Source organism: Xyrauchen texanus, chromosome 18 (genome assembly GCF_025860055.1).
Source record: "Xyrauchen texanus isolate HMW12.3.18 chromosome 18, RBS_HiC_50CHRs, whole genome shotgun sequence".
NCBI classification, from domain to species: Eukaryota; Metazoa; Chordata; class Actinopteri; order Cypriniformes; family Catostomidae; genus Xyrauchen; species Xyrauchen texanus.
This window is the reverse complement of record NC_068293.1, coordinates 333,850-459,503: the sequence shown is the minus strand read 5'-3', so window position 1 is coordinate 459,503 and position 125,654 is coordinate 333,850. Positions and strand designations below refer to the sequence as shown.

The window sequence follows — 125,654 nt, the reverse complement described above, 5'->3', positions numbered from 1 at the left end:
ATATGAGGACACCAGCATGAGTCTTATTGCTGGATGTCATGGTAACACACATTGGCAATTTCACACTCTAATTTGCAGTGATTTGATTGGCCAGAAATAGAGATAGTCAGGGAAGGTACGGCCACACACCATCTATCAACATGCTCACACACTCGCGCACGTCCACATGTACCCCCACACTTGGCTGCATGTCATTTAGCAGATGCTGTCTATTCAAAGTGATTTACAGCACACATATTTCAGGAACAATATGCCTCTGGAGCAACTTGGACTGAGCAACCTATGAACAACTGTCATAAATACACAGAATAACTGTCCACAGATTTCTGGCATTGCTCACTTTGTCTGTTAATTAGTTTATCTGGTGTAAAGGTCCTGGCATGTGTGCAAATGCCATGATTTTTTAAGAATAAAATGAAGGGCAACTCACCCTGCCACTGATCAGTTCTCTGCGTACTCCTGTTTAGTTAATAACGTGTTTTTTTTAATAATTGTATTATCTTCCATGAGGTCCACTTATAATGTTAGTTAAGTTTTTATTGCACCAAAATAGTCATAATTTAGTAATGTATAATAATGTTCCACCCTGTCTCTGGCACTCTGTCTGAAACGCTCAGGTTTAAGCTCTCTGTCTCTGGTCCTTTAAGACTTCACTGTAAACACTCTCTGTTCTGATTGGCTAACATCATGCAGCCCCTCCAATTCAGCCATATTTGAAACTAAATCGGAAGAAAATGAACAACAAGCTCCACAACATTATAAAACAAAATTTCAGGGTTTACACAGAGTTTACATCTAATACATTGCATCAGAATGCATCAAGCACAGTGGCACCTGACATATTTGTGAATAAAACAGTTTACTTTTTGTAAAAAAAGGGTTTGCATCAGGTCCAATAGCATTTTTAACTGCCCAGTCTTTAATAATGCTCATTCATAATTTTGTCCTTGTTAAATCACAAATTCCAAGAGGCCAGTTTCCCCAGCCTGGTTTAAATAAATGGTATTTTTCTATTGAGGACATTTCAGTTCTGATATTTACAGTATGTTGCTATTGAACAAAGATCTCTTATATGTAAAAATCAAGGACAATTTGATGAACCCTTTAGTTGAAAATGTACAGTCAGCCAGTCATTACTGGTTTACTGTTCCTAAGGGGATGGATTTAGTGGTAGGCTTTATGTTAGGGTTAGGTTTAGGGGTAGGCAGTGCCGATTTAAGGTACCCCTGCGGCACACTGAACAAGCACTGGCGCCTTTAATGCTTGCGCACTGTCACCATGTCAACAACTGCGTCTCCCTCTGAAAGCATTTAAACACACTCCTCCCACAAACACGGATAGGGGAAAATGGGCCCCATGGGAGTTGCAGCCTGTATAAGCCCATGCGTTAAGGCAGCCCTGGGGGTAGGGATAGGTGTAGAGTTTGTAAAAGTAAAAGAAGATTCAGACAGCTTCTTCATGCCAAAGAGGACGCTTACAGGGGTGGGGATAAAGTCTTGTATAATCAGGCCAGGAACACACTGAATTAGGAAATCAGAGTGGCTAAAAAAAGCTACTCTGAGAAGCTAAAAGATGAGTTTTCAGCTAACGACCCTGCATCAGTGTGGAGTGGCCTGAAACAACTTACTAATTTACAGGACTCCTACCCCCAACCCTGTGGTGGACCAACGACTGACTGACGACCTTCACTACACACCAACACCTTCTGCAACCCCTCTCCTGCTACTCAACCTGCACTCAAGATCTGTGAAGATAATGCATGCTGCGTCTTTCGAAAGCAAAAGACAAGGAAGGCTTTAGGTCCAGATGGCGTCTCACCAGTGTGCCTTCGATCCTGTGCTAACCAACTGGCTCCCATATTCACACAGATCTTCAATAGATCACTGAAGCAGTGTGAAGTCCCATGCTGCTGCAAATGCTCAATTATTATCCCTGTCCTAAAGAAACCAAAAATCACAGGACTTTGACGTCTGTGGTCATGAAGTCATTTGAGAAACTGGTGTTGGCCCACCTGAAGGACATTTACATTTATGCATTTGGCAGACGCTTTTATCCAAAGCGACTTACAGTGCACTTATTACAGGGACAATCCCCCCGGAGCAACCTGGAGTTAAGTGCCTTGCTCAAGGACACAATGGTGGTGGCTGTGGGGCTTGAACCAGCATCCTTCTGATTACCAGATTACCAGTTATGTGCTTAGACCACTACATCACCACCACTCCACAGCACTGGACCCTTTCTGGATCCCCTTCACTTTGCTTAGCAAGCAAACAGGTCTGTGGATGATGCAGTCAACATGGGATTGCATCACGTCCTGCAACATCTGGACAGACCGGGGAAATATGCAAGGATCCTTTTTGTGGACTTCAGCTCAGCTTTCAACACCATCATCCTTTCAACACCATCATCCCAGCTATTCTCCGTACTAAGTTAAACCAACTCCCTGTTCCCATGTCTATCTGTCAGTGGATTACCAGCTTTCTGAAGGACAGGCAGCAGCTTGTGAGGCAGGGAAAATTCACTTCCACCACCTGTACCATCAGCACTGGTGCCCCCCAGGGATGTGTGCTCTCCCTACTACTCTTCTCGCTCTACAGAAATGACTGCACCACCAAGGATCCCTCTGTCAAGCTCCTGAAGTTTGCAGACAACACCACTGTCATCGGCCTCATCCGAGATGATGATGAGTCTGCATACAGAAAGGAGGTTGAACGGCTGGCTCACTGGTGCAATCATAACAACCTGGAGCTGAACACGCTCAAAACAGTGGAGATGATTGTGGACTTTAGGATTGTGGTACTCTGGGAGAGGTGATAACTGCTTTTGGAAAAGGTCATGAGGCATCAGTGTATTACTCCCTGCTAATTCAGAGTCTGGAGGACGGAGCTTCAGCTTCTCTCAAGAGATTATGGGAGAAAGATCTGAACTTGGTATTGGAGGAGGTATTGTGGGCTAAGATTCTAAAAAACATCAAGTCTACATCTAGAGATGCAAGGGTTCGCCTTAAGCAATACAAGATTTTACATAGAGTCTATTGGACCCCCTCTAGATTGCATAGGTTTGGTCTTAAAGACACATCACCTGCTGGTGATGTCAATCAGAATATGCAGACACAACCAATGTCTTTTGGGTATCCAAAAATTTTGGTTGAGGATACAAAGTTTTATGTGTGCGGTATTGGGCTATTTTTTTATTTTGCCCCAGACTCTGTATTTTAGGAGATAGGGCGGTCGTTAATTTGGAGAATAAGCACATAAAAACTGGTCCCTAACGAGTATTATGATTGCCAGACAGACAATTTTTAGGGGTTGGAAGTCAGCTGGAGCACCCCATTTCAGGAGTGGTGTTCGGAGATGGCCAGGGTGGTAGATTTTGAGGAAGGGGCATCCAGAAGACTGGGGAATTTAGACCTGTTTGTGGAGAAATGGGGCAAATGATGTCTTTTTTGGAGGGCTCTCTGGGAGGGACAGTGGAGAGAGAGGTGTAGTGAATGTGTGTGATTATGTTTTTGTTTTTTGTGTCTATAATTATGTGACCAAATATGGTTATATATTGATTCTGTTTATTAATGTTTTGAGGTTCTTGTTTAATAGATTAATCAATAAAAATACGTTAATCACAAAAAACAAACAAATGGCCAGAGACGTAACAAAGAGCAACCTAATAATCAAGTAGTGAAACAACAGATCAGCTGAAAAAAATTAAATACTATAATTTGAAATGGGTGCAATTATATTCTATTGGCAGCTCCTCTGCAGTCGTGTCATCAGGGATGGAAGTTAAGTGTTCCCACCTTGAACACAAATTGCACTGCACCTAGTGAATTAAATCAACAATACATCAAACCAAGTTTATACTTGAATCTATGTGTCATTTACCATGGTAAAGCTGTCAGAGATATCATTGCATGGGTTTATTTTGTTACAGGCTGTGCAGAGGGCATTAAAATTACCTTGTGGGATAAAGAGATGGGTATTTACCAAAAATACTTTATCACTACGATCCACTTTATCAATACATTGTGCTTGGTTATGGAACCTTGAGAATAAAGGACATTAGCAATGTCAAGTATATGCTGCTGAAGAATACAAAAAGGACTTCTACAGACCATCATATCAGTCTCCAGAAATGACTTTAAAAGGCGATTGTGAATTTTACGGCAAATAAACTTACCGATATGCTCAATTAATTAGGTAATCCTCTGCAAACTAACAAAAAAAAAGGTTAAGCAAGAACATTATTATATATAATGTAAACCAAATCTTTGCTGATTTTTTAAATACTTTGTTTCCCTACTTTTAAAACTAAGGCTCCACAGCTGCTCCCATTCATCCGTTGCTCATGTTGTAAACTATGTGTAATCCAAGACGCAAGCATCAGATTGTGACTTTCCATGTTTAAAAATGCAACCTTTAAAAGCAAATATTTTATATTTGAGAGCACAGGTAAATTATGATAGACACCTATAAATGATTTTGCTTCTTCATTTTTCTGCCTCAGTAACTCAGTTTAGGTTTCACTGACCAATATGAAAGTGGTCTTGGACTTACAAGACCACTTTTAATAATACTAACACCTATTATTACATGGCTGTCTGGAATCCTCAATTCTGATTGTTCAATGGCAATCTAGTGGTCTGATATCTCCTTGTAACCGCCTGAGAAAGACATATCAGACCGGTCACCCGGGTACTGCACGCCATCTTTACGGCTTGTCAGACCTTTGCATTCTCTACAAGTAAGCTGATAAAATATTTTCATCTCAAATTAATGTTTCATGTGCATTTATTAATTCATTTGGCAAGTAGTCTTATAACAGGCTTATAACAGTCTTATAATTTCATAAAATTCACAGCAACAAAACTTAGAGGTGGATTCAAGCAGTTCAACTACATATTTGTTCTCACATCATTTCAACGCAGATCAATGTTTCATGAACATGTATTTGTTTATTTGCAAGTAGTCTTGTAAAACGCGGAATAATTAAGAGTCAGATGGCCACACTGGTGACTTCTTCTGTGGAAAGGAACACTGGAAGAGTGTCATCCAGGTGGCTTTCAGAGGATACAGCTACCAGGCTACCTATGAAAACCTCTGAATCATGAGACCAATTAGGTCCACAACAGCTGAATGGGCGCTGGAGCTCCCATGATTACAGTCTTCAGCTGTACTCAATGGTTCGGTCTCTGATTCATTTAAAACTGGCTTCTCCTGGTGCTGATCAGAATAATCTGTCTGTCTCTGCTGCCCTCCTTTAGTGTCACCATGTCTGTCCATCTTGTTGTCCTCCTCTGTGTCAGATTCTACTTTGCAGCATTTTGTTCTTAGGTAAAAACGCAAAATCCCACATTTTGACATTGTGTACAACTCACCAACAGTAGTGGTCTCATCAAGTTCTGTTTCCTTAAAGTCATAAACATTGTGCATGAAGTCTTCCCATTTTCCTTTTTTTGATTCACCATGTGGAAAAAACAGTTCTTTTGCATGAGACATAAGGTCTTTTTTGGATGAATCCTTGGTTACGTCAAGTACCCTGGTGCCCCCACCAGAACGCTTCCTCACTTGTTTTCCCTCATGGATCCACCCCAACTCAATTTTCCTTGAAGTCTTCAAAGCATTTTTTGATGGATCAGCTCTTACTTTTCTTGCGGTCCAAGGTTCCTGTTCAGAATTCTCACTATGGCTTGATGTTGATGTCCTTATTCTCTTTCGCAGTTTTTCAAGAAGGGACATCTTTGAGCTGTTGTCTTCTTCTCGTTTTTGTTTGTCCAGGCAGTATTGCCTCGTAGTAATCCTGTCCCCATACACTGGTATATAGCGTGCAAGGTAGGCGTCCTCTATTTCTCTGATAAGTGATGTGTCGATCTGTGAAGACATATTAAAAAATTAGCAGAGCTAGCTTTAAATGAACTGCCAGTTTGTACAGGAGTATTTATACTATTATATACAATGTTGTAATCATGAGTTTTCCAAAAGTATATTTTAACATTCAAATTTCACAATTTACACCAAGAAACATTTAGCCACCTTAGGCAACAATATGATGATGCATCATTACACATTTACTTCCAACAAATAAATGTGATATTTTCTTACCAAAATTCAGTCCTATTTGGTAACACTTTCACCCTGTATAGTGCATTATGTTATGTTATTCATGGATGCTCTTGACTAGTTATTAACTGCAGGGTATTATTATTATTACTACTACTACTATTAGAAGCCCCATCAGTCAACTTCTAATAACTAGTCAAGAGCATCCACAAGACACTTGACCTCATAATTCATTATCAGTCACATCTATAATACTTCATGACTGTAGAGTTAGAAAGCATTGTGTGTGTTTATGAGTTTAGTCATAAAGCATTAAATGTAGTAGAATTCACTATGAATGTGCTCATAATACATATACATATATGTGGTCTTCATAGAAAGTTTAACCAAATAGCAAAAAGAGAAACAAAAGGTAAAAATGTTGCAAACTAAGCAGTCCCGCTGTATTTAGTGCATCATTGTGTCAGTAGTTGGAAACAAGCATTTGTAAATCTGCATGAGAATTTCTGTTTCTCTACAGCTCCAAATCTTTTCTCCACATTCAGAAACTTTAATAGCGTTATATCTTGCAGACTATAAAGGCTAATAGGACTTACAAAACCAGACTTTTTAGTCCACAGATTACACGAGCAGAGCCTTATTACAGCCCAATTTCTAACTTCCTAATGCTAACGTTATTCAATGAATGTGGCTGCTCATTAGTTCAATTGGTTCTAAAAACTTTTATGACGAATACCTTAGCTAACATAATAATTCCTAGGGAAGTATAGACTACTGCAATGAAAGTGGAATTACCATGTCTTGTTGCATCTGGTTGATGTTTTGTTCAGCAACACCTCGCTTTCGGAGAAAATCCCACAGACCATCATGTTGGTGTGGTGTAACAAATCGACAAATTAATAACAAAAAAAGCACAATCATAAAACCGTTATCTACAAACCTTAAATCTACGAGCAAAGACATTTAATCCATTAACTAATACTAAAAAGTTACATTAGAAGTATCATGCTAATTTAACCCATCTGAATGTAATGTTACCTCTCGGTGGTACAGTTGATCACTGAACCGTGGCCTACTGAGATATGCCGCCTTCCAGGTGTTAAAAATGATCTCATAATTACGAGATCTTTTCTCAATATTACGAGATAAGGTGTCTAAAAAAACATTTCTGTGGTGAATGCAATACGCTTCCGTAGCAATGACCTCCAGTTTCTATGCATCTTTCTTTTGTCAGCATCTTCTTTGCCTGGGTCTACAATCATGATCACCTTCTCTGACAACTTGAGAATCTGAGACATTTGTCTTTTGTCCTGTTGTCTTTTTATTTCCTCTCTCTTTCCATTTCTGAGGTAGACTTTCTTCTTTCTTAAAAGGTTGACCTCATTCCCATTCCACTGTTCTGGACTTATCTTCCAGTGTCACCTAGTCAACTTCCAACTCTACGGCTTTCCCTTTCACTGAATGTGACTGATACTTTCCAATTCACTGTACTTCTCATCCAGTCTCACCTGGTCAACATGCAACTCAAGTTGGCCTTGCACTGCTTGCCACTGTTCAGCTAACATTTCTTTTGTGTCCTTCCTTGTATGCTTTACAAGGTTTAAAATGTATGTGGTTTTCAAAATAAGTCCTTCCTGATTTTTTAGTACAACAGTCTTCCCTCTGATAGTGGAAATGGAGTAGGGCCCAGAAAAGTCTGGCTGGATTCTACCCCCTTCCATAATTTTTTTCGTGCATTAAAGAGTAAAATGCTTTTTCTGGGATTTCACTATATTTTCACTTGCCCTTTCTTTAATAAGTTCTATTTGTTCTGCTCTGGTTTCAACAAATGATTCAGAAGTGTGGGGGAGAACAATGTGTGACAGCTAAAAGGTAAAAGAAAATAGTTAGTGTGCCTTTAACATAACTCAGTGTTAAATCATATGCAGAGTAAGCCTATAGGTGCTGTTAGAAACTCAACTAATCATAGCAATGCTATATTTACACCGCTAGGCTTAATGCACAAACCTTTGACAAGTATTACATTTTTTGTTGTTGTCCCACTTGTTTACTATTAATTCTAATCTCATGTAACAATTAATATCTGTGAGTCTTAAAACATTGCAAACATCAATTCAGTCCTTTCTAATATTTTACTCTAAAATGTTATATATGGCTAATTGATACTGACACTAATAACTTTAATTCACATTTTCAATGATGTATTATGTATTTTAAGAAAATGGAAACAGTTCTGTAAAGCTGCTTTGAAACAATGTGTACTGTGAAAAGTGCAATACAAATACATTTGACTTGACATTGACAGACGTATATCCAATGTTTGTCCCACTTGTTTACATTCACTATAATATAATATAGGTTTTACATGACCCTAAAAATTCATTTAACATCACCACATAGACTACTAGCCAATTTAATATATTACGATAGCATAAAAACATGGTTGTTTTTTCATTAATGATGTCTTGTCAGTTACAAAATTCTATAAGTTATTTGTGCTAAACAAAGTTCCATTTGATTAGATTTCAGATATCGTTCTAGAGTATTTAAAAAAACGTATTGTACCTTTTTCGAACACACGTATGCTTCAGTTATGTAAAGGTGGTGTTTAACTGTCAAATTCCTACCACGGATATTTGTATCACAGAAAATGCAGAAATTATTATAATTATTGAGATTTGTATTTACCATAAAATACTATATATAATTGTTTTATTATTGAGCAAGCTTTTACTTACTTTTCTCACCCAAACTCGTGATTTTAAAGGCAAGGTAGCTCACAATTGTGGGCGTGTCTTCAGATATACAATTTCCAAGCTAGAAAACGTCTCGCGCAATCGCAGTGCGTGTGGGTAGCACATTCTGACGCCCGTTTCACACATACTCCGTGTGCAGTGCGTATGCGGTGCGTATTTTTTTCCATACCCATGTTAACAGGTTAGAGCTTTTACACTGCACGCGCATGCAGTCCGTCGATCCGTTCCAGTTGCTCCATCTGGATGACAGAATGCCAAAGGCACACTCAATAACCATCCGTGCCCAAGACAATCTGTAATTGAACATTCTGCGCCATTGTGAAATTTGTTTCCCAGGAAATTGCCTCATCATATATGTCTTCAGGGGAAATACAGCATCTCCCACCATGGTGTATGGCATCGGACCTTGTGCCCCAGACCCTGGCAAAGGGCAGTCTGCAGGCACAGACAACTTTTTGGCCTCCATTGCTCTTCCAAGTGCTGAACCACTATACACTCCTCCATCACTTGTTCTACCAAAGTCACCCACTTGTAGAAAAGTGAATCGGTATTCAGCATCAGTCAGCGCTAAGAGAACAATAGAGAATACAAGCTCCCAGAATTTGCTGGTGACACTAAGGTGACATGTTTTCCATCAATTGCACCTATGCAATTTGGAAAATTCCATTTCTCCCAAAGTTTTGTGGCAATATTTAAATGTATTAAAATATATATGCACTTTTTTCAGTGAATGAATGCAAGCGGAGATGGAGACTACTGAGAGATGCATTTGTAAGGAGTAAAAAGCAAAAGAAAATGCCTAGTGGTTCTGCTGGTGGCACTGTCAAGGAGTGGAAATATGAACAAGTGATGTCTTTCCTGTTGCCACATATGCAGGCCAGAAAGAAGTTTAGTATGTTTGTAATGTTAACAAAGTAACTCAACAATTAATTAGAGGAAACAACAATTGTCTAAAGAAATATGTATTGCTATTTTTGGAATACAGTTATACCGTATGTTTTCAAAATACATAACTAATTTGATGTAATTATATTACATTGTAAATGTTCATTAATAACACCTGCTATTATTTCAGTTCAAAAACAACTTTGCAACTAGAGGATGAACCGGTGGATATGAGTTTGGCTAAGGAGGATGTAGATCCAGAGATATGTCAGCTAAGCGGACCATACAGTCCCCTTACAGTTATACAAAGGCCTGCAACACCTGCGTTGGAAAATATAATATCTTTAACCCCCAAACCACCCCCAGCCACCTCTACTCCTCCATTATCAACACAAATTGCTGACACCCCTGCCCATCCCAGAGTGCAGGCAATAATGAATGAAGGTCGACAGAGACAAAAAAGGAGAAGAGTTGCATCACCAAGTCCAACTGAACAACAGCTTCTTGATATCATCACTCAACCAACAAGTACAGCTCCACCTTGTACCAAGACAGGAGGATGAGATGTTCTATTTTGCCCTCAGTTTAGTGCCTAAACTAAACAGGCTTCATCGAAGGAACCAAAATAGGGTACAAATCCATATCCTCAACTACCTTGCAAATGTAGAATTAGAGGACGAATATCAAAGACATCAAGCAACACAAGCCGGCCCTGTGTTCTCACGCACCCAGCCCCCACAAACCACAGGATTTCAGCCAATCAACCCCACCACCTCCTGCCGTGAACTCCACACCCATCATATGACACCTCCCCCTACTACATCCTACCATCAGCATGGATCAGAACAGGACTCCTCTCCTGTTTATCATCAGTTCCCTTAGTTCTATAAAGTTTTTAGTTGTACACTAGACTTATTTGTTTATTGTGAATTATTATTAGGTTTGCAATTTTTTTTTGCAAACCAAATCTCAGGTTTGAGATTTGAGATTGAACAATTAAAAACATGGTTGAGGGCAGGTGTGGTTTGTTGGGCTCCACTTATGCCCTCTGTATTTTACAACTTTTCTTGCTGTTATCGTTTGCTTGGACTTACAACTTTAAGGTTAATTTGGCCAACTTACCCAATTGTGAACAAACCAAGTTGCATATGTTTGGACATGGACATTGCACATTGTATTTTATCTGGTCATCAAGAGGCCTGAGCGGCAGAAATAATGCCAGCAGGTTAACTGCACGGCAGAGCAGAGTGTATGCGTCTAAAGTTACTGTACACCGGGAACCACTGGATCAGCGCCAAGCCGAAGGACGGAGTACATTTAATCTTGGCCGCTTGTGTGCGGCCGACCGTGGCGGGACCGGTGAGTCACCCCGTCTGATGGATCCGTGTTCGGGGAATGTACCGGGAGTTGCTGTGGCTGCTGGCCGCAGGGCTGTGGTGGCTTAGAGTGATGGCGTGGCCTTTCATTTTCGGTCTGGGGATAGAGTGAGGCACGCTGCTTCATGTGGAGGACCGAACAAGACGCCATTAGTGCGCTCAAATGGCTCGGATAGTCGCGCTGTACAAAAACAAAAACAATATTTATTTTTCCAAACTGTTAATCATGCTAGAGTGCTCTGGGATGTTAAGTGTAAACCAAAAGGTATATTGGGTGGACACTTAAACATTCGCAGCCTAATTTCCAAAAGGGATCAGATCTCTGTACTCCTTATGGACTCAAATTTGGATTATCTTTGTTTAACAGAATCCTGGCTTCACAGTAATGTATCAACTAATATTGTAGCGTGGCCACATAAGGGGATGTTTTATATATGGTTCAATGACTTTAAACTAATTATGTTTGTCATTAATGCCTATTTGTTATATTGCTTTCCCCTGTATTCCTGTTTATCCCTCAGCTTTTGTGTGTTGTTCCCCGTCTCTGTTCACGCGAGATCTTCGCGTGAATTCGTCTTACGTGTTTTCCTGCCACGTAAACAGGAAGTAACTTTCAGTTTCCATTTAAAGAACCGCTATGCCGGTTGTCGGCGCTCATTTGCGAGTACGCACATCATACCACACTCATTCAATTGGATTACGCTGGTGACTGACCTGGAAGCGCTGGGACGCCGTTCCTCTCGGGAAGTATACTTATTTGGCTCGTTGCCAGGATTACTTTTTATCAGAGGACATTGGTCTGTCATCACTTCATCACTTGATCGTGCTCACGGACAATACAAACACCCGGTGAGGCTGATCTGAACACTGTAAATAACTCTGTGCACTCTGGACTTCACTTTTACTTGTATATACACCTTGTTTGTGATTGTTGTAAATATTATTGGTTTGTTAATACACTTGGGTTTATTGGTATTTCATCAGTGTGGATATATTTATTTTCTCCACTCCATTACCTATCAATAGAAACGGTACGGAAGATCCCATAATAGTGTGATACTCAACTTTAGTATTGGAGAGTGTTACATAGTGGTGGCCCGCACGGGGAATTACGTGCTGTTTCTATTGGTTGATAGTGTATCTCTTGTGTTCATAAATATGGAAAACATGACACAAGCAAATGGAGGAATTAATCAGAATTTAAATGCTGATGTAACTGATACTGATGTGCATGATTTAAGTGGTAACTATGATGAAACTCAGGCTGCTGATTTCACTGCGGGCCCGTTTGTTACCAGACGTAACCCGACAGATGAAATGGCATCTGTTCTAAGTTCATTGTATAATTCTGATACTGATGATGATGATGATGAAAGAGAAGTAGTTAATATAAATGTTGTACAGACAATGCAAATAGAGATTGATAAACTCAAGGGGGATTTATTGGCTCTTAATGCAAAAATACAACATAATGAACAGGAATTACAACAGTCTGTAGATAGTTCCCTTAATAGGGAAACTAGTTTCCGGGAGTCAGTGGACGCTAGCTTAGCAGACTTAGAATATCATTTCCAGAGGTCTATAGAGAAGTTGGAGAGAGCGGTGGTTGATTGTTTCCTGCGGAGAGATGCAAGATGGGAAAATCAAATGAAAAAAATAAGATTCACCAGTACCCCATCTCAATCTCAAATACAGCCTTTTTACCCTGCTCCTTCCCCATCTACAGCCAATGCTTTGAAAACTCCCGTACCAGCTACAAGACATAAAGTCCCCCCGGTTAACAGAGGTAACGCTACCTATGACGTCACTGCTGGAGCACAAGTATCTAACCTGGCTCACCCTTCATGTATGCCCAGTATGTCATCTTTCTGTGGGAAACCCCCTATCCGTTTGGAATTTCCTTCCTTCGGTGAGTCTAGCGAGACATCCGACGTACTCCATTTCGTCGAACAGGTCGAAAATTATCTGGCCATTAGACCCCTACCTAGTGTGGAGCTCGTTGGCACCCTGAGTACAGTGCTCAAAGGACCCGCTTTAAGCTGGTGGAAGGCAGAAAAGAACAAAGTAACAGATTGGCAATCCTTCAAAGATGATTTCATGTCTGCTTTTCTTCCAGAGGATTACCTCACTGAAGTGGAGGACAAGTTAAGATCACTGGTGCAGCAACCCAATCAGCGTTTAAGAGATTTCGCCTATGATTACCGAGCCCTCTGCCTCAAATGGAAGCCATCTATCACCGAAGAGGAGATGGTGAGCCGTATTCTCAATAACATCAACCCAAGGGTTGCGGGCTGTCTGAGAGGGACGGTGAAAACAGTGGAACAGCTGGTGAAGGTGGGATCTATGGTGGAGAAGGAGTGGATGGGAGCAAAAGATTACTGGCAGAAAGTGGGTACATTGAACAGCAAAGAAACAACAAATAAAAGACCACCTGAACGCCATACCTCAAAAAATCTAACAGGAGTATCCATTGCTCAACCCCACCCAATGATATCCCTTCTAGTAGTGCCTATAACTATAAAAGGACTAGAAGTGAAGGCGGTACTGGATACAGGGAGCACATACACCCTTATTCAGGAAAGCCTGTGGAGACATTTAGGAGGGGAAACAAAACCTGACACTCCAGGCCTTCTTCAACGGTTCATTATGGCTGATGGAAAAATGCACCAGGCGATCAACAGGAAGACAGTCTGTTATGACTGGCATGACAAGATATGCAGGTTGGACACCTATGTTATGAAGGATGCTCACCTGGCCTTTCCCCTTATAGCTGGTCTGGACTTCCTGAGAGCCGCTGAAGCCATAGTGGACGTGGGACACTGGAGATATGGTCTGAAAATGGGCAAAGGATATGTTTATCATCCATTCCTAACTGCACTTATAAATCCGATGCTGTCTTCACATCCGATGGGTGAAAACATAGGTACGACCGCTGCGGTGAGTCTATATTATGCCTTACCTCCAACCTGCAATCCTCCCACATATGACTTACCCACACAAGTTGTTCCCAGCTGGGACTCCGACAATCAGGAGGAATTGAAAAAGCTGATGGAAAATTGGCCTCATACCACCTCTCAAGTTCTGGGAAAAACATCGGTGGAACAGCACAAAATTACACTGTCCGATGAAATGCACATGAGATCCAGAGCTTATAGGGTCTCCCCATTTAAGAAGAAGATTATTGATGCACAAGTGGAACAAATGCTACGAGACCATATCATCGAGCCTTCTTTCTCTCCCTGGTCATCACCTGTAGTCCTGGTCCCCAAACCTGATGGTTCCTACAGGTTCTGTGTGGACTATAGGAGGCTTAATAGTAAGACCATACCTGATGCTTATCCAATGCCAATTATCCATGACATCTTGGAATCCATGGAAGGCGCCTCCTGGTTCAGTACATTGGATCTGCAGTCAGGGTACTGGCAGGTTGAAATGGAGGAAGGTAGTAAAGCCAAAACAGCCTTCATCACCTCCCAAGGTCTATTCCAGTTCCGCTCCATGCCTTATGGATTACGGAATGCCGCTGCCACCTTCCAGAGGCTGATGGAGAAGGTCCTAGCAGAGTTGAGAGGGAAGATTTGTTTCGTGTACATTGATGACATCATAATCTATTCAAGGTCTTTACCAGAACATATACAACATCTGAACACCATCCTGCAACGACTAAACCAAGCATCACTTACTCTGAACATGAAGAAGTGTCACTTCTTTAAGAAGCAGCTGAAGTTTCTTGGACATATATTCTCAGAGAGGAGTGGAGGTCGATCCTGAAAAGACCAGAGCGGTTGCTGACTATCCTCCTCCCAAAGACATTAAAGCCCTCCAACACTTCTTGGGATTAGCCGGGTGGTACCACAAGTACATTCCCCATTTTGCCGACATCACAGCTCCCTTAAACAATCTAAAAAAGAAAGGAGTTAAATGGGATTGGACGCCTGAGTGCCAAACCAGCCTGGAGAATATAAAACAAATATTACAAAACCCCCCAGTATTGATGCAACCTGACCTCAATCAACCTTTCCAGGTTCATACAGATGCCAGTGAGGTGGGCTTAGGAGCCATTATTACCCAGCAAACTTCTGAGGGGGAACGGGTAATAGCATACGCATCACGAACATTGCGTGGACCTGAACTGAATTATTCAACGGCTGAAAAAGAGTGTCTAGCTGTAGTCTGGGCGGTGGAAAAATGGAGACATTACCTGGAAGGAAGACAGTTCGACATCTATAGCGACCATGCTGCCTTAACTTGGGCCTTCAACAGTCCTAAAACCTCCTCTCGGCTGACCCGGTGGACTCTTAGGTTACAGCAATTCATCTTCCAAGTACATCACAGAAGAGGATGTCTGAACCTGGGACCAGATGCCTTGTCACGAGTCTGTGAAGCTCCTGAAAGTGAAGGTGTGCCCTGTCTAGCCATAATAAAATCAAAATGTGCCTCTGACATACCCCACACGTTACAGGAAATCTCACAAGCACAAAGACATGACAATACGGTGTCTCTCCTCCAACTGGCCCAAAAAACCAGAAAGGTTCAAGAAAACCAAATAACCTTTGAGGTCCACCAGGGGGTGCTATATCGCCAGGTTCCTGTCAAGAACAATGGAAATAAATTCCAACTGGTTGTTCCTCAGGTATTAATTCCTGGTTTCTTACATTACTTTCATGATAACCCACTGGGAGGACATCTGGGACGACTAAAAACACTGCTGAGGCTCTTGGAGGTGGCGTGGTGGCCTACTGTCCGTAAGGATGTCTGGCAGTATGTCAAAGGATGCGATACCTGTCAAAAATATAAACACGAAAATACCAAACCAAGTGGTTTCCTACAGCATACACAAGTGACAGAACCAGGTCACACTTGGGGGATGGATTTCATGGGACCTTTCCCGACCAGTAAGAAACAAAACGCTTACTTACTGGTGTTAGTCGATTATTATACCAAGTGGGTAGAGTTGTTTCCCCTTCGAGATAGTAAGACCCCTAGGATTGTCAAAATTCTCAGGGAAGAGATCTTTACCCGATGGGGGGTGCCAAAGTACCTCATTTCTGACCGGGGAGCCCAATTCACCTCCAATGTGCTCGCAGAGCTATGCAGGTCCTGGGGAAGCATCCAAAAACTTACTACCAGCTATCATCCTCAGAAAAACCTGACAGAAAAAGTAAACAGGACGTTAAAAACAATGATTGCGTCATATGTGGGACAACATCATGAGAGATGGGACCAGTGGTTGCCTGAATTAAGATTAGCTATCAACACAGCACATCAAGAAACTACAGGTAAAGCACCTGCTGAATTAATGATGGGCAGACAGCTACATGGTCCACTGGAGAGGTTAATCTTCAAAAACCCCACTCCTGACCAAACCTCATATAATATAATGGAAAGACAGAACATCATGGCAGAGGAGGTAAAGCTCCGAGTAGGGGTGCAACAAGCCAGACAAGCTAGGTATTATAATGCCCGACGGAAAGATGCGCAGTTTCAGCCAGGTGATCTAGTCTGGATTAAAACTCACCCTCTCTCGTCTGCCTCCAATAAATACTCTGCTAAGCTAGCGCCCAAGTGGGAGGGTCCAGCTTAAGTAATAAAAAAAATGGGGCCAATAAATTACACCGTTCGCTGGGGAGACCCATGTAAAACAGACATTTTAAATGTGGTTAACCTGAAACGCTGGTACAGACGATCTCCTCCTATGCCGAAGGCTGGGGGGTGGGGGATCTATGTAGCGTGGCCACATAAGGGGATGTTTTATATATGGTTCAATGACTTTAAACTAATTATGTTTGTCATTAATGCCTATTTGTTATATTGCTTTCCCCTGTATTCCTGTTTATCCCTCAGCTTTTGTGTGTTGTTCCCCATCTCTGTTCACGCGAGATCTTCGCGTGAATTCGTCTTACGTGTTTTCCTGCCACGTAAACAGGAAGTAACTTTCAGTTTCCATTTAAAGAACCGCTATGCCGGTTGTCGGCGCTCATTTGCGAGTACGCACATCATACCACACTCATTCAATTGGATTACGCTGGTGACTGACCTGGAAGCGCTGGGACGCCGTTCCTCTCGGGAAGTATACTTATTTGGCTCGCTGCCAGGATTACTTTTTATCAGAGGACATTGGTCTGTCATCACTTCATCACTTGATCGTGCTCACGGACAATACAAACACCCGGTGAGGCTGATCTGAACACTGTAAATAACTTTGTGCACTCTGGACTTCACTTTTACTTGTATATACACCTTGTTTGTGATTGTTGTAAATATTATTGGTTTGTTAATACACTTGAGTTTATTGGTATTTCATCAGTGTGGATATATTTATTTTCTCCACTCCATTACCTATCAATAGAAACGGTACGGAAGATCCCATAATAGTGTGATACTCAACTTTAGTATTGGAGAGTGTTACAATATGATAGACATAGCTGGATATCAATGTTTCAGAAAGGACAGAGATGTAGGCAAGGGGGGAGGAGTTTTAATATACATAAAAGATACATTTAAATGTCATACAGTTGAATTGAAAACCCCTCTGGAATGTTTAGCTTTGAATGTAATTTTATCATCTACAATGAATTTTAATATTGTTGTTCTTTATAACCCACCTTCTCAAAACATTACTTTTTATGATGAAGTAAGTATTGTAGCTAAACTACTTGATTCTTATAATGAGACTATATGGTATGGTGATTTTAACATGAATTGGTCTGACAAAAATGGTAAACAAAAATTAAAAACAATCATGACAAAATTTAATTATCTACAAATGATTAAAGGGCCCACTAGGATCACAAGGCAGACCAAAACACTTATTGATATGGCTTTTACTAATAAACCAGAACGTATAACAAGGATGTACAATTTGATAACAGGTCTCTCAGATCACAACATGATTCTGACAGCTAGAAAACTGACTAGAAAGAGGCTACAGTATTTTGGCAAATCTGGTTGTGATAAATTAACATTTATCATTCCTGAAGCTAAAACTGTGTAGTTTGAAAGAGAACTTAATAACTTAAATTGGGAACAGATCATGGCTGTGAATGATGTAGACGAGTGTTGTAATTCTATGACTACAGCTATCTCAGGACTAATAGATACATTTATAAAACAAAAATATGTAGTCAGAAAGAAACCACTATACCATGGATAAGTAATGAATTCAGAAAGCTTATGAACAAGAGAGATTTGGCTCTGAAAAAATCATTATGCTCAACTGAATACTGATCTGTTAACTTACAAATGTTTAAGAAATAAAGTGGTACTAGAACTACGTAAAGCAAAGGTTTCCTATTATACTCAACTTATAGGTAATGCTAAGGGCAATAATAATTCCATTTGGAGACATTTAAACAACCTGACTAATAAAACAAATAAACACAAAGGGATAAAGGAACTTAACATAAATGGAAAGAACATGAATAATAATGCCACTATGGCTAATGAGTTAAATTCATATTTTGTGCAATCAGTAGAAGAACTAACAAAAGATTTTGAGTCTATAGATTTCAATTATTCAACTGGAGTTACTTCTGCAGATTCCTTTTATATTACAGAGGTTACGGAGACAAAAATTGCAGAAATTATTAATAAATTGTCAAATTCCAAATCAAATGATATCTATATGATGAATAGTTGCTTTTTAAAAAAATATAGAACTGTGTTAGTCAAACCACTGACACATCTTGTCAATCTTTCTATAAGAACGTGTACATTTCCTTTAGGATGGAAAAAAGCAGTCATTGTGCCAGTATTTAAATCAGGAAGTCAGGACTCTGTGTAACTATCGTCCCATATCTATTTTACCTATTTTATCTAAAGTAATTGAGAAAGTTTTATCAGCACAATTGGTTGACTATTTAGAAGCCAGTCAGTTCCTCCACCCACAGCAGTTTGGCTTTAGATCGGGTTATTCAACTGAAATTGCAAACTGGTGTTTTATTGAAAATGTGAAAAAATCCCTAGATAGGGGTGATGTGGTGGGAGCTGTATTCCTTGATCTTAAAAAGGCTTTCGACACAATCAACCATAGCTTGCTCTTAACTAAAATGTCATCTTTTAATTTCTCTACTGAGGCAGTACATTGGTTTGCGTCCTATCTTCAGGCTAGAGTACAGTGTGTTAAAGTTGCCCAAGAAAAATCCTCATTTTTGAACATCAAATTGGGCATACCACAGGGCTCCATACTTGGTCCTTTGCTGTTCAGTCTTTTTATAAATTACTTACCATTGAACTGTTCAGGTGCCAGTGTCCAGCTCTATGCAGATGATGCAGTTCTTTATGCACCCGCTAAGTCACCAGAGCTGGCTGCTGATGTACTTACTGTCTGCATTTATGGCTGATGTCAGACAGTGGCTCAATCAAAATCAGTTGGTGCTAAATTTTATAAAAACAGTCTCCATGTGTTTTTCTATTAAGAAACTTGATCTTAGTGAAAGATTTAAAATTAACTTACAAAATGGAAAAATTCTATCTGTTACAGAATTGAAATATCTTGGATTGTTCATAGATTCAACTTAAATTTGCTAAACATATAAAGAAAATTTCTAAAACAATACAAAGGAATCTTAACTGTTTTAAACTGATCAAAAATTACATACCAAACCTGGCAGCCCTGCTGTACATGCATGCAATGGTCTTTTCGCATATTTCATACTGCATGACAGTTTGGGCGCAAGCAGCCCCATCTGCAACAAAACACATTGGTTCACTTTACAATCGAGTAATACAAATTATGGAAAAGAAACCAATCAGTTACCATCACTGTTACATCCTCGAGAAATATAATACATTAAGCTTTGAAAGCTTTAGTAATTTATGTTTTTTTTTAATTTTCAAGTGTATTAATAATTTAGCACCTGAGCCACTTAGTAAATTTATTCAAATACAGAACAGCAAAAGAGTTACCAGAAGCAGCACAAATCATAACTGTCAATACCATACTGTAGGACAAGCTTTGCACAGACAGCCTCTTCTGTTAAGAGCAGCAGACTCTGGAATTCGTTACTATCTGACATTAAGGTCATATATGACTTGAAAAAGTTCACTTCCAGGATTAAGTTGTGGCTAAAGGCAAACCAAAACTGTAACCATTTTTAACTATTGTTATTTTTCTGTCTGTGTGTGTGTGTGTGTCTGTGTGTGTGTCAGTCTGTCGGTCTGTGTGTGTGCGTGTGTGTGTTTGAAGAAATGTGAATATTTTTATTTTTATGTATTGGTTTTATAATGTACTTAAAAATGCCCAACCAGGGACAAGAGTTGAAAATTAGCATTAGCTATAAACTCTATATGCTGCGCATCAGTTACAGGCTTTGTATTGTAACTATGTTTGACTGTATGGTCCCTGTTAAATAAATAAATAAATAAATAAATAATATTTGTTCATTTAAATTATTTTTATTTAAGTTATTACTTTAATGTTCTTTTTAAGGTCTAAAGTGAAGTTCTCTTACTAATATGTAAAAGGTTTTCCCATATATGCATGACTGAGTTGTAATGTCTGTTTATTGTACTTAATAGAAATATTTGAATATGTTTTTCTTTATATAAATATATATTATATTTGAAAATGCAACAATTAAAAAAAAAAAAGTAATTATATATATATACACATAGTACACTGGTTGAAAATTCCACTTTTGTTGTATTTTCTAAATGTGACTAGTAAAATAATTAAAAATATATATATTTTGAAACAAATATTATATGTATTAATTTCTACATGTAATTAATGTGTACTTTATCTGTCCTGACCTCAGTGTAACAGCAAGCCTCTGCTTGGGTTCGATGCTCCAACTAGAGAAAGAACATGATCCATCTGCTCGGCACTCATCCGAAAGTACTTCAGGTGCCGGTCACTGTAAAGTTGAAGTTCTGAGACGAGATGGTAATAAGAACCAAATTCTCTCCTGTGCTGGTTGACAGAGTGAACCCAAATGCGTCTCGTTCTTCTCCTTCTTAGCAACAGATATAACGCGATAGCTTTTCTTCAGTCAACAACTCGAACTACATGTAAAACAAAGAATTACAATGAATTTTCATACTGTTTCAATGCCTTAAACAATGTCAAAGTTTTTTTTACACATTCCTTACACATTTTTGATTTTGTGGCACACAGAAACTGCGGATCAGTAGCGCACTGCAAACGCAGCATACGTGAAAGCACTAGCACGTGCTGCTCCTGTACCGCACACGCACCGCACACGCACCGCACACGCACCGCACACGGAGTATGTGTGAAACGGGTGTGAGAGGTAGGTCAGATTGTCAGAACACTGGCACGACACCTGTCCTGTCCAAAACATTCACAAGCGCACACATTTGAATCGTGCTGTACATGCAACCCAAATATTTATCTCAATTAACTGCAGCCGTTGCTGTTTAATACTCACACTAGGACATAAAGTTGTTTTTAATGTATGTGCTGTATGTTTACAGAATGACATAGGTATGTCAGATGGTATCTTTTTTATTATCTCAGCATTTTACCAGCACTAGTACAAGTACATGAGCACTTTTCTGGACCCATTTTTACATTCTGAAGGTTGTAGTTAGCCGCCAGTACACAGACTAACTACAGGTCATATTTTTCCAGTATGTCATATGTAGCCTACAGTAGCCTATAATATTATTTTAGAAGGGGAAAAAAAAAAAAAAAAAATCGCAAAAATCTGCCAAAACTATATATTTACATTCCAAAGGTTGTAGTAGGTTCCTAGTGAGACGCTTGACTTACTACAGGTGTTTTAAATTATTTGACAAATAACATCCCTTAAATGATTTACCACAGGTTTTATATTTTTTTCCCAATATTATTCTATGTAGGCTATAAAGTACTCAATACATTTAGAAATACATGCTACATACATGCTGCGTTATGATGCTTTACGTTCTGCAGATGGCAGCAAATGAACACATACAGCCGTTATCCTGTACTCCTGTTGGATGCAGCGTCGACTCTCCTCCGTCAGTGTAATCCCGTCTATACAGCCGGCCGACATGGCGACTGCGAGGACGTTTATATGCTCCAGAACAACCTGCATCTGAAGCGGCTCTCAGCGCTAATCACAATCACCATTTCTAGCAGTTGCTTTCGGGCAAGAGCACGTAGTGGATAACGTGGATTTATAACTCGGGTAAGTGCCTGGATTTCTTCTCTCATTCACAGGGCTCTATGCTTGGAAGAGATTAAGGGGTAAATCTAGCCACAGATTTGAGCCTGAGAACTGCCGTGACATCGCTAAAGCGTTTATTTCCATTTTTTCAGTCAGACGTGACTCTTGTGAAAACCCAACGTGAGAAAGACTGATTGGACTGAGTGAGAAAGACCTTGACATTGACCTGTTCTGTGCTTTGTTCAGATCACACCATATCTACATAGCACGCGTGTTGCGACTTAACCAGATCGCTCCCATTGTTATCAACGGAGCTCTATGCTGTACACTACACGCGCTCTTTGCGACGCGACGCGCTTAGGTGACGACCGCCACTTTTTACTTGAGGCGCTTTATTTACCCCGCCCGTTTCAGTTATAAGTGTATTGTCAAATATGATGAAGTTCAGATGTGTCAATTGACTGCCATGGTGTTTATTTGTAGCTATATATTGAAATAACTTATATTGTAAATCAAATATATTTCCTGATCTTTTGTTTCTGTGTTTACTCAGTTGTAGTAATAATACGTGAAACATAACCTTTATGAAACATCCATTTTTATAACAGTGGGTGAGATTTATTTTGATCTTATTTTATTTTCATTTGACTGTGGCTAGTCTGGAGTTCAAAGCTGATTGGTCCGTATTCAGTGAAGAACGCTCTGATGTGACGTGCAGCTTCAAGGCGACGCGACGTCGATCAGTGCAAGTGTGAATACAACGTAGAGAAGCGATGCGCAGCAACACAAAGGAACCGTCCTACATTTAATTCAGTTTGTCTGACAGAGGTATTAAAGATAGATATAGGGTTCAACTTTATATTAATAAAGTGTACATACCAGGACAATAGTTATAGAGCCAATCTGTCAATTTATGCAAATAATTTTGAGACAGCATGCTTGTTTTGAGTAACAGATTAAGATAATGCTTATTCAAAATAACCCTAAAAAAAGGATGCACCATTTTAATTTTCTTTCCATTTCAAGCACATTTTACATTTCATAACATCTATAAACAAATGAATCTCCATTATGATTGGATCAGTCAATGTGAGACACTTTGAATATTCTTCATAACACATCTATACATTTTTATATATATAATCACCTTGAACAAAATAATATATATTTTATTCTGAATAACTTTGATTAAATATTAGATCAGATTACCACAAAATCAGCCTTTAGAGACCACACACAATGAACTGAAAATGAATATTTTTCAGTGTACAGTGACAAACAGGTGTTTAGGAAGTGCTGTTGTAGTTTTTCACACTGTTTAGTGTTTTGAGAAGAAAATTAAATCAAAGGAGCCTTTTACCCCATGGGGCCTTTAGACACGTTAGACACTAAAATTGCTAACATTTTGATTGATTCCTCTACATATTTTATTTATTTGTTTGTCAGGGACAAAACACATTAATCAAACTTCCCATTGATGTAAATTTGCCTGATTTAGCCAAAATGTCTCATTTTCATCTAGTGGGCAGGCTAATGTCAAAGTAATAAAAAAAAAAATACATTCAAATATTCAGACTATACATAATTTAAAAATGCCCATAACAACCAAAACTAGAGGTCGACCGACATAGGATTTTGCCAATACGATAACTAAGTTGGGAAGACCAGCCCATAACCGATTAATCAGCTGATAGTTTTTAAAATTGATACTTAATTAAAAAACAACATTTAAAAGAGGGATGCACCGATACCACTTTTCCTCTTCCGATCCGATTACGAAAATATCAGTGTCGGCCAATACCGATCCGATACCAGTGTTGTTTTTTGCATAATCAGTTTAGAATACCTTAACATTATTGTGTGGAACTAATTGGGAGTATTCTTTAATATGTAAAGAAACACAAACCTCTAACTGCACATTATTTCATAATAAATTTATAGATTATTAAGAAACACTTAATTATTAACTAGTATAATATATCAGCAAAATTAACAGTAATCCAGCGTTCTTTCAATTTAATTGTAAGATATTAGTCCAACTTTCATTCACTCTTTTTATTTTTAGGAACACATTCAACTTATATATTGTTATAAATTGTAAACAAATACTAATGATGACAATAATAATAATAATAAATAGTTATTCATATTATTTACTTAATTTTAAATACAACAGTAATAAATTGAAATCGTGGACTTTTTAAACCTTCACGCTTTTATTTTGACATTCTGAAGTCTCCACTAAATCCTGTGTGTGTCTGTCTGTAGGCGAGTTCACAGTAGTTTAATTCGCTTCTTATTCCAATTCTGGTCAAATGCTCCTCCGGTGCCGTTCTAAATGCATATAAGTTAACCAAACTATTGAGCATCTACATTTGAGATGCTGCTCTTGAGTAGCGCTGAAATATTGAACACCGCGTGAAGGCTAAAACTAGCCGCGAGTGTGTGTAAACCGAGCAGTACCATTCACTAATGTATTCAAAATATATTTACTTATTAAATGCAGCCTTTTGTGATTCACAGAGCTATCACACATCTTCAAATGGCTGATCACTTCTGGTGAGGTGTCTTTAACCCTCTGGGGTCGACGGACGCGCCGGCTCGTCCTGCTGGATATTTTCGTCATTACAGCGGAAACGACTTAAAATACTAAGTGTAAGACATCATTAGAGACTATAAAGGGTCTACTTTTATTTGTGTACACTCACAATAACAACAAAATCTTGTGCTTTTGTAAAATAAAGAAAATAAAAAGGGTGAGCTTTCAGCAGTCTCTGTGTTCACGAGCATATTTCAGAAACACGTCACAAAAATGAACTGAAACTCTGCGAATACTTATCACACAAACATGAATCATATGTCTAAAGAAAGCTTAAAATATCTACTTTTAAATAAAACAATTCAAATTTAAAACAAATATTCTCCTGCAATGTAATCTGTATGAAACATAGCGATGTACAGTTTCTCCTGGCTCAGCTCATTTATCCCTGATGTGATCACACCCATGGGCAGAGGACGCTACTCATACAGTAATGTGCTGAGATGATCAAATCAAAGGTTGAATGCTGTTTTGGCTAAAGCAGGTATTTAAATTGTATGCTGTATGATATAAATATGATATATAATATGATATAAAAATAATATGAATGTTTAGATTATATTTTAAGTAGTGTTTATGCTGCCTCATTATCATCAACAAAGCTTGTGCTTGCAAATATGTGTTCAGGTGTAAATGAGTAAAATGCACTTTAAATATGCCCATATTAGAAAATCAGCATATTATAATGATTTCTGAAGGATCATGTGACAAATTGCATTTTACAATATATTCAAATAGAAAACTGTTCTTTTAAATTGTAAAAATAGTTCACAATATCACTGTTTTTACTGTATTTTGGATCAAATAAATGCAGTCTTGGTGAGCAGAAGAGACTTCTTTTAAAAGGTAGTGTAGGTCTAAAATTAAGTAAAGTCTTTATGTAAAGAAAATGTATATATAGTCAGATTACTTCTTTTAACTTAAAACTTTATTTTGATCATTAAGTCTCCTCACATTCATTCTCTATCTGTCACATTAGGGATGGGCGATATCTTATCGTTTGCGATATATCGTTGAAAATTCTCCTCACGATAAAAATGTGTCTCCTCACGATAATAACGATTAGTGATGTGTCGTTCATGAACGATTCGTTCATTTTGAACGAATCTTTAATATGACTCGGGACTACCAAGTTGTCTCAGAGAGTGATTCGTTCATTTTGTGTTGACCGCGCATGCGCGCAACATCGCATAAGGTACATGAAGTCATAAATGATTAGTTCATCTTTCGCGAGTCTTCGGGTTCGGCCGGGTCCGAGTCTTTCGTTCTTCCTGTCAGTCCCATAGAGACTATGCTGCTCTCAGTACCGGAAAGAGAAATGATTAGTTCGTCTGGTTCGGTTTCGGCCGGGTCCGAGTCTTTCGTTCTTCCTGTCAGTCCCATAGAGATGCTGTCAGTACCGGAAAGAGAAATGATTAGTTCGTCTCTTCGGTTTCGAGTCGTTCGTTCTTCAAGTCAGACTCACAAACCCATAGCACTATGCAGAGACAGAAATGATTAGTTCATCTTTCGAGTCTGAGTCCTTCGTTCTTTTGTCACGTGACAGCTGGTATCTCGCATCAAATAAAACATTAGATTCGTATTATTGACTGCGTCTGAATGTACATTGTTTTATATGTTGAGAATTAACATACAATTATCAAAATATATGTACAATAAACATCATCTGAAAAATAAAAAAGGTCCATCTTATTATTGTCCCTGTCCATCTCTTTTTTATTGTTAATATGTTTTTAGTTTTTATTATTATTATTGTTATTAGGATATATATATATATATATATATATATATATATATATATACACACACACACACGCTTATATATATATATATATATATATATAAACGTATATGTATATATACACACACACACGTACACATACACACACACACACACACACACACACACACACACACACACACACACAATGTGTGTTTGGTTCAAACAAGAGTTTAGCCAATGGTTGAGATGAATTGCAACTGTCACTCAAGGCTGTCACCAAGGGGATAGTGACCCTTTCACACCCATCCCCCATTGTTTTGCGCAAGGTGAGGAGCAGAGAAGAGACAGATCAGGACAATGTTGAGCTCTAGAAAAAGGAGTGATGTTTGGACTCATTTTGTTGCAACTTCGGCCACTGAGGCAGAATGCAACATCTGCAAGAAAAAATTTTCTACTAAAGGAGGAAGCACTTCAAATTTGAGAAGACACTTGAAAAGCTCACATCCAACTGTGCTGTTAGCACAAGTTAGAACAGAGATTGAAGATGGTGGCCCTGCAGCAGCTGGAGCTGTGTGCATGCAGTCAGTGAGTGCATTGGCTGCTGTGTCACACCACACGGCCCACACACAGACACTGACGAGTCGACATCGACAACTAAGTATTTTTAACGTTTTGAAGTTCGAACCCGATGACACAAGAGGCGGAGAAAAAGGAGGTGAGGTGAACTAACTGCAATAGCTTAAACTTAAGACCCAATTAATAAATTAACATTTCGGTTTCTTATAAATTGGCTTTGGCTGCATTACCCTATAGTTTATTTTTATTTATTTATTTCAAATTGAATCAACATTTTCGTAAGTAGACTACTTGATGTTTTGGGCTATTTAACATGACATGTAATTATATTCTGCTGAAATGAACGAAATGACTCGAAAAAAGATTCGTTCATTTTGCTGAACGAGACTCAAAGATCCGAGTCAGTAAAATGATCCGAACTTCCCACTACTAATAACGATAAGTCTAGTTGATGACGTAGTTTTGTGCGCGCGCGCGATTCACTGTTCACGTGCAGGATTCACTGTTCACGTGCGGACATTCTCTGTGCGGAGTGAAAACAAGCATGGCGGAAGGCGGACGTGAGGCTGAGGAGGAGCTTGTTGTTAAGCGAGGAGCTACCTCCACGTGGGCCACTTGCAGATGGTGAAAGCAATCCCCTTACGTGGTGGAAGGTACATGAGGTGAATTTCCCTAACATCAGTCGTTTGGTGAAAAAGTACTTGTGCATCACCGCCACTAGTACACCCTCAGAGAGGGTGTTCAGCGCTGCTGGAAATGTAGTGACATGCCAAAGGTCTCTTCTGAAACCAGCTACAGTGAATATGCTGGTCTTCTTGACCAAAAATCTTAAGGTGTGAGCCCTGTTCTCTTTTTGAAAGCTACTGAATCACACTAGTATGTGTATTATGCAACTTGCACTACCAGACATGTTCATGTCAGCCTCATTTCTATATTTTGCAAGAGTATATTAGTGTTTACAGTTTAATTACACTTTTATTTAAATTTAATTTATTGATTTGTTTTTTAATTTATCATCTTGTTTTGCACTATTTTGTAAACTATCTGAAGACATAGTTGGGATCATTACTTTTTGATACAGTGTTTGCACTATTTTTACAATTTGTTCCATGGGACAAGAGTGTTGATAATTTAACTACCTAATTGGTGTTAGCATGTTCCACTTACGTATTATATTTACATTCTAAGAGTGTGTTTCACTCTGAACTTCTTTACTTTATCAGGATTTATTTGCAGTTGTACTCTGTTGTAATTTTGAAACACAACTGAAGACATGGTTGGTGATTGTTACTTTTGCTGTTTGCTTTGCATTATTTTTCCACCATGAGAGTATAAATAAATAAAGAATCTGTGTTTACATTTTAAACTTGTAATTGATTTGAATTATTATTATTGTGTAATTGTTGTTGTGTGATGTTTTTCAGCACAGTCACTGGAACACAACTTAAACATAACATAATCTGATATTTTACAGAAGAAAATAATTTAGCGTCATTTGTATCGTTATCGCAATAAATCCCTGAAATTATCGTGATAAATTTTTTAGGCCATATCGCCCATTATTATGTCACATTCCTCATTGATAGGCCCAGGGGAACGGGTCTTTGTCTCCTCAAAAGACATTTACAATCAATATTCATGATAGTTCACGCCTCCTCGCATATGACCTAACACTAAAAGTGTCTTACAAAAGTTAAATTAGTATATTGTTTTGTATTAATGATTTCACATCATTTTGTAGCAAAAACTCTAGGCTGCAAGATCCAGTTCTCAAAAGTCTTGTGGACAAATGTTTAGTATCTGTTATATGGATTTATTTCAATGACTTAAACATTTAGTTTTTTCAAAAATACAAACATGTACATACATGTTGCTCACATATTATTGTAGCCCAGTTTGTGCTGAATACAGTGTTATCAGACTTTAACCATTAATATGTTTTTAAGCAACTGAAAAAAGCACAAATGTCAAGGCATGTCAAAACTTCTCCAGGGCCAAAAACACCTTCAGACCCCAGAGGGTTAATGTGAAACTAGGGCAAACTAGTGAATTACAATGTCTTATGCTTTTTTTTAACACTTCTATTAGATTCAGTGATAGTTTTGTTTGTATTTTGTGCTGTTACGCTCAATTATATTCTCAAAGAAACTCATCTCTCTCTCACACACACACACACACACACCAATCACTTGATGATTATGTAATCAAAATGACAAAAATACATATTACTGTGAGGATAATAAATGAATTAAAATCAGATGCGTTTCTGATTTGTTTATATATTTCTCTTGACTGCATGAAGATATTTTTCTCAAATCTCTCACTACCTTTAAATATACAAATTTGCTGGCAAAAGCATAAACGTGACTGGATATAAACTAATGCAAATAGATAATAAACAATCGTGACATTTAAACATTTGGGTAGGATGTTTTTTTGTCACATTGTTCTAATCACTTGAGGTTAGCTTTAATGTTAGCGTCCTCTCAGCCTTGTCGGCTAACATACAGCTGTTCTCTACTAATGCAGCATCTATTCAACAAATTAAGTACTTTATAATGATATGACAACATCTACTGTATACATACCTTTCTGTTGTTGGTGTTTTAAATCTGCATTGTTCAACTCCGTGCAGTGTTCCGCTGCATTCAACGTGCAGTCTCACGTGTCAAAACAACCACACGAGGCATTAGAAATAGTTTTTATTTCGCCTCTAGAGGTCACTCTCACACTGTATAATGACAGCGGACCCTTCCCAGCCACTCCAGCACCAGATGCAACGGGACACAAAGGAAGAAAATTATCAGTGTGTATTTTTGCCAATAACCGATTATCCAGAAATCGTTATCGATGCTGATTAATCAGCAAAACGACATCTAATCAAAACCATGATATGATATTTAAAAAACACAATATATAAGATCCTTAAGACTATACCACTAGCATTAAGTGCCAATTCTGATTTGAAAATATGAGCATGGGTTTCTCTACATGCAACCAAAAGCACTCTTTCTTAATGTTATTTTACAGACACCCGGTACCAGCCCTTGTGACTTTTTCTGTTATTTTATTGATGAACTGTTTAAATATGGGTGACTAATAAGAATTTTCAAAATCAACATTACACCTACAAATTGAATCAAGACTTGACTAATATACGACAGTGATGAAAACTGCTCCGTCAGCCACACGATCACTTCTGGTGCGAAAAAGATAAATATGTAAGTTTTCTTGAATATTCACTTTGCTGTTATGAAAAGAATAAGTCACATATGGTAATCTTACCCACAGAGATCAGTGTTTGTTATTACATATTTTCCTTTTAACTGCCCTGTGTATCTCTGCAGCTCACTGTCAACCTCTCTCTCTCTCTCTCTCTCTCTCTCTCTCTCTCTCGTTTGCTCATGTTGACCTTTGGTTTAGTAGTAATGACATCAGTGCTCTAGCATGTGTGATAAACAGAGGGAATGATGGGAACATAGAGGGAGAGATGTGAGATGTTGGAAATCTCTAATTAGTTCAGCAATAAAATTAATCCTAATAGGCTACTGTAATATTAACCTTCAATTAACTGACACATAAAATAGCTGTCAAAACACATCCTTCTGTCTCTGGCCAATGTCTAATGAACTCTGGCCATTCAGCTCTTTTAGAAGAGCTTGACTTTAATCTAAAGAGTTTGATCCAATCACAGTGTGTTTTTTGTAATACGATTTTAGTAGGTTTATAAGCATATTAATTTTTTTGTTGTTGAAGTAATCTTTTCAGTAACCAAAATACTTTTGTATGTAACTGTATTCTAATTACCAATGACTTAAACTGTAACTTTAGTGGAATACAGTTACTTATATTTTGTATTTTAAATACGTAATCCCATTACATGTATTCCGTTACTCCCCAATTCTGGTCTTGGCGGACTAGATCTGCTACGCTGCTGCTGCTGCAGAGCAAGAACAGAGACTTGCTACTGCTAGAAATTACACAGATAGACTGAGTTAAGCATGTGGACATGCTGTATCGAGCATGTAGTATATGCTGTTGCACAAATTTACAATACAAACAATCCCCATGTAGCGGATCTAGACCAGTGGTGCTGGGATGGAGGTGAGTTTCAGAGAAATAACTTTTGCAGTGCGTTTCAGTGAATCTGACTTATCTTCAAAACTGAGCCATTTAAACATTACACAAAGACAGAAACACAAGTTGATTGGCTACCTGAGTACAAGTCAAAGGACCATTAATCTTAGACCATTCAAGCTGATTGGCTTAACATGTCACATCTGAGCGAGCTGATTGTTATCCATTAGCCAATCAGCTTGCTGCTTGACATGTTAAATATTGAATGATCCATGAAATAATTTTCTATGTCTGTGCAGAAATTAATGGGAATACAAACTGTCAAACATTCAAACACAAACAGGCTCTTCACAACCTTTTGCAGGATAGGTTGTAGACTTAATATTGTAACCATGTTGGAGGAAGGTGGAGTTTGACATTTTTGTTTGTGTCATTTGCAGGCTGAGTGAGGAAGTCTATGGTGGAACAAGGCCAGATGTCTTTGGCGGGGCAGAGGTTAGGGGCTCCAGAGACTCTGGGCATCAGTACCCTGGAGCCCGGACACAGACCGCCCGCTATGCCACCTGGACGACTGATGACCGTCAGAGTCCTGCTGCTGGATGACTCAGAAGAGACATTCAACATCTCTGTGAGTTATTCTGTGGTCTCTGTGGACATATGCTCTTTACAGACTTTTATGGCTTTTTAGTCTGTGTGTAGTAGCTTTGAGACCATCTATATGCTAGTGCAGTGATTCCCAACTGGGTTAGGTGTGCCCCTTGGGCGTATTAAAGATGGTTTCAGGGGTATTTTGATATTGCCTTACTAAATCTATTAAACTGAAACTTAAAGTTAAATATGGACTCTTAGGGCTCTCAAAAGTTAGTATTATTTTTTGTAGGGAATGCCTTCTTAAAGGGATAATTCATGTCGTCATGTTGTTGCAAAACCATATGACATTCTTTCTTCTGTGGAACACAAAAGGAGATGTTGTCACAGAATGACAGCCTCAGTCGCCATTAACTTACATTGTGAGGAAAAAAGATGCAATAAAAGTGAATGGTAACATATGGAGACATATTGTCTAACAATTTTGGGTGAACTATCCCTTTTCAGACCAATTGGGTTGTGTGGGCACATAAATAAAAATGAAACTTGTGGAATATTGTGAAAGTTGACAAAATAAACTTTTTGCAGATATTCACATTTAAAATGTATAGTACTTGACTTCCAGCACATTTAGTCTATTTAATTGTTCTCTAGAATGACAATGTATTAGGGGGATCTAATAGTGACCAATATTGCTCGTCACTTTTACAGCCGTCCTGATTCTCGAAGTAATTTTTCTTGGTGAATCAAAACATTACATAACATTGATTTGATGAAAAAAAGTGTTTTAAAATATTGGACAAAAAGATGAAGGTACAAGACTTAACATCTTTAATGAGGTAATGAACCCCATGAAGCATTATGAAGGATGTACTAAAAATAAATAATGAAAAAAATAAATAAATGAATAATGCTGACAGATGGGTTTAACAGAATATACCGGCAATTAACAATCTTAGACCATAAACGTATAAGCAGCTTTCCATTTCATGAGCAACTGGGTAACCAGACGAATGGACCTGATTCCCAAGTGTTGAGCTAGAGCTGCTTCGTCCTTAAAATCCGGCCCTGCAATGTTCAGTAGCTGCCTCAGAATAATAATGTTGTGTCCAATCAGCACTCTATTAAGTCCAGGAAAAAAGGAACTGTCCGTTAAATTCAACCGAGAGCCATAGATTAAAGGCTCCTCCAGTAACCAAAAAAGAGAAGGTGAGGTTTCTGGTCGTTGAACAACAAAGAGACTCCAAACTTTAAAAATATTCTTATAAAAAATTGACAACGTGGAGGTGTCCAGTTTTAGGGGATCCATCAAAAAAAGTGTTTTGTCCAGCCCCAATCCTGCAAAACTACATAAAATCAGGCATGAAACAGCATGCCAGTTACAATTTGATGGTCCATCCAACAGTCTTTTCACAAACTGCAGCCAAAAGGTTGCAATTCTGCTTTGCAGATGTACTAGTCCTTGACCACCTTCCTCCTTAGGCAGAAACAATACATTTTGTGGGACCCAATGTAATCTATCCCAAAAAAATTAACCATGATAGCCTGGATTTTTAAAAGTAGTTGCATGGGAGGATCTAAACAGGCAAACTTATGCCATAAGGAAGACGCCACCAAATTATTAATAATTAAAATGCGTCCTCTATATGACAATTTCGGAGATAAAAACTTCCATTTTTCTAGGCGTCCTTTGACTTTATCAATTAAACCTTCTCAGTTTTTCTGTACTATTGTCTCATCTCCCAAAAATACCCCCAAATATTTAAAACCTTCTTTTCCCCAATGTAAACCAGCAGGGAGTCCTGGTTTACCACTTTTCCAGCTTCCTATCAGTAGTGCTTCACTTTTATTCCAATTTATATTAGCAGAAGACAAAACATTAAAATTTCCAAGCAATTCAGATAAAACCTGTACATCACTTTGCTTACTAATCATAACTACAATATCATCAGCATAAGCTGATAATACAAAATGACCATTGCAGTTTGGCAGAAATATACCTTGAAGTTTCATTCTTATTTGCTGTAATAAAGGCTCTATGGCCAGAGAATAGAGCATACCAGAAAGGGAACACCCCTGTCTAATACCTCTACAAGCTTCAAAAGGAGCACACAAACCACCGTTAACCTTGAGAATGCTCTGAACATCACTATAGAGGACTTTCACCTGATCTATACATTTTTTTCAAAAGCCAAATACTTCCAAAACTCTCAATAAATAAATGTGCTCAACGCGATCAAAAGATTTCTCTTGATCCAATGATATAAAGCCACAATCCAAATGTAACCTCTTAGAGACATCAAAAAGATCTCTAATCAGGGAAACATTATCAAAGATTGACCTCCCAGGGACACAGTATGTCTGGTCAGGATGAATTACCTGGTCCATAACCTCTGCCAATCGATTAGCTAAAGCCTTAGAGAGCAGCTTGTAGTCACTGCACAGAAGGGAGACCGGCCGCCAGCGCTTGATGTCCGTCAGAGAGTCAGGACTGCTCTACGGCAACTCAACGGCAGAAGCCCTCCGGCTAAACTGTCATTCAGTACCTCTAGCAAATCCTCTCCAATCTCTGACCAAAAAGACTTATAAAAGTCAACAGGCAGACCATCAATCCCTGGTGCTTTTCCCAGCGCCATGCCTTGGACGGCTTTAAGCAGTTCCCCCATAGTCAAGGCACCTGAAATCTTTGCGTTGACTTCCTCTGCCACTTGAGGAAGATTATCAAAAAAAGCACTGTCATCCCTATAATCTGGACCCAGTTCATTTTTATATAGAGACTCATAAAAAGTGGCTGCTCTCTTACGAATGTCTTTGGGATCAGTCAATACAGTTCCAGATTCAGAACGCAAAGCATGAATGACTCTGTCTGTCCATTTTTCCTTTCTAAATTAAAAAAATACCTTGACGGTGCATCCATCTCAGTTATACTTAAAAAGCGTGACCTGACCAGAGCACCCTGTGTTTTAACCCCTAAAAGGTCAGATAACTGAGTTTTCTTATTTTTTATGAGAGACTCCACATCACTTTGATTTCCAGGCAAGTGAGTCAATTCTTGCAGTTTCAAAATCTCAGTCTCTAAGGTGTTCAATCTCAGGGTTACCTCTCTAGTGACATTCTGAGAGTATTGTTGACATAACTGTTTTATCTGAACTTTCCCAAAGTCCCACCATTGCTGCAGTGTTCTAAAAGAACACTTTGTTGTTTTAAAAATATCCCAAAAATATTTAAAACTTTCTTTAAAGCACTTATCATCCAATAAAGTGGTATTTAGATGCCAATAGGCACTCTTTGGCTTGATAGAATTTAAAAAAATACAGCACTGCACCATACTATGATCTGATAGACATGACGGAGTAATAGAACAATTCTCAACAATACTACCATGATGTTTAAAAACATAAAACTTATCCAGCCTTGCCAATGAAATCATGTTATCACGAACATGAGACCAAGTGTATTGTTTTTGTTCTCCATTAAGCTGTCTCCAAATATCAATTAATTCATGTGTTTTTTTAGCTGAACAAGACGTTGACGTGAAGGTAAATGAGGCTCCATGTGATTTCTATCTAAGTTGGACTGTGTGCAATTAAAATCACCACCCAAAATTAAATACTAGTCAACAGCAACACTTTGTAAAACAGAGGACAAAGTATTTAAAAATAACATTCTTTCAACAGCTGAATTTGGTATATAAACACAAATGAAAACAAAATCAACATTTTCAAAAGAGGCTCTTACTTTTAAAAGTCTAACTTTGATAATCTCTTCAACCTGATAAGAGTGTGGGCTGAAACTCTTAGCAAAGAGAACAGCAACTCCGCCACTAATTGAGGTATTATGACTTAGAACAGCAATCCCATTCCATTCTACTGCCCAGTCCGCAGCATTATTAGCGTCAGTATGTGTCTCTTGTAAAAGCATGATATCAATTTTTTTCTGATTAATTATTTCAAATAATGCAGCTCTTTTGTTTTATTTACATTTATGCATTTGGCAGACACTTTTATCCAAAGCGACGTACAGTGCACTTATTACAGGGACAATCCCCCCAGAGCAACATGGAGTTAAGTGTCTTGTTCAAGGGCACAATGGTGGCGACTGTGGGTTTAGAACCTGTGATCTTCTGATTAACAGCCCTGTGCTTTAGCCACTACCACTCCAGTTGTTTATTGTTATTTTGTGCATATCTCTAGCACCATTCAGATTCAGAGTTGCAACATTGGCGTGACACATACTTGAGGAAAAGAAAAAAAAGAAAAACAAAACTGTCCATAAAAAAAAAACTACTAAAGGTCATGGAATTAGTCTTTCTCACTGACATCATTACTAAGTTCAGAGATGAGTTTTCTCACCATTTTTTTTTAGCCTATAGACCTCTTTATTTGTAAAGGAGCCCTCCATCATGAAACCTTTAGCAATCTCTACAAACTGTTTTAAGTCAGGAAAATATTCGTTAATGCGCACACCCCTCTTATTTTTAGTAGCTCTAAGGAACAGCTTAATATCATCTACCTCATAATGACATCCAGAAAAATCACTCTGAGAAAGACAAACACTTGAATCCTACGATTCACTGTCACTTCCCGTTTCATCTTTATCACTTAAGTCAGTCAACTCTGATTTCTTTGCATATCTATCAATCCGAGTTTTACCAGACTTCATCCTCTTTAACGGGACTTTAAAATCTGCCTGCCCCGTTTTCATTGGACTATCAACACCTATATTTCCCACAGTAGATTGCAGGTTATCATTGAGGGCATCGTTTAAATGCTTCTCATTCTCAACAACTCCCGCCTGAACACTAGACACTTCTACACCAGAAACTGTGTTTTCAAGCGCTAATTCTTCAGCTTCAATCACCGCGATTACAGGTAAATCACCATCATGTTTGTCCTCTGCGGCTCGTACCCCTGACACACCCGACGTCTCGGACGGCCCTGCTTCATCGGGTTCAGCGTTATCGGCAACATCACTTCTGACGACAGCAACCATGTCACGGTTGTTTACATTTTCTGCCGGACATGCACAGATTAAATGACCAGATTGCCCACAACTAAAACATTTCATTTTGTCAGTTGTTACGTAAATAATGTAATCTTACTCATCAGCCCGAAAGTGTAAAGACACATACAAATCAACATCATCATTCATAATCATATAAACGAAACGCCTAAATGAAACAACATGTTTCAGTAAAGGCGATCCACTACCAATAGGGATCTTTTTAATGGGAGAGACCAACTTGCCATAACGAGATAAAGCTTTAGCTAATATCTCGTCACTTAAAAACGGTGGTACGTTGGATAGCGTAACTTTCTTTGATGGTGTAGAAAGCGGGAGTACAGGGTTAAAAAGGCAGACAATATGCTTTCATGCCCAACCAACTCTCCTACTGCCAGGCAACATTTCTCCACACTAAACGCGGCCGCCACATTCACCCCATGACGCCGGGTCAATGAACCCAACCCTCGCAAGCGCGAGGCCGTCATGCTCCCGGTGAATCAGGTAGCATGCGGCCCAAAACAACTACAAGAAAAAAGAAAAAAGCCAGAAAAAACAGAGAAAAGATCCACTCACAGAATCCAACCGCACTCACAGCACGCACTCCGCACGCTCACCCCCAACAATCACACCGGAAGTGAGAGAGAGAGAGAGAGAGAGAGAGAGAGAGAGAGAGAGAGAGAGAGAGGGGCTGCAGTTTGAGTCCAACTCTGTTCAACATTTACATTAATAAGTTAGCAGTGTGTAGCGTTTTCCACTGGCGTTTTCCACAAACACAGTGCTACTGGAACAATCCACAACACCCGGTCAGATCAGATGCTGGTGTTACTGGAGGAGAACAGATCAGATGCTGGTGTTACTGGAGGAGATCAGATCAGATGCTGGTGTTACTGGAGGAGATCAGATCAGATGCTGGTGTTACTGGGGCAGATCAGATCAGATGCTGGTGTTACTGGGGCAGATCAGATCAGATGCTGGTGTTACTGGGGCAGATCAGATCAGATGCTGGTGTTACTGGAGGAGAACAGATCAGATGCTGGTGTTACTGGGGGAGATCAGATCAGATGCTGGTGTTACTGGAGGAGATCAGATCAGATGCTGGTGTTACTGGAGGAGAACAGATCAGATGCTGGTGTTACTGGAGGAGATCAGATCAGATGCTGGTGTTACTGGAGGAGATCAGATCAGATGCTGGTGTTACTGGAGGAGAACAGATCAGATGCTGGTGTTACTGGGGCAGATCAGATCAGATGCTGGTGTTACTGGAGGAGAACAGATCAGATGCTGGTGTTACTGGAGGAGAACAGATCAGATGCTGGTGTTACTGGGGGAGATCAGATCAGATGCTGGTGTTACTGGGGGAGATCAGATCAGACGCTGGTGTTACTGGGAGAGATCAGATCAGATGCTGGTGTTACTGGGGGAGATCAGATCAGATGCTGGTATTACTGGGGGAGATCAGATCAGATGCTGATGTTACTGGGGGAGATCAGATCAGATGCTGGTGTTACTGGGGGAGATCAGATCAGATGCTGGTGTTACTGGGGGAGATCAGATCAGATGCTGGTGTTACTGGGGGAGATCAGATCAGATGCTGATGTTACTGGGGGAGATCAGATCAGACGCTGGTGTTACTGGGGGAGATCAGATCAGATGCTGATGTTACTGGGGGAGATCAGATCAGATGCTGGTGTTACTGGGGGAGATCAGATCAGATGCTGGTGTTACTGGGGGAGAAACATTCAACGATCGACATTCACTGGAGAACAAACAGGGTTTAAATACACAAAAGGTAATGAGACTAAACGACAAACAGGTGAAAACAATGAGTGACTGCTGGCAGTGATGAGGGCAGGGAACTATGGGAAATGTAGTTTGTGACGGTGACATGTGAAACGCGGGGCAGACAACAGGGAATCGTAACAACTTTATAAATAACTTAAGTTATTGTATATTGTTCCAGACAAAAAAAAACAACAACAGATACACATACAAAACATATTTTATACTAAATGCTTGCCAAATAAAAAACCAAAACTATCACAGTTATCAGTATTATTACGGTATTGTTCAAATGTGCTGAAAATGTACAAAAAGTACTGATACTGATATAATTTAAACAGGTTTCATATTTGAAAATCAACCCAAACAACAAATAACACGAGTAAACTAAGGGAATAGCAAATGCAGTATAAGTATTATTATTATTATTAACTTACACATTTTAAATGATCAAAACATGTTGGATAAGTGACTAAACTACAGACTTTATTACATAGCTCGGAGGACTTCAGTATTTGTATTGGACAATTGTTTTGTAGACTGCAACAAATTATAACATAATTAAAGAACAGGTCAAATTTTAAAACATTCATCTCAAATCACTATTTCATGTCCCTGTAATTATTTGAAAAGCTGTGTATCAGCGGTATGAATGTACATCACTTAAATATCGCACATATTTGTTATTTGTTACCATTTGTCTTGACTCAAAGCGATGCACTTGTTAGGTACTTTTTCTTTGCAGAAGTTTGCATTTTTACAAGTGAGATAAGAAATTATTTCAATATTGTGTCCAACTATTTACTTTCTCTCATACTTTTCCACAACTCATGCACTGAGCTAAAAGTTAACTTGCCTTGCATGGACTATAAAGTGATTGATGGTTGACGAAGATGACTCCAGATTGGCAAGCTCTGAAGACCGTTACCATCTTCTACTAATTTTCCCTCAGCATTCTTATAAAATCCAAAATATGACCACACTTCTGATTTGGTCTTCTTGGAAGGTTGGAAATTGTCCCGAGCGCTGTCATTGCCTTCCGCCATGTTTTCATGCTAAAAAAACCACTATAACAATGTTGCATGCTGCGCCAGTGCGTCAGACTCATGCTGGGTGTGTGTGGACAGCATGTACTGTGAGTTAAATATCACGATAATCGCGCAAGGCTTTAATGATAATTAAATATGACTGTAATACTAACCATCATGGAATTTTACCGTGAAACCAGTAATCGTTTCATCCCTAGAAATAACTATAGTTAAAGGGTTCACAGGCTGGACAGTGCAGATTCACTGGCTTTTTACCAATGTCAATTCGCATGGGATTAGTATAACCTTATTTATACAGGCCATTTTGTAGGGAAAAGAAACAACGTCACAACAGCAACAGGCACAGGAACGTGCAGCCTGTAGCACGTTTTTTTCGTACCTGATGCAAAAATGTAATAAATAAATTAAATTAAACGAGAATGTTGACAAAGAAATGATGTCTCATTTCTTTCTCATCATGAGCACTTTTGAGCTAGGAGTGGAGCGATGGCTTTTCAACCTGGGCGTTGGGTGTTGAGTGATCGCACATGAGTGAATATTTGAGCGGAGCAACAACTCGCTCCACGCCGCTCACATGCTCTGGCTTGCACCTACACAACTAACTACTGTGACCTATTCAAATATAGTGGCTGCTTTGAAATGTGTAACAGTCCAGCCCTGTCAGAGATTGTGCAGCCTTTTTAATTCCACAATGGCATGCAAAAACTAAATCAAAGCATTCCCAACTACATTGCTGAGCTTAGACGATTGTCTGTTCACTGTGCTTTCGGTGATCAGCTGGAGGCTATGTTAAGTGATCAGATTGTATGTGGTGTTTTGGATTAAGCGCTCCAACGTTGCTTGCTTTCTGAACCTAAATTCACATTTAAAGAGGCAGAGGAAAGGGCACTAGCTGCTGAAACCGCAGTGTTAAATGCTCGTCTCCTTCATCCTCAACAACATGAATTATCTGCCGAAGATAATGCCCAATTACACAACTCACAATCCAGCCTTTAAGAAGACATCACAAGCTAAACAGCAAAAGAGTGACAGGCTGTACTTCAGATGTGGCAGCCAGCAAAGCCAAAAAACTTGTAAGTTTGGCACTGCAGTATGCCATTACTGTAAAAATGACTGGTGATGGAGGAGGTTCTCAGGACGCACACCCTGTTATTGTGCACATGAAAGGCCTCAATGGCAGTTATGTGTAGTAGCCAGGCATGGATATAGACTGTTAAGACTTTATATCAGCAGTCATATCAACCTGTGGCTCAAGACTGGTTGCCTGCTGAAACTAAGCAGGTTTGAGCCTGGTCAATACCTGGATGGGAGACCTCCTGGGGAAAACCAAGTTTGCTGCTGGAAGAGGTATTAGGGAGGCCTCGCAGGGGGTGCTCACTGTGTGGGTCCTAATGCTCCAGTTTAGTGATGGGGACACTTTACTGGAAAAGGCACCATCCATCAGATAAGATGTGCTGAAGTGGTCTCCTATGCATCAACCCAAGCGACCGCGGCTTAGGATGTCATATGCCTCAGGAGCCTCTGGAATATTTTATAGGAACTGCTGTGCCAGGCTCGAAGAGCGCACTGGCTGCGCACGCTCGTTCGTGAGGCGCACTGTCATTGAGACTGAGTCTAACTCCATGCCGAAAAAAGAGATGCTCTGAACCGGAGCGAGCAAGAAACAAAATCTAAGCATTTTGAACGGGAGTTTTTGGTTGCAACCCGCCATCTTTTTTGGGAACGATAAAGTATAGGCTGTAGAAACCCTTCTTCATCTCGACTGGAGGGACAGGAGGGCGGGTTAGAGACTGAGGATGAGGTCCTGGAAAAGCGTCTTCGGAACTCGTCAGCGCTGGCCTGCCAGTGCTGAGCAGTCACGGGTCCGGAGGCAAAGGAGCTGCGTCCGGGGAGCCAGGACTGTAGATCGTTGGGGCCAGGGTGCCGTGAGAACGGCGTGCACCGGCTGGATGACACAGAGAGTGAGGAAATCGCTCTTTTAATTGAGAATGTGGGTACCGCAGCCCAAAGGCAGTGCGACAAATGAAACAAGGATTCTCCTCCCGGCCCTCCACCGGGGGACAGAGTGGTCTTGGTACCAGCTCCGGAGCGAAAGTCTGACTGCCTGGGTCGCCCGTCTCACGAGCACTTAGGTGCTTTCCTGGTCCTGGAAGGGGTCCTGGAGACGGGGGTCGTACGCCGCATGGGGTGCGCTGGTTTGGTGACGCAGCAGCATGATGTATATAGGTATACCGCATCATACATGGGCAAAGTCGACGACGGTGTCACCGAAGAGGCCAGGTTGGGAGATGTCAACTTTGCGCATCTCGAACATGTTCAGCCAGAGGTGACGCTCCTGGACCACGAGGGGGCTATCACCCACCCGAGTGCTTGCACTGTGACCTTCGTGGCTCTGAGAGCGAGGCGGTGGCAAAGCGCAATTCCTGCAGAACATCGGGGTCGGGACTATCCAGGAGCAGATCTTTGAGTGCCTTGGCTTGGTGGTCCTGCAGGAGATCCATGGCATGCAGAGCAGAGGCGGCCTGTCTGGTGGCACTGTAGGCTTTTGAGGTCACAGCCGCTCTGTCCACCTGGGGGTCCTCCGTGTACCTGTGGGCCGCCCCGCCATCCAGGGTAGTGAGAGCGGACAAGCGGAGGGGTTGGTTCCTGGCAGTGTAATGTGCCCTCCACGACCGCGTCAGCTCGTCATGCACTTCTGGGATGAAAGGAGCCGGGGTGGGGGGTTTGTGGCTATGAGCGGCACCCTGACCCGAGGAACCGATCGAGTAGCCGTAAGGGGGGACGGAAGTTCAGCCTCGTGCTCACGGCAGCCCGGGAAAGCATAACGGACGTCCGTGCGTCATCCTAAGACTGGCCGAGCAGACCCGAAGGTGGCAGCCCAGATGAGTCATCAGCATCAGACACCGCTTGTGATGCTCTCCGATGCAGCACCGATTTTGTCATCCAATTCCGGGGGCTCAAGGGCGTACTCATCCTGAGCACGGACAGAGCAAGCAAGTGTGCAGGGGAGCGGGTGGATTGTGGGGATTTACCCGCCGAAACCGAGCCGAGAATGAACCATTTATATAACGCTGCCTGCGTGTGATCGTAGCCCAGGCACGCGAGGCAGCTTTTATGACCGTCAGAAGTGGAGAGAAATCGACCGCATCCAGAAACTACACAGAGGCGGAAAGACATCTTTAAAAAGACGCATTTGAAAAGGACGTTCAACACCTACTGTGTATTGCTCTTTTATGAGTGAAAACTCAAACTCTTTTAGAGAAACAAACTCTTTTAGGAGGGGAAAACACTCTTTTAGGCAGTGAAAGAGATGTTGAAGTACCCAGGGGCATGGACTGCACAGCATGTAGAGAGAGAGAATACCAGCTGGAAATGCGCCGTAAGATCGAACAGCAGTGCTTCTTGCCAATAGAGGTGAGTGGAACAGTGGTGAACTCACCTTGCTGTTGCACAACCGCTCTGCTCCGAAGAAAAAATCTGACTGACAGATGCACGTCCGCTCCTTTTATACCCGTAGGGCCTGGGGCGGGACATGCTATTTCTGTCTGCCAATTTCACAATGGCCTTTTCTCAAGTTCAGAGGTACGCGAGGTTCCCAAGGAAGACACCTTGTGTCACTAAAATCGACACAACGTGAAGTGAGTGACAGAAGGGGAATAGCATTTATTTCTTATATAACCAAAATGGAATAAAGTTTATCGGAATTAAATCAGAATTGAATTGAAATGAGAGCTTGTGAATCAGAATCAAATAGGACATTTTGATGAATACCCTGATCATTAAAGTGACCTCTATTTTTATGCAATGATAATGATAAGTTTAAAATATATTTGGTATTTTAAATAATATCTGTACAGATATTTGGTGTTGTGTCGATGACGGGATACTTCAACTTTACTGATGGTGCTTTGGGGGTACTTACAGCAAAAAAAAGATTGGGAAATACTTTTATTGAGCAACTCTGAACAGATTAATATGAATGTGGTGCTGGTTATGTGGATCACACAGCTATGAGCTTGCAGTTGAGGTCATCTTCATGAAGAGTTTGGAGTGAAATATCTTATTGTCTCAGTCTTATTGTTTTGATTGGGTCATGTCTGTGGGAAGGTCGGCCTCGGAGGGTTCCAAGATGAAAGCTCTGTGTATCTTGTCGGTGAACACAGTCATTCATTTGGACTATCTGTTTGCTTCACACAGCATCATTTGAGGTGAAAATCCAGCAATGATCTCACCTTCTCACAGTTTAGTTTTCTTTGAGTTTAACAACATTCCAAATATAATGATTTTCCCTCAGTCAGAGACCTGAATATATACAATAGAAACTAGAGTTTTACATCTGCTGGCAAAAATGTGAGTGGTGTTTAACCCTGTAAAACTCTAGGGTATTCATTAGGATGTTTAGAATTGTCAAAATCCTAATAATGAAATCATTTTTCTGTTAGTGTTAGGTCTAGGGTGTGGGTTAGGGTTATTTATAGTAATTATAGTTAGCTTTAATATAAAATCAATAGAAATCTATGGGATGTCCCCATTTAGATAGCTGAGCAAATGTGTGTGTGTGTGTGTTTATGTGTGTGTTTGAGTTTGTGTGTGTGTTGTGATTTGTGATGATGATGTGTCTTGAAGGCAGACACGTGCACGACCAAGACAAGCTGTCACTCTGACATAGAGGTGCAGTGACTGTGGCAGGCATTTCCTTTTTTGTACATTTCTTAGTACATGGTTGTCTTTGTGAAATATATGAAATCTTGCAAACCAACGGGGCTGAACAAATCTTTCTGGGTGATTTTAATGAATCCCCCTGACTATGGTTTATTTCACTACTTTTGACCTCTTGCTCTGTTTCTCTCTCTCTCTTCGGGATGTAGTTCTGTGCAGTGAGATGGTGAGTTACTAATCTTGCCCCCTGGTTATGACGTCACCAAGGCAACCATGGAATCTTCCTTGGAAACCAGATTATTCATTAGGATGGAATGTTCCAGTTCTCACTGTCAAAGTGCCATGGATATTTGCTATAATTTTGAAACTGTATTTTAACATTCAAAAATTGGCCACATTGACTTCCATTGTAAGTGCTTCATTGTAATTTGGATTTTCTTCTTTTTTTTTTTTTTTGAAAGAAAAAGATGAATGAGTCAAAATCTATGTTTGTGGTAATGAACATTATGCCACAAATGCTGTCGATTGAGCTTAACTTGTATTGAAACCAGAATATTCCTTTAAGACTTGAAACCGTTGGTTAGAAGAGGGCAGTTCACGTTGTTGTTGTTTTTGTTTTGTTTTTGTTTTTTGTGACGATGTCATTATTGTTTAGACTGACTGTTCAACCTCCACGTTATATAGGGACAGATCAGATTTTTTCTGTTCAGACTGTAGTCGCTTTTGCTAGAATGTCCACATTAGTTGTCATAGTAACGATGCAAACTTGCGTATGTTTACATGTGTAGGTGTTTAGCAATGGATGCTTTGCCATTGATTATGTATTTTTTACTCAGACTTGACTCGGACTCGAGCCTTTGGGACTCAGGATCAGAGTCCAGCCAAGTCCATGACATTTGATTTGTGATGCAATGAACAAAATAAATATATAAATAACACGATGTCAGCCTGTGCGATTATATGACGGCAAAATGCTGTGATTATATTATATAAATAAGTGCATGTGTGGACGTGACAGCCCATTCTCTCTCAGAGCTGTTTGCCCATTTTCTAGGCCAGAAAAAATAACACAGATCACAGCTTGGTGATATATCTTTATTTCATCCTTAATTCAAGTTCATATTATACGGGAGCATGCCATGTAAATAAGCACAAACTCCAAAACTGTCATTCTCGGTGCATTCAGAGCCGCCCCAGTCGCGGAAGAGACACAATCTGAGCGGGAGTCGAGACCGGGAGAGATTTAAAGTTCTGCCAGGTGATGCGCGCTCTAACACGGAGGCGCTTGTCTCTCACCCCTGCTGTCTGCAGCTTGCAACGTGTAGCATCATTGATGAGATTATCATGATAAGATCAATCTTGTGTGTATTAGTTATATTATATATATATATATATATATGTTTTGGATGGACAAGATTGACAAATCCTTATCAATAATACTCTTATGGATAAAATGTTTACAGTGTTCAATGGCTAAAATGTCAATATGACTAAATGTTACTAAAATATGACTAAAATGTCAACAGTTTTCATTGACTAAAACTACATTAAAAAGCCCAGTAAGCCAAACAAAACAGCACAATTACAGATGTGTTTGCAAGTGTCACGCCATATGACAAGTCTTCACAGAGATATAAAGAGACATGATGCACCGTTAGCAAAGTGAGATTTCAGAAAATGATCCACACACTGGACAAGAGGTACCAGCGATAAGTAGAACTTTTTAGAAAGAAGATTTAGAAATACCAGTTGGTCATTAAAAAAAAAAAAACACACAACAGCAGCAACAACAACAGTTTTAGTGGTTTGAGTGAACCACACTTTTATATCCAGTTTCCTTTTCAAAAGAGTTTATAGAAAGTACATGTTACATCCTGATTAAATGTCTGTTTGGACAATCTTATTTTCATTAAAATTTGTATGTTCTTATTTATTGTTCCATTTTATTTAGGTGTAATATTGAGAAAATAACAAGTTTGCAGTAATGCAAAGATGTTATTATTTAATTTTGTAAAAATATTTTCATTTGAAAACACTGCATTTATAGTTGTTGTTGTTTGTATGTTTGAGTTGAGAAATACACATTTCAGCATTATCAGTTATCTATTTGTGCATTTTCCTTGATAATCAAGCAAGTTGACTCATGTTACCATTTGATTATTATATCGCAATCGCAATTTTAGCCTCAATAATCGCAATATGACATTTTCCCCAAACCGTGCAGCCCTAGCATTTGTCCACCATTCAACCATGCGCAATAAAATATTAGGATATTTTGGGCAGTGAAATGTTTTGTTTATAATTTCATTATAGACTGTAAAATAAATGTATTATTCGATGACAGAGTTTGTGTATGAATCTAATGCATGTGTTTTTTTTAGCCTATCTCTGACACTTTTGAAGAACAATTCTGTAAAATGTATGACTCAATTATTATTCTCCATGTTTTTGCAGTTAAAGAAGAGATCAATTACATTTTCCTTGGTTGGTATATAAAGATTTCAGACTGATTGCAGACCAACGTGGACAATTACTATTATTATTTTTATCTACTGCGGCAGCTGCTGCGAGACGCACACGGACTCATCGGGGATTTAGGTACAGGAGTGGACAGAGAGGGCTCTGCCCAAGGGAGACGCGGGTATGCCAACAGGGAGACCATACCACGGAAAATACAGGTGGAGCACCTGTCCCAGTACAGGGCATATTAATACCCCTAGTGGTATTCCTCCACCGGATTCGCGAGCCACAGGGCTAGGGAGGAAGGACATCCAGGGTCCACGACTCCGTGAACTCGACTGGGGGTAAAAGTGCACGCTATCGCCTCAAGGGAGGGGAAGGTCAAAATACGCAAGTGATACGCCTGGCCAGTTGTTCCGTATTACCAAACTCTACCTGTTCATACCTAACAAAACACGGAACGAAACCGGCTCAACCCGGAGATTGTAAAATCTCGCAAAGGTATTGGGTGTAGCCCAGCCCTCTGCTCTGCAGATGTCTGCTAGAGAGGTTCCATGGGCCAGTGCCCACGAGGATGCCACACTCCTAGTAGAGTGTGCTTGTATTCTCAAAGGGGCGGGCATGGCCTGGGCCAGGTATGCCAGGGTAATCGTTGCTCCGAAGCAGACAAAGCAGACAAAGAGCTGCTCAGAGAGTCTAAAGTTCTGCGTGCAATCCAAGTAGGTGAGCAAAGCACGCACCGGACACAGCAACGACAGGTTTGGGTCTGCCTCCTCCCGGGGCAGAGCTTGCAGGCTCACCACCTGATCCCTGAAGGGGGTTGTGGGATCATTGGGCACATAGCCCAGCTGGGGTCTCGGGATCACGTGAGAATCTGCCGGACTGAACTCCTTGCTAACCCTATTGATGGAGGTGAGTGCAATCAGGAGGGTCGTCTTCAAGGAGAGGGCTTTCAGCTCGACTGAATCTAGTTGCTGAAAGGGGGCTCCCCAAAGGCCCAGGAGGACCGTGGAGAGATCCCATGAGGGGAAGAGGCATGGCCTGGGAGGATTCGGCCTCTGGACACCTCTGAGGAACCTGATAATCAGGTTGTGCTTCCCTAGGGACTTACCTTCCACTGCGTCATGGTGAGCCACTATAGTGGCTACATATACCTTCAAGGTGGAGGGAGACAGCCGCCCCTCCAGCCTCTCCTGCAGGAAGGAAAGCACAGACCCGACTGCCCATCCCTGGGGGTCTTCGGCTTGGTAAGAACACCAATTCGTGAACAAGTGCTACTACTTCAGGGCTTAAATCTGCCTCGTAAAGGAAGCTCTGGCCTGACTGATTGTGTCTACCACTGCTGGTGGTAGGCCACTTAGGTGGTCCACATCCCATCCAAGGGCCAGGTGTGGAGATGGTGCCCCATCCCTGAGAAATAAGGTCCTTCCTTATGGGAATCTGCTGTCACAAGGAGCGTGAGGTCCTTGTGAAGTCTGGGTGGGCCAAAATGGGGCTACGAGGTTGACTCGTGCTTCTCACTGACCTTTCACAGCGTCTGCGCAAGTAGGCTCACTGGGGGAACACATATTTGTCCCGAGTGGGGCTTCCGTCAGGGAATACCAGAGCGGGCAGTGGGAGGTTTCCCAGGAAGCAAACAGGTCTACCTGTGCTTTGCCAAATCGACTCCAAATCAGCTGGACCACCTGTGGGTGGAGTCTCTACTTTCCCCTGAGCATTGCCTGCTGCAACAGCGCATCCACTGTAGTGTTGAGGCTGCATGGGAGACACAGACTAGAGACTGGAACCATGGGAGACCCTGAGGGTGGAGCCGTGGTAGGCGGAGCTGTGGGAGACTCGAGGGGCAAAGCTATGGAAGGTGGAGTCGTGGCAGGCTCCGGAATGACCTCTGTGGTCATGGACACTGGCAGGAATTACCTCTGTGGTTGTAGGCATGGACATAGTCTCGGGAACGACCTCTGTGGTCGTAGGCAGGGACATAGTCTCGGGAATGACCTCTGTGGTCATGGACATGAGCAGAGATTTGGAAATGACCTCCATGGGCATGAACACTGGCAGAGACTTGGAAACGACCTCTGTGGTCGTGAGCATGGGCAGAGACTCGGGAATGAGCTCTGTGGTCGTGGGCATGAGCAGAGACTCGGGAACGATCTCTGTGGTCATGAACACTGGCAGAGATTTGGGAATGAGCTCTGTGTTCGTGGACACAAGGCTGGCAACACTGGCTTTGGGATGGATGAGACTGGCAGCTTGTTGACTGTGGCAGGCGTGGGCATTGGCTTGTTGGCTGTGGCAGGCATGGGCATTGGCCGTGCCAGGCATGCCAGGTGAGGGTGTTGGCCGTGGCAGGCTTGGCCGTGGGCATTGCCCGTGCCAGGCATGCCAGGTGAGGGTGTTGGCAGTGGCAGGCTTGGCCGTGGACATTGCCTCGTTGGCTGTGGCAGACGTGGTCGTTGGCCGTGGCATGTGTGGATGTTGGCTCATTGGCCATGGCAGGCATGGATATTGGCACATAGGCCGTGGCAGCCGTGGGCACTGACAAATTGTGAGGAAGGGTTTTTGTGGCCCTACACACCGATATCAGTGGCGGATCATTCAACTTTGAGACGGGGCATGGGAGTCTTGGAGCAAGGAGTCGCGGAAGGCTTGGCTGTGACCTGGCGTGGAGCAGGCTCAGATTTGGCTGTGACCTGGCATGGAGCAGACATTGACTTGGCTGTGACTTGGCATGGAGCAGACCCAGGCGTGGCTGTGACATGGCGTGGAGCAGACTCAGGCGTGGCCGTGACATGGCATGGAGGAGACTTAGGCGTGGCCGTGACATGGCGTGGAGCAGACTCAGGCCTGGCCGTGACATGGCGTGGAGCAGACACAGGCTTGACTGTGACATGGCGAAGAGCGGACTCAGTCTTGACTGTGACATGGCGTGGAGCAGATTCAGACGTTGCTGTGACGTGGCGTGGAGCAGATTCAGACGTGGCTGTGACGGGGCATGGAACAGACTCAGACGTGGCTGTGACCTGGTGTGGAGCGGACTCAGGTGGGGCCGTGACATGGCGAGGCGTGGAGCAGATTCGGGCGTGGCCATCACGTGGCAAGGAGCAGACTCAGACGGGGCTGTAACATGGCGTGGAATGGATTCAGACGTGGCTGTGACAAGCCGTGGAGCAGACTCAGATGTGGCTAGGACATGGCATGGAGCAGACCCAGGCGTGGCTGTGACATGGCATGGGGCAGACTCAGGCATGGCCGTGACATGGCGTGGAGGAGACTCAGGCGTGGCCGTGACATGGCGTGGAGCAGACTCAGGCGTAGCCGTGACATGGCGTGGAGCAGACTCAGGCGTGGCCGTGACATGGCATGGAGCAGACTCAGGCATGGCCGTGACATGGCGTGGAGCAGACTCAGGCTTGACTGTGACATGGCGAAGAGTGGACTCAGTCTTGACTGTGACATGGCATGGAGCAGACTCAGTCTTGACTGTGACGTGGCGTGGAGCAGATTCAGACGTTGCTGATGTGGCGTGGAGCAGACTCAGATGTGGCTAGGGCATGGCATGGCGTGGAGCAGATTCAGACATTGCTGTGACGTGGCGTGGAGCAGATTCAGACATGGCTGTGACGTGGCGTGGAACAGACTCAGACGTGGCTGTGACATAGTGTGGAGCGGACTCAGGTGTGGCCGTGACATGGCGAGGCATGGAGCAGATTCGGGCGTGGCCATCACATGGCAAGGAGCAGACTCAGACATGGCCGTGACATGGCGTGGAGCATACTCAGGTGTGGCCGTGACATGGCGTGGAGCGGACGGACGCGTGGCAGTGACATGGCATGGAGCAGACTCAGACGTAGCTGTGACATGGCGTGGAGCGGACTCAGACGTGGCTGTGATGTGCCATGGAACGGACTCAGATGTGGCTGTGACATGGTGTGGAACGGACTCAGACGTGGCTGTAACATGGTGTGGAACGGACTCAGATATGGCTGTGACAAGCCGTAGAGCAGACTCAGATGTGGCTACGACATGGCATGGAGCAGACCCAGGCGTGGCTGTGACATGGCGTGAAGCAGACTCAGGCGTGGCCGTGACATGGCGTGGAGGAGACTCAGGCGTGGCCATGACATGGCGTGGAGCAGACTCAGGCGTGGCCGTGACATGGCGTGGAGCAGACTCAGGCTTGACTGTGACATGGCAAGAGCGGACTCAGTCTTGACTGTGACATGGCGTGGAGCGGACTCCGTCTTGACTGTGACATGGCGTGGAGCGGACTCCGTCTTGACTGTGACATGGCGTGGAGCGGACTCAGATGTGGCTGTGATGTGCCATGGAACGGACTCAGACGTGGCTGTGACATGGCGTGGAACGGACTCAGACGTGGCTGTGACATGGCGTGGAACGGACTCAGACGTGGCTGTGACAAGCCGTGGAGCAGACTCAGATGTGGCTAGGACATGGCATGGAGCGGACTCAGGCATGGAAGACTCGGAAAAAGGGATCGCGATTAAGAGAGGAGGATCCTCTAAAGCAAGTGTTTCTAAGATTAGCTTCACATATTCCTCCCATGTGTAATCTCATGTCTTCAGCAATTCCCTCCACTGGCAAGCTCTGAGTCCGATCTGGTATATGGATTTTAGGATGGAATCATCAAAACCCCATAAAATATATTAGGGAGGACATTGTAAAAAATTGTGAAACCTGTACACACAGACACAGACACAGACACACACACACACACACACACACACACACACACACACACACACACACACACACACACACACACACACACACACACACACACACACAGACAGGCAATTTCTAAACTATCTTGACCCCTCAGGATAAATGACACATATTATAACAATGTGATTTGGGATCTTTCACATTCTCACAAAAAAACAGTATATTCATAATGAGAGATTATATACATTTTAATGGGCCGGTCATTTTTGACCAGGAACACCACAAGTGTGATTTTCTGGTCAAAAAAAATTTGTTTACAAAATAAAAGAGTTAGAAAACATTATTTCTGGTTAAACATAAAAAAGTAGTGTTGTAAACAGGACAGAAAATTGTATATATGGTATTTAATATAGTAAAAATATCCATCAATAATAATAATAATTTTTATGCAAAAAATGTGTTGCATTAGCTCAGGTAATTTAGGCCTATTGTCACTAATTTCCAAAAAGAGAAATCAAGTTGAAAAATGATCTAATGCAATATTTTGTGAAAATATATGGATTATGTGAGGTTCATAAACCATTTAAAGGGGTTCATCATTTTGACCCTGGTAGCAAATGAGGAACACATCCCAAGGGCTAAAGAAATAGTTCCCCCAAAAATCAATCACCTTTTTTTTTTTGATTGGCTTTATGAACACATTATTGCACATGTACATTAATTTTCTTAAAACTGAATGTTATCAAATGTCTGTCTATTTATGTGTACATGCATAGGCGGAAATCGCGGAGGGGTCGGGGGGGTCAGGACCCCCCCCCCATCTGAGGGTTGTCCCCCCCAAAATATCATTAAAATATGTGTATTGTAAATAATATAATGATATATTCTTAAAATAATTGTTTAAGAAGTAAAATAATACAAATGCAAAAGGGGCAACAACAAAAACCGCTTCAAAAATTGCTCTTGAGGATTGTTATGTTTATTGTCTCCCCAACATTTTGATGAAATTTTCACCCCTGTGTACATGGTTTGCTTACAATTTTTGTTTGTTCTGTTTTGTTAATAGCAACGATCATCAGGACGGGTTCTCTTTGAAATGGTTTGCTCACATCTCAACCTCATCGAGGGGGATTATTTTGGCCTGGAGTTCCAGGATGATCACAGAAGGATGGTAAGTGAGAAGAATTGGAACAGGGAACAGTTTTTTATGAACTGTAAGTAGAGAGTTACAGTTGTATAAAGGTCTGTACTCATCTCTGCTGCGTGCTCTACTCCACAGGTTTGGTTGGATTTACTAAAGCCCATTAGAAAGCAGATCATACGTAAGGGGCCTCACAGCTCTGTGTGTGTGTGTGTGTGTGTGTTTAGTATCTCTCTGTGGTTGCCACATGACATGCAATGCTCTTTCTGAATGTTTTCACTCTTAACACATCATACTAGCCCTGTAAAAATGTAACCCTAGATCTCATAGGGTTTGTGTGTGTGTGTCCAGGGCCAAAGCACACCGTCCTTCGGTTTGTTGTCAAATTTTTCCCTCCTGATCTTTCCGTTCTGCTGGAGGAGCTGACCAGGTGAGACCATCACTCCACCCACTGTCATTTCATTCAAGGGACAGTTTACCCACAAAAATAAATGATGACATTTTTATTCTCTTGTCATTCCAAATCTGTATGCTGTTTTTAAATTTTTTACCTGAAACTCAAAAGTAGAATCTTCTGAAGAATCTTCACGTAGTTCTTGCTATAAAATAGTTCACATTGACCTTGCCTGTCAAGCTCCAAAACAAAAAAAAAGCACCATAACATTATCATAAAAGTAGTCCATATGACTTGAATACAGTGCATGAGTCTGTTGCACTGCTGGTTTGATTCTGTTATGGTTGTTTTTTAACTACTGTTATATCGGAAAGAGTTCTACTTTTTTTGTTCCAAGGAAATAAATAACAGCATTTACTTCCATGGAGCTTGGAATGACATGAGGGTGAGTAAATAATAACAGAATTTTCATTTTTATATATCCCTTTAAAACAGGCTTTCATGCATCCCTTGCACGTGTTTGTCTTCTGTTAGGTACTTGTTTGCGCTGCAGGTCAGGCAGGATCTGGCCAGCGGACGGCTCACCTGTAGCGACGCCAGCGCTGCTCTTTTGGTATCTCGAATCATCCAATGTGAGTCATGCTGACAGTTGAAAAGTTTGTTTGTGAGCGTGTATTTGCTTTTATGCAAGGGTTGTCAATTGATTAAAAATGTTTCAAATGAACAAATATCAGTAATTACTGAGAGAGGCCTCCAAATAAAAATGATTTTGTGAAATAATTAAAATAATGATAAACATAATATTTATTCAGATTTAATTGAGATCATTCAAATACATGATATTATTATGGGAGCACACAAGTAAAGCATTGATTAAACAATACAAAACAATTATTGACAATACAACAATTGGCTATTTATAGTTACTTCTATTTTAATATGGAACATAAGCATATTATTGCTTGCCTCTTACCCCTGAACTGTACATTTAATTTATAAGTAATTTTGCTAACATTAGGGGGCAATCAGAGATCCAACTGTGCGGGCAACATGTCTCGTCAAACCAGCGAGCAGCTCAGTCTCAAAAACTCTGTCTTTCTAAAAGTTTCAAGAGATGCTGAAAACTAGTGAGACGTGACTCAACTAGGAATGTCGCGATTACCTGCGATTAAAATGCTCAGTGTTATTAAATGAGATCTTTCAGTGTGGGTCTAACTACTTGCGCCACGCGTGTGTCCTGCCCTCTGCCTGGCTGGTCTGTGAGACTGTTACTATGGTAACGGAGTTCACGAGGTGACTGTCTAGTGAAGGCGGGGCGCGCGCAGAACATTAACTTTTCTTACTGGAATAAGAGTTCAGTGAGTGTAAAAGTGCTGTGATTATCCGGCTGATCGTTACATTACTCAATAAAGAAAGAAAGTTCTCCTAGCCTGACACCATTTTATTTTAAACACATGGTTTAAGTTATAGATGTTTTTGGTTATTTATTTTTAAATAAATGTGTATTTATTGAAAGGGTATACATACTTTTGTTGAAAAGGTACAGTACGTTTTGGTGTAAGCAGTGGCGCCCCCAGAAAATTTTAACAGGGGTGGCCAGTGGAGACCAAAGCAAAATCTTGGGGTGGCACCAAAAACAAACAAATTCAGTGTAATGTGTGTTATACTTGTTTACATTTGTTTCTGGTTAATGTAACAATATGTCTTTAAAGCCGTAGTCCGTAACTTTTTTTGGTTAAATATTTTCCAAAATCAATTTGTCGCGTGTGAAAATGCAGCCGGTGTCGAATCGTTTGTAGCCTCTTCTTACAGCAGCTGGAATGTAATTAAACTTTCATTTTGATGGCGGTTTGTAATCCAGCAAGTTCAAAACAACTGATGTGTTGATTGATACACCTCAAAACATTCGATTCTTCTGCGCTGAGGAGCCGTGCCGATGCACAACCCAAGTAAAGTAGATAACTCTGCAAATAACTGCAATTTCAGGGTTCAGACAGAGATGGAGACAAAGAGGTAAAACTTACAGACTGTAGCTTTAATTGGCAATTAATTATTCTTTACATAGTATAGTTCTTGTCCTTAAAAATTATTATACATCAGCAAATATGTTTAAACCAAATAAAATGACAATATTTAGTTTAAAAACACTTTAAAACATTTTCCACATACCTTTATTGTACACAAATATAGCATACTAATTGAACAAAATGCATTAATATATAGACAATGTACATTTTAACAGAGCCTACTCACAACCAATTCATATCCCTGTTTTATTAGGCCACAATCTTTATCAATACAGCTTTATTCTCCAATTGCCGTGTCTTTTTGCAAACACATCCACAAAATCATCAAGATTTATGGCCCTTGCCCTTCTTGACTCTATACTTAACACCCCCAAATTGCTCAATCGTTCGTCACTCATTGTACAGAAAAACTGCGCTCACATGCCGCAGTGCTCACAAGTAATGCAAGAGCAATTTTGCAAAGTTTAAATATCTCATGGAAAATCTCCCTATACGGCTCAAGGAAGACTGTGAGGTCTACTAAATTGGATGGCACTTCCTCACCGCTGGTTTGCTTCCTTTCAAGAACTCGTTTAAGTTGAGGAATTTCATATTCTAGATCCTCAGTGCTACAGTTGTATTGTGAGGCAAATGGAAACAATACATTTTTCTCACAAAACGTGGGACTTCCAGGATTCAAGGCCTGTATCCCTTCCATTATGACACAATTCTCTTTAGAAAACCTTCTCTTAATCTCAGAGAGAAGTACATCAACAATTGGAATGAAGGAGCCTGTCCTAAATGATTCCTTATCTGTGCTGACCTGTCTCTGAGCTGTTGGTGTGGAAATGTAATACCCTTCAAGCCTAAAGCTTGGTGTGACCTGACATCCTGAATATACAACACTGACACTGCATTGCTCAGCTAGAGTCATTGTGTTGTCCCAAATTTCATTGAAGACCGAGTCCTCTCGATATCCATTCAATGTGTCAACAAGCGAATCAACAAGGGTAACAGCTATGCCCAAATTCAGCTGTGAGGACTGTAAAATGTCAGACAGATGCTTGATCTCACCAAAAATGTTGGTGAGTGTAATAAGGAGGCAAATGAACTTGAGATCTATTTGTGCTAAAAGACCTCTTGCTTCAACAGCTCTGTCAGCATTTGTGTCTTCAGAGATTTGTTTGAGTAGATGTATGATAGCTGGCAGTCTATCCTTTAATGTTTTGCATGCATTATGCCTACATGCCCACCGTGTCTCTATCAACCTTTGTAATTCTCTTGTCACCCCCTGATACATGTCTTTCTGCACCTCTATCCACCTTTGGTGGAGGGTGATAGGTGATAGGATCCTGACATAAAAACATACAGTTTCTGCAACAGAGAAAAGAAACAGCTGGTTTCAGGAACACACTTAAAAGCAGTGTGCATTACAGAAGGCTAATGGGGCCTCAGATTTAATGTGTGCCTGCACACCTGTGTTTTTGCCGCTCATGACGGAGGCCCCATCATATGCTTGCCCCATGCTTTTAATATGGAACTAGGCAAAGCTAGACAGACTTTCTTCTCGAATATTATAAACAGCAACTTAAACAACACACGCACTCTTTTTGCGACTGTAGAGAGACTGACAAACCCCCCAAGCCAGATTCCCAGTGAAATGCTCTCAGACAGCAAGTGCAGTGAGTTTGCTTCTTTCTTCTCTGAAAAAATCAATAATATCAGAAAGGTGATCAGCACATCCTTGAGTTGTGCTGGGGTCAGACAAATCAAACCACAACCTGAGAAAGTAGTTACTATGTCTGATTTCAAAGAAATTGATGGCAAAATTTGGGAAGAAACCATACAGCACCTTAAAACATCAACCATCAATCTTTTTTCAAAAGTGTGTTCAACTGCTTAGAAGCAGATCTCCTAGAAGTTATAAACTTCTCACTTCTCTCTGGGAGTTTTCCAAACTCCCTGACAACTGCAGTTGTCAAGCCCCTCTTGAAAAAGAGTAATCTGGATAAGACCATATTAAGCAACTATAGACCGATCTCAAATCTTCCTTTCATACGCAAGATCATTGGAAAAGGTTGTCTTCAATCAGCTGAACAAATTCTTGAACTCAAATGGATACTTTGACAATTTTCAATCTGGTTTCCGATCGCATCACAGCACAGAGACAGCGCTCATAAAGATAATAAACGATATTCGCTTAAATACTGATACAGGCAAATTATCAGTACTGGTACTACTCGACCTCAGTGCTGCATTTGACACTGTCAATCACAACATACTTCTTGACAGGCTGGAAAACTGGTTGGGGCTTTCTGGGATGGTCCTAAAATGGTTCAGGTCATACTTAGAAGGGAGAGGTTATTATGTGAGTATAGGAGACCATATGTCTGAGTGGACGTCCATGACATGCGGAGTCCCTCAAGGCTCAATTCTTGCGCCACTCCTGTTCAACCTGTATATGCTCCCAATGAGCCAAATAATGAGAAAGAACCAAATTGCTTACCACAGCTATGCAGACGACACACACATCTACTTAGCCCTATCACCTAACGATTACAGCCCCATTGACTCCCTGTGCCAATGCATTGATGAATTAAACAGTTGGATGTGCCAAAACTTTCTTCAGTTAAACAAAGACAAAACTGAAGTAATTGGAAACAAAAATGAAAGTTCTCAAGGTGAATGCATACATTGACGCTAGGGGTCAAACAACTAAAAATCAAGTCAGGAACCTTGGTGTGTCTCTAGAGTCAGATCTTAGTTTCAGTAGTCATGTCAAAGCAATAACTAAATCAGCATACTATCATCTGAAAAATATTGCAAGAATTTGATGCTTTGTTTCCAGTCAAGATCTAGAGAAACTTGTGCATGCTTTCATCACCAGCAGGATGGATTATTGTAATGGACTCCTCACTGGCCTTCCCAAAAAGACCATAAGACAGTTGCAGCTCATACAGAACGCTGCTGCCAGGATTCTGAGCAGAACCAGAAAACATGAACATATCACACCAGTCCTCAGGTCTTTACACTGGCTCCCAGTTACATTTAGGATTGATTTTAAAGTATTATTACTGGTATATAAATCACTCAATGGGCTAGGACCTCAATATATTGCAGATATGCTCACTGAATATAAACCCAACAGGTCACTTAGATCATTAGGATCACATCAGCTAGAAATACCAAGGGTTCACTCTAAGCAAGGAGAGTCTGCTTTTAGCTATTATGCCAGCCGCAGCTGGAACCAGCTTCCAGAAGAGATCAGATGTGCTCCTACAGTAGTCACATTCAAATCCAGACTCAAAACACATCTGTTTAGCTGTGCATTTACTGAATGAGCACTGTGCCACTGTGTGTCCGACTGTTTGTACTGTATTTTGTTTTATTTTATATTCAATTATTCTTATTTTTTTTTTAATTCTTATTTTAATCTCTTCTATGTAAAGCACTTTTAATTACCATTGTGTATGAAATGTGCTATATAAATAAACTTGCCTTGCCTTGCCTTGCCTTGCCTTACTAAATTGTTTCTGTAGTCAAGGCCATACTTCTGCATTATCTGTATGATTTTCTGAGAAAGTGCTGCAGCGTCCAGGCGTTCCACAGCTTCAAATGAAAGAAAACTTTCTAATATAGAACCATTATAATAATATCTTATTACAAAGGACATCTGCGCCTTCTTATTGATGTCTTTGGTGTCATCAACCTTAATGCTGAAGGCCTCACTTTGAGTAACTTCACTAATTATTGAGGTTCGCACCATTTCAGCCAGACAATCAATCATTTCATTTTGTGTTCTGTGGCCAAGGTGTGTTGCATTTCTTTGACTAGTCATTTTCTTCTTGACTATGTTATCATGCTTAGCAAGTAACTCCATAATAGAGAGAAAATTCCCTTTGTTCTCACCCTCTGTTTCATTATTTGCTCTCTGAGCTATATTTTGCGTTGCTGTGAGAAGCAGGGTTTCCGCAATTGTTTTAATGTACTCTCTATTTTCCTTTACTAGTTTTTCATATTCTGCGGTTAAAGAGGCAGAGAGAGAACATTTGCTTTCTGCCAATTTTTCATAGTCTTTCCAGGCTAACATAGCATTGGTATGCGATTCTGATTTTGCATGGCTAGCCAATCCTCCATCGCTAAAGGTTGCTTTCTTCCAGTGCCTGAATCCTTCAGATGTAAATGCTGAATCACGTGAATAAGGGAGACTGAAGTGCCGGCAGGCATAGCAGAAGGCAGCATCTTTACTTTGAGAATATTCCAGCCATTTATGGGTACTGTACCACTCTTTCATGAAGCCCCGTCTTCTATCTCTTATGAGGGTCCGAGGGAAAACCTTCAGAAGTGGCTGTCTGGGTCTCTCGGCTCTTGACTGGGATACATCTATGATAAATCAAGAAAAGAACACAAAGCTTGATTTTAAATGAACTACTACAACAACTACTATTAATAACAACTGTAATATAATAATAGCCCCTCTCCACAGTAATTATTAATAGCATTTGAAATTTATGTCTGTAGACATTTCCATTTAGACTCTTCCAGCTCTACTACTAGCCTAAATAATATCAGAATATGAATATCATGACTCGTAATTCAATGTAAATAATACAACTTTAAATTTTTTTTTATATTTGTTGAAATGCCATTTTTGATACTGATGTCTATGAAATTGCTTTTTTAAAACATTAATGATAGACATTCAACATTACAGTATAATTGAAAGCTATATCAATTTCAACATTTATTATGCTATGGAAAATAACAACTTTTAATTTAAGTGAACTGAAAACAATCTTCACATAACCCATTAGAATAAATGTTGTTTACCTGTGGCCTTCCTGTCTGTCTAACAGATAGGAAATATATAGAAATTGAATAAAGTTATCAAACATTCTGCCCTGCATAAATAAATCTAGATTAATTCTTATTAAAGCTACAATTTTCTGATATTTTGTTCTTTTATTAACATTAATAACAGACATCACAGCAACTGGTTTATTAGGATACTGTGACTTTAAGATCTGCCGCTGCCTAACATGGCATCTCATTTTCTCACAACTCTTTACGTTCATTTAAGACGTTATTTAACTCGATTAAGACCGCTCTTATGAGAATACTCCACAAAACCGACATTTTGACATAATTATGTGTGTTATTGTTCGTTCAAGTGCGAAAGAGAACTCGATTCTGGTGTTGTGTGTGTGTGTGTGTGTGTGTGTGTGTGTGTGTGTGTGTGTGTCACATCAGGACATAGCATCCATTTCATTAACAAGGATAACCTAAACAGTCTTGTCTATTTAACTTCACCTGCTGGCCCAGGACCCATCACTGATTCTACCTGCTCACTGGCTTGCTGCTCTGCCTCACTTTGGACATTATCTTCAAGTGTGTTCTCACACCTGCCTTCTTCCTCAGACCTACACTCCCCTGTGCTACATTTCTTTTTTAAAAAAATTGAGATGCTTGTCGATTTTCTTTTCATCCTCTGCAAATTGATAAAGCACAGTGTGACTAGTCATAGCTAGTAAACTAACTTTGCAGTTAATCTGCGCTAGCGTTAATTTCAGCTAATGTTAATTCAACACTGTAAAAACTTTACTGAGGAAAAGTTAACTTAGAACAAACATTCACGTCTTCACTATAAGCCACATACCCCTTGCCGTTTGTCGTCTCTCCTAAAAGTGCAGATGCTCTCCTGTGGTCCTGCTTCTTGCGCTGACTGAGCAGTCAACGACGGGAATGGAGAGGGGGAGGGCGCCAATCAATCTAAAATCTTTTTTGTTGCTGCAGCGGGTGTTTTATTTTATTTTATTTCACTTCACGAACTATTGTGAATTTACATTATGTATTCAAATTAAAAGTACCCACTGCAAAAATCATACCAGAGGTGGCCACAGGGTGGCCAGAGTGTATACACCCCTTGGGGGCGCCCCTGGTGTCAGAGGGCAGATTACGTAAATTATTTTACATGTTTTCAACTTAGAAGTAGGAATATATATGTTAACTGTATGTCCTAACGAATGCTGCAATAAAACATAAGTTGTGATGTGTTTGTGGAGGGTTTTATTGTTGCATAATAGGTCAATTAGCAGATAATCGTGAAATCGTGTTTTTTATCAGACAATAATCCATCAAAAATTCACATCGTGACATCCCTAGACTCAACCAAAGTGTCTGATGCATGAGTACATTAGGGATGGGCAATTGTACTCGAGTACTCGAACGTGACAGCGACGATCGATCATAAAAACAATGATTGTGACTTTAATAAAATACAGATTTTTCATTTTTTCTGATTGGTTATAGCAGAATTTTGGGCGGCACCTTGAGCTCTGATTGGTTAGCGTTGCCAGAGCATGCAATCCAAAGTTCAGACCGAAGAACAGAGAGAAACATGGCTTTAAAGTTGCATAGTGATGTCTGGCTTCAATTCCATAAAATAGATGAAATACAATTCAATGCAAGATGTGCAGCGCCAAACGGTCACACAAATGTACCACAAGTAGGCTACAATGCGTCATCATCTAGTATTTGTACATAAAATGTCTTGCGATACCAGAGAGGCAACTCAGACGAGCATCGCATCTTTTACCGTCAGACAGAAACATTGGATCCAACACACAAACATCTGAAGTTTCTTGAGAGAGAGAGAGAGAGAGAGAGAGAGTGAGTGAGTGAGTGAGTGAGTGAGTGAGTGAGTGAGTGAGTGAGTGAGTAAAGGAGTATGAGGTGCCCCTAGGGACATTATTCAGAATTACCATGCACATACATGTACTTTTCCTCTCACATACACATATGAAACCAAATTCATTCACATACTATAGTGAAATGCTCACACACATACAAGTGAAATGCTTTTACAAACACAACTGAAACGCTCTCATACATACAACTGAAAATATTACGCTCACACACACAACTGAAATGCTCACACACACGCAACTGAAATGCTCTCACACACGCAACTGAAATGCTCTCACACACGCAACTGAAATGCGCTCTCACACACGCAACTGAAATGCGCTCTCACACACACAACTGAAATGCTCTCACACACGCAACTGAAATGCTCTCACACACACAACTGAAATGCTCTCACACACACAACTGAAATGCTCTCACACACGCAACTGAAATGCGCTCTCACACACACAACTGAAATGCGCTCTCACACACACAACTGAAATGCTCTCACACACGCAACTGAAATGCTCTCACACACACAACTGAAATGCTCTCACACACACAACTGAAATGCGCTCTCACACACGCAACTGAAATGCGCTCTCACACACACAACTGAAATGCTCTCACACACACAACTGAAATGCTCTCACACACACAACTGAAATGCTCTCACACACGCAACTGAAACGCTCTCACACACTCAACTGAAACGCTCTCACACACGCAACTGAAACGCTCACACACACACAACTGAAACGCTCTCACACACGCAACTGAAACGCTCACACACACGCAACTGAAATGCTCACACACACACAACTGAAATGCTCACACACACGCAACTGAAATGCTCTCACACACGCAACTGAAACGCTCTCACACACACAACTGAAACGCTCTCACACACACAACTGAAACGCTCTCACACACACAACTGAAATGCTCTCACACACACAACTGAAACGCTCTCACACACACAACTGAAATGCTCTCACACACGCAACTGAAACGCTCTCACACACACAACTGAAACGCTCTCACACACACAACTGAAATGCTCTCACACACACAACTGAAACGCTCTCACACACACAACTGAAATGCTCTCACACACGCAACTGAAACGCTCTCACACACACAACTGAAACGCTCTCACACACACAACTGAAACGCTCTCACACACACAACTGAAACGCTCTCACACACACAACTGAAACGCTCTCACACACACAACTGAAACGCTCTCACACACACAACTGAAACGCTCTCACACACACAACTGAAACGCACTCACACACACACAACTGAAATGCTCACACACGGTCAGGGTATATTCTGGCAAACCGTTTGCCAATCACGTCTAGCAATCGGCAAAGCAAAAATGTGGCACACGCCATTTACCAACAAGCGATGGGTAACTCGCAAAGCACGATGTTTCTTCCCGTTTTCCCAGCACGATACCATAGAGCGGCATAAAGAGGGGTGAGAAGTAAGAGGTGGGGCACCAGATGAAACATTTCAAAGTTAAAGTTCACGCAAACAGGTATTAATAGACAAGTTTTAGTCAATAAATATTGATTGTTTATAGCTAAATCCAGTGTTAAAGTAGAACACAAACAATCTGCTGGCTATATTTGGAACATTATAAATCCAAAAAGCTCTGATAAACTATATGATATTTCCATATCTATAAGTAAACCGCGTAATTTAAATGCAGTGGGTGCACTTCTAACTCGACTTAGTCGGTACCATGAGTTTATCAGCATATGAAAACGTTATAAAGAGCATGTATGAAGATGGACACACAGATATGGAAATATCATATAGTTTATCAGAGCTTGGTATGCAGAGGGGGAATTCAGAGCGAAATTTAAATTACGCGGTTTACTTTATGAACTGCACTAACGTTACATATTTCCGGTAAAATCTCATTCGGATTTATTTAAACACACACATTAACATACTTCAGAAAGGGCCTTGGGATCCCAGACAAATCAAAGTTTGGTCTGCTCATGCGATCCCAGTGATACCAGCCTTTGCAACTGACACATTCAATCAAATATTCAACTTAAAAATATATAGCCTAATAAAATGACATTTACAACAAACCTGTATTATTAAAACTATATCAACTGTAATGTTCAAAACAAAGTGAAAAATAAAAGTGTCTCCTTTATCTGGTTTACAGGGATATTTAGGCGCAAGTCATCTTGTTTGGAAAATAATCAAGGTTATACATTAGGCTATATGTTTATCACTCATGGCCCATTAAGATAATACAAATATTTAAAGTAGCCTACATTGTTTTCATGCTTGTGTGCAATTTAAGAAATATAGGCTAACACAATAAATGCAATACCCAGATTAGGAGTGCTTCTGCAAAATTCTAAAAACTCATCATCTTCTCTGTTATTTTGACAGCTCCAGGTAATCGCAGCGCCGGGTGAAGCTACTTAAGCCCCCTGAACGAATACGTGGAAGTGACCGTACACTTTGGATTTATAATGTTCCAAATATAGCCAGCAGATTGTTTGTGTTCTACTTTAACACTGGATTTAGCTATAAACAATCAATATTTATTGACTAAAACTTGTCTATTAATACCTGTTTGCGTGAACTTTAACTTTGAAATGTTTTAACTGGTGCCCCACCTCTTACTTCTCACCCCTCTTTATGCCGCTCTATGGTATCGTGCTGGGAAAACGGGAAGAAACATCGTGCTTTGCGAGTTACCCATCGCTTGTTGGTAAATGGCGTGTGCCACATTTTTGCTTTGCCGATTGCTAGACGTGATTGGCAAACGGTTTGCCAGAATATACCCTGACCACACACACACAACTGAAATGCTCACACACACACAACTGAAATGCTCTCACACACACAACTGAAATGCTCTCACACACGCAACTGAAATGCTCTCACACACACAACTGAAATGCTCTCACACACACAACTGAAATGCTCTCACACACACAACTGAAATGCTCTCACACACACAACTGAAATGCTCTCATACATACAACTAAAATGATTACACTCTCACACACACACAACTGAAAAGCATTTCAGTATGTTGTATGCAAGCATTTCACTTGTGTGTGTGAGAGCATTTCAGTTGTGTGTGTGAGAGCATTTCAGTTGTGTGTGAGAGCGTTTCAGTTGTGTGTGTGAGAGCATTTCAGTTGTGTGTGTGAGAGCATTTCAGTTGTGTGTGTGAGAGCATTTCAGCTGTGTGTGTGAGAGCGTTTCAGTTGTGTGTGTGAGAGCATTTCAGTTGTGTGTGTGAGAGCATTTCAGTTGTGTGTGTGAGAGCATTTCAGTTGTGTGTGTGAGAGCATTTCAGTATGTTGTATGAGAGCATTTCAGTTGAAACGGAAGCACATTTCAGTTGAAACGGAAGGTGGTTAAAGTACCCACTCCACTCCAGTTGGTGGCAGTAGTGTATGGCGTTTAATTTTGGACAAAACAGCGCAAGCGCAAAAACACAGCGCGCAAGTGAATTTCAACAGTGTGAGCACCATGACACAGCTCGCACGTAAAATTTAAACCTGCAGAACTTGCAAATCACAAACTCGAGCACAAAAATATGATTGTGCACACAAATTAACAAGTCCCACACACGCGCGAGTTCTTTTCTGCACACGCACGAGTTCTTTTCCTATGGGAAGCCAAACAAAGCAAAAGTGGGACGAGACAGCGGGGTTTACAGAGCTCGCGCCGCGCTGACATGTCATCTGCGCGGTTCAATGGTCCGAGCCACGCGGCCAGTTCGTCAGCGCAGCGCGGACGTGTTTCCTAGCGACACCCAATGGGCAGCGGCGCGAACAATCCTCAACAGCGCTGCGCTGACCAATTTAAACAGCGCAGCGCAAACCATACATGCAAATAAATGTACAATAAAGAAACCCTCCTTCCTTACAAAAATTGGTTCTCTGCTGAAGTTTAGCAGTTTTTCCCTACAGAAGACAAAGAAGAAGAAAGACAAGATGAAAATGCATACATTTCTTATGTTTATTATCTTTAATAGTGTTAGTAAAGAGTAGTGTTGTGATATATATATATATATATATATATATATATATATATATATATATATATATATATATATATATATATCTGTATAATGTTTTAGAATGACCTTAGCAGAAGGTTGGCGTGCTCCTCAAGACGACTACGATATTGAAAGTCATTGAAGTTTCTGCTTTGTACAGCTCTTTCCGTAGCCTCTATACATATGTGCAGTTCTTCAAAGTAGGGTATCGACGCACAACACTACTCTTTACTAACACTATTAAAGATAATAAACATAAGAAATGTATGCATTTTCATGTTGTCTTTCTTCTTCTTTGTCTTCTGTAGGGAAAAACTGCTAAATTTCAGCAGAGAACCAATTTTTTGTAAGGAAGGAGGGGTTTCTTTATTGTACATTTATTTGCATGTATGGTTTGCGCTGCGCTGTTTAAATTGGTCAGCGCAGCGCTGTTGAGGATTGTTCGCGCCGCGCTGCCCATTGGGTGTCGCTAGGAAACACGTCCGCGCTGCGCTGATCGAACTGGCCGCGCGCTCGGACCATTGAACCGCGCAGATGACATGTCGATGCGGCGCGAGCTCTGTAAACCCCCGCTGTCTCGCCCCACTTTTGCTTTGTTTGGCTTCCCATAGGAAAAGAACTCGTGCGTGTGCAGAAAAGAACTCGCGCGTGTGTGGGACTTGTTAATTTGTGTGCACAATCATATTTTTGTGCTCGAGTTTGTGATTTGCAAGTTCTGCAGGTTTAAATTTTACCTGCGAAGCTGTGTCATGGTGCTCACACTGTTGAAATTCACTTGCGCGCTGTGTTTTTGCGCTTGCGCTGTTTTGTCCAAAATTAAACGCCATACACTACTGCCACCAACTGGAGTGGAGTGGGTACTTTAACCACCTTCGCTTCAACTGAAATGTAAGCTTCTGTCTTCAACATCTGAAATGCTCTCATACAACATACTGAAATGCTTTCATACAACATACTGAAATGCTTTTCAGTTGTGTGTGTGAGAGTGTAATCATTTTAGTTGTATGTATGAGAGCATTTCACTTGTGTGTGAGAGCGCGTTTCAGTTGTGTGTGTGAGCGCATTTCAGTTGTGTGTGTGAGAGCGCGTTTCAGTTGTGTGTGTGAGAGCGTTTCAGTTGTGTGTGTGAGAGCGCATTTCAGTTGTGTGTGTGAGAGCGCGTTTCAGTTGTGTGTGTGAGAGCATTTCAGTTGTGTGTGTGAGAGCATTTCAGTTGCGTGTGTGTGAGCATTTCAGTTGTGTGTGAGCGTAATATTTTCAGTTGTATGTATGAGAGCGTTTCAGTTGTGTTTGTAAAAGCATTTCACTTGTATGTGTGTGAGCATTTCACTATAGTATGTGAATGAATTTGGTTTCATATGTGTATGTGAGAGGAAAAGTACATGTATGTGCATGGTAATTCTGAATAATGTCCCTAGGGGCACCTCATAAAGGAGCATCTGAAACAGCTTTACAAGACTGTTACAAATTCTGTCACACCCATACAAAGTGACTCTCAGCCTGATCAAGCAGCAATTACGGCGCACGACACACTTTTTGGTGACACCGAAATCTAAAGTTACTTCAGTGAGCCATGAATCTCGGTCAGGGTATATTCTGGCAAACCGTTTGCCAATCACGTCTAGCAATCGGCAAAGCAAAATGTGGCACACGCCATTTACCAGCAAGCGATGGGTAACTCGCAAAGCACGATGTTCCTTCCCGTTTTCCCAGCACGATACATAGAACGGCATAAAGTAAGAGGGGTGAGAAGTAAGAGGCGGGGCACCAGATGAAACAGTTCAAAGTTAAAGTTCACGCAAACAGGTATTAATAGACGAGTTTTAGTCAATAAATATTGATTGTTTATAGCTGAATTACTAGAACGCAATTATATGTGGAACATTACAGGATATTAATCCAATAAATAAAGAATACAACGATGGCATGAATCAAATCAACAGTAGGTGAAATTCTTGTGTGCAGTTCCGAGCAACATAGCAGTCATGACAGTGACGAGACATATACCAATTACAGTAAACAACATACTTACACAAAACAATAATTATATACAATACACACAATATAGAATACACATACAATAGGCCCTACAATGAAATGAAATGAAAACAATGAAAACCCCATTATTATGTAATATCTTAATAAAATAGGCCTATCGGATTTCTAATATCTTAAAGTTCATGCTGATACATTTGAGAACCACCTGAAATGTCTACCACATGATGAAATATTGATGATGGTGTGGTGTGGACATTCACACTGCAAAGAAAATCATCTACACCCGATCGCCACAGTGCATTTGCTGCGCGTCCCCATTAACTGCTCAACTGCGGTTGTCTGTTTACCACCAGTAGCCTAATAACTTTATTATACATGCATTTATAAGCAAAAAATAAAATAAAATGCAAGACGCTTATTTGACTGTCAATATAGTTTTAATAACTATGATTTGTTTAATCCACATTGTGTCCGTGCTTTTCTGGTCCATGTAGACTATAGCCTACTGAAAGTTATCAGACATAAAGTTATACAAAAATCACATATTTTTAATAAAGTTTTTGTCTTTTCCTCACTCAAAGTTGTCCTTAAATCCATAGAAGATTCATACGTAGAAGCTTTAAAACTACGAAACATTTGCAGTACACATTATGGTAGGCATGCAGTGCGTATGATTCCTGGTGCAGAATGTAGTAAACTATTGTCCATGTAAAATGACATATAAAAATACATTCTAAAAGTTCTTTAAATCTGATAAATAAGCTAATATACATTTACAAACATATGCAAACGTAACTATAGTAAATGTCTAGGTCAAAATACATATAATTATTTAAGAATGCTGTATGGTCATAATAAACAAAGGTACAGGTGAAACTCGAAAAATTAGAATATCGTGCAAACGTTCATGTATTTCAGTAATTCAAATTAAAAGGTGAACGTAATATATTTAGTATATATAACTGTATACATATGCATGATTATTCTTTTCAGAGGGACGACATTTCAGTATTTAAAATCCTTTTTTTTTTTAAATTAATTTCATGTAATATTAAAATTTTCTGAGATTTTGAATTTGTGGTTTTCATAAGCTGTAAGCCATAATCATCAAAATTATAACTTTTGCACGATATTCAAATTTTTCCAGTTTCTCCTGTATATTATCTGTGTCTTTATCTGGTGTACAGGGATATTAATTGGCGCAAGACATCTTGTTTGGAAAATAATCAAGGTTATTGTTTTTTATTTATTTATTTTATTTTTATTATCAACAAAGTTTGTACAAACACTTGTGTATACATCATTGACATACAACATAGATATAACAAAGACTTTCACACTAGGGGGCTATTGCTAATTTATATGAAGATATTAAAGCAATTACAAATTTTCAATGTTTTAATTGCTTTTTGCTTCATAGAATATCGGAGTGAATCAATATAAACTCAATTTCTTTCTTGAATGAAGTAAAATAAGGTTTTTTACAGGAGAATTTACATTTATGAACATAAAATTTTGCCATTAAAAGAATAAAATTAATTATATAAATCTGACAATGCTTGATTCTACTGTTCTCCCAAATACCAAATAAAATATGTTTCCAAAACAACACAAATTGGTCATCAATGTTTCTTGTGATAAAATCACAGACATTTTGCCAAACTAGTCTTACAACTGGGCAATGCCAAAATAAATGAACCACAGTTTCAGGGCAACTGTCACAAAAGCTACAATTAACATCAATATCAATTTTAAATTTTATAAAGTAATGTTTTACAGGGTATATTCTATGTATCAATTTGAATGATACCTCCTTAACTTTGTTTGTAATTAAATATTGATTAGGTATAAGCCAAACCTTTTTCCACACAATATCTTCTGTAAAACGATTCCAATATGAGTAAATATAAGGCAAAGACACATCATTTCTTTGAAATAACTCTCTTATAGATCTGTTCTTCACGTTAAGGGAAAAACAGATATTACCTACATAAGTACTTACTATAGTAGGTGGGAACAATTGTTGAGTATTAATTCTTTTTTGATGTTTGAACAGCATACAGATTTCAGGAGAAATTGCTCCAAAAACTTTTGCATATTCCCCTGGTGTTACAGGAATCTTATAATCTTATAACGTTTGCCAGAATATACCCTGACCAATCTCCGTAAACCAGGATCACTTTCTGTGGTGGAAGGTAAAAGAGAAGCATTGTACTTTACTGTTCCTGCGACATCTGTTCCAGCGGAGCACGTTTTTTCCACCGCTGGCCTAATTGTGAATAGAGTCCGCACACGCCTCTCACCTGTGCAGGTAGACCGACTCCTCTTTTTGAACAAAGATATTTAGGATGTAGCCTATGTTTAAGTTTCATCAGTCGTAGTAAGGATGTTTTTGTTTTGAGTTTTAGAAATCATCCTGTCTTTTATTTAGCAGTCATTTTAAACTTGTTAAACCTTTTTTCTGTAGCTTTGAAAATAAAAACTAAGCTGTTGGTTTTTGTTGTTGTTTCAAAAGCACAGTTGAAATACGCTGCTAAAGTAATATTGAAGTCAACTTTTAATAAAAAAATTACAGTTGAATAAAGTAGCCTATGTTCATTTTTAAATCACATCTGATAATAAAAACACAGAGACAAGTAATATTAAATAAATTAGAAGCATATACGTATGTAAATGAATTGGCTCTATTTTTACTTACAATAACGAACACAGAATTAAGGTTTAGTATTACAGAAATAGCCTATATTCGGAGAGACGATGAAAATCTAAATCTTGTGGTGAAAATATCATAATTCATCAATAATCATCATGTGTTGTTCAATAAATTATGTCATCATTTTAGCCAATCTATAGGCGATGTCAGCAATCACTTGATACAGTAGATGAAAACACTGTAATGTACAACCCTTACCGTGGTTGAGAGGGCTCACTGTAATGCATGGCCTCTTGTGGCTTAATGCTTTTTTAAAGATATTCTGACATGAGAAGAAATGTTTCCATGGATACCACTTCATGCTGTGTACTTTTAATGTTATATATTCCAGTAACCCAACAATACATTTGGATTATTTGGATTCACTTATGAGTGATATATTTCTAGTCTTTTTTCATTGTTTCTGGACATTATCTATCTTGATATGTTTTCTTCAATCTCTGCCAGTCAAATACTCATGGTGACACTGTGTGTGTTTGTGTGTGTGTGTTTATTTAGCTGAGATTGGTGATTTTGAAGAGACAACATGTAGACAACATCTGCTCAACACCAACTACATTCCTGATCAGATGGCCCTGATGGACAAAATCATGGAGTTCCACCATAAACATGTGTGAGTTTTGCAGGCAAAACACACAAATGCACATACACACAGACTGTACTTCATGTGTGTTAAAGAGGCAGTTCACCAAAATTGAAAATGCTAAATCATCATTTACTCTCCCTCATGTTGTTCCAAACCAATGTGGGGGTGCATTTTTACTGATGGGATTGCCATCCTCTTGATTAAGCACATTTCATTTACACTTGACCTCATAAGTGTTTTTGACTGCCAAACACACATAATCCCACCTTTAATTTGCATGCCTTATCAGGCAGAGAATTTAAAAGATGTGATTTATTATTTAATTCCAAGTAACTTAGCTTGTTGTAGGTAAGATGTTTCCATATGCGTCAGCTACACTCATTGTTAGTGTTTAGCTTCAGTTTTGTCTGCCATCTGCATAAAATGAATCAAGAAAATGATAAAGAACAATACAAATAAAATCAAGTTACATATCTCCTACAATGTGCATCCATTTCTAAATATGGTATTATTTATTGCACGATGGGAGCCCTTTGCGAATTCTCGGTAGCAGCTGTTATGTTTCACGTGTTCCCCATGCTGACATAGCTCTAGGAGGACATTTCACATGTGTAGCTTGAATAGCCTGATCCATTTTCACTTGAACAAGTTTCAGATGGAATGCAACTTGGGTGATTGGATTTATATCCGTCTCCCAAATGTCTTGGAGGGCATTTACACGATCAAATAGTTATCCGTTCAGTAAAAGATCAGTAAAAAAAAATGTTAGCCTCAGTTGGCATTCACTTTCATTACATTTTGCAAACGTTATAGCTTTTATTATATGTTCCTAATACTTGTAGACCAACAATATCTATGTGGGATACTGGTTCCATAGATGTCTTTTCGCTTAAGTCAGTGAGATTTTCGCTGGATGGGAAAAACATTCAAAAGTAATCAAACCCAATTCTGTCTGACTTTTCATCCCCTGTGGGAATTGGACCATCAGACTGTATTGCTTTGATTTAATGTCTTATTGTGAACAAGTCTTGAATATTTGAGTATAAATGTAAGAAACTTTCTGCCAGGAGCACTGAAGTTCAGCTTCTCCCAACAGTTCATGTTACAAACAACACAAGTGGTCAAAGCAGTTGCTTTCTGAATGCTGTGTTGGTGGATCTGTGAAGTGCAGACGCACTGACCCCTCAGCTAAATAGACCAGCTTGGACTAGAACGTTTTTCAAAGCTGGTCCAGGCTGGTTTTTTAAGGATATTGCTGGTGGTACTGGTCTAGCTGGTGGAGCAGTATAGCCATACTGTTCACCTGGAAAACTGATCTGTTAAGCATGGTCTTCCTTTTGAAGCTGGTTACACTACTTAGCCAGCATCCAAAAATTCAAATCAATCATTTACTCACTTATGTCATTTCAAACCCGCACGACTGCATTCTTTCTGTGGAATGAGCTGCACTTTTCCATGCAATGAAAGTGGATGGGGTCTGGGGCTGTTGAGCTCTGAAATGACAAAAAAGCGCCAGTGGCATAAAAGTAGTCCGTATGATTCGTGCACTATATTCCATGTCCTCTGAATCAATACAACAGCATTTTGTGAAGAAAAGGCTGTAATTGAAAACATTACTCATAGGCCTTTCGGATTAATGTGTTCATTTAGTGTGATTAATACTTTTAAAAATAACATGCCTCCTGACCTGGATTTTTTCTACCATCTGAGAAATGAATGCTTGAAGTATATATAACTTCACCTTTACCGAGCCGCATCAGCAGGGGACAGTCAACGTGCCTCAACAAACCTCACAAGCAGTGGAGCAACAGAATGAGAGCCATTCACACAGGATGTGTTCTTGAAAGCTGGACAGAATGCAGAGATGTCTTGACGTGATTTTAAGTTACTTTTGAAACTACTTTGAGCTTGACACAGTGTCCTAAAAATGCTGCGTTTATGCAGTGAATATCAGTTAGACACTCCATAAGCATTGCTCTGTCACATATGTACATAGACTTGAAAAACAAGTCCTGTGAGAACTGGACTCATTGACCAGTTCATTTTCTAAATGGATTGCAAACAATGTATTGACTTCTAAAGCAACTTTTTGTATCATCTAATCAATGCTTGACCCGTCTGCCACAACAATGCAATATATTTGAATCTCAATATCTTAAATCAAATATGGATTATAATATAATATTTCTATTTTATTGAATTATACCGTATTTTGGGGCCTTTCTCAGCAGATTCTGTTATGCGCAAAATTTGATTCATTAGTTTGCATGTCATATAATTCCTTCGGTAAAAATTAAATTTGACTGAACATCTTCATGACTATTTTACTTGTCAAATCTCATTCGTGCTCGCAAATCCATTTAAATATGCCACAACAATACTCGTTTGTCATAATGTCAAACATATTTGGTTCTTGTATGTCTTGTCATTGATGACGCACCTCGATGCGCCATATTCTAATGAAAAAAGTCTCGGAACATTCTGCAGTACATATATATTCTTTTGTATTCCACAGTAGAAATGAAGTCAGACAAGTTTATAATGACGTGAGGGTCAGTAAATTAACAGATTTTCATTTTGGGGTAAACGTTCGCTTGATTTCCCAAGTACAGTTACAGAGAATAGGTATGTTTAAGGTTTAGGGTTAGCACAAGACAGCAAAAACATCAGACCGTGTTATAAAGAGTGTGTTTGTGTGTTTCAGTGGGCAGACTCCAGCAGAGTCAGACAACCGATTGCTGGAGGTGTCGTGCAAGTTGGAGATGTACGGCATCCGACTCCACCCGGCTAAAGACAGAGAGGGAACAAGACTTAGTCTGGCTGCAGCACACAGTGGCGTCCTTGTGTTTCAGGTACATGTAAACCCATACTCGCACAATCATAAACCAATAAAAGAGGCTTTACATGACATGAGTTGTGTTTCACTCAGGGACACACAAGGATCAACCACTTGAACTGGTCAAAAGTACGCAAGCTGAGTTTCAAGAGAAGGAAGTTCCTTATAAAACTGAGAGCAGACCCTAGCGTGAGTCTTATTTCTGTTTGTACATGGGTTTGTTTGCACTATAGCTTCATATTACTGTTTAAAAAATGTTTGTTATATTAGACCTGGTTTACAGCTCTTATTCACATATGGCTCAGGTGATCCAATCAAAAGTAGACCGCGTTAAATAAAACAATCAAGGGTCAAGGGAAAACAAGACCAAAATACACCAAGAAAAATATTTTTTGCACCGTAGGGCTACACGCCAGTCTGGCTTGTCTGAACACCTGTGATTGAATCATTGAAGACGGATGGGCCAGTGGTTCTGTCATTTATAATGTGGCGTCTCTCTCTGTCTTGTCCTGCAGCAGAATGTTAATCAAGATACTCTGGAGTTCTTGATGGCAAGTCGCGACTGCTGTAAAGTGTTCTGGAAGATCTGTGTGGAGTATCATGCCTTCTTCAGGTTGTTTGAAGAGCCCAGACCCAAACCCAAACCAGTGCTGTTCAGCAGGGGCTCTTCATTCAGGTTCAGGTACTATTCCGGCTGAAAAATCTCTTTGAGCTTCATTTGTCTATGGATATTTTTGTACAGAGTAATTTGTTGCTGTTAATGTTTGCATTTATTCATTTTTTCCCTGCGGTCCTCTTACAGTGTTCCTCATCATTTCTTGCCCCAAAACAGTTGTAATTTAGTTTTTAACCCTTAGAAATAAACAGGCCATTTTCACAACTCTATCTTCAAGACTTCTATGCAAACACCCCATAACATAAAAAAAGGTGGAACAATGTTTATTTTCGGCTTGCAGGTCTGCTGTTGGGTTGCAGTCTTTCAGTCTGTGCTGAAATATGCAACAGATACTATCTAGAACAGACTGAAATGAATTGAAGAAAAATAAAGTTCAAATAAACTTATGCTACATTTTCTTAATGTTGCCGAATTAAGTTGTTGAAATATGTAAGGCTATAAAACGTTTTTGTAGCTTAGAGTGAATAAATGTTTTTAGACTGGCAAGGACATTATGAGTTCTTTAATTTACAGTATGTTTACAGTGTACATTGAAAATTCCATTTTTCCATAATATGACCCCTTAGCAGAATGGCAATTTTGTACATTGTTTTGTTTTTGAAAACATGTTGTCTATCCAGTTGCACTAATAACAACCTCATCCCCCTCTTCTCTGCAGTGGCCGGACACAGAAGCAGGTGATAGATTATGTGAAGGAAAATGAGTTTAAAAAACTGCCATTTGATAGGTGAGTCTGATCTGCTCTTGCAGTCACGAATTCAACCCTACTGGGTACAAACTCAAAAGACTGTCCGATTTATGGAGTGTGTGTTTGTTGTTCTCTCTTTCAGGAAATATAGTAGAGTGCAGTTCAACAGTAGCCTGTCATCTCTACATTCTGCACTCCATCAGCAAGTCAGTGTCACCACATATACATACAATATTTCAAGTCATTCCAAACTTAACACCATGTTTTAAGTACCGTAATTTCCGTACTATAAGCCGCAACTTTTTCCCCATGCTTTAAACCTTGCGGCTTAAACAACGACGCGGCTAATATTTGGATCTTTCCCGCTTTCAAATTTGATAAAAAAAAACAAAAAAAAAAAACATTCTGTGACGTGCTCAGTTTTTTGGCGGCATGACGCTTTCATTAGACCAATGAAATTGCCGAACGGTGAAGGTCAAACAAATTTTTTGTTTACTGTTTAGATTAAATCGAGCACGCTCAAACTTCCCATCATTCTGATTACGGTAGTCATTTTGTCACCCTCAAGACACGGAGAAATGCATATGATGCAGCTTTCAAGTTGAAGGCGATTGATCTGGCTGTTGGAAAAGGAAATAGAGCTGCTGCACGGGAGACGTTGGAAACAGCAGCGTGAGGAATTGACTCGGTGCAAAAAGACAACTAAAGCTGAGGCTATTCAACTCCGACACCGAAGGAGATGACTTCAGTGGTTTCAGTGCACAGGAGGAAGATAGTGACCAATGACTTTCATGCTAGGCTACTGTTTACTGCTAATTTTTTATTTTTTGTTACAAGCCGTGTGTGGCAGCGGGGGCGTGGTCAAGCGCCCGTCCGGGAGAGAAAAGCGGTAAGGGCGCTTACCCCTGAGCTAATGTCTAACACTGGTGTCTGATTTCAGTAAGCGTGGGGAGAGCGGCATAAAAAGGCAGCAGAGAGAGTGTGAGAGAGTGAGTGAGTGACAGACAGACACACGTCAGTCTAGTGTTGGCGCATAGAAGACCAAGAATTGAGAAACTTTATAAAATGTATTGTAAACATTGCTGTGGCCATTAAAAGCCTTACCTGGAACGTCAAGTGCCCTGCTTCACGTGTCCTTCTTGGGAAAACTGTCACACTGGCACCAGTGTGACAGTTTTCAGCACTTGATGTAAGCGCCCTTACCGCTTTTCTCTCCCGGACGGGCGCTTGACCATGCCCCCGCTGCCACACCATGTTTCGTTAAAGCCTGTGTAAAGTTCATTTGTTTCAATGTACCGGTAGGCACCTGCGGCTTATAGACATGTGCGGCTTATTTATGTTCAAAATAATAATTTTTTTTTATTCAGTGGGTGCGGCTTATATTCAGGTGCGCTCAATAGTCCGGAAATTACGGTAATGTTCAGGTTCTATGCTAGTTAAAGCTAAAGTGTGTAATTTCTGCCACACTAGCATCACCAAACAGAACTGCTTTTTTTTTTTTATTTTATTTTATTGCAGAAATAAACAGTTTTCAAACAGATTTACGTAACGCCCTTTGTCTCCCATTGCTCAAAAAAACTGATATTCCAACCCCAAACTCGCGCCATTATTTGAGCTGAAGTTGCTGTGTTTGGCAGAACAAATAGTATTATTTTGACATTATGAGTTAAATCATAAAAAGTATTTTAAACTGGAATTTTTTGTAAGTTCTTTAAAAAGTACAAACTTCACATTTCGTAACTAACATTTTAGCTTTAAAAAGAATCCCCTCAGGGTCAAAATGATATGCTACAAACTCTCATGTTTACATACTGATGAATGGACTTGAATGTTTGTGTCTCCATCTCTCAGGCTGGGAAGCAGAGCAGGGAGGGCTTATTTTTTGTGAGCTCAGACGATTCTTCTGTTTTAAGAGCATATGGAAACTCCTCCCCCTCGACCCAGCGCAACGGATGCAGTGACCAAATGCACCCTGTTCAAGAGGATGGTAGAAGTCTGGCAGCTAAACATCAGCCCATCGATCAAGCAGGTCTGGCGTCCCATGCAGCTAAAGGCAGCTGCTCATCCATCCCGTATATTGACTGCAGTGATGCAGAGTTTAATGAACACGAGGTCAGAAGTCATGTCAGCAGATCACACTCACATACACGTGACGGCAACTCCGACAGCGCTGACAGTCACGGCGCAAGTTTTGGTTTACACCGCCCACATCGGCACGACAGATACTTGGGCAAATTCAGGCAGAAAGAGTCTCTGTCTCTTTCCCCAGTAAGCCAAGCTGAAAGCCCCACCCACAGCTATACCAGCCCCTCCTCTCCAAATCAAGTCGGTAGCATTTTTGAATCGTCATTTTTTGGAGGCAGGGCTCCTCTACGTGGGTTGCTATATAATAGTCTGTTGGATGAGTTGACCGCAAAAAGCTCCATAAACCAACACACAGGCACCAGGAGCCAGACCTCTAGCCCCGCCCCCTCCTCAATTCACAGGACCAGCTCACTAATCCATGCCCAGTATAATGGACACACTGGGCAGCGCTTTAGTTCAAAAGCAGGACTTAGAGAGGAAAGGGGTGGAGTTTTTAGTAGCTGTTCTCCGATCATGAATCGCTCTGCAAACAAGTTGCAAAATAGCCAGTTAGAAACAAACGTACGGATCTCAAGTCAGCCCGACCTTCCCGTTCTCTCGCGTGCTGAGCGAATGGCGATGCTGGAGCGTCGAATGCTAGCCAATGGGCTCACGCCTCCAGGCAATGCCAATCTCAAGCCAAGCTCTCCGCCCTGTCGCTTCGGCGCCGTGCAGATGATTGACGGCTCCACTAGTAGCGGCACAGACACTAGCGACTCTGAGGAGGTGGAGTCTTCTGGCTCCTGCAGCAAATCGCTAGGGTTTGAAAATTCAGCCGCCCGTAGCTCATCACCCCTTCCCCGAAACAAGTTCTCATTCGACAGCCTGGAGCTAGATGAGCTTGATGATGAAGGAGGGTGTATGAACATCAGTGATGAGGAAGGCATGCAAGTGTTTAGCTGCTAGTATCCTTTAGTGTGAAATCGTCATTGCGATGTGTTGCCAGAGACTAAGAAACTAGGCTTAGACTAAGATTAAGGTTTCTTCTCTCATGACCTGAGACTGCCTTAGCTGTGTGACAGGGAAGATATTCATCCCTTTCTTGAGGCAAAACTCTCTACAAGTCCTTTAAGTGATTGTATCCCGCCTCTGAATTGAGCAGGAGGGAAGTTTGTGGTGCCAAGTTCTGCACAGAGCCTAAATCCACACAGTTCTGATGTCGGTATCATCTGGAACGCTCCGCATTAATATGTTTTCATTTGAAAATACATCAATTTTGCTACGTTTGCAGCTTTCATACACACTAGAAGGCAATTTTCCTCCATCAAAAACTGAGCAATTTGAAATGTTCTCCATTACTGCATACTATGGCAAATTATGATGTTAGAGGTTTCTAACATAGTGTGGACGTGGTTTTAGGGTGATGATTTCACTCTCTGGAGTTATTCTGCCTTTAGGTCCTCTTTGAAAGTTCTGACTTGAGTTCTGAAGTTGTAATTATGATGAATGTTGAAGTTATTTTGGTCAGAATAATACAGAGGCATTATTGGGCATTGTCATATTTCTCTGGCTGTGAATTAGGTGTGTAATTGATGTTTGATCTATTTTATTTTATCCAGCCTGATCTCAGAAAAGTCAACTGAATGTGGCGACATTCTTGCAAAATGATATTTTGTGTTGTGTTACACATATCACGGCAGTTCAGAGTCAAAAAGAACAAGCTTGTAAATGCAGTTGGTTATGTAATGCAAACGTTGAAATATATATCGCCTTAAGCTGGCACCACACTAGCAAACTCCAAACAGCATAATTTTGGCTGAGGGTCTCACATTTGCCGATTGTTCTGCTAAGATCTTGATCTGTTCAGTCAGGGGTATGACACACTTGCCAATACAAAATGGTGGAGGGGTGACTCACTGTAACTCTCTCTCTCTCTCTCTCTCTCTCTCTCTCTCTCTGATTCCCTGTCATGTGGAGGTCACCCAAAAAACAACAGGAGTACCGCATGAGCATAAACAATTGTAAAGAGTGATTTAGCTAGCTTAATTTTTTCCGAAACAGGGTCTAAAATAGTTACAATGTCGCATTTTCTTAATAGTTCGGTTCACTTTCCCAAGGTAATGTTTCAAAGCCGACTAAAACTGTAAAATTTCTCTGTCATTATTTGCTTTGCATTATTTCTGCATTGAAAAGCACCTGTCCGACCGATTATTTTGGTGCGGTTCCATGTGCTGTGGATATGCATTCATATACAGGTGAAACTCGAAAAATTAGAATATCGTGCAAAAGTTCATTAATTTCAGTAATTCAACTTAAAAGGTGAAACTAATATATTATATAGACTCATTACAAGCAAAGTAAGATATTTCAAGCCTTTATTTGATATAATTTTGATGATTATGGCTTACAGCTTATGAAAACCCCAAATTCAGAATCTCAGAAAATTAGAATATTGTGAAAAGGTTCAGTATTGTAGGCTCAAAGTGTCACACTCTAATCAGCTAAACACCTGCAAAGGGTTCCTGAGCCTTTAAATGGTCTCTCAGTCTGGTTCAGTTGAATTCACAATCATGGGGAAGACTGCTGACCTGACAGTTGTGCAGAAAACCATCATTGACACCCTCCACAAGGAGGGAAAGCCTCAAAAGGTAATTGCAAAAGAAGTTGGATGTTCTCAAAGTGCTGTATCAAAGCACATTAATAGAAAGTTAAGTGGAAGGGAAAAGTGTGGAAGAAAAAGGTGCACAAGCAGCAGGGATGACCGTAGCCTGGAGAGGATTGTCAGGAAAAGGCCATTCAAATGTGTGGGGAGCTTCACAAGGAGTGGACTGAGGCTGGAGTTACTGCATCAAGAGCCACCACACACAGACGGGTCCTGGACATGGGCTTCAAATGTCGTATTCCTCTTGTCAAGCCGCTCCTGAACAACAAACAACGTCAGAAGCGTCTTACCTGGGCTAAAGAAAAAAAGAACTGGTCTGTTGCTCAGTGGTCCAAAGTTCTTTTTTCTGATGAGAGCAAATTTTGCATCTCATTTGGAAACCAAGGTCCCAGAGTCTGGAGGAAAAATGGAGAGGCACACAATCCAAGATGCTTGAAGTCCAGTGTGAAGTTTCCACAGTCTGTGTTGGTTTGAGGAGCCATGTCATCGGCTGGTGTTGGTCCACTGTGCTTTATTAAGTCCAGAGTCAACGCAGCCGTCTACCGGGACATTTTAGAGCACTTCATGCTTCCTTCAGCAGACAAGCTTTATGGAGATGCTGACTTCATTTTCCAGCAGGACTTGGCACCTGCCCACACTGCCAAAAGTACCAAAACCTGGTTCAGTGACCATGGTATTACTGTGCTTGATTGGCCAGCAAACTCTCCTGACCTGAACCCCATAGAGAATCTATGGGGCATTGCCAAGAGTAAGATGAGAGACATGAGACCAAACAATGCAGAAGAGCTGAAGGCCGCTATTGAAGCATCTTGGTCTTCCATAACACCTCAGCAGTGCCACAGGCTGATAGCATCCATGCCACGCCGCATTGAGGCAGTAATTAATGTAAAAGGGGCCCAAACCAAGTACTGAGTACATATGCATGATTATACTCAGAGGGCCGACATTTCTGTATTTAAAATCGTTTTGTTTTATTGATTTCATGTAATATTCTAATTTTCTGAGATTCTGAATTTGGGGTTTTCATAAGCTGTAAGTCATAATCATCAAAATTATATCAAATAAAGGCTTGAAATATCTTACTTTGCTTGTAATGAGTCTATATAATATATTAGTTTCACCTTTTAAGTTGAATTACTGAAATTAATGAACTTTTGCACGATATTCTAATTTTTCGAGTTTCACCTGTATCAACCAAGGGAGAAAACACACCAGTAGCCAGGTGTGATTCATGGAGTAACCTAACCTTGTGAAATTGTGTGATTTTGTATTTATTCCCTCGAGGCTTGCTGTAGAACGCGTGTGTCCATATGCAACTTTCAGTGTGGAAAGAAGATACATTCAATAAAAACAGACAAACTTTCTGATGTCATTTTAGTGTAGAAAAAAAGGCAGATGCTTGGGATTACAATCAGTGTTTGTGATGAGATGCAGCTGAGAGCGATTAAAAGCTTCACATCAACTTGATGTCTTGTCAGTTCTGCAGTAAAAGCAGAAGCTTATAGGTCACTTCACGAACACAAGACCCCACCTCACTTATGTGATTGTCCAGTTTTTGAAGCCATTTACTCAGCACGGCTTTTCACACTTGAAATTGTTAACCTCGGGTTATTCTGGTAAATTTATAGTATGGTCAAATGATATTCTGTTTCATGTTTCACACTGTTCATACATTACCCATGCTTAATAATTAATCCTGGGTAGTCTGTACATTTGTAAACCACTGATTTGTGGTCTCGATAACAATGAGACCGCTTTAACCAGATATGATCCTGGTTAATAAAGGTTATAATGATTGGACAAATACAGCTCACGACAGAAACGCAACCTGTCAATGGAGCTACTCTGCTTTTCTATGGAAATGTCTCCAAGCAATTCAGCTTTATTTGGCTTTCATCTTCTGAAATATGCCACGAAAATATGGAAAATTGTTGTTTTTGTGTTTGCCAGCACACTTCTACACTTTACCGGTTTCCCTCAGACGGAGAACGTAAATGTTTCAGTGACTGAGCAAAGCACATGAATATTTAATAATATATATTTTTATATTTAATAGGTAAACACTGAGGCATTTTACGATTGATTTGTATGTTGCTAAAAAACGTTTTAGAACATTCTAACACTGCATCATTTCACACTGTATCCACCTTTTTCAGTATAGTATAGTGGCGATTCTTCACAGAGCTGAGATGACCATGTTTTTATTGACAGTGCCTCACCTGAGTGTGTAGATGGGCCGAGCTTAGTTACGGTGTTATTATTAACTACTTTGAGTTGTTATGACAGACAACAATAGCACAAGTTGAGCCTGAATTAAATTTTTACTACAAAGAAACTTAAATAGTGGTTGTGCTCCATCTGAATCGCTCGTTTTGGTAGTTTTTACATTGTGTCTCAAAACAGGCAATTAGAATCATCATGGCGCCACCTAGTGGCTACTACCTAGTGGAAAACCGTGGATACATTTGGCAACGCAATATGGGGTTAACCCCGCAAATGCGGTACTAACCCTACTCCGGAGCAAGGTTTCATAATTGCGCTAACCCGCTTTCAAGATGTTTTCTTTACATGGGGTTAAAGGCGGGGTTTAAATTGAAGAAAACCTAGGGTTAAGCACAGTGTGAAAAGTCCTAGCAGCGAGTCCCGAAGGTCAAGTGATTAACAACTCCCGCTGAGAGTTGCTAATTCACGCTCCGTCTCTCTCCGCCTGTGCGGCGATTATATTAATGAAACTAACAGCTGAAAATCACTGGAAAAATCAACAGCTTTACAAGTCATTCACTTTATTAAAAGTGTTTCAATGTCATAAGAGAGCATTGTGTGAGGAACAGGGTGAAAAGTGTTTATGAACTGATAATCTGTGTCAAGTGATTTTTAATTGGTTAGCTCTTTTCACAACACATTGATTTAAAGCAGCTTTACAGAAAATAATACTGTAAGACACTTTAATTCCTGTTAAAGTCGTCATTGGGCAGTTTGATGAAAATTGTGGTTGTAGATTATGCCTAAAAAATATCATTTGAGAGATAAGAGTATGAAAGTCATTGTTGTTCATTTGACCAGGAAAATGTCCGATACAAACAACAAGCCACGTAAAAATGATTTTGCACATGAGTAGGGTTAGTAATGTGACTCTATGAGACCAGGTTGAATTGATCGTTCTCTTGCCACTACAGATATAAACTTAATTATGATCAATATTGATTAACTTCCACCATGAGTTTTGAATTGACCTGCCCCAGCACGGAGAGTCGGACCTCAATGGAATTCTGTAATTATGTCATCATGGTGCCCTTCATGTTTTTTTTAAACGATGTGACTAAAAGGCAGCTAAATTTCCAGGTATTTCTGAAAGATCTTTGAGGTGGAGCCATGACAGGTGACATCATAATTGGTGAGGCAGTGTTGTGTTGTAGGAGAACGCTTTAGAGGGAGAACACTCTCTGGGGCCTTCATGCCTCACCTTTGTGGGGAACACCCTGCATAAATCATTACTTTTAGAATTGTTGAATATGTTAAGAAAGTGATGATTTCACTTGAAATAATTGTGCTATTTTTAGAAGTGTGTCGACTAAGTTGTTTGTAGCAACCTTGTGGTGAGGAGCTTTATCTTCATTTATAAAGAGAGACACTTTAATACCAGTTTGCCATTCATTCGGTGTGTGTTGGCACTTGCAGCTGCTTCTGTATTGGCATATTAAACAGACTCAAAATGAATAAAACTTTGCCTAGCTCATGGTCTTCATCATGTGGCTCAATGTTCTCATTCTGCCTGAGCCTCAGAATTATCTCTGAATCCAGCAGAGATTGGATTTTGATCTGTATCTTATCAAATCATGCATGATTTTTATTAGATATGTTTAATATGTTAGGGTTTTTTGTCATATTGTGTTGAATGTATTTGTCAGTAAGAGATTGTTTTCAGTTGCACTGGTTTATGGAATAGCTCAGACAAAAAAGACAATTCTTTCATCGTTTACACATTTCAAACCTGTATGCCGTTCTTTTCTTTAGTGGGACACAAAAGGAGAACTGTTCAAAAATCTTGTTCGGCAAGCTCTTCAATATAACGACATATCACAGTGGCCATGTCTGTGCAGATTCATGAGAGTCCATATGATCAGTGTGCTTTGAGAGCTACAGTGGAAGGGAAGATTTTATTGGATAATGACTGTGCTCACACAAAAGCTTTAAAGGAGCAGTATGTAATATATTTACTGTACTAAAGCATGAAATGATCTGAATATGCTATCAGAGATTTAGGAAACGTGCTAAGTTGAAATATTGGATTCTCTGGAAACAATGCTACAGCCAGTATATTCTACTTTGAAATGTCCATTCTGGAATTTCTGTTTGTGTTTTGGCCTGTGTGATCCCGCCCACTACCCATTTCCAATAGCATTTCCACACCCGGGTTGGCAGATTTGAAACAAGTTAGCGGGTAAACAACACTGTGTGCTGCAGCCATGGAAGTTATAAAACAATCCACATGAGCTAGTTTATAATTTGCAAACAATAAAAACATTGCAAACATATAGTGAAGGAAGGTTCCAGGAATAAGGAAGGGAGCGGAACATGGGTGGCAGTCCAAGTAAGTCAGTCTTTAATGTTTTCAGTTTGTCTAATGTTCATGCATGTCAGCTTCACAATTTAAACTGTCTCAGCTTCACAGTCAAGTGAGCTTCAGCTACAGGCCTTGGGTTTTCTCTCTCACTGGCACTCTCGGCGGCCTTTTCAAACCCTTCTCCGTCGTCACTGGAACGAGACACGGGTGTTACGTACCATTAATCATCAGGTGATGGTCCTTACCGCTTCCTCTCCCCCAGTGACAGACACATGACCATGTCCCGCTACACACATACATTGGCTGAGCAACTTGCAGTGTAAGGCTCGTCGCTTGCCATTGTCAGTTTGCTCATTCCTGTTGTCTGTCCTCAACCTGGCAACCTGCTTGAGCTTCCAGTCTGGGGAGGAAGGGCGTGCGAGACAACTCTCTCCAATATTTTGAATTTGACTGCAGAACCCATTTTAAACGCTTGATGTCAATGTTACATATTGCTCTTTTAATATGGACTTTTTATGTCAATATGGTGCTGTGGTGCTCTAGTCCTTTTTGGATTTTGACAGCCCCTAGTCACTGTGTGCTTTCATTGCACAGAAAAGAGCAGTGTAAACATTTCTCAAAACAGTAGAAAATAATGGACCCAGTTCACAGACTATGATGTCACATTTCCGTCATACTTAGAAGCGTAAATATAACTTACATTTTCATTTTTGTATTTACTAGTGTACATTTTTATATAAAATAATTTTTGTGTTATATTACCTAGGTAAAAAAGTCAACCGTGCTGTGATGGAGTTTGTAATACAGCTGCTTAGGGAGTGACGGTGACATTTGCTCTCTCACTCTTTACTCTTTGTTTTTCTCCTCTTTTGGAAAATCATGGAAATGTAATTGTGGAATTATTTATTGATTTATTTTACTGTTGGACCAAGTGGGAACGCTAAATTAATATTTGCTGTGGTCTCCTATTTATGGATTTAGAACTTTACTCTTCCAAAGTGTACTTTAAACTCGGAATTGTGACAAGGGTCCATATGGATTCGGAGATGATGTTAGCTAAAGTGTTCTGATGGTTCAGTGCATATAGAGAGGAAGTGTCACATGACAGCATTTGTTTAAAAGTTTTACTGTGTTTCACTCTCTTTTCCTTACCTTGCACATGGGTTTACCTGTTATATGTCCTTGAGCAGGGATCAGAAAGGGCATTTGATTTAGTTCTGTTTTATTTTTTATTGATATTTGAACTAAAATTGCTTCCCTGTTCTAGAGTTTTGCCAAAATGTCCATAATAAGGAAGCAGGAAGATAATGATAATCTATATTTGGTTACACAAATTGAACAAATTATGATGTGTTTCTAATCCCTGCCTGTGATGTCTCGCTCCGCTTTGATGTCACTGCACAGCTGGCTGATTTTCACTTTGTTCTCTGTTTTCTAGCTTGTCTTTTCTGCCCTTTAATGGCTTGATCTTGTCATACTTGTCATTTATGATCAATAAATGCTCATCATGTTTTCTGCTGGCATTTAAAATGGAATGAATTAATGGATCTTTGTGACACTAATGATGTTTTTAAATGCTTGGTTGCATGCTCTCCCCTCACTGGCTGTTCTGTTATGATGTTTTGATGAACCTTTGAATATGTTTTTGAGTGTCTGTGACAGATCTCCTTTTGTTTGCTCACACAATGATCAATGATTTATTTTCAAACTGTTTACTGTCAACTTGATCGCTTGAGAAAAATCACCCCACTTGCTGTTGGTTTGTGTGAATGACATGTTGATGATCTTTCCCACTTCTAGACAATGGCTATGTTTGGAATAGAGTACTAACATAAAACTTACTCAACACTGTGTACTGCCTAGTATGTCAGGCATTATGCATTATGTAGTGATGAACATTTCAAAAGGTAGCATGCTCTCTTGTCACATTTCTTTCAGCGATGTCATCTAGTTATCATTTTGGAAATAAAAATGCATTTTTAATCCAATTTTGTGTATAAAAAAAAAAGAATTAGTCCAGTCAAATAATGAGTCAAGAAGGTGATCACTTTAAAATATATGCTTGAGATTGCTTCCAATGTAAATTCGCACAATATAAATACTGCATAACGAGTACAAGTAGTGTGGTAGTGTGCTATTCTCAACGTAGCCATTCTTTCTTGCTCTCATTCAGCACTGTTCTAGTTTATAATCATGCTCTGATGTTTCCTGGCTGTTCTTCTGAATAACATTTTCTTCTGCTGCTCTCTATGAACCACATAGACTTTTTAACAATGTATTTTGTGCACTAGTGTCAATAAAGTTACAGTTGGCCTTTGAAGACTCAGCAGTTGTTTTTTAACGATTCTACTGCTCATATTTTTGCATAGCATCATTAATCCAACCCACCCACCCCCATTCCCTTTCTGTGGCTGCACAGTACATGTCTTGCTATCAGTCAGAAAATGCATGTATATAATGGCCATTATACATACAGTACATTATTACATGTTGTTTGTATAGTATACTTTGTTTTATGTTGTATGTTTGTGTGTTCTGGAATACATTGATAGGTTTGTGTTCATTGTGCACTACCAGTCAAAGTTTGGGACTTGAATTGTTGTTCCTTATCTTCTTAAAAAACATTTAATCTAAAGGCTTATGCATAAATGCTTGAAATAATTTTTGTACACAAAATTTTAATTGTAATTAAAATGTATGAATTTAATATACAAAACTACTTTTTTTAATAATAATAAAAGAAAAGAAAAAAATATATAAAATGTACGAGTTGGAGTAAATAGAAGGAAAAGCAGTCAACAAGAGTCCAGCATCCTTGTGAACTCCTTCAGTACTGTTTAAATGTCAAGAAGTTGCTTGAGAGAATGAGTATGCAGAGCTGAAATCTAAGAAATTTAAATGTCAGACATAATTTTGATTTACCATTTTTGGTCACTAAATGTACTTTATTTGATCATTTTATTGACTTTACTATTAAAATTTGGATGGAAATAATAAAGATTGAGTAGGTTTGTCTAAAATTTTGACTGGTAGAGTAATATACCATCCACATATAAATATGAGTTTGTGTCGTATCTGTGCTGGGCTGTGCTTACCTGCTTTATTTAGAACTGTGCTACGCAAAAAGAGGCAATTTTGGACAAGTAAGGAGATACATACATTATGCTTTCCTGTATAGTGTAGTTTACTGGGAAGTACACTGTCGGGGACCATGAACAAACACACAAACTCTTAGCACATTTATAGAGCTGAGGAGCAGAAAATGTCTAGGTTACTGTTGTAACCTCCATTTCCTGATGGAGGGAACGAGACGCTGTGTCAATGAAGTGACACTAGGGGACTTTCTTGAAGGCCTCGGTTACCCCTGAACTGGAGAAAATGCCAATGAGAAATTGGCAGACAGAAATTGCATGTCCCTCCCCTGGACATACGGGTATAAAAGGAGGGAATCGTGCATCTGATCATTCGGGTTTTGCACTGAGGAGCCGAGAATAAGGTTCGGCCATTACAGTGGCTCGGTTCAGCGCTGTGGCCTGGGGGACGGAGGTTACAACCGTAATCTAGACGTTCCCCGCCTGTCGCTCACTCGACGTTGTGTAGAAATTAGATTACTGACCCGACTGCGCATCTCTGCGGGTCTTCAGATCGGGAAGAACACCAATTCGCGAACAAGCGCCACTTCAGGCCGTAAAGTTGCCTGGTAGAGGGAGCTTTGGCTTGGTTGATCTTGTCTAGGACAGCAGGTGGTAGGCCACTTAGATCTTCTGCATCCCATCAAGGGCCCAGACATGGAGGTTCCAGAGGTCTGGGCGCAGATTCCAGAGGGTGCCCCGCCCTGAGAAAGAAGGTCCTTCCTCAGGGGTATTCGCCAGGGAGGGGCTGTCGCGAGGAGCATGAGATCCGAGAACCAAGTCTGTGTGAGCCAATGGGGGCCACTAGAGTGACTTGTTCCTCATCCTCCCTGACCTTGCACAGCAAATCAGCTGGACCACCTGGGGGTGGAGCCTCCACTCTCTGTTGAGCTTGTCCTGTCGCGACAGCGCATCCGCTGCCGTGTTGAGGTGGCACGCAATGACCTGAGTCGCTGTTGGCTCCCAAGGTGGGGATGGAGTGCGAGTTGCAACATATGACGAGAGTGCACGCCGCCTTGACAATTTATGTTTGCTATCATGGTGGTGCTGTCTGAGCGAATCAAGACGTGTTTGCCCCGAAGTAGCGGGAGAAACATCCGCAGGGCGACTCTAGGCATTGATGTGCCAACCCAGCCGGGGCCCCGTCCAGGAGCCGGCGGCTGCTTGCCCATTGCACACGGCGCCCCAATCCTGTTTGGAGGCGTCTGTGGTGACCAGACGCGGCGGGACACCTGCTGTAGGGGGGCTTCTGTCCGCAGAAAACAAAGGTCTGTCCAGGGGTTGAAAGTCTGGTGGCAGGCAGGGGTGATGAACACACGGTATGTGCCACGGCGCCATGCCAATCTCAGGACTCACGTCTGCAGGATGCCATATGCCCCAGGAGCCTCTGGAATGTTTTTAGAGGAAATGCTGTGCCTTGTTTGAATAAGGTGACACATTTCAGCACTGACTGCGCATGCTCGTTGGTGAGGCATGCTGTCATTGAGACTGAGTCTAACTCCATGCCGTGAAAATAGATGTTCTGAACTGGGGCGAGCTTGCACTTTTCCCCTGAAGCCCTAGACAGCTGAGGTGCCTGAGCACCTGGTTCTTGTGGGCACACAGTGACTCTCGAGAGTGGGCTAAGATGAGCCTGTCATCGAAGTAATTGAGTATGCGAATGCCCATTTTAGCGGAGCAAGGCTGCCTCTGCGACCTTCGTGAAGACGCGAGGGGACATGCAAAAGGGGAGGACCTTGTACTGATACGCCTGCCCATCAAACGCGAACCGTAGGAAGGGTCAGTGTCGAGGCAATGCATGTTAGGATGTGTCTTTGCGTGAGCATCTTGAATGGGAATTTGTGCAAGACCCGATTGAAAACTCGCAGGTCCAGGATCGGTCGTAAGCCGCCGCCTTTCTTGAGTACGATGAAGTAACCCTTCTTCATCTCGGCTGGAGGGACAGGCTCTGTCACGTCTTTGAGTAAAAGTGTCGCGATCTCTGCACATAGGGTGTGGCCGGCTTCGCCGTGCACCGAGGTAAAGCGGACACTGCCGAAAGGGGGTGGGGGCCTGGCGAACTGGATCACGTAGCCGAGTCGGATGGTCCTGGTCAGCCATCGCGACTGGTTGGGAAGTGAAAGCCAAGTGACATACCTGGTGGGGCTCCGTAGTGGGCGGAGCAGTTAGTGTCACGTCGGAAGCAAAAGTGCGTCCCGAAGGCTTTGGGGCTGAGAGAAGACTCGAAGCACTCACCTACCTCCGCACACCTGGCAGGGTGTGTTAGTGACTGAGGAGAAGGTCCCGTGTAGGCGTCCTCTAATCTTTTCAGAACTGGCCGGCCGGGGGACAGTAGTCGTGTGTCCGGAGGCGAGGGGGACGGAGTGGTCTGTTTACCATTCCGGAGCAAATGTCTCACTCCCTGGGTCGTCCATCTCAGTAGCGCTTGGGAGCCTTCCGGGTCCTTGAAGACGCCTTCCTGCGGGGGCGCTCACAGCCACAACCCCCCGCCCCCGGTCCCTTTTTTCCCAGAGGTGCATGATGAGCTGACGAGTTCATGGAGGGCACCTTTCACTGTCTGCAACCGACCTCCTCACTCATTCGCGCTCACTACCCTCGACGGCGGGGGAACCAATCGTCTAGCCGTGAGGTCTGCAGGGAATATAGAGAGTTACAGTCCAACCGCACGCTCACAGCGGCCCGGGCAAGCATGTCAGCCATCAGGGCGTGCTGACCCCAAGGTGGCAGTCCAGTCGATTTTTCTGCGTCAGACGCCGAGATGCTCTCCAATGCAGCGGCGAATTCATCATCCAGCTCAGCGGCTCCAAGTGAGTAATCAGACTGGCTGTGAGGCGAGCCGCTCTCACCTCAAGCCTGGATGGAAGTCAACGAGCGTGCTGGAGGGCAGTTGGTTCGTGGCAAACTACCTGGCGAATCAGAGCCCGCTGCTATCCCCAAATCGCCTTCAACTGCAGCCGGGTTATCCTCAATCCCGTGGGAAGGAGCGACGCGTGGGAGTGGCTGGAGTGGCATTCCTTTTTTAGGAAAGAAAACCGCAACCACAAAGTTGCAATGGTTAAGTTCTCGCAGTGGGAACATGAACCATCCACAAACGCCGCCTCCATGTGAGCACGGCCCATCCACACAAGGCAGCGTCTATGGCCGTCAGGAGCGGAGAGATATCGACCACATCCAGGAACTACACAGGGGCGGAAAGGCATCTTTAATAAATACTGAAAAGGACGTTCAACGCCTGCTGTGTGTGCTATTTTAGAGAAATAAACTCTCTTCGAAAAATATTCTCTTTTAGAAGCGCTGTGGAAGTGCCCAGGGGCAAAGCTACACTGCCATGCAGAGAAGGAGAAAGCCACTGATATTCGCCGTAGATCCAACAGCAAACGCTCTACAGAGGTGAGTGGAACAGAAGTGATCTCAGCTCGCTGATAGCACAACCGCTCGGCTCCGATGAAATCTGAATGAACGGATGCACGATTCCCTCTTTTTATACCCATATGTCCGGGGGAGGGAAATGCAAATTCTGTCTGCCAAATTCTCATTGGCCTTTTCTCAAGTTCAGTGGTAACCGAGGCCTTCAAGAAAGTCCCCAAGTGTCGCTTCATTCGACACAACGTCGAATGAGTGACAGACGGGGAACTAATATATACAGGCTGATATCCAAGCCCCTATGTATGAGAAACTGGTGTTTATTTATTATTATTATTATTATTTATCAGATGATAATACCATGGTACTTTTATATATACAACGGTACTGTATAATCACCATATTCATGTGTCATAGTGTTTGCATGGCACATCAAAAAATGCCATGGTACTACCATGGTTAATGTTCAAAAGAAATTGTAGTACCATGGTACTTATTGGTACTTTTTAGTGATGATATTAACATGTTAAAATAAACAGATCAGCCACAACAATAAAACCACCTGCCAAATATTGTATAGGTCCCCCTCGTGCTGTCAAAACAGCACCAACCCGCATCTCAGACTATATACTTCTCACCACAATTGTACTGAGTGGTTATCTGAGTTACCACAGACTTTGTCAGTTTGAACCGGTCTGACCATTCTCTGTTGATCTCTCTCATCAACAAGGCATTTATGTCCACAGAACTGCTGCTCACTGATTTTTTTTTTTTGTTTTTGACACCATTCTGAGTAAATTCTAGAGACTGTTGTGAAAATCTCAGGAGATCAGCAGTTACAGAAATACTCAAACCAACCGTCTTGCAATGTGCAGTCTGTGATCTCAGTGATCTGGAGCGTGACATGATTGTTGGTGCCGGCTGGTTTGAGTATTTCTGTATCTGCTGATCTCCTGGGATTTGCAAAAAAAAAATCAGTGAGCAGCAGTTCTGTGGACATAAATGCCTTGTTGATGATAGAGATCAACAGAGAATGGTCAGACTGGTTCAAACTGACAAAGTCTGTGGTAACTCAGATAACCACTTGTGGTGAGCAGAATGACATCTCAGAATGCTATTCTAAGATGCAGGTTGGTGCTGTTTTGGCAGCATGAGGGGGACCTACACAATATTAGGTGGTTTTAATGTTGTGACTGATCGGTGTAAATCATATATCACAATAAGTATCATGGGAAGAACTGCAATAAGAAAATGTGTGAAAATGACTTCTTGTCCATGTTTCTCTCTGTCAGAGGTGACGTGTGCTCTGGTAACATTAGTTAATGGTCATGCTGAGGAATGTAGGGGAGTGACTCCATCTCCTCTCATCTCACCCATGCTGAATGGCAGCACTGCCATACACACTGATGAGGAGGACAACAGGAGGAAGGTGAGATGTGTGTCTGCACAAGTGTGATAGTGTGTAACTTTAAGTAGGACAGGCATGAGATGAAAAAATTATGAAGTGGAAAACAAGTGCAGTTTATTTATAAGGTGCAATAAATCCAAAAACATGAATCCCAAAAATAAACTATGATGAGAACTAATCTTGACTTGGCTTGACTTGACTATAAACAAAAACCATGAACTAGAAAAAAACACCAACATTACACAATACTTGATGAAAGACAAAGGCAAACATGAGGGTTTAAATATACAGATATGGGGTAACAAGATTACAAGACAACCAATAACAAAACTGAAATAATAACATAAGAACCAATGACAGGTCATGAGACATCAGTGTATTACTCTCTGCTAATTCAGAGTCTGGGGGACAGAGCTTAAACTTCTATCAAGAGACTATGGGAGAAAGATTTAAACTTGGTATTGGAGGAGGTATTGTGGGCTAGGATAAAAAAAAAACATCAAGTCTGTATCTAGAGATGCAAGGGTGCACCTTATGCAATTCAAGATTTTACATTGATTCTATTGGACCCCCTCTAGATTGTATAGGCTTAGTCTTAAAGACACACCCACCTCCTGGCAATGCCAATCAGAAGATGGAGACACAAAACATGTTTTTTGGTGTTGTGTTGAGATCTAAGAATTTTGGTTGAAGGTTCAGAGTTTTATGTGTGACGTATTGGGCACTCAGATTTCATTTTGCCCCAGACTCTGTATTTTGGGTGATGGGGCAGTCATCGATGTGGAGAATAAATGCATAAAAATTGGGTTCTGACCAGGGTAATGATCGCCAATTTTATTATTATTTTTTTTTTGTATATACTCGTGTGACCACAGGAATGTTTGTTGACAGTCAGGGCGGAACTGGGGATTTGGAGGGTGAGGGTAATAGTGGTAGTTAAATGTTTATTCTATTTATATATGTTTTGTAAATAAATAAATGTTAATAAAAAAAGAACCAATTACAGAACAGAACTGATAACAAGACAATGAAACATGAACCAATAACGAGACAAGTCTTATAAACCTAGGAACCAATAAAAACTAAACACATAAAAAATGGTGGGAATTGGGAAATCACATGACATGAATAGGAACAGGAAACATGGCACTATCAAAATAAAAGATATGAAAATCAAAACATGTACATACCTAAACCTGACAGATCCCCCTCTATGTTTGGCTCCCTACGTCCAACAAAAAACAAGACCAACAAGCAAGTTCAATAGAGAGCTGGGAGGAGGAGGTCTTTGGGGATCTAGAGAGCACTGGAGACAATGGGGGACCAGAGGGTGCTGGAGACAGCAGGAAACCAGAGGGCTCTGGAGACCAGGGCGGTCCAGACGACCAGGCCGGATCCGGCGGGAGGCCAGGAGACAAGGGCAGATTCGGTGCAAGGCCAGGAGACAAGGGCCTATCCGACAGAAGGCCAGGAGCCTGTCCTGATGAGACAGACTTGGGCTGTAGAGCGCGGTCTGTTGAGGAGGACGTGGGCTGTGGAGCAGGGCCTGATTAGACAGAAGTGGGCTGTGAGGCAGGGCCTGATGAGACAGAAGTTTGCTGTGAAGCAAGGCCTGACGGGCTGTGGACAGGGCCTGAAGAGACAGACATGTGCTGTGGAGCAGGGCATGACTAGGCAGAGTGGTATGGTGAGGCTGAAGAGGCAACGTGGCATGGCAAGTCTGACAAAGCAGCATGGTATGCTGGACTCTCAGGGTGCATAGCCACTGTATGTGGAGTCCCAGGGAGCAAAGCCGCTGGAGGTGGAGGCCCATGGGTCAAGGCGGCCTGGTGTGGTGGGTCAGATGTGTTGACTTGGTATGAAGTGAGAAACGTGACTGTATGGCATGAAACGGCAGATGTAGCTGCGTGACATGGTAAGGCAGCATGACTTGGCATGGGAGGCTTGACAACATGGTTTGACGAGGCAGACGTGACAACATGGCTCGGCATGGCAGGTGAGACGATATGGCTTGGCATGACAGGCATTTCAACATGGCTTGACATAGCAGGCATGTCAGCATGGTTTGGCATTTGTATGGCTTGGCATGGCAGCGGTGAAAACATGGCTATATGGTGTCTCAGGTGCTATCTCTGGGATGGTAGAGGCTTCAGGCACTCGTTCTACGATGGCATGTGGACCGTGGCAGGTGTGGCCTCTGGATTGTGGTAGGCGTTGACACTATGGCTGTGAACTCTGGTATAGCTGTGGACTCTGGGTTGGTGGTAACTGTAGTTGTGCCGGGTTCCTGACCAGCCACTCTCACAGTGAAAGATGATCCGCTCAGTTGTGGAGCAAAATCAATGTATTGAATCAGAGTTAAAAAAAATAAAGTCTCCAGGCATCAAAGAATATAGTGGTTCATCCAAGCCACTATGGAAAAAGTGTTTAAGGGAAGCCTCACAAAAGTCCAGAACGGGTCTATTTTTCTGATGAAGACGGATGAATGAAACTGCTAAATTCATAATTGTTGGTCAGGTATTCTGTAATGTTGAGACGGACAGGCAGGAGATGAAGAAATTATGAAGTAGAATCCAAGTGAAGTCTATTTACAAGGTGCAATAAATCCAAAAAACATGAATCCAAAACATAAACTATGACAAGATCTAAACTTTAGAATTTACTGGTGAAAACCAAGGCCAGAGTGGTGATCGGGAGAATTCCCAGTGAGCCAGTCACAAATTGGGCCAGCAGGTCTGCATGTTTATTAATAAACTTTCATCATGTGTCGCATGACAGTTGCCGACCGTCCGTGTCATCTGGTATTTAGTTTATTTTGTTGATCTCCACATGACAGGGAAGTGGGGAGACAATCTGAAAGAGCCGGTATTTCTCCCCTCTGCCATTCTGTACCAGGATGTGTGTGACAGAACTCAAGCACAACATTCAGTAGGTGTGTGACACCCTCGGCCAAAATCAAGTTGTTGAGTTGCAGAGTGTAATATACTACAATAAAAATTATTTTAGACCCAATCGGTGACTGCGCTGGCTTGCTCGACATTGCAGAAATGGAAACCATTTCAAAAATAGTGATGCCCTGTCGGCCATTTTGTGTCGCGGATGGTTCCAACAAAAAGATACCTTTTATCACGTGTAGCGGCTTCGCATTGCATCTGTTAGGACACGGTGTTAGTTGAAATTGATGAACATGCTTCAGGTACAAGATCATAAATTTACTGACTGCAGTCTCACAATCTCAGTCAATCTCAGAAATCCTCATTCCTAGAATTGCAGAATGATAATAATATTGTTTATTTTCATAAATGAAGTAAAAGAATACAGGTGCAAAAGCACAGCACAATACGAAAATAATGGGACTTTACAGCTCTCAACAAAACAAACTGCACAGTGCCTTCAATATTGTATCATGTGCGAAAACCCTGTTAAAGAGACAGTAACCATGTTGCCACTGTCCATAACATACATTCCAATTAAAAGAAAAGTACAAATTTGTCTTTTTTTTCACTCTTTATTTTTGGTAAATGGCACTTTTCTTAAATTGCATGTAAAAATTTTCTTCTGCAGAACACATATTAAGATTTGTAGAAGAATATCTCAGTTCTGTTGATCCTTTCAATGCAAGTGAATGGTGGCCAAAAATCACATAAAGGCAGCCTAAAAGTAATCTATATGACTCTAGTGGTTAAAAATGTGTTCAAAAGCAATATGATAGGTGGGGGTGAGAAATTTATCAAATTTTTTTTTTCTATAATTCTCCTCCTTGACCAATAGGTGGTGATATGTATAAAGTTATAAATCACCAAAAAGAACTCTAAGGGGAGAAAAGCTCTTAGAAAAGTGAAGGTGGAAATTGATAGTAAAAAAGGACTTCAGTATTGGTCTGTTTCACACTGCTGCTCATTCACTTACATTGAAAGGATCAACAGAGATGAGATATTGTTTTCTAAAATGTGTTGATGTTCTGCAGAAGAAAGTCATATACATCTGTGATGGAATGAGGGTGAGTCAATGATGAGAGAATTTTACTTTAAGTTTACAACTGGGGGGTATGACTTGGACATTAAATTCTCAGGATGAATATGAATCCCACTCCGACCCTGTCAAAAAACTATGAACTAGAAATAACACCAATATTACACAATCAATACCTGAGGAAGGACAATGGAAAACATGAGGGTTTAAATATACAGACATGGAGTAACAAGAAATCAAGACAACCAATAACAAAACTGAAGTAATAACCAATTACAGAACAGAACTGATAACAAGATGTGACAAGGAGAAGGGCGGGGCCAAGCCATGACTACGCATGCCCGGCTCCCAATTGGGCTAATCAGCCGAGGAGAGGGATAAGTGCAGCAGCTCAGGAGAGAGAGAGCCATATGCAGCTGCCATGTGTGTGTTTGTGTTGTGTCTTTTTGTTTAAATTAAATATTATTTTGACTGTTCAGCCAGTTCCCACCTCCTCCTTTCCCATCCTTAACCTTTGTTACATTGGTGCCGAAGCCATGGAAGGAGGAGGGATGCGCCGAGGGATGCGCCGAGGTCGTGGAGGCCTCGCCACTGCCATCCACCCAAAGGAGCAGCCGTGGATGGAGGAGTTGCTGCCGGCCACCTGGACGCGGGGGGAGAAGGGCTCTCTGCCGGCCACCGGAGGAGTTCCCTACAGGGTGCCAAAATGGAGGGGCATTCCATCCACCAGGGGTCAGAGGTCTGGCTCCGGTCTGCCTGGGGAGGAGCAGCTGTCATCCACCAGAGGGTGGAGGAGTGATCGAGGACCAGGCGACAGTGTGTCTGGGAACCGGCGAGCAATTTTTTTCTCTCTCTCCTCTCTCAATGTCACTCTGCCTTGCCCTTTCCCTCTCCTCTTTTTTTTTCCCTCCCCAGCCCTAGAGAAGAGGGGAAAAGCCACAGACAGTCTATATATATATATATATATATATATATATATATATATATATATATATATATATATATATATATTACACAGTATGTATGTGGTGGTACTGTAGAAGCAATTTATGGGAAGGTTTATATGCATAAAACATCTTATGACTTTACTGTTGTTAGTGTAGTTGAAGTTGTTTCAATAAAGGTACTTAATACATTTTGACTTGTTGCTCAATTTGTTAAAACAGCCCAAATTTAGGGTTACTTACTATTCATATGGGGCAAGAAATAGCACTGGGGAAAAGATTAAATTACACACTGTTTACAACCACTTTAACACTTTAGATGTTGACATTATAACATTTTAACATTGACCAAATAACACAATATTGCAATATTTTAACCCTGTCTAACCATGTAAAGCCAGTAAATTCTTTAATTATTGCATGATACACACAAAGATACCCGAAAGGCACTGTAAACACAACCATGAGATTATTGTCCTTGATCAGCTATACAGCTCAAATTACACATTTCACATGGAAAAGCCAAAATGATTGTCTGTATTAATCGTCCACATACCACAGATTCTGTCAATAGAAATGATCTGGTATTGAACACAGAATATTCCTTTACTGATAGTTTGTTCTGGTTTGTCTGTTATCAGATCTGTCCAGCTGATAATGCATTCTTCATAGCTAAACAGCTGTTGAGCACTGAGAGGACTTACCTGAAGGACCTGGAGCTGATCACAGTGGTAAATGATGGACAGATACATCAGATCTACTCTTTCATCTATCACACGCACATTCCTATCCAGCCACTCATGAATAGAGCTCATGAATCCATAGGGGGTGTGTGTTTGGGTGGTTTACCAGGACATTTATGCTATAAATGTGGTTTATGAGGACATAAATATGTAAAATGCATAAAGTTTTTTTGTGAGGGTTAGGTTAAGGGGTTGGGTTAGGGGATAGAATCTATAGTTTGTACAGTATAAAAATCATTATGTCTATTGAGAGTCCTCATAATAATATTCACACCAACGTGTGTGTGTGTGTGTGTCTGTGTGTACAGAAACGGGATTATGTTTAGAGACCTTAGGGCATTGTGGTTCCTGTAGGAATTCATCAGAGATTAACACAACAGATTATCTGCACCTGTTCTCTGTTTACATCATCAACTGCCCTGTTGAAAAGACCAGCATTACTGCTCATAAGCATACAGTACATATGCTGTGTATCAGATGCTGGTGTCCTAACCCAGCGGTTCTCAAACTGGGGGCCGCGGCCCCCTGGGGGGCCACTAGATGGCGCTAGGGGGGCCGCAAAGAAATTTTAGAATATGAAATTATTTTTAAAAATTATTTTACCTGTATGTAAGTTAGGATTGTCCTATGTGAAGTGTGATGTATTTTTTTTTTAATTAAATATTTTAAAAATATTATCAATTATACATATCATATTACGCTAAAACGTCACCAAACCGTTGAGGTAGCCTAGTGAACACAACAACATGAACACGCTGATAAATGCCAAGACTATTTAAAATGGACAAGTTTTTAGATAGAGGATGCAGTGTCTCGGCTGAGAAGGTCACAACAGAAGAGCCCAGCGTGAAAAAAACGAAACTGCATAAACTCGTACATAAAATATGGCTTTATGGAATATAGTGACGGCAGACCACAGTGCACACTGTGCTTGAAGATTTTATCCGTTGAAGCACTGAAACCATATAAACTCAACCGACATCTCACAACAATTCATCCGGAGCATGCAAATAAAAGTAAGGATTTTTTTCAGAGAAAGAAAGAAGAATACGTCAAGCAAAAGGTACGACTGACTAACATCACGACAATACCTGAGAAAGCACAGCATGCATCGTATCTTGCAGCCCTGCGAATAGCCAAATGTAAAAAACCTCACACAGTCGGAGAGGAATTAATACTTCCAGCAGCAGTGGATATGTGCCGAGTGATGATCGGGGAGGAGGCCGCGAATAAGATTAAATCCATACCGCTGTCCAACGATACAGTAAGCAGGCGGATCAAAGACATTTCTTTTGATGTAAAATCTCAACTGACCGAAAGATTACGATCGTGTGAACAGTTCGCACTTCAGCTTGATGAATGCACTGACGTTAGTAGTGCTGCGCAGGTATTAGTGTACGTTCGATATTTATGGGAAAGTAAAATTATGGAAGACTTTTTATTTTCAAAAGAACTCGAGGGGAGAGCTACAGGTGAGGAAATTTTCAAAATGTTGGACACTTTTATGGTAGAAGAAAATCTGAGCTGGGAAAAATGCGTGTCTGTTTGCACTGATGGTGCGGCAGCAATGACTGGGCGCAAGAGTGGAGTTGTCACCCGAATTCAAGCCATAAATCCAAAGATCACAGCCACTCACTGTATGCTTCATCGTCAAGCACTTGCATCGAAGTTAATGGCACCTGACCTGCATGATGTGTTGGAAGTAGTAGTAGCGGCTGTCAACTTCGTGAAGTCAAGACCGTTAAAGTCACGTCTCTTCGCAAAACTATGCACAGAGATGGGAGCAGCTCATGATCGGCTACTGTTCCATTCAGAGGTGCGGTGGCTCTCGCGTGGAAAAGTTTTACAGCGAGTGTTTGAACTCAGACGTGAGCTTCATGATTTTTGAAAGAACATAAACCTGATCTAGAACTGTTTTTTCTGACCAACAGTGGATGGCAAAACTAGCCTACCTTGCAGACATTTTCAGTAGTCTCAATGGACTGAATCTGTCCATTCAGGGATGTTATTCCACAATACTGGAGGCAAGTGACAAAATAAATGCTTTCAGGAGAAAAATTGACCTGTGGGTACACAAACTACAAAGAGGCATCACTGACATGTTTCCAAATCTATCAGAATTTTTGGATACAAACTGCATGGCAGTGGACTTCATGCTCAACACCATTACCAGTCACCTCACCTCACTGAATGAACATTTCAGTCGCTACTTCACAGACATTGACATGGAGAAATATGACTGGGTTCGAGATCCCTTTTCTTGTGATGTGATGGCCAGTGGCCTCAGTGGAAAGGCTGAAGATGAACTTTTGGAACTGTCCAGTGATCGTACTCTCAGGATGAGATTTAATCAGCAGGGCCCAGAAGAATTTTGGCCCACAGTTGAAAAGGAGTACAAGGAGGTTGCTCTTCAGGCCATGAGAATATTGCTGCCTTTCCCAACAACATACCTTTGTGAGGCATCTTTCTCAGCCATGATGGCAATAAAGACAAAATACAGGGCACGGCTTAATGTGGAAGATGACTTGAGAGTTTGCCTGTCCCCAATAACACCCAGAATTGATAAGCTCTGCAAAGAAAGACAGTCTCACCCTTCCCACTGAGGTTGTGTGTACTTGAACAGTGGTTACTAAATTGATGTGTCTGCATGTGTCTTCTATATTGAAAAACTATTTCTTTAAGTAGAGCAGAATTTTTTTGTTTCTTGCAGAAAAAAGATTGCTGAAAAAACAGATTGCTGTTCAAATTGCAAACCAAACTTGAGCCACTGTCATTTACTACATTAAAATTTAAGAAGTTTAATGCACTTTTTTACAATCAGTAAATTCATTTTTCAGTGTTCATCTTTTACTATGAACATCATAAATTACTGTTCAGTATTCAATACTTTTGTTGCACTTTTCAGACAATATTATTGTTAACTGTCAAAACTATTTTTTTATAAAATTTTTTTATATTTTATGAAATGTAGAATTTAACTAATTTTGTATATTCAACATCAGAGACATAAAGCTACAAACAGAACTGTTGTTCCAGCATTGTACAAATTCATTTGTTTTTGGTCAAATCTAAAATTTGTAAGTAAAATTGTACGTTTGAGGATGTTTTCGTCATGAGTTTTCTTTTGGGGGGCCACAAAAGGATTCACCCTACACAAGGGGGCCTCCTCCTGAAAAAGTTTGAGAACCACTGATGTAGCCCTTGTAACTTTCTATGTATGAGTGAATATAAATAAATATATAAAATGTGTGTTAGTGGTTTCAGAGAGTGTTGGAGAAGGAAGAGTGTGTTCCTGACTCTCTCAAGACACTGTTGAGTTCCACCTATGAGCCACTACACACACACGCCACACACACTTCCTCCAGCAGCTTGAGGAGAGACTTTCACTCTGGTGAGTAACACTCACACATGCACGTGAGTTCTGTCACACACACACTCACACTCTCTCTCTCTCTCTCTCTCACACACACTCTGATGTGATAAAAGGTTTGTCACTGCTTAGGAAATTAAGACATTTTGATTAAAAAGAAAAGATTTGTTTTTCCTTTAAATCCAAGTTTGTTTGAAATTAGTTAATTCTGTTATCATTTACTCACCCTTATGTTGTTCCAAACCTGTATGACTTTCTTATCTCTGTGGAACACAAGAGGCCATGTTCATGAATGTAGATGCTGCTGGGTTCTCCATGAAATGAAAGTGAATGGAGAATGGAGAAGGCTGTCCAACGTTTGGCCTAACAATTTCTATTGTGTTCAACAATCAAAAGTCATATGGGTTTTGAAAAATGGAGGTGAGTGAAAATGGCAGAAATTTCCTCATTCTTTCTTCTTTTAATTATACTTTTGCAATATATATTTTAGGGAAGATCGATCCAGTGTGCAGGTTAAAGGTGGTTTTCAGTGTATAGGAGACCTGCTGCTGAAGACAACACAGGACCTGAAGGTGTGTGTGTGTGTGTGTGCGTGTGCGTGCGTGCGTAGGGCCGCCGATAAGACAACAGGATCTTTTGTCCCAGACCGAAGCTTGAGGGTGGGCCCAAAGAAAGGCTGTTCCATGTTGTAGAGCGCATCCAGACACGGTCAGTGGGAGATGTGATTATAAACACGGAGACAGTGTGCAACTGTGAAAGTGACAGCAAAAACTGCTGGGTTGGGCACGTTGATGGAATAACTGTCCGTGCCCCCCCCCCCCATCCACATGCCTACCCCCCCAGTTGGACAACTGAATATGTTTTGTCCCAGGCCCATGAATTTCTAACTGCAGCCCTGTGTGTGTGTGTGTGTGTGTGTGTGTGTGTGTGTGTGTGTGTGTGTGTGTTATCATGCATATTAATGACAGTGCGTTTCTTATCTCCCAGTCCCTCTCATGTCAGCTACAGATGAACTCAAAGTGTGTGTATGAGCTGGAGAGAGTGTGTGCTGCATACCGGAGGCTGGAGTTTGTTTGTCGTGAGTTTGAGCTGCAGAAAGTGTGTTACATCCCGTTAAACATGTTTCTGCTGAGTCTTCTATATCGACTGCTGCACTATAGACTGATACTGCAAAGACTCTGCAAACACTATCTGCCAACACACAGCGACTACAGCGACTGCAAAGGTGAGACTGTGTGTGTGTGTGTGTGTGTGTGTGTGTGTGAGAGAGTATGGCACTGATCTACCAGTCAACAGTTTGGCTCATGATCCTAAAAACATTTTGACCAAAAGGCTTATGCTTAAATACTTCAAATGAGTATTTTTGACAAATCTAAATTTTGCTTACATTATGAATATCTAAACAATAAATGAAGGAATGATTGTAATATCTATACACAGCTACAATTTAAGTTAAAGAAAGGGTGTTTTGATTGATTAGATATTTGCACTTGATGGAAGTAGCACCTGACACACAGCTTGGCTATTCATACTCGGAAAGTCTGGTGGAAACACAGAAATGGAAGACAAACTGCACCTATAGTTTTGCTGTAGTGGCATGGATTGTAATGACAGCATAAATGTGCTTTCAATTCCCCCCTTAGTCCCACTTTTCCCCATTATTTTTCTGTCTTTCAGATTAACATTTTTATTGTATGCCTCTCAACATGTCACATAACAAAGCAAAACATTTATATACAGAGTCAACCATTAAACCCCATTGTTTCCCTTACCCCATCCCCAACCCCACCTTGACCCCCAACAAACATCCTTGTGGCCAAAGTTTGAAAATACACACACGAAGAAAAAAAAAAAAAGTACAAATAATAATAATAGCTATATACTTATCAATGTAATGACTCCCCTGCTCTTGAAGAAGCACTAAAGAAAACATGTCCAACCCATATCTTCCCAAATTTTCAGCTTCCTGTGGGGAACGATGCGTTTCTTGAAGAAACACTATATCATATTTCTTACATTTAAGAAAATTAATTACCTTCCTTCTTTTTATGGATTGCCCCAACCCCTTCGCATTCCACGTGGAGAGAGACAATCCACTCATATTAACATTTGACACAATCAACCCCAGAACTTTCCCCAGAACCAAACAAACAGAAAAAAGAAAAACGTGCATGAAAATTGGTTAAACTTAAAACCAATAAGAGATGCTGAATGGGAACTAGTTCGCTACAGTTGTCCGATCAGATACATGAAAAAACAGCTTGAAATTCCTTTGACCCTTTATTTCACCACCATAAATTTGTGTGTGGTCTGAAAAGGGGCGTATAAATAAAAAATAATTAACAATAATGAAATAACACAAGATTAGAATAAACTACATTGATACACATGGGTGCATATAGCATGAACACTTCCATAAACAATAATTAGCATTCACAGATAAATCCACAAACACAATCTAATTGCACAACTCATTTACTTCTCTACAGTATCCTTTAACAAACTAATCTAACATGTAAAGCATGATATAAATTCAGAATGCCCATACATCAGTTGATCATATATATTGAACAACAACATCAACAATGAAACGTGAATAGAATGTCTGTACTGGTATACATCATTTCTTAACCAGCAGCTGAAATAAGCTTTAAATGTATAATTCACTTACTTGTTCTATATGCATGCACACAAACACCATAAAGCGAATAAAGAACTAATAGTCCATTTGGTTTGCACTCACTCCACACTGAGCCATACTCTACAAACACTTATTAATGCCACCTGCTGGAGTTGGGCAGAGCCAAGCGTCTTTTACGCTACAGCTCTAACAATGTGCTCAAACATTGGCTGATTGCCAGTACAAGTCTCTTGTCAGTATATGTCAATTAATTATTAACCTTTTTAACAGCCACTGATTTCTGAATAATACGGTAGGAAATCTGTACAACAAAATAGGCCAAAGTCTGCAATTCAATCTGGTATGGCAGGTAGCTGTATACACTTTGCCACTGGTTGTATGTAGAACTTGTCTCTGACTTTCACTTCAACAGTCCTGATTCGATTGTCCATCGCAGAGAACACTTGAGAGATCAGACCACTGGGACTCTGTAAAATAAAGGGTCAAAGGAATTTCAAGCTGTTTCTTCATGTCTCTGATCGGACATCTGTAGTGAACTAGTTCCCAATTAGCATTCCCTATTGGTTGAAGTTTAATCAATTTTACATGGTCTTTTGAGCCGGAAAAAGAGTTTTCTACAGTAATGGAGATGCAGCCATCAGATGAAGTTCCTGTTGTTCATCCCAGGATGAAATCATCTCTTCCAGCACACTTGCAGGATAATTTTATTGGTTATAACCTACCTAGACCCTTATCACCACCCAGCTATCCCCATAAGTTCCCTTGGCTGTGTCAGCCGAAGAGGATGTCAGGAGGGACACCCCACAGGCAGCAGCTTATCATAGTGATTATCACACAGCCCACAACAGTGGTATATAACAGATAGATTGGACCAGCATATGGAAGTCCTGCATGAAGAAAATGCTGATTTAAGGAAACTCCACAAATACCTGATTACCATGGTTCAGCAGCTAAAGGAGGAAAAAAAAGAGCTTAGGCAGGCCAACACTAAGTTTACATCACAGATGCCTAAATTACAAGCAGAGGTAGAGTAATTGCTAAGTTGGCAAAATCAGCAGCCACAAATTCATCAGTTACCATCTTCACTTCCGGTATCTAGACAATCAAATACCCTAGACCGCCCTAAACCAGTACCAGTCCCACAGAGGTCAAGACCACCAGATACCAGCACCATTGATGCCCTCAACCAAAAGTATGGCCAGCCACATCAATTAGCATTGCAGCGCATTGTGGAATTAGTGGATGGACTAAACATTTCTGGAGATATTAAAACCTTCAGAATGTATGCATTGATGGTGCAATCCCTGGTGGGTATGTTGTGACAGCTAGGTAAGCCTGGTATAGTGGAATTAAGATGTGGATCTCATGAGTCAAGATTTCTGAATAAATTGCCACATGATCTGCAAAGCAGTTTCAGAAGATTTATCTATCCCTTGAAAGTCAAGTCAAGTGGTTTTTATTGTCGTTTCAACCATATACAGTTGATACAGTACACAGCGAAATGAGACAATGTTCCTCCAGGACCATGGTGCTACATAAAAACAACATAGGACAAACACAGAACCAAATGAGACTACACAACTAAATAAAATACCTATATAAAATACCTATATATACCTATATAAAGTGCACGTGCAATCATGTGCAAAAAGTACGGGACAGTACAAGAAATTACGAACAATGAACAGGACAATAGGCACAGTGAGAGCAGTGCAGCCGACCAGTACACAGTAGTGCAAAAGATGACAGTTTCTAAAACTTAAACATAACATACTATGAGATAGTGTTCTATGCACATAGCAGTTATTGAGGTAGCAGACAGTTATAAAGTGACAGTAATTAAAGTGCAACTCAGGACACGTGCGTGTGTGTGTGTGTGTGTGTGTGTGTGTGTGTGTGTGTGTGTGTGTGTGAGCGTGTATTTATCACTTTGTGGGGACCAAATGTCCCCATAAGGATAGTAAAACCCGAAATTTTTGACCTTGTGGGGACATTTTGTCGGTCCCCATGAGGAAAACAGCTTATAAATCATACTAAATTATGTTTTTTGAAAAGGTAAAAATGCAGAAAGTTTTCTGTGAGGGTTAGGTTTAGGGGTAGGGTTAGGTTTAGGGGATAGAATATAAAGTTTGTACAGTATAAAAACCATTATGTCTATGGAAAGTCCCCATAAAACATGGAAACACAACATGTGTGTGTGTGTGTGTGTGTGTGTGTGTGTGTGTGTGTGTGTGTGTGTGTGTGTCAAACCAGTCTCTGAGTATTGAGGAGTCTGATGGCTTGGGGGAAGAAGCTGTTACACGTGATGGTTACACGTGATGATCTTCTCAGCTGTCCTCACTATCCTCTGCAGGGCTTTGCGGTCCAAAACGGTGCAAGTCCCAAACCAGGCAGTGATGCAGCTGCTCAGGATGCTCTCAATAGTCCCTCTATAGAATGTGGTGAGGATGGGGAATGGAAGATGTGCTTTCCTCAGCCTTCGAAGAAAGTAGAGACGCTGCTGGCTTTCTTGGTGATAGAGCTGGTGTTGAGGGACCAGGTGAGGTTCTCTGCCAGGTGAACACCAAGGAATTTGGTGCTCTTGGCGATCTCCACAGAGGAGCTGTCGATGTTCAGCGGAGAGTGTTCACCTTGTGCTCTCCTAAAGTCAACAACCATCTCTTTTGTTTTGTCGACATTCAGGGACAGGTTGTTGGCTCTACACCAGTCCGCACCTCCTCTCTGTATGCTGACTCGTCGTTCTTGCTGATGAGACCCATCACGGTCGTGTCATCTGCGAACGTGACGATGTGATTCGAGCTGTGCATTGCTGCACAGTCGTGAGTCAGCAGAGTGAACAGCAGTGGACTGAGCACACAGCCCTGGAGGGACCCAGTGCTCAGTGTGGTGGTGGAGATGCTGTTCCCGATCCGGACTGACTGAGGTCGCCCAGTCAGGAAGTCCAGGATCCAATTGAGGAGGGAGGTGTCCAGGCCCAGCAGGTTCAGCTTTCTAATCAGGTGCGGAGGAATTATTGTGTTGAATGCTGAGCTGAAATCTATGAACAGTATTTGAACATATGAGTCCTTTTTGTCTAGGTGGGTGAGGGCCAGATGGAGGGTTGTGACGATGGCGTCGTCCGTTGAACGGTTTGGTTGATACGCAAACTGCAGTGGGTCTACTGAGGGGGGCAGCTGGGTCTTAATGTGCCTCATGACGATCCTCTCGAAGCACTTCATGATGATTGGTGTGAGTGCGAAGGGACGGCAGTCGTTGAGGCAGGACACTGAAGACTTCTTTGGCATGGGGATGATGGTGGTGGCCTTGAAGCACGTTGGAATGACGGCGCTGCTCAGAGAGATGTTGAAGATGTCGGTAAGAACATCTGCTAGCTGGTCTGTACATCCTCTGAGCACTCTGCCAGGAATGTTTTCTGGTCCAGCAGTCTTCCGTGGGTTGACTCTACATAGAGTTTTCCTCACATCCGCCGTGGTAAGACAGAGAAACTGGTTGTTGGGAGGAGGGGTGGTCTTCCTCACCACCATGTCGTTCTGCACTTCAAACCAAGCGTAGAAGTCATTCAGCGCATCTGGAAGGGAGGCATTTTTGTCACAGGCAACTGATGGTGATGGCCTGGATGCCCTGCCACATGCGCCGCATGTCACCGCTGTCCTGGAATTGACGGTGGATTCTCTGTGCGTGTGCACGCTTTGCCTCTCTGATGGCCAGGGACAGTTTGGCCCTAGCTGTTCTTAGGGCTGCCTTATGGCCTGCTCTGAAGGCGGAGTCTCGGGTCCTCAGCAGCGTGCGCACCTCCGCTGTCATCCACGGCTTCTGGTTGGAGCGTGTGGTGATGGTCTTGGAGAAAGTGACATCATCAATGCACTTGCTGATGTAGCTGGTCACTGATGCTGTGTATTCCTCCAAGTTGGTAGAATCGCCATATGTTGCAGCCTCCCTGAACATGTGCCAGTCAGTACACTCAAAACAGTCCTGAAGAGCAGAGATGGCTCCTGCTGGCCAGGTTTTCACCTGCTTCTGAAGCAGTTTTGTGCGTCTGATGAGTGGTCTGTATGCTGGAATTAACATAACAGAGATGTGGTCTGAGTAGCCGAGGTGGGGGCGGGGGCTCCGCCCGGTACGCGCCTGGGATGTTTGTGTAAACAAAATCAAGCGCATTCGCCCCTCTCGTTGCAAAGTCCACATACTGTTGGAATTTAGGGAGCACTGTCTTGAGATTCGCATGGTTGAAATCTCTGGCGACAATAAACAGTCTGTCAGGGTGAGCATTCTGCAGTTCGCTCATAGCCCCATACAGTTCACAGAGCGCTTCCTTAGCGTTAGCGCTGGGAGGAATGTAAACTCCGGTTATGCAAACAGTGGTGAATTCCCGTGGTAAATGAAAAGGTCTGCATCTAACAGTCACAAGCTGCAACAGGGATGAGCAGTAGCTAGAGACTAGCATAGAGTTCTTACACCATTTCTGTGTTGATGTAAACACACAAGCCACCACCGCGAGTCTTACCACAGAGAGCTGTATTTCTGTTGGCACGAAATGTGGCAAGCCCGTCTAGCTGAATGGCGACGTCCGGAACTCTGTCACTGAGCCACGTCTCCATGAAAACAAAGACGCAGCAGTCTCTAAACTCACACTGCGTAGCCTGCTGGAGTCGGATATAGTCCAGTTTATTGTCCAGGGAGCAAACATTTGAGAGCAGGATAGACGGGACACAAGGCCGGCTAGGGTTTGTTTTTAGCTTAGCATGGACCCCCACCCTCATGCCGCGCTTCCGCTTTCTCGCATACCGCTTACGTTGTCCTCTCCCCGGCATCAGACGACGCCGAGGACTGGAGGCCTGGTCTCCGCAGCAAGCAGAGTATGCGTAGCGCCTCCTGCAGATCATCATGCAGCTTGGTTTTTGCATGAGTCTTATATTTCAGTAGTGTCTGAAGCCGGTTGCTCCGATGTCCATGTGCCGCAAAAGTCGGGCTTTTTTAACAAGAATAGCACCATTTTGATCCGGAGTGGCCGCTGCGTGCTACCGCGCTGTCATCTTGGATCTTGCAAGGAGATTCCATAAGGTATTCAAGTCGCTCTAGTAGAGTGTACTCAACCAAGTCATCCCGAGAGTCAATCTCATGATGCACTGCAAAGCTTGTAACAGTCTTCACCTATTTGTACTTCATGATGTCAATTAACGAAACAGGGAGAAAGCAGTCGTCCCCTATGCACAGTCATACAAGAGTTAATGGTCCTGCATGGGGTGGCTGTTTCCTTCAACCTTTCACCAGCCTGCCAGCCAAACAAGGTGTATCCAATCAATGGAGCCTTCACTGCATCAGAGTTGGAACTTGGAGAACACTGTCATCCTATTAAGTCACCTTAAGGGACTTCCCTTCCAAGAAATTGAAGCAGTTTATCCAGTTTTGCTCACTGGATCAGACTGCCCTCACTTAGTAACCCCAATTGAGGCAGTTTGCTTGGACCCACCAGGAGGTCCTGCGGCAATTAGAACTCTCCTTGGATGGACTTTGCAAGGACCAGTTCAAGCTCTGCAACATAGCCTTACAGAGCGACAATGCCTGTTCACTTCAATCTTGTCACACTCTGCTTCCCTGCACGAACAAATTGAAAGTTTCTGGCAACTGGATGTACTTCCTTGGAGGGATGAAAGGACAAGTACTTGATCAGTACAAGAACAGCAGTCACTAAAACTACTGGAACAAAGTATCATCTGAGTCGAAGTCAATGGGATTCAGCATTATGCATCCCCACTGCTCATAATTCGAAACATGCCCCCTCTTTGTGCACCAAAAACAGCAGTAATGCCTCAGCTAAGAAGCATAGGGCATCACCTCAGTAATTCCCCTGATCATGCGGCTATCTACCAGGTTGAGATTAAACAATTGGAGCAGGCAGGCTACATTGTTAAACTGCAGTCAGGAGCAGAGGGCACTCCAGTGAGTTGGTATATTCTACACCATATGGTTGAACATAATGGGAATAGGGTGGTTTTCCCATAATAGGGTGGTTTTCAACTGTTCATTCCAGTTTAGAGGGAACAATCTCATTGAACTGTTACTTCCAGGACCAACACTGACTCCCTCGTTACTGGCTGTGCTGCTAAGATTCAGAGAACATTCTATCGCTATCGGAAGTGACATTAAGGGAATGTTTCACCAAATTAGACTCCTTCCTGAAGATCAACCCCTTCTCCATTTTCAATGGAGAGATCTGGTGAAGATGTACATCATGCAGTACTGAAGGCATACTAAAGTCTACCTTTTGCAGATGAAGCAAGGCTCTTTGTAGATAAGTTGCAGAGTATCTTAGCAGAAGGAGGATTTGAACTCAGGCAATGGCCCAGTAACACACTTTCAGTGATCAGCCATTTACTAGAGGCATCCAGATCTGATAGTGCTGAGCAATGGATAGCCGAGGGTAATATCATCATCCATGAATCAGTGCTTGGACTTCAGTTGAACTGCCAGACCTTGTCCTATAAGCTCTGTACTGTAGAGTGCCGTGAAGTTACCATGCGCTACATCTATAGGGTATTTGCCAGTCAATATGATCCCCTTTGCTACATCAACCCAAACACCACTCGTGCAAAGTTAATAGTTCAGTGACTATGGGACAAGAAGAGAAATTGGGATGATCCCAAGTTACCTGAGGATTTATTGAATGCTTGGAAAGTATGGTCAGGGGAGCTTGGTGACCTACAAAAGATGTAGAGATCATATTCATGGTAGCAAGATCAAGAGTAGCTCTGAAGAAACATCTGTCAATACCTTGTCTAGAACTGTGTGCAGCCCTTACCAGTGCACAGTTGGCCATTGGGCAAGAACTCTGTCCATTGGGCAAGGCTTTTCTCTGGTCTGATTCAACCACAGTTCTGACCTGTCTTCATTGTTACCACTGTATATGGTGCTATATGGATTTAGACAATAGCCCTGCTGATGACATCACAAGAAGAAAAAGGCTGGCAGAGCTGGGTCTGCAAAGTCGTTGGAATAACGGGGCATCATTCCTTCATTTCTCATCTGATTAGTGGCCAGTTACATCACCATCAACTCTTATTGAAAGTGAGGATCTAAAAAAACTCTACTTTCTGTGGCCTGATTAGTACCATTCGTTCACCCATACCGGTTCCGAGCAAATTTATGACCTTTCAAAAGCTACTGCTGAATCTCCCAGTAAGAATGGATCCAACCTATCAGCTTATGACTTTCGACAGGCTGAAATATCTATCCTTCAGCAAGCCTAATGGGAAAGCTTTCCCTCAGATATGACACATCTTACAGTGGGAAAACAACTGAATAAAAACAGTCGACTTCTTAGCCTAGCCCCTGAACTTGACTGTGAAAGTAAACTCATCAGGTTAGGAGGTCGTCTTCGCCACTGTGAAGGAATTGAGCCTGAGTTAATGCATCCTATTGTACTTGATTCCCGCCATCCAGTAACTACACTTCTCATTAAGGACTACAACACCAGGTTGCTCTACCCAGAACCTGAGAGTGTACTAGCGTAAATGCACCGGAAATACTGGATCCTCCGAGGTAGGGTAGCAATACGATGTGAACGGTGCAAAGATTGTCCTGTATGTCAGAGACTGCATAAGAACCCAGAGGTACCTAAAATAGCTACGTCTCTACAAACCCGCCTTCTATTCAGCTGGTGTTGACTGCTTTGGGCCATATATAGTGATAATCGGTCACAGAAGTGAGAAGCGCTGGGGTATTTTGTTCAAGTGCATGACTACCCTTGCTGTGTATTTTGACCTTCTTCCAATACTGGATACAGACTCCTTCCTTATGGCCCTAAGACATTTTATGGCATGACGTGGAAAACCATTTGAGGTTTTGTCAGATCAGGATACCAATTTTAAAGGAGGGGAGAAGGAACTGAAACAGACAATTGCTGCACTAGTTCCAGAATTGCAGGAACATCTAGCTGGCCAACAGATCATATTTCACTTCAACCCACCTCATGCACCACATTTCGGTGGATGTTGGGAGAGAGAAATTTGCTCCCTGAAGCAGGCCCTACAAGTTACTTTAGGAACCCAGCCTATACCAGAAGAAACTCTCCACACTGTACTTGTTGAAATTGAATGAATCCTCAATTCTAAACCGCTGTGGTATACATCCTCTAATGCTTCTGATCCGGATCCTATTACCCCTAATTCACTCATTATGGGGCGGCCTGATTCATCCGTTCCTCAAGTGATATATTCTCAAAGTGAACTACTGAGTCAACGTCGTTGCGTCACAGCCAAATCTTAGCAGATCACTTCTAGCCAAATCTTAGCAGATCACTTCTGGAGGTGATTCATTAAGTTCTACTTACCTGGTCTTCATACTCACAGCAAATGCAATTAGAGTCACAAGACATCAAAGTGGGAACTACAGTTATGATTGCTGATAATCAATTTCCCAGAGCCCCATGGCCCATTGTTCAGATTTCTCAAGTGTTCCCTGGGATGGACAGTCGAATCAGGACTGTTGAAGTGAAAGTCAGAGCCATGTTCTATGTATGACCAGTGGCAAAGATTATACAGCTACCTGCCATACCAGATTGAATGGCAGAATTTTGCCGTTTTTGCTGTACAGATTTCCTCCCGAATTATTCAGAAATCTGGCGCTGGCTCTTAAAAAGGCTAACAATGAATTGACTTATACTGATAAGAGACTTGTACTGGCAATTAGCCGATGTTTGTGCCAGCAGGTGGCATTGTAAAGTGTAGGCAGTGTATGGCTCAGTATGAAGTGAGTGCAAACCAAATGGACTATTAGTTCTTTATTCACTTGATGGTGTTTGTGTGCATGCATATAAAGTTTTTTTTAAGTTATTTAGTGGCCTCCAAGCTTGATGTGAAACTGTTTAAGCCCGGGCTCTGGGCTTAAACAGCTCGCTGTGCAGCAGGATCCTGGACTTCCTGCCAGGCAGACGTCAGGTGGTTAGCAACATCTCCTCAACACTGGAGCCCCACAATGCTGTGTTCTCAGCCCACTCCTGTATTCCCTATACACACATGACTGTGTGGCAACACATAGCTCGACGGTGGTAGGTCTGATCACTGACAATGATGAAACAGCCTACAGAGAGGAGGTGCACACACTGACACACTGGTGTCAGGAGCGCAACCTCTCCCTCAACGTCAGTAAAACCAAGGAGCTTGTAGTGGACTTCAGGAAGAAAGACGGAGAACACAGCCCCATCACCATTAATGGAGCACCGGTGGAGTGAGTCAGCAGTTTCAAGTTCCTCTGTGTCCACATTACTGAGGAACTCACATGGTCCGTCCACACTGAGGCCATTGTGAAAAAGGCTCACCAGCGCCTCTTCTTCCTGAGACGGCTGAGGAAGTTTGGAATGAACCACCACATCCTCACACGGTTCTACACCAGTACTGTAGAGAGCATCCTGACTGGCTGCATCACCGCCTGGTACGGCAATAGCACCGCCCACAACCACAAAGCCCTGCAAAGGGTGGTGCGAACTGCCAGATACATCATCGGAGGTGAGCTTCCCTCCCTCCAGGACACATATAACAGGTGATGAGTGAAAAAAGCTTGGAGGATCATCAGAGACTGCAGCCACCTGAGTCATGGGCTGCTCTCACTGCTACCATCAGGCAGGCGGTAACACAGCATCAGGACCCGCATCAGCCAACTACATGACAGTTTCTTCCCCCAAGCAATCAGACTTTTGAACACTTGATCAATCACGATCAGTATATCAGCACTGCACTTTATTAATCTTATTATCTCACACTCGACTGTCATAATTATATTCTCCACAATACAACTACTGTATATATATTTTTTTATAAACTCTTTAATTGTATTGTATGTCTTTATTGTGTGTATTGTTTACTGTACATTGTATATTATTATTGTGTTATGTAAGTATGTGTACATTTGACATGTAAATTGTGTGGTGTAAATATGTTGTTTATTGTAATTGGTATATGTCTCGTCACTGTCATGACTGCTATGTTGCTCGGAACTGCACACAAGACTTTCACCTACTGTTGCACTTGTTTATATGGTCATGTGACAATAAGTGATTTGATTTGATTGATCTGTATGCTCTGTTTGTGTGTGTTCTAGCTGCATTAACTGATGTGTGTGAATTGGAGGCTGGGCTTCATTCTGGTCTGGTAGAGATGGAGAACTATCAGAAACTCCTGGAGATTCAGAAGGATTTGTCTGGTGTTCAGAATCTGGCCGTGGCTGGACGTCAGCTCATCAGACTGGGCTGCCTCAGCAAGCTCTCTGGGAAAGGCCTTCAACAACGCATGTTCTTCCTGGTGAGATTAAAAACATATGTTTGTACAGTATATAATGTTGGGGACCTCTTGCCTTTGCCTATTAGCTGTGCTGATATTCAGTACAACAGCACTCTTGTGATATTGTGTAGATACAACAGTTCTACAGGTGCTGGTCATATAATTGGAATATCATCAAAAAGTTGATTTTTTTCAGTAATTCCATTCAAAAAGTGAAACTTGGATATTATATTCATTCATTACACACAGACTGATATATTTCAAATGTTTATTTCATTTAATTGTGATGATTAAAACTGACAACTAATGAAAATCCCAAATTCAGTATCTCCGAAAATTAGAATATTACTTAAGACCAATACAAAAAAAGGATTTTTAGAAATGTTGGCCTACTGAAAAGTATGAACATGAAAAGTATGAGCATGTACAGCACTCGATACTTAGTTGGGGCTCCTTTTGCCTGAATTAATGCAGCAATGCGGCGTGGCATGGAGTCGATCAGTCTGTGGCACTGCTCGGGTGTTATGAGAGCCCAGGTTGCTCTGATAATGGCCTTCAACTCTTCTGCATTGTTGGGTCTGGCGTATCGCATCTTCCTCTTCACAATACCCCATAGATTTTCTATAGGGTTATGGTCAGGCGAGTTTGCTGGCCAATTAAGAACAGGGATACCATGGTCCTTAAACCAGATACTGGTAGCTTTGGCACTGTGTGCAGTTGCCAAGTCCTGTTGGAAAATGCATCTCCATAAAGTTGGTCAGCAGCAGGAAGCATGAAGTGCTCTAAAACTTCCTGGTAGACGGCTGCGTTGACCTTGGACCTCAGAAAACACAGTGAACCAACACTAGCAGATGACATGGCACCCCAAACCATCACTGACTGTGGAAACTTTACACTGGACTTCAAGCAATGTGGATTCTGTGCCTCTCCTCTCTTCCTCCAGACTCTGGGACCTTGATTTCCAAAGGAAATGCTAAATTTACTTTCATCAGAGAACATAACTTTGGACCACTCAGCAGCAGTCCAGTCCTTTTTGTCTTTAGCCCAGGTGAGATGCTTCTGACGCTGTGTCTTGTTCAAGAGTGGCTTGACTCAAGGAATGCGACAGCTGAAACCCATGTCTTGCATACGTCTGTGCGTGGTGGTTCTTGAAGCACTGACTCCAGCTGCAGTCCACTCTTTGTGAATCTCCCCCACATCTTTGAATGGGTTTTGTTTCACAATCCTCTCCAGGGTGCGGTTATCCCTATTGCTTGTACACTTTTTCTACCACATCTTTTCCTTCCCTTCGCCTCTCTAGTAATGTGCTTGGACACAGAGCTCTGTGAACAGCCAGCCTCTTTAGCAATGACCTTTTGTGTCTTGCCCTCCTTGTGCAAGGTGTCAATGGGCGTCTTTTGGACAGCTGTCAAGTCAGCAGTCTTCCCCATGATTGTGTAGCCTACTGAACTAGACTGAGAGACCATTTAAAGGCCTTTGCAGGTGTTTTGAGTTAATTAGCTGATTAAAGTGTGGCACCCGGTGTCTTCAATATTGAACATTTTCACAATATTCTAATTATCTGAGATACTGATTTTGGGGTTTTTCATTAGTTGTCAGTTATAATCATCAATTAAAAGGAATGAACACTTGAAATATATCAGTCTGTGTGGAATGAATGTATACATTATCCAAGTTTCACTTTTTGAATGGAATTACAGAAATAAATCAACTTTTTGATGACATTCTAATTATATGACCAGCACCTGTATAAACAAGAAGATAATATTGAGTAACTGCTGTTTTAGTTAAAACAGTGCCAGTTTGTTTGTATATGCAATATTTTCGAATTAAGGTCACTAACTGGGGACATATTTCAACAATTTCTTCCTCAAAGTATAAGGTTGAAAAACACTCGATTAAAAATACACAGCTGTTTTGTGCTAAACTCTTCTTTCTCTGTTTATGTGGAGCCAGTTCAATGACGTCCTGTTGTACAGCACTCGAGGGATAACATCAACCAATCAGTTTACAGTACACAGACAACTTCCTTTGCACGGCATGACCGTAAGACCATGAGAATTGATTCACCTTCATGTTGATGTTATTGATCGGCATGAGAGTCCTCTGTTGAGAAGTGTGTGTGTTGTGTTCAGATCCGGGAGAGTGAGGATGAATGGGGGGTCCTGCACTCCTTCACACTGATGGTTCAACAGCAGTCACTGGTGGTCGCTGCATGGTAATTTTAAGAAAGATTTTATAACTACTTTAATCAAAATATTATATACTCTGATTCAGAGGGAATTATATATATATATATTATTGGAGACCTTCTCCCAAAACATCCATTTGTCCATTGGCAATGGGTAGTTTAAAAGTTTGTGTCCTGCATTGTGACATGTTCTATGGTGTGTTCAAGCCTTTCTGAATGATCGTGTTTACGAGTTAAGCACTTATGTACGTCACCACAATGTCATAATTACAAGTGAGGAACACAGTATTTCCTGTAAGTCCAGACTTTCCTAGTTGAGGGCATCAATCAAAGAATCATGGCAGAAGCAAACTGTTGTAACTGTGCAGTTTATTTTGTGTACTGTTAATAAAAAAATTATGAAACAGATTGCCAGATACAGATGCAAACTACTCACCTTTCAGCAAAAGTCACCTTTTCTGAAGCTAATTTACCCAAATTGTTTGGTGAAATTGAAAGGGTTACTTAAACATAACACTTTACATGGCATGATTGTTGGTGCCAGATGGGCTGGTTTGATTAGAGACCTTGTTGATTATAGAGGTCAGAGGAGAATAGCCAGACTGGTTCGAGCTGACAGAAAGGCTACGGTAACTCCGATAACTGCTCAGGGATCAGTGCTTGGGCCACTTCTCTTCTCCATATACACAACATCACTGGGACCCATCATCCAGTCACATGGTTTCTCTTACCACTGCTACGCTGATGACACGCAACTCTACTTGTCTTTCCAGCCCAACGACACCACAGTGACCGCTCTAATTGCTGCCTGTCTGGCAGACATCTCAGCCTGGATGAAGGAACACCACCTTCAAATCAACCCTGCCAAGACCGAACTCCTTGTCTTTCCAGCCAACCTGGCTGTTGAACACAACATCATCGTGCAGCTGGGTCCAACTACAGTTTCGCCTTCCAAAACGGTCAGAAATCTAGGGGTAACCATTGATTATGAGCTAAATTTCACAGACCACATTTCAAAAACTGCAAGATCATGTAGATTTACACTCTACAATATCAGGAAGATAAGACCCTTCCTCTCTGTACATGCCACACAACTGCTCGTTCAGTCCCTTGTCATAACTAGACTGGACTACTGTAACGCTCTCATTGCAGGCCTTCCTGCATGTGCTATTAGACCTCTCCAAATGATCCAGAATGCAGCAGCACGTCTGGTCTTTAATGAACCTAAGAGAGCACATGTTACACCACTCTTTGTCTCTCTCCACTGGCTGCCGGTTCATGCACATATTAAATTCAAGGCCCTGATGCTGGCATATAAAACAGTCACTGGGTCTGCTCTCCAGCATACCTAAAAACATTTATGCAGAGCTACGTTCCCACCAGAAGCCTGCGGTCGGCTAAGGAACGTCGCCTTGTCGTACCAAAACAAAGAGGCACCAAAACACTTTCCCGGACTTTCAGTTTCATCATACCACGGTGGTGGAATGACCTTCCCAACTCAATCCGGGAAGCTAACTCACTCTCTATCTTCAAAAAAACGGCTAAAAACACATCTTTTCCAAAAGCACTTAACCGGTCACTAAAAAAAAAAAATTATTTACATTTCTTGTTGCACTTAAATCTGTTTTGAACACTATTCTGATGATAGTGAAACTTTGTAATATGGCACTTTTTGTAGCACTGTCTCCCTAACATGATTCGCTGATGTTCCTCCTCTTTTGTAAGTCGCTTTGAATAAAAGCGTCTGCCAAATGAATAAATGTAAATGTAATTGTAGTGAGCAGAATAACATCTCAGAATGCACAACATGGCCCCAGACATTGGAGGGCCCTCACCACAGTAGGAACTGCTTGATGAGTGGCATGTTGTTTTGGGTTAAAATAATGATGTGAAAGGCCATGTGAAACAGGTGAGGCAATTGTGTCAAAGTATCTAAAGAGCCTCCAAAAACAGCCTAGTCCTTCAAGAGTAAGGATCATTCAAGACTTTTCAATTTGCCAACAGATGCTTCTGAAAATAATCCAGCACTTTGAGAACAATGTTCCCCAAAGAATAATTGGAAGGATTTACAGTGCACAATAATAGTTAAAAGATTCAGGGAATATGGTCAAATCTTGGTGCGTTAAGGGCAAGAAAAAAACACTTGATCCTCAGACATCAGTGTCTTAAAAAACATCATTCATCTGTAATGGATATCATCAACATGGGTTTGGGATTACTTTAGTAAACCTTTGTTAGTCAACACCACTCGCCGCTGCATCCACAGATGCAAGTTAAGACTTTACTATGTAAATGAGAAGCCGTACATCAACACTGTCCAGAAGAGCTGCCGACTTCTCTGGGCTCGGTCTCATCTTAGATGGTAAGTGGAACTGTGTTTTTTGGTTCGAAGAGTCCACATTTAAAAAAGTTTTTGAAAAACACAGCCGTTGTGTTCTCTGAGCCAAAAAGGAAAAGAGCCACCCAAGCTGTTATCACCATCAGGTCCAAAAGCCATTGTCTGTATGGGCCAGGGGTGTGTCAGTGCCCATGGCATGGGTAACTCGCACATCTGTGAGAACACCATGTATGCAGACAGATGTGTACAAATTTTGGAGCAACATATACTGCCACCCAGCACATCTTTTCAAGGGACGTCCCTGCATTTTCCAGCAGGACAACTTCAAAGCACATACTGCCTGGATTACAAGTGCATGACTGTGTAAGCAGAGAGTGCTGGTGCTAGATTGGCCTGTCTGCAGTCATGACCTGTCTCCAATTGAGAATGTGTGATGCGTTATGAAGCTAAAGACCTACATAATGGATGATTGGGGGAAAATTCCACTTTCTAAACTTAACAAACTTGTGTCTTCAGTGCTCAAATGCTTAATAAGTATTATTAGAAGAAATGGTGATGTTCCACAGTGATAAGTGTCACACTCGACTGTTTCAACTTTTTTGGAGTGTGTTGCAATCATCTGATTTGAAATGAGTGTACATTTTTTTTTATAATGAATTTCGGATGGTAAAACATCATTTAATATTTAGTTGTATAGCTTTCAATATAGCAATGGGTGAATATAATTGACATTTTTTTGTTTTTATTAGCATTTTTCATACTGTCCCAACTTTTTCGGATATGGGGTTGTAAGACATGTCTTTCGTGAGACATTAGTATTGCTGCTAAGTATTTTTTTATTATTGAGTTACGATAGTTATTCATGATTTTACTGTAAGATGTTTGACATGATGCCTTTTATTTACCGCTCTAATTTATTGAGTGCAAACATAATGTTCAGGTCTACAGCACCATAAAATCCAAGACAAATTTCTCCTCTGGGATAATAAAGTGTATTTCAATTTCATTGACAATTCAGTTGCTAATCAGTTCTGGCATCAACCAGATAGTTAGTTCAGTAGCTCCTTGCTGTAGTACCTTTATAAACCTCATCACCTCTACATTGTATACCTCTATTGTCCATCATAACACAGAGCATTATTATGAACAGTACAGTTTGTTCACTGGACGCTGGAGCACTACAGATGTAAGTCTTCCTTATGTGAAGGATGAAGGTCTGTCTATCTCTCTCTCTCTCTCTCTGTCCTTTTCCCTTGTAGTTCAGAGTCAGAAATGGAGAAATGGATGGAGGACTTAAAGACTGCTGTTGATATGGCTGAAGAATTGAGTGGACCGACCTCTGTCCTGCTGATGTCAAAGAAGAATGCCAGTAGTAAGTGACCTTTGACCAGATCACATGTGACTGGAACTGTGGCTGTCCATTATGACTGCATGACTGTATTCAGTTTTGTTTTACTTTTAAAGTCAAAATGAAGTCAAAATTGTCAATATTTACTTTCTGTAAGGAATTTTCTGGGTTCAATACAAGTTTACTTCAATCGACAGCATTTTTGACATAATGTTGATTATCACACAAATGAATTTAGATTAGTCCCTCCTTTTCTTTAAAAAAAAGCAAAGATCGGGGTCACAGTGAGGCACTTACAATGGAAATCAATGGGACCGATTATTTTATGTTAAAATATGAACATTTTCAAAAGTATAGCCACAAGACATGAACAATATACGTGTGTTTACATGATGTCATTTCGTTGCCATGATGATGTAATGTCAACACAACCTGAAAACCTACAATTACTGTTCACACATGACAATATATACAACTTTCCAGCTCAAATAATACATTATGAGTTGATTAATGTAAGTGCTTTTCTAAAATGATAAGTGTCACATTTCTGCCTTTAACCTCTCCAAAAAAATTGCATCATTCACTTCATTGTAAGTGTCTCACTGGAACACACATTGGTGCTTTTACAAAGAAAAGGAGGAACGAGGATAAATCATTTTTGTGGTAATCAACATTATGTCACAAATGCTGTCCATTGAGCTTAACATGTATTGAACCCGGAATATTCTTTTAATACACATACCTGGTCAAAGAAACAAGTGTTTAGCTGAATTCTGAATCACATCGTGGCATACATATAAAGATGTGGCAGAATTAATAATAGTACTATGAGATTCCAATTTTTGTTTTCTTAATCTTTCATGAAAATGTCATTGTAAATATTTGTGATCCAATCAACTTGGATCAAATCAAGTTCCACCCAACATTTTGTTCTCGTTCATTGTCCTGTATTTTTTCTTCTTTCAGAAATGCATGGTACTGCAGAAGCAAAATGGGTTGTGAATGTTATTTCATGTTGGATTTAATATTGAGGTTTATTTATAAGATGTGAGAAATAGTAATTTGTGTAATTACTAGAGAAATACAGATGTCTGAATAAGTTTTAATAATCGTTTACTGTTGGTTAGCAAACTTTCAGAAAGACAACACAATATCATATTATGGGTATTGTGTCTATGGATTGGCAATAGTTGTCGATTGAATTTTTTCTAGAATGTTCAGGGGTGTCTGAAATGGAATCAGAGGATGATCTCGGTGGGTCTCAAACATCTATGCCGCGACATGGCAACGACTCCGCCGACACACTTCACCGTGGCAACACTACAGCACATGTTTGTTGGCATCGCAACACCAGTGTTTCCATGATGGACTTTAACATAGCGATGGAGGTCTAATATCAGTTCAGTCTCTTTTTTTACAAATGAAAATGTGTAATAATGGAGTTTGTTAAAGCTGATCAACACTGTATCTGACAGAAGCGGCTCTCAGGAAATCTGCTGCGAAAGTTTAAGAACAGTAATGGCTGGCAGAAACTCTGGGTGGTTTTTACCAATTTCACACTGTTCTTCTACTAAACTCACCAGGTAAAATGCAAGCCCACACATTTACAGCATCCTCTTATGCACAGAGAATACGTTTACTCATTTCTGTGCTGAGTTTCTCTCTCTCTCTCTCTCAGGATGCGTATCCATTGGCGAGTCTGCCATTGCTGGGCTACGCAGTAACGGATGCTGCCGAGTCAGAAAACATTCATAAAGATCACGTCTTCAAACTGCATTTTAAATCCCATGTCTACTACTTCAGAACTGAGAGTAAATATGTTTTTGAGAGGTACAGCACTCTGTTAGCATGGCCTTGAGTGAAAACAGTTATTACATAATCAAAATATAAAGGACACACACATTTTCATAAAACAATAATTACTTTATAAAGCAAATTCAATATTCTGGTAGAAGATATACAGTAGTCCCCGTCATGTAAAGTAAGGTTAATGATTGGCATCTAGAGGTTCTGTGTTCGCAGTGATGTTTGGGTGTTTCTTCTACTTCCACATTTGTATCATTTCTGGAATTAAATGGCCGACATCCTTATCTTACTAAGGCTAATCTCATAGTTTACATTTGATGTATCCTATATGCACAAAGTCAAATAATATTTTCACACTTTTTGTCATTTGGAAATGGCGCTCAATCAAAATGCTCGGTTCACAAGTGATATTTACCTTCAATTTTATTTTTTGTCTTCAAAACATTATTTGTATTTGTTAGTATTTAGTTGTATATAGTGTTGATGTAATGTGGTTCTAGTGTAAGTTTTGTATCTGTGTGATGTGTTTTGTACAGATGGTTGATGGTAATAAGGAGTGCAACAGTCTCTGCGAGGAGAATCCGCTATCTGAACAGAACAGAACCCGACTGACATGGACAGAACCACACACAGTCTGCAGTCTGAACCCGAGAGAACCACCAGAGCCATGGACCCTTAGGGAGAAAACAGCTGTGTTTTTTTGTTTGTTGTTTTTGACTATGTGGCATTTGTGACAGAAATGAAGTGGTGTTATTTCCCTATAATTACATATTATTGTGATAAAATAGTCAGAGCCCCTAAAATCATTTCTTCAGAAAAATATCAGCTTCATCCAGGATTCAACCCTATTATTTGTATTTCTTCTTATTTGTGTGAACAACACAGAACTGTGTATTTTCTGTGGAACATATAAGGAGATATTTTGCAGAATGTCCTGGGTGCTCTTCCATACATGAATATAAATGGGGATTAACCTTCAAAAAGACCAAAGGTCACAATAAAAGTACCTATAAAAGTAGTATGTAGTAGTATGACTTAAGAGGACATAGAATATAGTGTACTTGTCGTATGACACATTTATGGCAGTATATGGCTTGACCACCTCAGTCATTAATTTAGAAGAGAACATTTTAGACATTCTGCAAAATACCTATTCCACAGGAGAACAAAAATCAAACAGGGTTACAACAACATGAGAGTGAGCGAACAATGAAAAATCTCTTTATGCGTGACATTAGTGAAATGTGTAAGGCTGTCTGGCCAACAAAAGTTTACTGGCTGAATGCCAGGTGTGGATGAGTCAACCTGGAGAAGTACCAAGTTCCTCTATCACCATGGTGCCAGTAGGCAGGGTTTCGCCAGTGATCTTGCCTGCTATTAGCCACTTTGGATCAAAAGGCTAGTGACCTTATGACCAGAAATGTATGGATTTCATCATTTCTAGGCCTCCGATAGTCCTGAGATGAAGGGTGCTATATTCACAGGACGTTTTATCATTGGATATGAATGGTTTTTAATCTGACAGCAAAATTTGCTGAAGCTTTGAGGCAGAATAAAGCCTGTATTGAGGCTATTGTCTCTAGAGACCATTTTAAGTGCTCAGAAATCTGAAAATGAAAGTGTTATTAAATGCTTGGAAATAAAGAAAGAGGTGCAATTCCCCTTTGAACACATGACTTTCCCCATAAACATACAGGTGCTTTTTTACTGGTTGTGCTGTGTCCATTAGTGTAGAAAACATCTGTGCATTTTTACTAACCTTTTACAGAATAATTATGTATTTGTGACATTTCTGGCTATGTCACTTGTTGCCTCTATAAGGAGGCCGGTATGTTAACTGCCATTTGCCATGATATTTCTGTTTCTGTTTTAGACTTTGTTTCTATCCACTAAAACCATGTTGGGTTACAGAAGTCAAAGTGCCAAAACCAATTTGTATTTCTCTTTACATTATTGACTATTCATTCCAAAATGGAAACAAAGACATTATAAATTTGGGCTTAGAGAAAAATTACAGAGTACATTTTTACTAAATGTAAATTTTGACAAACTCTATTGAAGCTTATATTTGTACAGTGAAAGTGCCATTAAGAGTGTAACACACATAAAAATGTATTTTACAGTATGCCATTTATTTGTCATCATTTAGCATTTAAAAATGAAGAGTGATATTTAGTTATTTGAAGGTGTGAGAAAATTGGTGTCACATTCATCTTCAGAAGATAGCTATCTAATAATAGACTTTTCTTGAATAATGAATTTCTACGTCGGCATTGGTAACTGAAACCATCGCGTGAAAGGGATAGTTCATCCAAATATGAAAATTCTGTCTTATATTCACCCTTATGCCATCCCAGATGTGTATGGCTTTCTTTCTTCTGCAGAAAACAAATGAAGATTTTTAGAAGAATATTTCAACTCTGTAGGTCCATACAATGCAAGTAAATGGTGGCCAGAACTCAGAACTTCCAAATATCACCAAGTCATCATACAAGTACTCCAGATGACTCCAGTCATGTCTTCAGAAGTGATCCAATCAGTTTTGGATGAGAGCAGACCAAAATATATCTCCTTTTTCACTGTACATCTTGCATTACAGTCTCTACTCATGATCATGATTTCAAGCTCCATTACACTTCCTAGTGTTTGACCCCTGTGCAGAGGGCGACCTAGATGGCGCTATAGAAAGTGTAATCGAGCTTGAAATAATGACTGCCAAGGATATTGTTGTCAAGATTTTAATTGAAAAAAGAAAAAGATACATTTTGGTCTATTCTTACCCAAAACCGATTGGATCGCATCAGAACACATTGACTAAACCACTGGAGCCTTGTGGATTACTTTTATGATGCCTTTATGTAATATTTGGACCTTCAGAGTTCTGGTCACCATTCACTTGCATTGTATGGACCTACAGAGCTGAAATCTTCACTTGTGTTCTGCAGAAGAAAGAAAGTCATACACATCTGGAATGACATGAGTGTGAAGAAATGATGAGAGATTTTTCATTTTTGGGTGAACTAACACTTTAAAAGTCTAAGATGACATAAACAAAAAAATAAATAAACAATCCAAAAATAATCAGAGCACCTTAAATATTAAGATCAAAAGTAGTACGATTAATGTCATACATATTTGATTGATTATTAGAAATAGTGCAGAAGTATTTCTGTATTATGAAGTATTTCTTAATCATATTACATTCTCACTTTTATTTTCTTCTTTTTCAGAACCCTAAAGCATTCTATTTATTTAAATGGGGATTTTAAATCCCAGATTTTTCAATATGGTCTCAGATTTTTGGACCCCACTGTATAATCCAGTTGCATATAGAAATATTTGCATGTTCTTATTTATAGAAAGGAGTTAGAAACAATTTAGTGCAATGACTCGCCAGCCGGAGCTGTTTACTAGAGACAATTTCATTACATTCTCTCTACTGATATTTCAACACACATATCAACCTCTCTGGGATACTTTTACCTTTAAAAGAGGATATTTTGATGTGTCAAAGTAAAATGGTTAATGTATTTCGAGGTCTAAATATTTGTGTTTATTTGGCTTGAAAAATAATATGCTCAATATTCTGTGGTCAACTCAAATATTTTATTAGATCATTTTCGGCGAATTAACTAATAATACTATGGCGAAGGCATGGCTAATGAATATAAAGAT

General features: G+C 40.8%; 2 protein-coding genes across 2 annotated transcripts; one reads left to right on the top strand and one right to left on the bottom strand.

The window, feature by feature from the left end:
- Positions 1–4,784: 4,784 nt before the first annotated feature.
- Positions 4,785–8,576, bottom strand: LOC127658703 (uncharacterized). Its single transcript, XM_052148138.1, has 2 exons — positions 6,849–8,576; positions 4,785–5,864 (listed from the first exon to the last, which is right to left on the bottom strand). The coding sequence occupies exons 1-2, from the start codon at positions 7,014–7,016 to the stop codon at positions 5,082–5,084; spliced, it is 951 nt and encodes a 316-aa protein (XP_052004098.1). The 5' UTR covers positions 7,017–8,576; the 3' UTR covers positions 4,785–5,081.
- A 13,382-nt stretch (positions 8,577–21,958) lies between these two features.
- On the top strand, positions 21,959–124,094 carry LOC127658604 (FERM, ARHGEF and pleckstrin domain-containing protein 1). Its single transcript, XM_052147979.1, is given in 27 exon segments — positions 21,959–22,205; positions 31,600–31,787; positions 52,448–52,552; positions 52,661–52,703; positions 52,874–52,952; positions 53,451–53,548; positions 70,873–70,987; positions 73,665–73,812; positions 73,890–73,985; positions 74,312–74,478; positions 75,131–75,199; positions 75,303–75,366; positions 77,012–78,189; positions 92,169–92,373; positions 97,910–97,999; positions 101,267–101,356; positions 101,359–101,402; positions 101,872–101,953; positions 102,369–102,606; positions 114,118–114,317; positions 116,253–116,342; positions 116,432–116,514; positions 120,085–120,197; positions 121,386–121,561; positions 121,649–121,756; positions 121,852–122,003; positions 122,516–124,094. Coding segments are annotated over 26 exon segments (4,080 nt in total). The 5' UTR covers positions 21,959–22,205; positions 31,600–31,616; the 3' UTR covers positions 122,592–124,094.
- The last annotated feature ends 1,560 nt before the right edge of the window (positions 124,095–125,654 follow it).

Coding starts and splice junctions, on each gene's coding strand:
- LOC127658703 (XM_052148138.1), bottom strand. CDS start 7,016: ATGTCTTTGCTCGTAGATTTAAGGTTTGTAGATAACGGTTTTATGATT. Junction 5,865..6,848: donor ACCAGATGCAACAAGACATG/GTAATTCCACTT, acceptor ATGTCTTCACAG/ATCGACACATCACTTATCAG.